At 42.7% G+C, this 142606-nt stretch overlaps 4 protein-coding genes and 1 long non-coding RNA gene across 12 annotated transcripts in view; 4 read left to right on the forward strand and 1 right to left on the reverse strand.

The window, feature by feature from the left end:
* The window catches only part of ZBTB21 (zinc finger and BTB domain containing 21), a 17216-nt gene extending 9973 nt beyond the window's left edge, over window positions 1-7243 (forward strand). For 4 of the 5 annotated variants that reach the window (XM_042867786.1, XM_042867789.1, XM_042867787.1 and 1 more), the window contains one exon: window positions 1-7243. This exon is cut by the window's left edge and continues 308 nt beyond it. In XM_042867786.1, the coding sequence (XP_042723720.1) occupies window positions 1-2861 (2861 nt within the window). In that variant the 3' untranslated portion in view covers window positions 2862-7243. The other variant, XM_042867791.1, reaches the window with a different exon arrangement.
* A 9675-nt stretch (window positions 7244-16918) lies between these two features.
* C2CD2 (C2 calcium dependent domain containing 2) lies at window positions 16919-54857 on the forward strand. Its single transcript, XM_042866512.1, has 14 exons — window positions 16919-17230; window positions 18495-18593; window positions 27529-27648; window positions 28071-28172; window positions 32044-32166; window positions 32457-32577; window positions 35200-35308; window positions 38312-38373; window positions 40441-40580; window positions 40828-40999; window positions 41746-41859; window positions 43898-44025; window positions 45313-45628; window positions 50653-54857. Exons 1-14 carry the CDS (start codon window positions 16919-16921, stop codon window positions 50877-50879), a joined length of 2145 nt encoding a protein of 714 aa, XP_042722446.1. The 3' UTR covers window positions 50880-54857.
* On the reverse strand, window positions 47048-51326 carry LOC122177288. The gene is made up of 3 exons (XR_006178037.1): window positions 51226-51326; window positions 50385-50759; window positions 47048-48740 (listed from the first exon to the last, which is right to left on the reverse strand). It is a non-coding gene; the product is annotated as an uncharacterized LOC122177288 (long non-coding RNA).
* A 600-nt stretch (window positions 54858-55457) lies between the features above and the next one.
* Window positions 55458-91446, forward strand: PRDM15 (PR/SET domain 15). 4 transcript variants are annotated; one of them, XM_042867534.1, is made up of 25 exons: window positions 55458-55527; window positions 58064-58109; window positions 60733-60826; window positions 63050-63203; window positions 63989-64241; window positions 65412-65534; window positions 68902-69000; window positions 70006-70233; window positions 71040-71175; window positions 72258-72439; window positions 73036-73130; window positions 74068-74155; window positions 75643-75810; window positions 77169-77263; window positions 78348-78479; window positions 79405-79539; window positions 81477-81640; window positions 82006-82085; window positions 82707-82826; window positions 83513-83644; window positions 84102-84185; window positions 84317-84492; window positions 85704-85784; window positions 86172-86384; window positions 87307-91446. In XM_042867534.1, exons 2-25 carry the CDS (start codon window positions 58073-58075, stop codon window positions 87781-87783), a joined length of 3546 nt encoding a protein of 1181 aa, XP_042723468.1. In that variant the 5' UTR covers window positions 55458-55527; window positions 58064-58072; the 3' UTR covers window positions 87784-91446. The 4 variants fall into 4 exon arrangements, with proteins under 4 accessions (XP_042723468.1, XP_042723470.1, XP_042723469.1 ...); XM_042867536.1 differs by having other exon boundaries at window positions 84320-84492; XM_042867535.1 differs by having other exon boundaries at window positions 72261-72439.
* A 24182-nt stretch (window positions 91447-115628) lies between these two features.
* Window positions 115629-136406, forward strand: RIPK4 (receptor interacting serine/threonine kinase 4). Its single transcript, XM_042868255.1, has 8 exons — window positions 115629-115823; window positions 121940-122231; window positions 129431-129579; window positions 130344-130393; window positions 131419-131577; window positions 132527-132633; window positions 133129-133381; window positions 134159-136406. The coding sequence occupies exons 1-8, from the start codon at window positions 115642-115644 to the stop codon at window positions 135334-135336; spliced, it is 2370 nt and encodes a 789-aa protein (XP_042724189.1). The 5' UTR covers window positions 115629-115641; the 3' UTR covers window positions 135337-136406.
* The last annotated feature ends 6200 nt before the right edge of the window (window positions 136407-142606 follow it).

Genomic DNA, 142606 nt, shown 5'->3' on the forward strand with positions numbered 1-142606 from the left:
TTGCAGCTGTGCAAGAGCTGGGTTACAGCCTTGGAATATCCTTTCTTACAAACATTGTTTCTAAGAGCCCTCAAGCTCCGTTTCCATCTTGCCCCGTTAAGAAGATACTGTATCAAGATGAAGATGAAAGTAGTTCTCAGAAGAGGAGTGTCATTGTCTGTCAGAACAGAAACGATGCACAAGGAAAGAGTGTAAATCAAATGCAGCATGATTTAAGCCATACTTCTAAACCTTTACCCTCTGCTGCTATCAAAACTAGCATTAGACCAACTGAAACTCTTCACAATTTATCACTGACTGAAAGGAGATGGCTGAAAGAAAACCCTGGGAGCTATACCAAGTTTCACGAAACTTCTGGAACTGCAGAGGATCAGAGCAGAGGGGGTTTAGTGAAAAGGAACACAGTGTTGCCTCAAAAACCTTTAGCAGAGAAAGAAATTGCAAGTGATGAACCAGGAAGCAGTAGTCAGCTTTTAAGAGGAAAGGCTGCAGAGTTATTAAAAAGACCACGTCCGCCAGTCTTATCTCTGCGTGGCTCATCAGAATCTGCATTTTTGTTACGAGAGGCAGGAAAAGGAAATGGTCAAGGTGAAGATAGGAATTTGCTGTACTACTCAAAGTTAGGACTAGTAATCCCATCTAGTGGATCTGGTCCTGAAAACCAAAGCATTGACAGAAGTGGTCCACTCGTAAAAAGTCTACTTCGAAGGTCACTGTCTATGGACAGCCAGGTTCCTATTTATTCACCTTCTGTTGACCTAAAACCTTCACAGGTATCATCTTCCTCCTCACCAGGAACTACTGATTCCCAGAAGATTTTTAATGTTGCATCTCAAAAGTCATGCTTGAAAGAGTCATCGGAGAAGTTAGTCTTAGATGAAAAGCCACAGGTAATGCACCCACATCGCCTTAGGTCTTTCAGTGCCTCTCAGACAACTGATAGGGAAGTTTCTTCCCCTCTTACAGAGGTGCGAATAAAAACTGAACCCAGCAGTCCACTTTCAGATCCATCTGAAATAATAAGAGTTACAGTGGGTGACACATCAGTATCTACAAATAAAGACTTTCCTTTTAAAACTGAGGATGATCAAAAGGAACCAAGTAGACTTCCAGCAAAAAGGAGATTTCAAGCAGATAGAAGGCTACCATTCAAAAAACTCAAGGTGAATGAAGAGGGTTCTCCTGAATCGGAAGAAAACTTCGAGGAAGGCTCAAGCCCTACGCACCTTGATGCTGATTTTGCCGATTCTGATGTCAGTAAAGATGAATACAGTGAAATGGAAGAAGCAAGACCAAATAAAAAATTTAAATGCAAACACTGCCTTAAAATTTTCAGGTCAACAGCAGGTCTTCATCGTCACGTTAACATGTATCATAATCCAGAAAAGCCCTATGCTTGTGACATATGCCACAAGAGATTTCACACAAATTTCAAAGTGTGGACACACTGCCAGACACAACATGGAATTGTTAAGAATCCCTCACCAGCTTCCAGTTCTCATGCTGTTTTGGATGAAAAATTCCAAAGAAAACTGATCGATATAGTGAGAGAGAGAGAAATTAAAAAAGCTCTGATAGTTAAACTAAGACGTGGCAAGCAAGGCTTTCAGGGACAATCTACTTCACAAGCACAACAAGTCATCAAAAGGAATTTAAGATCAAGAACCAAAGGAGCCTATATTTGTGTCTACTGTGGAAAAGCTTATCGTTTCCTCTCACAGTTCAAACAGCATATAAAAATGCATCCAGGAGAAAAACCAATTGGAGGAAATAAGGTTCCTAAGCAGAAAGACCATATTCATATTGAAAGTCATGTAGAAAACAAGGAAGTTTATCAGTGCCGTCTCTGTAATGCTAAGCTCTCTTCACTTATTGAACAGGGAAATCATGAGCGACTCTGTAGAAACGCTACTGTCTGTCCTTACTGCAGCCTTAGATTTTCATCCCCAGAGCTGAAGCATGAGCATGAAAGCAAGTGTGAATACAAGAAGCTTACTTGTCTTGAGTGTATGCGCACCTTCAAATCATCCTTTAGTATTTGGCGTCATCAAGTTGAAGTTCACAATCAGAACACGATGGCTCCATCAGAGAACTTTTCTTTACCTATCCTGGATCACAATGGAGACATAACTAGTTCATTAAGATTGCCTCCTCAGTCAGAATCCAACAAAATAAACAATTTTGCTGCAAAGGAAGACGGAGTATTCAGTGACTCGTCAGAACAGATTAATTTTGATTCTGAAGATTCCTCTTGCCTGCCTGAAGACTTAAGTGTTTCCAAGCAGTTTAAAATTCAAATCAAGGAAGAGCCTGCGGACGACGTAGAGGATGAGGTCACTGAGACAAGCAGAGAACCAAAGGAAGTAGTCTCCAACAAAGATGCTGGTTTGTGGCCCTGTGAAAAGTGTGGGAAGATTTTCACTGTACGCAAACAACTGGAGCGTCACCAAGAGCTCTTATGCTCCGTGAAGCCGTTTATTTGTCACGTGTGCAACAAGGCCTTCCGAACCAATTTCCGGCTCTGGAGTCACTTCCAGTCCCACATGTCGCAGGCTGCAGAGGAGTCCACAAATAAGGAGCCTGAGGTATGTCCACCAGCTAATTCCCCATCACCACCACCTTTACCTCCGCCCCCGCCACTACCCAAAATCCAGCCTTTGGAGCCTGATAGTCCAACAGGCTTGTCTGAAAGCTCCACTACTACTGAAAAATTATTTGTACCGCAGGAGTCAGATACGCTCTTCTATCATGCTCCACCACTCTCAGCAATCACATTCAAAAGGCAGTACATGTGTAAACTCTGTCACAGGACTTTCAAGACAGCTTTTAGTCTTTGGAGCCATGAGCAGACACACAATTAGCTTTCAGAGATACCTTAAAAAGCTGATTTGGTGGAGGCTGTTTTCAGGATCTCGGATGTATGCCACGTAAACTTGAAATTTAAGAGGATCAAAACAACGACGACGACAGAAGATTCTGAATTTGTGATGCTGCTTGGATTTGGAGATTAAGGTAAACTAACTTTGTTAGTAGCTAGAAAGCTGGGTAATTAAAGATAATATGGACTGGGATCTAATAGTAACAGAATAATTTTGATTTCATTTAACACTGAAATGCGATCGCATCTGGATTGTATGCATGGATCTTCATCCTGTGATGTTGGTGTGTGCGTGTGTATTATATATAGAGTTATATATTAAATGGAAGAGCAACAAAAATTTGGATTCTAACTGTGAGTTTATAGTGGTGAAATACTGTAACCAACTTCATTGTTTGTTGTTTTTTTGGTTTTTTTCTTAAAGAAACCAACACAGAAGCTCCATATAAATAGCTGCCATGCACTTGCAGTTAGAGAGGAAGTGGATGGAGTGTCTTAATGTATTGACTTAGGTCTTAGAGATCTTTAGCAATAACGAATAAACCTCACGTTTCAGTAATCCCGATATTATTGGATACGAATGTTTGATATTTTAAGGGAACATAAAATTGTTTTGTTGTTATATGGAACTTGTGCAAATTAAAGTAGAATTTAAAATCAGCAATATTATTAATAAGATTTTATATTAAGAAAACAAAATAGCAGCAAGCCTGCTTTCAGCCATTTAATTATAAGTTTCTAAGGAGAAGTGGGGGGTGGGGGTACATCGCTTTATATAACTTCCCAAAGACTAATTTACTATGAACATTTCAGTAACTAAAGTCATTGTATTGACAGCCATCATAATGCAAATGTTACTGTTTGTAATACGAACTAAGATTGGATGGATGTCGGATAAGTTTCGTAATTTTGCTCCTCTGTTTGTACAACTGTTTGTAATTCTAACTGCAAAGAAATGTAGAACTATTAAGAAGCAAAAAAAGCTCGGTAAGGGATAGAAGATGACTTGTGTTCCTACACTCAGTGATAAGCTTGGCCATGAGTACAAAGATGAGTTTTAACATAAAGTAAAAATGTAAATATTTATATAGACATCTGTATAAATGAAGAAGTATGTATTTGAAATTTGTATTAAGCGTGCATATCCAGCTCAAAGCAGAGGAAAAACCATCACATTGCTATCACTGTATTTTATGAATACAACGCTTAGAATATTTCTTTCTGCTGCTTCCTATCCTTTGTGGTACTGTGTAGCAGTTTTCTTATCTGCTGAAAATCATGAGAATAATGTGCTGCAGATACTTTGTGCAGTTCCATTATTTTACCACAAGTCACAACTGGAGCATTTAGTAAAAGTCGAATCATAGATATTTACCAGAAACTACAGCAAGGGTCCAAAATTACTTTGTTCAAGGAAGCGTTTACCCAAAAGTTGTGGTAAATTAAGTGAAAAATTGTTCTACTGGAATTTAAACTTCATGGAGTAGTGCAATGAACAGTGAGAACATCAGTGATGCAAATGGTATTTATGATTCTGACTAACTTCACTCTGGAAGTTGAGGGACTGGGGTTGCAATCCACACTATCTAGTCAGAGCCCAGTCTTTGCTCACTGATAAGAGCAAGAGTTTGGTCACCAGTTACAGTGGGAATAGGAGTGAGGCTTTCATTCTATTTGACTCTAATAGTGCTTTTTTTTTTTTTCAGCATCCTACACTCAAAGTTAGAAAGTGTTGCTTGCTCGTACCAGCATTTAGCAAAAATAAAGCACCTGTGTAACTTTAGGATCTGAGGACGAGCACCCTCATTTAGGCACACACCAGAAAAGATTTTTCTCAATTGAAGTCCAAGTGTGCCACTGTTAGTTTTCTCCCAACAGAATTTTTTAGTGTTTTTCCTTCAATTAAGTTTAAAAATATAGGCTCCGTATGGGCCACCGGCTTCCTTTTCTTAGCTACCAAAAAAAAAAAAGCAGTGTTATTTTCAAGCCTCTCCGTTCATTTTTTTTATGGCAATATAAAATTGTTGCTAAACATTCTTTTTGTTCTCTTCCAGGCAAACTTGATCACAACTTAGTCATGTTAACCTGTCACTATCAGTTAAGTTCTTAAAAACCCTGATAAGACTAAATTGATTTCTTACAAGAAAAGTGAAATGTGTACAGCTCTTAAGTAACCCAATTTAACAAAATGAGAAAAACATATAGACTTGCTCAGTATGCTTTAAATGTACTTAAGAGATGTGTGCATAGAAAATATGAAGATGTTCTTGTAAACTCATACCTAAGTTTTCACCAGTTATTCCTCTTCCCAACAGCATAGTAGTTCATATCCAGCCTTTCAAAAATCAGGGTGCTTTCTAAAAGAAAATGGCAATTAGTCAACTATGTTACAGTCATTGAACTTCCAACTGGGAATCTGATACGTGGTGTGATGATTAAAAAAAACCCCACACTTAAAATGAAAAGCTCATACAATATCTTTGAAGAAATGACCTTCTTCCTAGCACGCTATGTATTATATTTAAAAAGAAAAAAAAAAAGTTGGGTCTAAATAGCTTCTTCCTAAGCGTTTCTTCAGATTTTCTTAAGTCTCTTTTTAACTTTAAGCGTGTTCTGTGTTTAGTTCAGTTTTTTACATTCAGTTCCTGCTTCGTAAGGAATTAAGGATATCTGAAGTTTAAATATGAGATGTTTATATAGTAGTTCTGGTTTTCTATTAGCTTTTATACAGTACCTTTAAAAAAAACCCTTGATAGAAGTGTTTATTTTGGAGGATACGGAATAAATATGCTTCCACTTATATAACTTTAATATATGTTTAAAAAGTTAAATTATGGAAAAAAATGTTAGTTGTTTGTTTATAAATATCTTCTGAAGAGTGTCTAGCTTGGCCACAGCCAAAATAAAAGGCAAATTTATTGATACAAAAACCTGTCCTCATCATATTTTAATTTTGTAATTGTGTGCTGAAGTGATGCATATATAGAGCTCTTGCTAAATACAAAAAGGGTTTTTTTCCTTTAAACTTGTGACAGGAATGTGCAGATGTTTTAATATATATAGATTAGAATTTTTACTACTTTTTTTTTTTTTTTAATTTGTCAGATAAATCTCAGAGATCTATACTGCTTCAGTGGAAGTGCAGTGAAAACTTCTGTTGCATTTAAGAGAAGCAGAGTTGAGCCATAAAATGTATTTTGGTTTGGGACTTATTTTCCTTTGAGGCACTGTGTTGGCAAAGGTCTCAGCATGTGATAAGTTCCAATGAGATCAGTCTTAACATTTATTTTTTTTTTTAAAACATGCTTAGGTTTTTTGATACATTGGGACCATGGTCACCCACTGAAAGTGAGAAATGACGTATGGGTTTATCTTTTAGTTCTAGAATGAAAAGTTAAAATGAGTTTTTCTCTGCATAAAAATGGCATGTACACCTAAAATATAATTCTGCAGTCTTACAAAAATGAAGGACATCAACCAGTAATAATCTACCTGAACTGCTGTAAGACCCTTTGATATGGTCCCCCACAACATTCTTGCCACTAAAGTGAAGAGGTATATATTTTGGGGGTTTGACTGATGGATAAAGGAATGCCTGGATGGCCATGTGCAAAGAGTTACAGACAACAGCTCATTGTCCAAGTGTAAGCCAGAAACAAGTGTTGTCCCCTGAGGGTCCATACTGGGACCAATACCATATAGTATCTTCATGGGTAGTGGGATTTCACAGGGATAGTGGGGTTGAGTGCACCCTCTGCAAGTTTGCGTATGATGCGAAGCTGCTCAGATTATTTGATTGATAATTTAAGAGGGAAGATAATTTAAGAGGGAAGAGACCCCATCGATGGGGGTCCTTGATAGGTTTGAGGAGTAGGCCCTCTCGTAAAGTTCATCAAGCCAAGAGCAAGGTCCTGCATTTGAGTCAAGGCAGTTTTCAATTTCAGCATAGACTGAGTGATGACTGGATTGAGAACAGCACTGAGAAGAAGGACTTAAGGGTTCTAGTAGATGAAAAGCTGGACACGAGCCAGCAGTGGGCACTTACAGCTCAGAAGGCCAACTGCATCTTGGGCCTCATCACAAGATGGCTGACCAGCAGGGCAAAGGAGGAGATTGTCTCCCTCTGCTCTGTCCTTTTGAGGTCCCACTTGCAGTACTGCATTCAGCTCTGGGACCCCCAGAACAAAAGATACATGGAACTGTTGGAGCAGATCCAGGGGAGGCTACGTGGGTGATTAGAGGGCTGGAGTGCCTCTCCTGTGAAGGGAGGCCGAAGGTGGTGGGCTTGTTCCATCTGGAGAAGGCTCCAGGGAAACTTCATTGCAGCCTTCCTCTATTTAAAGGGGACCTACAAGAAAGCTGGAGAGGGATTGTTTATGAGGCAACATAGTGATAGGACAAGGGGAAGGAACTTTAAACTAAAAGATGATTGATTTAGATTAGATTAAAGAAAAAATTCTTACTCAGACGGCAGTGAGGCACTGGCACAGGCTGCCCAGAGAAGCTGTGGATGCCCCATCCCTGGCACTGTTCTGGGCTGGTTGGATGGGGTTTTGGGCAACCTGGTCTAATGGGAAGTGTCCCTGACCACAGCAGGGGGGTTGGAACCAGGTCTTCATAGTCTCTTCCAACTCTAAACATTATATGATGCTATGATACTTCTTGTATTTTATTATATTTTCTTTTGTATAAGGAGAATAGAAACATCCTGACAGCTGAGAAGATAACCTACTGAAGGTGACACTAGACTTTTTCTCACATCTTTCAGAGTGGAGGTGTAGCCTTATCCGTGAACCAAAGCACACAGCTGTGAGATTTCTTCCCTGCATTTCCTATTTAAGCAAGCATTCTGGTGGCATCCAGTAGAATACATTTTGTTTTTATTTTGCTACCTTTTTCCCCCCAAATAGCATGTGCAGGTTTGATCTGAAGTTACATGTACTCTGTTTTTGTTCCAAACTTCAAGTGATAAAACTAGAAGTTCCACACATGGGATAAGGACAGATTTATGTCAAACTTCTTGGCGCTAACAGTGAGGGTGCAAATATCTGGCATGAGCCTGTAGTCTGGCGTGTGCCTGTACTGTTCAATAAAATTGTTTACATTTTCCTACCAGAAGATTTAGATAAAAATCACAGTCAGGTTAGGATTTTTTCAATGTTGCTGTTGATTAATCAGTGTTAATTTTTTTTTTTTTATTTTATTTTTTTTTTTGGTTAAATGCAGCCTGATAGTATTTTTAATGTCATTGATTCTTGTTTATTTAAAACAACTTGTGAAAAACTGTACTATAACTGTTGTACATAAAGGGACACTATCAAGAGAAAGGGTGTATACTATAAATATACTTATATTGAAAATACTTGATATGAATAAATTCAAAGAAAACACGAGCTAACACTTGAGCTCGTTAGGCAGGAAGATACCTATTATGGGCATTTCCCTAAATTGTTGCAAAGGTGCCAGAAAAATAGATCTGAATTCTGTGGGTGGAGCTCACTTTCATGTTGTTTTTTCTCTAACCCAGAATAAAGGACTTGATCTATTTTTCCTTTGTTGTTCCTTTCAGTGATACGTGGTACCTTTTCAAGATGCACGCTTCTCGCTACTGCAGCGCGTTTAATTAAAGCATGTGTGTAAAAGCAGGAAAAAAACCCATCTTTTTGCAGAATACATACAAAGTACACATTGTAAAGCTTATTCTTGACAGTGTCCCTTTTTAAAAAGCAGGAAAATGGAATCACTTGTAGTATTTGGGTGTGGGGAGATAGTTCGATGCAGTTTCTAGAAGTTGGAATTATCCAATATATTTGCTATGGAATTTTCCAATTCGTTACACACAAAATCACTTGTCGTTTTAAAGTGTTATAGAGGTAAGGCAAAAGAAGCTGTTTTTTTAATCCTGTATACCTTACAGTTGTTGTATATCAATTCGATACACCAGTATTGGATTGTAATTAAGAATGGGTTTTTACTTTTTTAGGACAGAGACTTAATAGCTTAGGGTAACTTTTTCTTTAATGCAATGTAAATCCATTGCTGCTTTGTACAACTTTTTCTACTGTATGTTTTCTTTACTTAGAACTTGACTAAGAAATGTTGGCGTCCAATAAACTTACACTTTCTTTCTTTGGAATTACTGTGTTTTCTACTGGAATCTCTTGGCAAAATGTGATGTTATTGTGCATACCATTGTGTCTGTGGGATGAGAATTTTGTTTACAGAAGAGCTTCTTTTGATCCATTTGCTGAAAGTAAATGATAGTTTTTACATGACTGAAATAATGGCTCTTTGTTTTAGTAAGTGCCCCTGCAAATGTTTTATTGGAAAATACAAGGAAACCAACTGCTCTAGAAAGTGGTAAGTTCTTAAGCAGTGCTCACATTCTGCTTCCTCCTCAATCAGTGGTTCAAATAGAATTTAGTGGAAGCAAGGTGACATCAACTGAGTGTCTCTTTCATCTAAAACTGAGGTGAACCAGAGTTCAGAGCTTGAACGTACACTGGCAGGAATGCTTGTGGTATTTCACAGCGCTGTCATCAAAAGCAGTTTTCCTGCATGTATTTCCTTCTCCAAAAACCTGTGGATGAGAGTGCAGAATGTGAATCCAGAAAATTGTATTTTTGGGGAACAGCATTCCTCTCTTCAAAGTAGCAGAGACCTATCTTTAGAAGCTCTTAGGGCTGTTTTCTGAATTTTCTCCATTCCCTGTCTTCTGTCCTTTACCGTTTTCCATTTATGCACTGATGAATTTAAATCACATTTAATAAGAAGAGCCACGGCCTCAAAAGAGTTAATCTTTAACATCTTTCCTTTGTGGGTGGGAAGGGTGAGGCTTGCAGTGAGAGCATGTGCCTAGCAGTTATCTGATATTTTCACCTGTGTGTATGTGGTCTTGTTGGGAGTTGGAAGGGGCAGTGGGAGAGGTGGAAAGCTCTGAAAGAGCTGAAGTACGGGGTCCACCAAATACTCAAAGGGTTGAAAGGACTGTTCAAGGTCAAAAGGATTTCTGCCTTTGATAATCCCTAAATCTCTGTGAAAACAGAGGCAAAGAGCTGCTGGCCTGTTCCTCCACAGAGCACCATCCTGCGTGTCAGAAAGTGAGCGAGCTGTGGAAACAGAATGGGGAGAACTGCTGTCTGACCCATTCAGAGAGGGTAAGTTGCTGGGTGCTTGGCTCCTCTTCTTCTGCATAAGGAACTAACTTCCAGGGTTTATTTGGAACCAGTCAAGATCTACACACTGTCTCCCCTCTGTTACTTCTATTAACACCTGCTTAAATGTTTTACGGAAGATCTCTGCTCTGGAGACTGTAGAACCTCTGTTTGACATGAAAGTCAAGAAGAAAGCCAAAATGATAAAAAGTTACTGATAATGTATTGAATTTTGTGCCTGTTTTCGGGCACAACGGAAGATAACCTCACGGTTATCTTTTGTTCTAATTCCAACTGCGTGTTTCTAAGACAATTGCTCTGCAGACATATCCAGCAACCTTTTCTTACTCTTACTACTCATAGGACATTTCCTGTTATCACCCTTTTCTTATTTCCAAACACTGGATACATTTTATTGTTAGACCCACATGGATAATGTTTCTACTTCCAGTTCTGAAATGCTGTGGCAATAGAAAATTTCAAGGTGTTGGCTTGAAGCAACACATGCAGCTCTCCTCTTCTGTTTGCATGTGTTGAAGGAGTACATGAAAAGCAAAGCCAGATTCTTTTTTTTTTTTTTTTTTGACATTATCTCTGCAGTTTTAATACAACTCTCAACAATACCTTAATGCCGGGTCATTCAGAACCTAGGGTGTATACAGCTCTTCGAGTCATGGAGCCTCAGCTGTGTGCATTAGTTGAAGCTGATACTTGAGAGCAGGCTCTTAACTAGCAACATACACATTGAAGGGTGCTTGAAACCAATGAAGCTGTTTTAATATGAAGCAGTGATGAGGCAGCATGGCCTGGTGGGATTACTAGCATCCACTGATGCTTGTGCTGGAAGGAAGAGACCATGCTGCAGGTTTGCACACACCACTGGCGGGTGTCTGTAGGAACAAAGGGCAGTGAGCAGAGGTGGGAGTGAGAAGGATGACAACAGCAGATCACGAGATGCAGAAGAGAGCTCACTATGGCCCCACTGAAAACAAGAAATTGGCCTCAGTTCTAAGGTGTCATTTGCAGTGGATGGCTGCTTGGCTCCTGCCTTTTCTTTATTTCCTTGATGAACAGCTAGGAGTCCCTAGGGTATGACACCTCCTAACCTTTTTTGGTTGATGAGAAACTGCATTCATTCCTTTAAGTTATAAAGTATCAAAGAGCTCATGGAAGAGTTTCCAAAAGATTGTGTAATAATAATACTTTCCCTATAATACTGCATTGGAGGAAGTCTGAATACTTTTAAAACAAGCTTTAAAATCTGCACGCCCTGAGGACATCCCCAGGCATGGCAACTAAACCCATGGAGATACATTAGCAGTTTCTCCACCTTACCACCCGTGCCTGTGTGTCCTGAAGAGACGGGGATCTAAAACCAGAGGAGGATGTACAGAGCAGTAAACACAGTTCTGCAGGCCACCATCCCCCTTTCTCCTTTCACAGGTGGCTAGTCTTTGCCTTCAAGCACATCACTTGCTGTGTGGGCACCCTGTGTGGAGTCCAGTTAGTGTCAGGGAAGTTACCACTGCTCTGCCAGTAAAAGGAAAGGTAAAGCCTTCCTCTTTGCATGGCAGCCCAGGGCAGCTGCTGTTTGCTGTTGCCTCCTCTTCACTCATCAGTCAGCTGCAGCTAAATGCCACCAGAAGGAAACTTAGCTTTGTTAGATTTTGTTCAGACCACTTGTTTCATCATCAAAAGAAACACGACTGAAGCATGCAAATGTTTTTTTTTTTTTTAAAGAATAAGAAATGTGAAAAAACAGCAAACTCACCTTTACAGAATCACACCATAAATAAGTCTGGGGAATAATTACTGATAGAAATAATGGCTTTGGAAATTAGATAGCTTTTTGGGAAGTATAATACAGTTCAGGAGGAGAATTACATCAAGCCTTAGTTCTGCGGAAATAATCTTATAATCTATTACACGCCTCTAACTCTGTGTGGGCACTAGGAGGAGCCAGAAACTAAAGACTGCAACGTGACATCCAGCAGAAGAGCTCCACCAGAACACACCACACAGGGGACCCTCTCTCTATATGTGTATGTTTGTACATAAAAGCGTGAATATGTTTAAAATTGGCTCTGTTGCACAGCAATTGCTGAGTTTGGAGAAAATTCCTTCTTTGGTCAAATACTTTATATTTAGACTTTCATCTAAAAGCCATCCACTTCAGTACTTTTTCCACTAACCAAAACATTTTCTGCTCGAGTGAAACCTGGGAGCAGAGAGATGAGGTGCATCTCCAAACTCTTCAGTCTCTGTCCCCCATTGAGACTGCCAAGGCAGATGCCAGTTTACCTCAATGGCTTCTGCAGTGCAGACAGTTCTCTGAGAAAATATAAGGGGATGAGTTGTAGTTTAACACCTATGTATAGTCGACACACTTGCACAAAAAGTGAACTCATGAATGAAGATACATATGTATTTTTTTCCCTTAGAACCATAGAATATCCTGAGGTGGAAGGGGACCCACAAGGATTGAGACCAACTCCTGGCTCCACACCTAGCGTAAAGAGCAGTGCCGAAAAGCTCCTTATACTCCAGTCCCTCACCTTTGCCTATGCCGTACACATAGCATCCTCATACACGAGCGTTGTGCAGCTGAGGTCACCCATCGCCTCCTGTGAGGCAGCTCACAGTGCTGCAAGCGAGCACAGCCATCTCCCATCGACTGAGCCGGAGCTTCCCGACCTCCGGTACTACTGGCGCTCTCTGGTGGATAGAATGTAATTGGCTTCAGCAGACGAAAATAAAGAAGAAAACTAAAAAGCCGACGGCGTGTTTTAGTTTCTAAAAGGTCAGGATGCTTTCATAGAATCATTAAGAAAGACCACTAAGTTCATCTCGTCCAACTTTACTGCTGCATCGTAGTAAACATCTTTCTGAAGGGTCAATATAATAGGAAAACAATACTGTCAGAAATACCTTTCCTTCTTTTACTGAATCTCCAGGTACAAATAGTAGGAGAAAGGATTGGCAATTTGAGGCACGATGTCTGTCATCCACCTTTGCTCCTTTTACAGAGTCATAATCACTCTGGTACGGACTATGTACCCAGATGCTGTGATGATGGGAAGGTGCAACCCCACAAAGACAAGTGGATATAATATGATAAAATTATAAGAGACTTCTACAAGTAGCAGAGGAAATACTTATGCTTTGATGAATAAAGCAGGGCAGTGCCATTATTTTTGTGGGGTTTTTTTCCACACATCTAGGCCCTCAACCTCGAAAGATCACATAGAATTGTATGAGTTGGAAGGAATACTTAAAGGTTCTCTGGTCCAACTGCACTGTGATGAACAGGAACCCCTACAGCTACATCAGAGCCCTGCCAACCTGGCCTTGAGTGTCTCCAAGGATGGGGCATCTACTGCCTTCCTGGGCAACCTGTGCCAGTGCCTCACTGTCCTCATTGTAAAATACATTTTTCATTATATCCAACCGAAATCTCCCCTCTCAGTTTGAAACCATTTCACCTTGCCCTATCATCATTCTTCGAGGGTGAATGGTTTCCAAAGAAAGAACAAATATCCAAAATGTACCAAGTCAGTTCCATCATTGGCTTTATAGCTTTGCTTTATATCTGAACACATATATTGAAAGGAATCACATTTGGTCAAAAAATAACATTGTGAACATTTTGTTTTGAAACTTAGCCAATTTGCTAACAGTTACATTTAATGGGACATGGCTGTTTTTTCAATTTTTTATTTTTGGGACTATACCTGTATATTAATAACATATGTAATAACGAATCTATAAAAGCAATTTCCTGATTAAATGAAAAACTCAGCTCCTGGCACTATGCCTTCTTAAGCACTTAGGAGATGTAGGCATTTGAGCAAAGAAGAACTAAATGACCTAAATGAAGTATTTCTACTGAGGTCACAGTGAAAATATTACATTTTTGTCAGCAGAGATTGGTAAGCATCAATACATAATAGATCGGATATCTCCTGATCTCATAAAAGAACCAAAAAGAAGAATAATTAGTCAAACTGAAGTTCTAAGGATGTCAACATCTCATAGACCTTCCGTATGGAGAATGACTCCCTTATTAAATAAGAGGATGCCCTCTGCAGTTCAAGAGGTGTGAGGATCTGTTCCCAGACAACAGCTAGCCCCATGCTAGCCATGCTCCCATGCTAGCACCTAGCTATTAAAGCTTGTTTAGTCACACTTCCTTTTTTTGCAGACTGCTGACCATCTTCCAGCAAGGTTTCCCTGGGCATTTCATCCCATCCTTGTCCCAGCCCTTTGCACAACCATCACTCTTTCTCAGAGAGCTGTCACAAAGCAGGGGAAACATTTCTAGTGTGTCAAGCCACGTGAGACAAAACAGCTGAATGTCACCTTGAAGAAGGATGCAGAAAGCAGAATGGAGAGTACAAGTAAGGGTAGGTCAAAATGCATACCGAGAAAATGCTAGTGAGCTCATCTAGCTTTAGGATCATGCCTCTCCTTGCCTACAACCCTTGAGCAGACTTACTAGGTTCAGGCCTGTCACCTGTCCCTGGCACAGCTGGTAGAAGTGTGGGAGAGAGGTAGAAATGCTACATGTGAAAGAGATGATGGTCCTCTTTATATGAGAACGAGCAACCTGCCCAGAGGTCACATTTCATATGTGAAAATGGATGGGCCTACCTCTCTTAGTGGAGCTGTCAGTGGAAAGCATGAAGTACTCTCATTTCAGGCTGACTGCTGGGCTAGCAAAATCCTAAGGAAGACATGGTTATAGGCATGTTACAGTGAGAATGGTACCCCACCACGTCCTGGGTTGCTGGAAAAAAGTCTTGCTGGGCAATGTGCAGCTTTGCCAAATAAGATCCTCTTACACTTGTACTGTCCTGACAAAACCCTTTGCTTCATATTTCATGTTAGACTGTAAGAGGAGCCTCATTTGAATCTTTTCTTTCTTACATCTGTGTAAAAATAATCTCGAGCTCAGAGACGGAGAGTTAGTGGGAACTTTGAATTGTTTTTATCCGTTGTGTAAGTTTATGGCAGTTGTGTAAGTGGTCATTTAATTGCAGTAATTGAGCCTACAGTTTTGGTGGTGTTTTTTGATTGTTTTTGGTTGGTTTTGTGTGCATGCATGTTTTTGGTTTTTGATGTTGTTTGGTTTGTGGGATGGGTTTTGTTTGTTGTTGTTTTTTGTTCTACTTACAGATTTAAAACTGAGATTGACGAAAAAAACGATGATCTCATCTGCCCTCTACTTACATCTGCACCACAGGACTCAGGGTCACCTTCCAGGTCCTCCATCTGAGTGCACACTCTGCTGTGTCCCAGTCCAAGGCAGGGCAGGACCAATTCACCATTCATCAGGGCACATGCCATTCCCACCTTTCCCTATGCCAGGCCCTAACCACTGTTCCTTCCACCTGCAACAGACCTGGAAATTTCAAACATGCACTCGAGGTCCTAAGATACTGCCCTTATTCTGTCTGTCGGTGGAAAACAGCATATCTGGAAAGTCAGATGTATGGTGAAGCCAGCAGGTAAGATATAGTATTGTTGCTCATTTGCCTGGGGTAACTTTACTAGAAACCTGTTCTAGGTAGGCAGTTTTCTTCTTGCATTTCTAACAAAGTAGGAGAATTCATACGTCAAAGGACCAAAATTGGATATGTGAGGGAACTGTGATGAACGATGCCTTTATAACTCTCTTTTTCCAGAATCCTTGTAAGATCAGGAAAAAGGTCTGCTTCAGAGGGCGGTGGGCATGGAACGGGCTGCCCAGGGCTGTGGGCATGGCCCCAAGTGCCTGAGTTCAAGGGGCATCTGGACACCTTCTCAGACATACGGCTTGAGTTTTGGATGGTGCTGTGTGGAACCAGGAGCTGGATTCAATCACCCTAGTGAGTTCCTTCCAGCTCAGAATATTCTATGATTCTATGATCAACTCTTTACTATTCTTACTTGCTTCATATTATTTCAAGCTTGTTTTGACATAATCACTAACAAAGATGTGTACTTTCTAATTAAAAGGAAAGATGGGATTTGGGAAATACAAGGCTTGATTAATAGACAGCCTAGTAGCAAGGCAAAATCACAGTTCCCAGCTTCTAAGTACAACTAATTACTTCACTAATCACATCCCCAAAGCTATACTTTGATGAGTACGATTCCAGATGCTCAGAGAAGGCTATTCCAAGTTCACCAGTACATGGAAAAGGAAAGTAATTAAATATTAGCTAATGCATATCTTTGCTATAGTTTCAAAGTAAAAAACGTAAAGTATTTCTAGCAACAAGACAGGGTCTGGAAAATCTCTTACATGAGAAGATAGAACCAGGGTCTTTTCAGAACTGGAGCACTGGGGCTCCCCCTGAGCAGCACTGCTGTGTTGTGTGGGTGACGGAGCTCTGGCACAGGCTGCCCAGAGCCTGTGTTCTCTTCTCGGAGACTTCAAACGCCAACGGGACGTGGGGCTGGGCACCCTGCTCTACGTGTCCCTGCTGGAGCCGGGGTTGGCCCAGATGGACCCAGAGGGCCCCTCCAGCCCCAGCGGCACGATGCCTCTGTACTGTATTCCCGGTACTGTTTTCCTCCAACCTTTGCTTCCAGCTGTGAATCTGCTTGAAAGCACCGAGCAAACAAGCACTTGCCGCCAGGTCTGCCCGCCCGCTCCACTTCTGCACCCCGACATCCGCGGGCAGGCACCGGGCAGGTGAAGCCGCTCCCTGCGGCGCCAGGCCAGCTCCGCGCCGGGCCCCTGCCTCCCCGTCCGCCCGGCGGCGGCGTGGGCGGGGGCTGAGCTCGGCGGGGGCGGCGCGGCGCTGGGGCGCGTCCCCGTGCTGCCCGCCGGACGCGGCTGCCGGCTGGGCCCTGCGCGGGCTGCGGCTGCCGGGGCGGGGGGCTCCCATTATGGTCAGGCATGGCGTGGCCGGCGGGCGGGCTGGCCGAGCTGCGCTGGTACGCGCTGGTCGCTCTCTTCGTGGCCGCGTTGGCCACGCTGGCCGTTTACCTGGTGCAGTACGCGCTGCTGGCCCTGCGGCGGAGGAGGGGGAAGCGGCGGCGGTCCCCCCAGCAGCCCCCGGCGGCGCCGCGGGACGACCTGCTGGAGGAGGGCGGCTCGGCGCTGGCCTGGGCGCTGTCGCTGGGCAGCTGGCGGCGGCAGTGGCGGCGGGCCTGGGTGGCGGCGCTGCGCGGCGAGGCGGCGGCGCGGGCGGTGAGTGCGGGGCCGCAGGTGAGGCGGGGGGGGGGCAGAGGGGGGCGTGGGAGCGGGCCGTGGGCGGCGTGCTGCTGCCCCTCAGGGCGTCCGTTTTGGGGGGAGCGCTGTGCGTGCCTCTCTAGGTCTGATATAGCCTGTGGCCCCGGAGAGAAGGCTGGGGGCAGGAGGAAGAGCCGGGCAGTGTGTGCGTGAGAGATAAGGAGAGCAATGCAGCCCGGCCCGCGACCAACGCTGGCTGCAGGCGGGAGGCCCGCGTCCCGGTGTGGCTCGGCGCACGCCCCGCCGCAGCAGCTCCTTGCCGTGAGCTCACGGCGTGGCACCCCGCTCCTCACAAGGCGGCGGTGCGCTGGTGGCTCAGGCAGCCTCACCTCGCCGCACAAACTGCTGTGTGCCCCGAGCGGCTGTCAGCGCTGCCCGTGTCCCCTTACAGCGACGGCCGGGGAGGGGCTCGTTCCCCATCTCGTCGAGCTGAGTGTTGGGGATTTGGTAGTTTTGGCATGGCCTAATGCAAGTGTGTGCCTAGCGGGAGCCCTGAAGGCCAGCCGTGTCCTGGGCTGCATCCGAAGAAGTGTGACCAGTAGGGTGAGGGAGGTGATGCTGCCTATCTGCTCTGCACTGGTGAGACCTCAGCTGGAGCACTGCATCCAGATGGGGAGTCCTCAGTACAGGAGAGACATCGAGGTGTTGGAGTGTGTCCAGAGGAGGGCAACAAAAACGATCTAAGGGATGGAACACTTCCCTATGAGGACAGGCTGAGAGAGCTGGGGCTGTTCAGCCTGAAGAAGAGAAGACCTGGGGAGACATGGAAGTGGCCTTTCTGTATCTAAAGGGAAGCCATAAGAAAGAAAAGCACAGGCTCTTCAGCAGAGTCTGCTGTGACAGGACAAGAGGAAATGGTTTCAGATTGAAAGAGGGGAGATTTAGGTTGGACATGAGGAAAAAATTTGTACAGTATGAGTGGTGAGGCACTGGCACAGGTTACGCAAAGAAGCAGCGGATGCCCCATCCCTGGAGACACTCAAGGTCAGGCTGGCTGGGGCTCTGAGCAACCTGATGTAGCTGTAGGGGTGTCCCTGTTCATTGGAAGGGTAGTTAGATCACATGGCCTTTATGCGACACTTCCAACTCATACAAATCTATGTGTTCTGTGGAAGCTGAGGTGCAGCTGGGTCTAGATGTGAGCCCTAAGTGCAGGTTTTCAGGCTCTCCCTTGTATTTTCATCCCTCATCTCCAAGGGGTAGGTTCATCATCTGACAGTGTTCCTCTTTCCCTCCCTAGGACTCACAGCTGCTGACATTTGAGGAAGATGACCCAGCAGAACCACTTGAGCTCACAGTTAAACAAGTTGTTAGCGTGGTGAAGTCTGTTCAAGAGAAGGTAAACTTCATCTTTATTGTGCTTCAGGGTACTTTTAGTAGGAAATGCCAATTTGGTTTGAGCGTCAGTGGGAGTTTTATTCTTCATTGCCTAAGTTAGTGAAGGTTGGTTTCAGACCTTCAAGGGCCTCCAAGGGACCTCTTTGCATTGATTCACTTCTTGAGCAAGCCTTGAGCAAAGCACTGCAGGGCTTCTGCCAAATGAGCAACAGCCAGGGCTGCACCAAGCTGTTAGAAACGCCTCCATGTCCTCCTACTGCCATTCTAGTTCCCAGTCCTGTTGTTGAGATTGGAGATTCATACACGAGGAAATGCCCTGGGGCTAAAAGACCTGCCTGCCTTCTGCTGTGCTGTGGCTGAGGCAGGCCTGCTTCCTGGCTCCCAGCCGCACAGGGTCAGTGTGGCAGATGCTGAGTACTCCAGGTGACTCCTGAGGAGGACTTGCCTTGTCCTTCTTCTCCCACCTCCACAGTGCATATTGGGAAGTGTCCATGCTGAGTATGGGCAGTATTAGAACATGGTGGAATGTAGCTCTCATATCAATGTACAAATGCACTAAGAGGAAAGGAGTGTGTGTGTGCTGGTTGGCACTGATAGCTCCTGTATTTCCATCTTGTTTTCAGTAACTATTAGCCAATGACTGTTAGCTCAGCTTCAGGCCTTTGAATCAATTTAACCCATTACTTTTCTTCTAATTCTCCTTATTTATATTAGTTTGCTTGTCTCATTTAGATGTTAAGCAGTTCTGCTATGATTCCTTTGAAAATTATGCATGCTTATCTGTCTGATACCCAACTTACAGTCACACCCTGATTGGTGGCAGCTGGGGATTGCCAACATGTAAAGCTCTTTGTGCACTTGTTCTCCAGCCATAGTTCTGTTTTTTTTTCTTTTTTTCTTTTTTTTTTTTTTTTTTTTTTTCTCCAATGTTTCGCTTTCATAGTAATGCTTCCTGCCCCAATGGCACTCTCCTGTCTGTGGGGCCTGGTGCTGCTGTGGCAAAGCTGTGGTAACATGGGCAGCAGGAGCTGGGCAACACTGGCTGTGGTGCGGCTGGGCTCCTGCTCTCCTCTGTCAGGGGCCTTGTGTCCTGGCACCCTCCCTCCTGCCTTGTCTGACCTTGGGTTGAGCCATTTCGGTATGTTAATCAAGCTGTTAGTATTGCAGCCAGCAATCTGATGTGGTTTCGCAGCAGCTTAAAGCAATATAAGCACATTTAAAAACGTATTGGATTAAGAGAGTTTTGCTTACGTAATTGGGTGGTTCTGAATTCCCCCAAAACCTGTTTCCATAATCTTGTGCACAGCTGCTGGGAAATATTCTCTGAATGATTCCTATTCCTTCAGTTAAGGTACAGCTGAATAATTTATTTTTATTTCAGTATGTAATAACCTCAGAGTGGCACTCTGATGTGTACCTGCCTCCAAACACCCCAGGAGTTCTCTCATAGTCTCACTGTTTTGCTTACATATTCCTTGGGTAATACTGAGCATCAAAGTCTTTCATGTTTTTCCTTTTTTCTTGCACTTCAAACCCTTAATCTCTGCAAGTATTTCCAAAAAAAAAAAAATCAAAATGAAACTGAAATCTCCCTTATCAGCTTGTCTGGACACAATCTTCTCATGCATGTTAACCCTACCCATGACAGGGGGTTGGAGCTGGATCATATTTAAGGTCCTTTCCAACCCAAACCATTCTGTAATCCTATGTTGGTGGCTTACTATTGGTGCAGCTGACTCTGCTTGTGGCTAGTGACTACATGCTGCTTGCTTACCAATGTTGCAGCATCCCTTAGAGATCAGCACGTGCCTGGGCCATTGCCTGACACGGGGCTGTTGTCTTGTAACTGGTTTGGCTTGCTTCTTCACTTGTGATCAAGGTGGTGAGTGTATGGGCACCTTGCTCAGCAGCCAAAGTAGATTTATTGCACTTTGCTTCAAATAAGTTTTTTTTAAGACTCTATACTGGAGAGGTTGTGGTTATCAAAGGAAGCAGAGGACTGAGGGTGAGGGATGAAAATAGCAGTAAATGTGGGAAGGACATGGTTAGTGGTTGTGGTGGTGGTGGGTTGGTGATTGGACTAGATGATCGTAGTGGTCTTTTCCAACATTAATGATTCTATGGAGTGTAACACTTTAATGCAGGTGGGTGCATGCTTATGGAGCCCTGTGGTACTTGTCCTTTGTGGAGCAGTCTGTGCTCCTATGTACTGCACGGTGCTGGGAGCAGCCTCGTGCCTGGTACACAGCCACACTGAGCTGACAGGAGATTGCCAGCCTGCTGTAGTTCTGCATTGCTGCTGACAGCCTTGTTTGTGACCAGGACACACGCTGACACATCTGGCCCTTAGGTGTGCACAGCTGTGCTTGTGCTGAAGGAGCTGGAGGCTGTAGAACATTCCACAGCATGCCAATGCTGATACACCAGAGCTGCTCTGTCAGGAAGGTGGCATCACACTGCCCCTGGGCAGAGCTTCTGCTTGGTTGTAGTCTTCGCTCCAGGTTTGGGTCAGAGCCTAAATATGTAGAATGGAGCAGGCTGTTTTCATTGTGTGGGGCTGACTGTTCTGTTTCAATAAAATAAACATTTGCAATATTCTCAGCTATTTCTGCCAACCTTTCCGTTACCAGAATCTATTTCCAGAAGCTTTGAACTTCCCAGCAGCATTAAAAGGCAGCAGAGGAGATGACTCTCTTGTTGGGAGCTTGGCACGGAGGGGTTTGGACAGAGCAGACTTGCCTGTTTCCCGACTGTTAAACTGCAGAAGTCCTCCCCTTCCTCCTGCTTCATGCTTAAACAAAGAGGGGAAGAAGCCCTCTGAGTGCCCACAGTTTGCTTTTCCTTTGATAAGCAGTAGTAAAGAGCTGCTGCGGAAGGAGTAGCTGTCCTGCAGCTCAACAGGCAAGAGCAGATAGTAAAACTTTGTGTCAGTTTTTCTATTATGAATTCCATGAGGCAAATGGTGGAGCAGAAGGAGGGCTGCTTTGTGGCCTTATGTGAGGTCTCATTTTGAGACAGGCTGTGCAGTGTGACAGCTCGTTTGGCTGTGTGTCTTTGCTGCTTTGTTCCCATCCAGCACCACTCTGGGGTGCAGAGCCCCCCAGCTCCCCTTGTTTCAAAGCCCACGAGGGCAGTTTGGTGCAGTGGCTGCTTTCCTCTCCAGGAAGGTCTGCTTTCTCATCCTGAATGCTGGAGCATTAACTGTATTCATCCCCTGTTATGTACATGTGTTTATCTCTGATTGTTTGTGGTGGACTGCACTACCCTGACCATCACGTGCAATCTGTATTGTTCCTTAACTCCTTCTTTTGCTTGGGAAGCTGTCCCAGGGATTTGCTGCTTTAATGATTGTATTGTTTGTGTTTTATTTTTTTTTTTTCCACAATCCTAACTGGAATCATGGCCCACGCAGCTTTTGCATTTATTTATATTTTTTTCTTCCTGTACCAGCATGATCCTTTATCTCGAATGTATTCACTTTTTCCCTCAGCACTTGCTGTCCATGGGTATATCACAAGGGAGTTACATTTCCTTCCAGTCTTTGTTTGACTGAGCTAAAGAAGTTGTTCCTCAGGTCTCTTTTCTCAGTGCTGCCTTGCTTGTCCCTCATGCGTGTCCCTCTCTGCAGCTGCTCCAGTTGGATTCATTCTTGAATGTGATACTGAAGTGCAATGGCGCTACAATGAAGTCTCACAGTGTGTTGAGATGTCTGCTTTGCTGTGCTTCTTGGCAGTGCTCTCAATGCCTTTAAGGATGTTTTCCTGTATGACCTGCTGCAGGGAACCTGCTTTAGCAAGGGGCCGGTCTAGGTGGTCTCCAGCGGTCCCTTCCAACCCCTACAGTACTGTGGTTCTGACCTGCCTCTCTTTTGGCTGCTTCACATTGTTGACTTCATGCTTGCAGGTCATGGCTTTTTCTTAGAGACATACTGCTCCTATAGAGGGGAGTTCTTCTTAATTCTAGCATGTATGCTTTGTATTTTGAGTTGCATTTCTTTCTTCAAGGTTTTCAGCTTTCTTCACTTTCTCCTACTGTTAAACTTTGGAAATAGGTGTCCCAATTAAAATAGGCAAGACAACAACATAGCTGATCTAACCTACTTTGAAACTGAGTATCTTGTCAAAAGGAGGCATCTGTGCTGGAATTTGTTTGCTTCAGTGGTGATAATTACTGGTTTGGGCCCTGTCAGACAGCCTGCTGCAGATGCGCATGGTCCTCCTTCAGGCTTTAGCCCCGTTCACCAGCCTGGTTCAAGTGTCAGCAGTAACCCAGTGTCCACAGTGGCACTACATGCAAACTGGCAGACCTCTTGAATTTTGCTGTCTTCATTTGTCTCTTCATCTATGCTGAATAAGCTCTTTGCAAAGATTTGTGTGTTAGTGAGGCCAAAGTACCTAGTCTTGTTCTGCTACTTGTTTTCCCCCTTCTTAAATATAGATACTGCTTCTTGTCCTCCCACCATCCAACTCACTTGGTTTGGTAGACTCACTGAAAATTCTCCCTCTCCTGTCTGACTGTATTCCCTGATAATTGCTTTTTTTAACCCTTCCTTTTTCTCTACTTCTTTTAATTTGCATGTCTATCACTCACAAAAGAATGACTGAAATCACTTAGTATACCTGTTTTTGTTTTTCTTCTGTTGTAGCTCCTTTTTCTGTGCACCCGTTCCATCACCCTGCCTTCACCCTAGAGCTTATCATCATTTTGAAGAGCTGCCCTGAATTTGTCTCATTATATTTGCAGGCACGCTTGCTTTCATGCTAGCTTCTAAAAATCTTCTTGAAGCAGTGCCTGTGTTAGACATTGCCTTTTCTCCTCTTCCCTTCTCAATATTGTTTGTGTCATGTAGCAAACTACTTGGGTCAAGAGGGAGCTGTATAGGAGCTACAGAAAGCCCCTTAAGAAGCCAATCAATGGGCTCAGGTTGCCAAAGCAGGTGGTCTAATTTTTCTTTTGAGTAGCTGAGTGTAATGATTACGAAAAGACAGAAGTTTCTGACTGGAAGGTTTTATCATGGAGAGGTTATACATTAATCATGCAAACTTATCCATGCGGACATTGACAAGAGAAACTTCCTGTGCCAGAAAAGAACCTTCTCTTTCTCACAGTAATACCTCAGAGGAAAAAAAATAAATGGAAATTGTGGAGCTCCCAAATCTTATAGCATCCTGATCCCTGCAGCTGAGGTTAAGGCAGCTTTTACTCTGTGGCTGCTTCATGATATTGCATTTGTATTAATTTTTGATTACTTACATGCTGCTGATATGTATTTTGCAACCTCGGGTAACTTTCTCTTTCTGGAAACAAAATGCAGTAAAGCTGATTTCTGTCCAAAAAACAATTGAGCTGATAATGCTGGGAGTTTTACATACCCATGTGATACAGTCCTGCTTGAGGAAGGTGGAGGACTTCCTCTGTTGGGCTCTAAGAACTTCCTTCAAGTTCTTGAAGAAGTTCACAGCCATTCACCATTCCCTTTACCACAGAAGGGACTGCTGTCCTGCACGGAGAAATGGGGGAGAAAGTCTGATGTGGAGGAGTAACAGAAAGGCTTTGCGTAAAGAAAAATTGTTTTACAATAAGGGTGGTGAGGCATTGGCACAGGCAGCCCACAAAGGTGGTGGGTGCCCCATCCCTGCAGACATTCAAGGTCAGGCTGGAGGGGGCTGTGAGCAACCTGATGTAGCTGTAGGTGTCCCTGTTCATTGCAAGGGGCTTGGATCAGATGGTCTTTAAGGGTCCCTTCCAAATCAAATGATTTGGTGAGAGCATGAATCTGCGTGGTGCTACTTCCAAAAGTGAAACCTCTTAATCCTCTGACAAGCATTGGTATTCTGGTTCTTCTTGAACTGAAGTAGCTTTGCTGCCACTTCAGGGGGAAGAGCACATGAAATGTTTCAGTTCTGTCCAGAGGAACCGTGAAATTAAGATACGGAGAGGGAGGGCAGAGCAAGGAGACAGGTCTTCAACAGCTGTGAGAACACATGTCCAGACACTTCAGTTGCTTAGGAAAATATCTCTGTCTTTCTCCAACTAGAATACTTTTCCAGACATATTCTTTTCTGAAGTTTACCTAGAACAGAGTTGGTTGTTTTTTTGTTTGTTTGTTTGTTTAGGAAAACTGTATAAACAGTTTTAGAGAAAGGCCTGAGCACTTCTGCAGTGTGTAAGATCCCAAAAGTGCACGCCCTTGCTGGTGACAGTGTGCCTGTGAATGGGGAGATACTGTAGGGAGAGAAGGCACCTCGGTCTTGCTGCTGGAAGAGTCCTGGTGTTGTGCTGCTGCTGCTGCTGCTTCACTTCACTCTATTTCTGCTCATGTAGAAGCTTGTAGTTTGTCTAGCTACAAGACAGTAGAATGACTTCTTGGTCTAGTATTAAATGGGGAGGTTGGTGGCCCTGAATGTGGTGGGGAGGTTGGAGATTCATGATTCTTGAGATCCCTTCCAACCCAGGCCATTCTGTGATTCCGTGACATCTAAACTTTCTGGGAGTCCACTTAGCCAGCCACAGTTGCTGTGGTGGTACAAAAGGCTTCATTTTGGAAGAAAGTTTGTCATAGAAACTATAGATTTTCTAGCCTCCATTGAAAACAAAAGGTTGATGATGAGGTGTCTCTTTCATGGAGTATTGGGAAAGAGACTAAGAAGATAAATGAAGTCGAAGGGCAGCTTACCAGTCCATCTGTTTTCTCATGCGTATTTGTCCTTTCTCAGCCAGAAAAGGGTGCTTCACCTGACCCTCTCCTCTGCTGCTAGCAAATGCATTTTGTCTCTAATTAGAGCTTCACAGGATAAGAATGAGTTTGGGTTTGTTGATGACTGCTCTTCACCTGCTCTGAGATAAAGAATCTGAAGAGGCAGATTGAATAGGGCTATGGGGAAAGAGGAGCCCAGCACAGGAAGCTTCAGTGTTTTTCTTCGTGTTAGTGTTTGGGGAGGGGCACTCAAATGGCCTACATATTTCTGCAGAGGTCTATCAAAAGCATCTGCTGCATTTCTAAAGGAATGTCACTTTAGAAGGGAAGTAGCAGTTGCAGGCTCTCTGTTTCCATCTTTTACTTGAAAATAAACACATCCTGAGAAAAAGAGTAGCGCGTGAACACAGCTGCCAACCCTCCTGCCAGCCTTGTGTTGTTTGTTTGTTTTTAAAGCAGTAATTGCCTGTTTACGTGGCAACCCAGCCTCTTAGGCCTCCCGAAATTCCAGACGTGTGGCTCTGCATCACGTGTGCAGCAAGTCCAACTTGTTCCAAAGGCACTGAGTTTCCCATGCATGCATGGATCAGATGCTTATGGGTGGTAAAGCTCTGTGCTTAGGATATGCAAGTGTCAGTGTTTTTTGTATCACGCCTGTCTTCTTCCCTCTTTTTGAGCTCAAAAAGATAAAAGAAGCTGCCTACTTTTGCTGTACTTAAGGAAAAGCCACATCAATCCATTCTCTTTGTTAATAAATTGTATTCTGTATTTTGACTCAATTACAAGTAAAATGAGCAGTCAAGGTTTTTAACTGAAGTTAGTTGTTAACTAACTTCTGCTGTGTCCTAATTGTGGCTGCTTATGTTGATTATGTGGGATTAAGGAACATAAATCAACTTAGAGGGAATTTAGCTTTTGGGAAAGAGGTGCGGAAGGCAGACATGTCCACCTCCCAGCTGTGGTTTGCAAGACACAGCTTCTGCAACTCCTGTTGCTCCTAGGTGCGGTTAGGTTTGTTATTTGCCATGTCCACTCTGTCCACTTGCTCCTTTGTAATTTCTGCACAGATGTGCTTTGAAGCCCTCTGGTGCTTCTTACAGTGTGTAGAGTCCTTGGAGATGGACTGCATTTAAGGAGAGACTGATAAGGATCTTTCAGAGGGTACCTGACTCATGTTGAAGCCTTCAGCTTCCAATCCAGTGTGCATAAGTGAAACAATAAGTGCACAAATATAATTTACTAGCATTTGCACAGAGTTTCTGTCAAACAGATCCTGCAGCAAATGATTTGTCTGTGCATTGCATTAACATGGTTAACTTTGCCTGAGTCCATCTATGGAATGTTTAACTCACCTTTCCAGTGGTGGAGCTGTGGGGACACTAACCATGGGGGAGCAGCAACGAGCAGGTGTCTTCAACCAGCAAGGCTGTTAGCAAAGCATCTCTCTTTGGCTTAATGCATGATTTGTGGCTTCTGGGCCTTTTCTCTGCTGCCAGGTGCTTTCTGCGCCTTCTTGGTTTTTGAGCAGTTCTGCAAACTCAGTTGGCTTTTGAGGGAAGGGAGGAGAAAAATGCTCAGTGTAAACTCAATGTGATAACAAGTTAAATTGCTGCTTATAAAACTGAGGGTGTGTATTTAAGTGAGCACATAGCAGTCAAGTAGCAAATGAGCTTGTCCCACACATTTAGCTTCACCACCAAACTTCAGTGCTCTCCTGGGTCAAAGACTTCTCAAGTCTTCTGCCTGTCACCACCCCACTGGAATTACTCAGTCAGTATCCTCTCCAGAAGCAGCAGCCTTATGCCAAAGTTTCTCATTTGTAGAATGCCACTAAAACAAATGTTGTACAGTTCATTTTTACAAGCCAAATGTTTGGTGAAACCAGCTGTCCTGTGATACGATGCTTGGTTTGTAGCAGGAGAGGAAGGAGAAAAAACTGAATTATATCCAGTGACACAAAAAATTCTTGGAAATCACCAGTATTGCCAGGTATTAACCTCTGTGTCCAGAAGTGTAGCTGAAATGCAGGTTTTAGAACAGAGCATGTAGAAGGAAGTGTAGGGGGTTAATGAAACTGACTGGAAATCTCCCATTTGCAGAATATAGCATAATTGTAGTAGCTTAAAGTCCTTCTTTTTTTTTTTTTAATAGTTCTTTTCTTGCCTTTACCTTCCTTTCTTGTTCTTCTGAAGGCTGAATTGTTCTTTCCTTCCTTTTTTCCTCCCTTTAATTTCTTTAGGTGGTTTCTTGTAATGTTGTGGGAGATTCCATTACGTTTATTGTCAGCATCTCAAGCTCTTCACCCACAGCTGCAGGAAGTCGGTCGTACAGCGTGAAACTGTCTCCGCTTCACTTGCAGGTAAGGCCTCTTAAGTATTATTCTCTCTTTTTCCTTTTGTTACATTTCATCCCACAGCTCAGCTGAAAGGTCTGGAAGGTGTGTTAGGTTTTCACTTCCTGCATGCAAAAATGCATACAAGCTTGTGTTAATTCTAGTAAAACATTTAATAATGTTACAGTTCTGTCTTCTGCTTTAGGAAGACTGTGGATAAATAAATAAATCTTTTAATAGTCTGCCGTGATGTGTAGAACAGCAGTACCCTTTTTGGCTGGCATGCGCTCTCTCTTGGTATTTAGTTTGCTTTCTTACACTGTTGCTTGGATGTATACCAACTCAGAAACTGTTATTTTTTCCTTTGGCAAGCCTTAGTTTGGAGCTTGACTTAAAATTTCCTTACAGGATATCAGAACACACTCCAATAACTGCTTTCCTATCCACAGCTTCACCTCTATGTGAAAGACAAAGGGGATGATGTCAAAGTGGAGTGGCTCCTCGTTAACGTGGATGAGACCAACTTTGAAATCCAGCCAACAGTGCAGGAGGTCAGTCAGTAAGTTTTATGTGTCATAGTGAAAGTTCAAATGTAAGGATACAGTTAGACTGGGAGAGGACTTCTGTTCTGCCATACCTTACTGCTGCTGCTCCCCCCGTAGGCACTCTTGTCCCTCTGCTCAAGGAGTCAGAAAGCATCTCTCCAGTGCAAAACCCAGTGCAGTGCATTAGATTAGCAATAACAGTAGCTAGAGCTAAGATACTGGATGATGCTGGAACAACTGAAGCAAAAATGCCTGTTCCTTTCTGCTGACTGCATTTAGCAGTGGAATGGGGCAGTTATTTATTGGCAGTGGTTTCTTGAACTGCTTCAGTGATACTTGCCATGCCTCATCCATCAAAATCCTGCATCTCTGAAGTCAAAGAGTAACTCTCAAGATTACTGAAGCATTAAAGATAAATCTGTGTTTGACAGACAAGTGACCTGGCAAATATTTTTGACCAAGTTCAAAGATGTGAAAAATGTCTGTTACTAAAAGTCTTCAGAGCTCTTCTAATATAATGAAAAAGTTGTGATTATGTTCCCATCAAAGTCGTTTACCCTGCCTTAACTTAATTAGTTTTGAAATCTGATAGCCCTCATTCAGAAACAGCTCAGAAAAACACAAATGTTTAAGGAAATAAGTTATTTAGAAACATAAATTCTGAAGATATCCAATGAGGAGACTCCATAGCCTCTCTAGGCAGCCTGTGCCATAGCTCCATCACAGTAAGTAATTTTTTCCTTATGTTTGCTTGGAACCGCCTGTTTTGGTCTGTGACTGTTGCCTCTCATCCTTTTGCTGGGCACCACTGAGAAGCATCTGGCCCTATCCTCTTGCCAGCACCTTGATCAGATCCCCTGAGCCTTTTCACCAGGCTGAACAGCCCCAGCTCCCTTAGCCTTTCCTCGTAGGAGAGGTGCACCAGTTCCTTCATCATTTTAGTAGCCCTTTGCTGGACTCTCTCCAGTATGTCTATATCCTTCTTGTGCTGGAAACCCCAGAACTGGAGCCAGTGTTCCAGGAGACTTCATCAGGACAGAGTAGAAGGAAAGGATCACATCCCTTGGCCTGCTAGCAATGCTTTTTCTAGTTCACCCCAGGATACCCTTCTTGGTCTCAAGGGTTTATCACTGGCTTGTGATCAGCTTGTCCAGAAAGTCCTTCTCTGCAGAGAGCCTTCCCAGAAGCTCAGCCTTCAGTACTGGCTGTGATGGTAAAGCTGCTACTGAAAACTCGTAGCTGAGTGACCTAGAATCATAAAAATTTATTACCGCAGCTTTTGTACACAAAAATGCTAAGCTCATAAAACTGAAGACAGGCAAGTCTTTTGAAGTGTGTTTTAATGCTTTAATTAAAATGTAATATCATAGTAATGTGCGTGCAACTGACCTGCACGTGTTGGAGCGGCGTGCTGATTGTCCACTTATGAACAAGCACTAAGTATTCACTGCCACGTGCAAATGAGTCTGGCACTGTCTCAGGCCTTCAAAGCCTGTTTTTTGAAAACAACGAGTGACAAAGCAGTTGTAACCTTCTGTGCTTTGCCTGTGATTTTTAAAATGAGCCTGTTAAGTTGTTACTACTTAAGGGCTTCTTTTTCACTTTGAAGTTTGTGTTAGCATTCCGGGAAGCGGGGAGGTGACAAACAGAGCTCTTTAATGAATAAAACAAGGAGCAACCTACCCCTGGTAACTCCTTCAGCTCTTAAACTTTTAACATCAGCTTTTGTGTCCTAGTTTGTAGTTCTTTTTTTTCTCCTTTGGAGGAGGTATTTTATATACAAATTGACATCTTTATTTGCTGATGGTTATCAATGCAATACTTCTGTCGTCAGTCGAACAAGGGGATATAATAACCTATTTTCTGCTGATGAAAAACAACAGAAAACACCTATCAATAGAAGCCCAATGACAGCTGTTGCTGCTGTTATTACAAAACAACTAATACCAGTTTTGGTTGGTGGCAGCGTGAGGGTTGGCTGGAATTGTGCAAATTGGCATCATTCTTCATCCAGCAGTGTGTAGGTAAGGGCAGGGGAAGGGAGTCACCCCCAAAACAGTGAGAACAACCAATGATTTATCTGCATATTTAAGTATCTCAGAAAAAGAAAGTTACTGAAACAAGTATATTTTCAGTATTTTTAAAAGCAAAAGCTTTGGAAGCTGTAGGAATGTGCCTCTGCCTCTTTCTTTAGCAGTTGCGTTGGGGACCACAGTGTGAACAGAGCAAAGTTGCTGAGGAATTAGCCAATATTGTTGCAGGTTTTCATCAGTAGCTGCATATCATCAAGGGGTGGGTGCGTGAGGAGGTGGTGCAAAAGGATTTTTGTATGCAGCATTCCTGGGATTCTTACGAAACACTTGGGCTGTTTCTATAACACTTGAGGAATTGGGAAAGGGGTGTTGCTCCAGGTTGGTTTGACCTGCTGCACAAGCTTCAAGCATCCCTGTAGGAGTGCAGAAATGACTTCACGTGCATTAAAAGAGGACTGAGGGTTGCGAGTGACAAAATCTGGTAGAGGGCTCTGCATGCAGAGGGGTATGGCTCCAATAGAGGAGGGTGATGCAGCATGTCCACTCTGCTGTGTTGACAGGGCTGTAGCTTGATACTTGAGCTGCTACAGTCCTGTGGGTCTGCTTAAGCTGATGGAAATGCTGGAAGCTGATGCTGCACAGCCTAAGCATTATCAAGATAATCTGCAGGAATTAGGCCTTCAGTTCCCTGCCTGATCTTCCCGCTGGTACAAACTGTGTGTCCTTGTCACCAGTGCACCTTGTCTTCTGCAGCTGGGCCTGCTTTGTTGGCACTGCTTGCTGGAGGACTGCTCCCATCTGACAGACCTATGCAGGGGTGCTTCTTTTTCTGCTTTGCATGTTTATTGCACTTGCCTGGATATTCAGTATCTGTAAGTCAGTCCCCTTCGTTTGAAAGCCTTGTTCTATAACGCTGAAATTTCTCATTTGTGGTAACAAGTTAGAAAGGGTGGATGAGTCCTCTGTCATTCAAGTCAATCTTTTCCTTAGAAAACAAATCTCATGGAGGTTTCTCCTGGGCTGTCTCCACAGCAAAGGTAGCTTCAAACTGCCCTTTCTTGACATCTTCATTTGAAGATTCATTCCTGTGTAGGTAACTGAGCAGAGGAAAGCTTTCCAGCAGCATGCCACGAGGATTATGGGGATGGGTTGAATGGTTCACTCTCTTCAGATGCCTTACAGTTATTCCTGTGAAGCCACACGGAAGCAAGATCTGTGACAAGTTCTGATGTTCCAGTGAGGAAGTATGCAAGCAGGCAGTGTGTAATACAGATGACCACAGGGTTTTTGAGTAGGCAAATGTGTCAGTCCCTTGGAGTGGCATGACTGTCTATCCATTCCATGCATTTTTCAGCAAGGCTGAAGACCTCCGAGAGATGCTGTAACAACTCTTCAGCGCAGCAGAGGATTAGCACATTCTCAGCTGTCGCAGGCTGGCAGAATTCCCATTGAATCAGTGGAACAGTGCCTATCTGCTTATCTGGGGACCTGATCTGCTCTCTCAGCAGAGTGCAAAGCAGTTCAGCAACTTTAAAACAGCACCATGAAGTGTTAGTGAAACACCTACTTTTGTAGCTAAGAGCTCTGCCTTCCTAACTCTGAAGAACAGCACGCAGCTTTGTTAGTGTACATTTCTAGTTTTTCTTCAGTGCATAATGTAGAAATGTAAGTAATTATTTGCACAATCTCCTAGTACGTTTTGTTGCTGGAAGCATAAACTGTTTCTCTCTGACAAAGGTAATTGGCAATTGCTTTGGTGGTTCGGATGTGCCAGGTTAACTTTTTTCTGCCTTAACTTGTACTTTCCTGAATTTTGAGCAGCATGATTGTTGGTTTCCTTTTAGGAACAGGGAGAAGGGACTTGTGCAATATCTGACACACTCAGAGATGTTTTGAAGAACCTCTTCAGCTCAGTTACTCCATCTGTAGTGTTGAGTACAAGACCTACAGACATAAAGGAGGTTCAGGTAAGTCCTATTCCTACCTGGATCTTTTGGAAGTCTCTTCTTTGTAGCGTTTTTTTTTTTTTAGCTGTTTATGACCCAGAAACCAGTACATTTAACACCACTCAGTGGTCAGATACAACTGGAACACTTGCTTTGAAACAACACAGCCTTTGGCTGTGAAGGTTTTGTGATTATAACTCCCATGTGACTATTTGTGGATGTTTCTCCAAATCACACCTACTCCCTAATATTAATGTGACAGAAGTTAAGCATTTGGGTATGCTCCATCCCTCTTGTTTTCCTTTTCCCAGAATGTACAGAACACAAGCACTATCCCTCAGGGCACCAGTCCACCTAAACCTCCAAGGGCTCATGAACTGAAACTGCTGGTAAAGAACATCACAGTAAACCTCACTGATCACAGTGCTGCAGGTAATGTAGCCCAGAGAGTGCCACTTGTTTTCAAGTAGGATGTTGGGGTTTTTTTTGTCTTTTTTTTTTTAATTCAGCTGAAATCATTAGGAAGTTCTAATTTACAAGCTTGGCTCAGAACATGATGCACAAAATTGCTGTTCTCCCAGAAACAAACTTAGTCATGCTTGTACAAAACTGTGAGTGTTTTGGTTTACTCAGTCATTTAGACATCTTGATCTTCCCGTAAACAAATCCATAGTGTTTGAAAACAAATTGAAATGAGCATATTCCTCAAGTTGATTGTTTGTTCTCTAGAGTTTGTTTTATTTTAGAAGTTATCACTTTGAGTGATATAACAAGTTGGATTGGGCTCAGAACCAACTCTTTACTGACTGTTAGCAGTGGCATTGCTTTGGTTCAGTGTTGCCCTATTTTAACAGCTGTTTTCCCTTATTTGGGGGCAATTTCCTGATTTATCTGTAATTCTCTTCCTTTATGTAAGCTGTCCTCAGAGGGTTTTGTTGCTTTACCCCTAGTAGAGTATCTCTGTGGAAGGTATACCTCTTGCAGATAGAGAATAAAGCCAAAAGGAACACACAGCCTGGTGAAGTTGCACTGCTGGTTTAAGAAGTACTGAACCTGTCTGACAAGTGTTCAGACTTCTTCAAGTGCAAACTTGCTTGCATCATTGCTTGAGGCATGACTGAGCATATTTTGGGTTGCGTCAGAGAAAATGCAAATTTGAATCCCTGTGATTTATGGCTGCTGGCAATTCTGGAACAATCCTTTCAGTGGAAGCTTCTGGCAGCTAAAATGGGCAAAGCACTGGTTTTGGATAAATATATTCTGCTCGCTTTACTCTTTTTCAGTTAGATGTAGTAAATTGCTGCCCCGGACTGTTGCATAATGCTGCTTTGCTCATCCTGACTGGAAGTATTTCCCCTAAAACTTAATACAGACTGTTTATATATATATATATATATGTATATGCTTGTGTGTGTGTGTGCGCGCGCATATATATATATTTAACATATCTATATATAGGTATGTATGTATTATAGCAGTTCTGGAAGTCTTGGCAGTGTCAGTAAATAGGACTGTGTTGGAAACCGTAGTTTGCAGCAGGAAAACTCCTTGAGAATTCATTGCTACTCTACAATTTCATAGTGTAGACAAAGCTTTTCAGAAGAGCTGCCATTAACAGTCATGAGATGCCTTTATAAGCACAGGATGTGTACAGCAGAGGGTTTGCCTTATGGGAAGCCCTTTTGTACTCTCCCTCAAAGTGTGAGGAAGAGGGAACTATTAATGCTGTCTTCTTTGGGCATCCAGATACGGAGATCCCGAAACCACCACTTGCTTTTCTAACAGTGAAGGTGAAAGAAATTTTGCTTGTTCCCTAGCAACTCCTGGGGTGTGAATGATTTGAAACTGAGTATAAGAAATAAAACCTCATAGTGGTGTTTTGTTCATCACTGTAAATCCAGTGGAAATAGTGGCACAACTGGGCAGATGGTGGCTTCTGGACAGAGCTTACTGCCTTTTTGTTCCTTTCTCTTTTCCTGGTCTTGTCTTGTACCAATGATTTACCATCCCATAGCATCTCCATCTTCCCTTATGGTGTGCATTGTTGTAGGCTCAGCATAGTGGGCTGAGGGCTGAGAGGATTGTCTATCCTGACCATTGAGCTCAAGCATGGGTCGGCAGCATAGTCTACAGAAGCCTGAGGCTTTCCTATGGGTGTAGCTGGTGAGCAACCAGTAGCAGAACTGGGCTCTGCTCCTGTGCTGTGCCAATTTTTGTTTGTTTCCTTAGTTTGTGCATGTGATCACAGGTAGTCTTGGATTGGTGCTGTGTGGCTCACAGCATGGTAGCTAGGGCAAAAGAGATTCCTGCTGTTAAAGAGTTGTTAGCTGTGAGCACCAGGAGAAGAGCTGTTGGAATGCCCTGTTGCAGTGTCAGTCCCCGGGTGGCTCCAATGCAGGGCTATATGCACATTTCAGCAGGGCCTGTGGGGGCATATGGCTGCTTTGACAACAAACCACCTGGGCCTCATTAACTCAGGCTCAGCGCATTGGGAAAGCAGCTAAACTGCTTACTGCAGGGTTAGCTTGGATCCGCATAAGCTGTGTGTCCGTAGTGCTTTGTCTCCTCTGATAACCTTGCCAGGCCCAAGCTGTTTCTGAGGCCAAGATAGGGCTCCTTCACAGCCCACATATGTCACCAGAGGACAACTGAGAGTTGATGATAACAAATATAAGCCTGGATTCTTCTGGAGAGCTGGAAGCAGCGTATTTGTTGTTGGCTTTGCACAAAGTCAGCAGTGAACTTTTTGCTGCTGTCCTTGCTGTTTTGGAACACCAAGAATGAAATGATTTCCATGGCTGTGGAAGAAATAGACAATGAATTGTTTTCAGGGTGACACGTTGTACAATTTGCATTTGGAGTAGTGGTATAATTATTATGCCAATTAGTCGTAAGCGGAGGGGAGAAATTTATTCTACGGGTGGGTGAGGAAGTGTTTCCAGATAGTCTATTCAAAAGAGCAGTATGTAAGGAAAGAGGTTCTTCACTTTCATCTGAATAAGTGTGTCTCCCTGTGATGGAAGACTAACAGCTTTCTTTTTGTTGTTCTCACAGGCAGCACAAACCTTGTGTGCATAGCTCAGCTGAATGACCCTATGCAGAAGTTCTCCAGCTCTGTAGCCAAAAATGCTGCAAATCCGTTTTGGAAGGAAGAGTTTGTCTTGTGAGTAACTCACCTACTGAGAATGTTTTGTAGTAAAGCATCTTCTTTCTTTTTTAACCAGCACTGTGTGAGATTTCAGCAGAAGAACGATGTTTTGAAACACGGTCTGTCAGGCAGCCTCAGAAAAATCTGGAGCTGGTGGAGACTTTGGGGTATCTAATTACCCTTTGCATGGATATGAGGTCAAACAGGCCTCTAGATCTTCTTCCTTGATAGATATCTGACTTCAGTTCATGACAACAGTAACAGGCATAATAAATCACCCTGTACTTTAATTCAGTGCCAAAAATTGTTAGCAAGGTTTTGAAGTCATTTTACCTTGAAAACTGCATTTGAAGAAGTCCAATGTCTGACCCTTTCTTCCTTCAAATGGGAAATGGGAATGTGCGACCAAGTTGACCACCTTAAAGAACGATGGCTGTTGTAAAAAGCACAGTGTAATAAAACTAAATAGGGCTTTCTTTTCTGTAGAACAAAAATGGGAATTTGAGGCAACGTGCACACTATGGTGTGATTTTTACAGCTTCTGTAAATGAGGTCAGAAGTGAGCTGTTCTAAAACTGTTTTCATTTCCACTTCCTAGTGGCAGAGCAGAAAACATCAGGTAGGTTCTGTGTTGTGTGAGGAAGGAATAGGGGGAGCAACTAATGGTGTGGTCAGAGGTGCATTTCTCAACTGACTTTTCTCACACACACACACACACACACACACACACACACACACACACACGCACGCATGCAGCTTCCCAAGAAAATGGGGCAGTGCTGCTGCCAAGCAACATGCTGCAGGTGCTGTATTTTTTTCCTGCTACTGGCTTAGTAATATGAGAGGCACTTGGTACGCAGTGGTTCTCAATGTAGCTTTCCAGTCCCTTCTCAGTTTCATATGTGGAGTCATCTAGGTTGGATCAGACCTTCAAGATCATCAAGACAAAGTCCATCTGTTTTTTGTGACGTTTTTCTTCACTGTTTAGTCAGAGCCTGACATCCACTTCTTCTCTTGGTAAAGCAGAATCTCAGCTTGCAAGGAATTGAGTGAGTGTTCAGACCTGTGTCTGTCAGTGCCGAGTGCTGCCTTTTTTGAGGAGTGGTGTGTGTGCTTCTGTGTGTTTCTCTTCAGCTCCAAGGGGCAGGAAGTGTGCAGTGCACAAATCTTCTCCTGCGTCCCCATCGCAGACAGCTGGTCTGTGCCCATGCCTTCTATAGGATTGTGCTTCACAGGAGGAGGAGTATTGAGGGAAGGAGCAAAAGGAGTTGCTTGGTGTAAATTTCATCAGAAGCTGGACAGGATGTGGAAAACACTGGACCTCTCAGTGTGTGCAGGGATGGAGATGAGAAGTGACTGTAGTCAGCACAGAAAACATGATGATGTAGAACAACACTGAAAACTCCTATCTTCCTCTGCAGTCTGATGGAGAAATACACTCTGTGTCTCATCCTGCTGGCAACTGGACAACCAGCTAGGAAACTCTTCTTTGAGACATGAATGGCTCAAGACATTTTGTCTTTCAAAGTCTGGTTTTAGTTGGAGGAGCTCCCGCTTTTGTGGGAAGCCACAGAGCAGGCAGCATTCTTATGTGACGGTGCACTGTGTTGCTATTGCAGCTTAGCAATTGAAGTGATGTGATTTCTTCTCCACAGCAAGAAAAACAGTGCAATTCTGTAGCACCTTTCTTTTCTGGAGCATCTCAATATACTTCACCCCTTGTGTATGTGAACCACTTCAGCCATCTATTGGTGGAGCAGCACCAATGCTGTAGCAGAACAGACACGTACCCAGCACTTTTGGACAGGAAATCTACAAGAATGAGCCCCTTTCGAACTGAAAGTGCAGAAGGGAGGGTAGGCAGGATATGATTAAGTGGACTGGAATTTGGCCTAGACACTAGGGATAATGCTGGGTTTTCCCAGCATTGGCTGTTATTCAGAAGTGCATGAGGTAAGCTTGGGAACTTTGAAAGACAAGTAAGTTGTCAGGATTTGTCTGCGTACTTTCTTTCAAGTCCATTCCCTCCTGCCTTCTTTAAAATAAAGAAATGAAAATGTCTGCCACTCTGAAGAACAGTGTACTGACCACTGTGTCAGGCTTTGTTTTAGCTTCACAGGAAGAGCAGCAATTGGCAGCCTCAAGGTGCATGCTCACAAGTTTTGGAGGTGCAAGATGGGGAATTATAATGGTAGAGCAGAGATTTAAACTTGCTGCAGAGAGAATGTCCCAGAGCGTCTGGGTGGATGATGGAAATGGAGCATCTGCAGCCAAAATAACACCATCCTGAAGTGGATACATGGAAAAACACACAGGTTGAACTGGAAGATTCCTCAGTAGATACCCAGATTACTTCATTGGAGAAAAGGCTTTGTACCTGTCTGGTACATCTGACAGACTACTACAAATGCCAGTAATTCTGCTAATAGTGCACATAAGTTTGTCACAGAGAAACTAGTTCTTATTTTGCAGCATCCTCAAGTCTTATTTTGAAAAAGTCATGCTTCTGATTTGAGCCTGTGACTGTTTGCTCGCTTCTCTCCTGCCTTACAGGGCACTCTTCTGCTTGGACAGGGCACTGAGCAGCTCTGAATAGGCAGTTGATTGGACCTGTTCCGCCATCTTAACTTAAAAATTTCAACAATGTTGACTGTTGATCCTGCCAAGGAAGAAATGGCTTCTTAGTGCTGCTGTTAGCAGTCAGATTAGGGACCAACATCACCCTGAAAGGCAGTGTTTGCAAACTGCTGGGGAGAAGAAAAGCCTCTGAAATTCTAGGCTGTCGAAATGGGAGCTGGAGGAGAGCCAAGCCATGGTTTTCTGGTTGAGATTCCTCTAGCTGCTCTCACAGGTCAAAAAGAAGCTGCTCACCCTGGCAGGTCAGCCACGTGGGGTTGTGCTCTTTGTGGGATGAGGGAAGCAGTGGGGCTGGGGACCAGAGCGGGGCAGGGAAAACCTGCATGGGAATGAAGACCCACCTGCATGCAGAGACCTAACACACTTTCATTTATTTGACAGTGAACTAAGTGCCAAATCAAAAACACTGCTACTGCAAATAGCAGAAGACGGAAAGTTGGATAGTAAGTATTTAAACTGAAATATCTGGCGTGATCACCTCACAAATATTGCTGATGTTGGCATGAGTTCTCTTTCAGTTCCGCAGTATAGCCACATAACATCGTATTTGGTTCCCAAACCTGTTGAAGTTCAGCTGTCTGATGATGCTTCGTTCTGGTTGTCCCATTGGGTGCATCTTCAGAACAGCCCTGCAAGGGAGAACAGCAGAAGGAGGTCATCTGAGAATAGCCAGCCAAGCGTATATGAAACAGGCAGTTTGGGGAAAATGCAGTAGCTCAGTTTGTGTTTTAGAACTTTGTAAGTCTGTCCTCATATTTAGCTCCTGGAGTTGAAATCCGTAGAAAACTATGAAGTTCAGGAGTGAGAGTGGTTTGTTTGCCTTGCTCCTCCGCTGCCTGTGTACCTTGTTACTTCTACCAGTAAGCCTGGACGGAAGAGAAATACGCTGTTATAGAGTCTCTGACCTCCTCAAAGTTAAGGTTACAAAGAAACCTTAAGTCATCCTTTCCTTTGGGGGGCTGTCAACAGCTGTAGAGAACTCTTTTGGCCTTTCAAACTTCTAGCAAATGATGTGAGTACTGTTGGTTTCAAGTTATGCTTTCCCTGTCTTTGAGGGGAATCATGTTTTTCAATCCTAAAGTCTTCCTTTCCAAGCCCCATAATCTGCCTAGCAATTACCAGCTATAAAGCCACTTAACTTTGGTTACATCGGATTAAATATAAAACATGAGGAATATAATATTCTTAATAATTGATTCTGTTGCAGTTAGCCTTCAGTGGCAAAGAAAATCCCACCACTTAACTATTGCATTTTGGTTATTTGGAGAATTACTGCCTCGCTGATGTGAGGAAAACAGATAGGCAGGCTTTGAGGCCGAGGAGCACTTTGAGCTGTTTGCATGAGCTTTGTAAACTTACTCCAAATACTTCACTACTTGGGCTTTATTGAAGTGATGCTACTTCATAAATCATGGTCTGATTTTTGGGTGGTCCAGTGTTAAGCTAGGATTTGGACTCAGTGATCCTTATGGCCCCTTCCAAGTTGGGATATTCTATGATTCTATGAAATTCCTCTCATCTGTGCTTATCCTTTTGCTGAGGAGAGACTTTTGCTTTCACTGGAAATGGTAACTTTATTTCACCTCTTGTTTCCATTTGCTTTTTCCTTCTTATGCCAGATTTCAGATATAAAGAAATCAGATAACAAAAGTTTGATGATTATAATGAAGGATTAGGAAGTAAAATGTAAAAATACTAAAAAATAAATTTCTCCAGGGATGCTGCTTTCCTATTAAAAAAAAAAAAAAAAAAAAGGAGAGGAGAGACACATGAGACCTAGGTACAGTCAGCACGTGCATATTGTTTCTTACATAAACTCTGTTCCTGCCAGTTCTCAATCACCTTTCATAACATGTCTTTCAAACAGTACCAGCAGCGTTCCAGCTGTTCTCCCAAAAATTTAAATGAAGACCTCAAAGTAGAATCACATTAGTGATGGGAGAGCCGAGTAATGTGAATATAATGTAGAACTGTATTTGCCTCTGTATTTTGCAGAGCATTGGGATTTAATCCCTGAAATCCTGCAGTAATTTTGCTAGTAGTTTGCTTCAGAATAATGTAGCTTACATTAGATGTTAGGTAATGGGAGGAACAAGAGAACTGCTCAGCTTGCACTGAAGATCAAATAAAGAATGAATATTCTTAATGATTCTCCAGTTTAGCAGGAGCCCAGAGAGTGTTCTCTGAAGAGACAAAGTAACCAATTAAGGAGATAGTACAAGAATGTAGTCGTAATATTTCTAGGTGTTTTCTTTTCCTCTAAGCATTTGGCATATATAGGGGAAAAAAAATGGCTGTAAATAGTGGCAGGTAAGTAAGGTTTCATCTCCATTCTTTCTGTTGCTCAGTATATAGGCCAGGCTGAGGAATAGTTGTAAAATGGAAAGAAGGCTCTGACTACTGCCATGTTTCTGCCCTTGCTGCCCCATGGTGTATAACCAGGTACTGTAATTACCTGCTATAGGTCTTTTGCTTCCTTTTTGTTTTCTCAGCCTTTTTGTTTCTTCTAGGTTCTTCATCCGCAAGGGCAACTATACCTCTAGACTTGTTCAGGAAGCAGCCTTCTGGCCTCCAAAGCTTTGCACTGAACAGCAGGGCCGGTGATGGTAGCCCAGAGCTGAGGCCTGGGCTAGGATCCATTACTGCAGAGGTATGGCATAGGGATGTTTTTATGGCAGATCCTTTAGCTCTGGACCTCCTTGTGAGTACTCATCTGTGAGTTTGCAGTGCAGCGTGTGGCCGAGTTTCTGTATCACATTCATAATTTATGGTAACACACTGTGCTGTATTTATGTGTATCAAAAGCATTAGCTGGCCCTTGTGTGTTAATAAAAATGTTGAAGGAGCACTAGTTAGAAATATTAACATCCTTGAAATATTCTTTTTGGTCTTCCTAGTTCTTGTTTATCGAACCTAGCGAGTTAAAGACTTGGCAAGCATCTTCTCCAGTGCCAAGCACTAAGGTAGAAAAGGATCGAACTGTGATGCCCTGTGGGACTGTGGTCACTACTGTAACTGCTGTGAAAACCAAACCTCGACTAGAAGGGAGGTCGTCCCCACTGAGCACAGGTGAGGAAGTCCGCTTCGTTCTGTGTTCACTCTTAGTGTTGTCTGTGGGGGGCAAGAGAAGTTGGTGCAAGGAGGAGCAGGGGTGGATGGAGAAGCATCATCCAGACTTCTCTGAGGCGTTGATGGCGGCGTTTTTGGGATTCTTCAAAATCAGGTTTTTAATTTTCATGAAACCATGTTGCTAGAAGAGGAATGGTTCATGCTTCTTTTTGTATGCATGTTTAAATTTCATGGTGGAGTGCAAGTGCAGAACAGCTTGGTTTGAGTTGTTTTTCCACACGATAGAAGTATCAGACACACGAGTGCTTGCTGATGGCAGTCTTGTGCTGTGCCTTCTAACCTCAGTGTGTATTATAATCCCAGATAAGGATGAGTGTCATCCTGTGGCAATCTTTTCAGCGTACCTTTCTGGAGTAGACTGATTCCTCTTGGGATAAGTATGAGAGTAAAACCTCTTCACTCTTTGTGTGCAGTCTCACAAAGAGCTGTGTTCTTTTAAGCTGTCAATGCTGATCTTTTATTGAAACATATACTGTCTAATATATTACAGGAGATGTTTAAAAGTGACTTCCTGTGTTTCGCAGGTCCTTTGGGGTGTCGTTACCATAGAGAGCATGCCCTGAGAATTTCTATAAACAACTTTCTCAAACATTTGTGATTTGAACAGCCTTTTAAATTGATATGACTTGTTATTTTCATAGTAAGTGTCTTAAATAGTTCAAATAACAGAGTAGCTTGGTTTTCAGGTTCTCCTGTGAAAACTCCAGTCAAAGTCAAAGTGATTGAAAAGGATTTTTCTGTTCAAGCTCTCCATTCTCACGGTGCTCCAGTCAGCAAAACTTTATCGTCTTCAGATACAGGTAATAGAACCTTTTGAAGCTTCAAATAAGAAGACATCTCTCTAGACTGCACACGGGATTAATGTAACCCTGCTAAAATAGCAGCAAACCCGCTATTGGCTTTCAACAGGCACTGAGATGTTTATGTTAGCAAGTACCGTGGTTAGGGGTATAGCAGCCTTGTAATAGAAGCCTGTTTTTAACTGGTGATTAAAATAACTGATTTTGAAAAAGCAACAATGAGCTGTGGTTTGGAAAGGGGAGGTGACTGTGGAAAAGCCAGACTGACTTTCCTCTTGCTTTTGAATGAAAAACTCCTCCCCTGTAAAGACACAAGTTACATTGCATAAAGTGAAAACTCTCCAAAATTTAACCTTAAGGCCATTATGAAATCTCCTGTCTGAAGAAAAGGCATGAGGCTGCCTTTAGGTAAGGCAGACTGAATTTTCTTCCTTGCCCTGCCACTGTTATTTTGCTGTTGTTTTGTTTTTATGCTGATGCAAATACATAATCTGGCTGAGCCTGTTCATCTGCTTTCTTAAGTCACCTGCCATACAGTTGAAGAGCCTCCAGAGCCCCACGTAGCTTCAGTAACACCTTTAATTACAAATTCACTTTGACTGAATTAAACTCGGTTTTGACTGTGGCATTTTACCTTTTTGATGCACAGCTCTGAATCTTCAGCATGTTCTTCTGTCCTTGTGGCTTCACCATTTGTTCCTTAGATGTATAGGCAGCAATGATGGAAGATGTGGTGTGGTATAGTTGCAAATAGCACATGATCTGGAGTTCTGTTTACTTTGTACTGGTTTGGGTGCATATGGGGCAATCTGGAGATGATCTGGAGTGCTCCTGGAACAGTCAGAATCTTGCTGAGAGACACATGTGTTGGCCAAAAAGCTGGGCAAAAGCGTGAACCAATAACCATGAATACCTTTAAATAACTCTTGACTCTTCCTCCAACAGTAAACCAGTGGTACAATGAAGCAGGGTGATATTACTGAGCCAATTTGGAAAGCCCTAAGCTTCTGAGTTTTCCATCATAACTGGTTCTGATATTGAAAATGCAAAGCGCTTACTGGAAAACTTGTCTGATCAAAGCTCAGAGCACACTGAGGTGGACAATGTTTTCCCTTCTCTGGGAATGCAGGGGAATTCCTGTGCAATGTTAATACACTATTGCAGGAAGAATTACTCATTAGAACAAAACCTTGAGGCAAATGAAAGAAATGCAAAGAAGCATTGGTGGTAGTTATTGCAGACAGCATGCCAAACTAGCCACAGGCTCTCTGGAAAAGATCCTGTGGCCTTTCCACGGTTCTAAATAGTGGCAACAATAAGAGTTAGCAAGTGCCTCTGATGCAGTGTCAGGCACTTAGGAGTTTCTGGAGGCCTTCAAGTGGCTCTGAAGATGAAAAAGTGGGGTTTGTCATGAGTGCACGTGCATGTGGGAGTACATACTGCTTGTGCATATGTACTGCTGAGTTCCAAAAGTATCTGAGGTATTTGGTGCAGTATTATTCAGGCCTTATCTTTCAGTCCCTTAATGTCCCAACAACAAAAGACACTGCTTAGTTTAATTCATGCTATTCCTGATTGTATTCCTTTGTTGTTAAATCTCTTACTGAAGAGCCCACCTCCAACAATTAAATCTGTGAATATTTTTGTTTGTTTTATTAGCTTTATTAGATTTGTTTTTCTAAGCTTAATGAATTTGATTAGTGTGTACTTGCTGTGCCAGAATTTACCACAGTGTAGCAACTGAAGTAACTGGCTGCATGGTCTGGGTTTTTAAAGTCTTATGAGTGTGAAGGCCATGGGTTTGTAAGTGCAACTTCTGTCCCGTTTCTGTGTAGGATGGATAATGTACACCAGATTGAGCAGAATGGAAAGACAAGACCCAGTAGCTTGGTGGTGGATTGGAAAATGTTTTGTTTTACGTGGTGTTTATATCATTCCTTGTAATCTCTTTACATTTAAAATTTAGAACAAGCTTTGCCTCTCTTTGCTTGTTCTGTATTTTTTTTTTCTTCACTCTGAAATAATGCTTTCTTTTCAGAGCTGCTGATACTGAATGGCAGTGATCCTGTTGCAGAAGCAGCCATTCGACAGTTAAGTGAGTCTGCCAAGCAGAAGCTGAAGTCTCCCAGAAAGAAAAGCACCATTATCATATCAGGGGTGTCCAAGGTAGAGCAGAAAACAGCGGGTTTACTTGTTAGTGCTGTAAAGTCTTCGCTCCGCTGAGCATGATGTGAATGTGCATTCTGTAGAGTCCTGCTTGTCAGTCTCTGCAGGACCTACGTCTGCCTGTTTCAGTAACTATTTCAAGTTGAACCAAATCAGGGTGGGCTTACTGGGAAGTGGGTTATTTTTTTATACTTAGATTTGAAAGCTTAACTAAAAATGCATGGTGACCTTGGCCAGGAGTGAGATGGTTAGGCGTTTGGGAAAACTAGCCTAGGTAAGGACAAAAATTAGTCTTTCTCAGTGTATGGGAACTGCTGAATGGCCTGAACCTCTGATTGATCACCTGAGGCGAGCACTGAGTCAGCCACAGGAGCACAGGTGAAGGCAATTCACCTTGATGGAAGGGGTGGAGCCTGGCTGCACCTCTCCTAGACCCATTTAAGAGCTGGCTACCAGTGGGGAAGGATCTCTTCTGGAGATCTGCTCTGCTGGAGTTTTGTAAGTGAGCCTAGGGTAGGGGTAAGCTTTCTGTCTATTCTCTTTTTGTTATCATTATCTGCTTTGCCTAACTCTCTTGTTTATTTCATAACTATAACATCCTAACATTCATTGATTATACACTCTGTTTCTGCTGATAGAGGCAATGTGCACACAAATAATATCACTGTTTTTTCTACATGTCAAAATTGTTTAAACAAAACCCTTTGGAAAAGCCCTCCCTCTGGGCTTCATTCTAGAGTAAGGGAAACAGAAGACTGCTCCTCACTTGGCATACAGCACTCTTCCAGGCATCCATTATCCATAGCCTCCATCTGACTCTTGGTCCCTGCCTGCAGTCCTTTCCTTACAGGCTGCTCTGTGGACGTTTGCTGTGGTCTTGCTGTTCTGCATGGGTTTCCTAATGAGCTCTGAGAGAAAGTTGAGCCACTGAGCCTTGTCATTTCTCTGTTGTGTAGTATTTAAGTATTAAATACTAGTACTTAAGTATTTTTTTTCCAGTCCCTTGGCTTTAACAGGACAATTAGATGGTGACGGTCAGTTCTTCTTAGAACTTGGCTATATGCTCCTCTCCTTTAGTAGAGCTTAAGGAGCCTCATGATGGTTTTCTGATAGCCCTGAGCAGAGCAAATGAAAGTGTAAGGAGAAAAAAAGAACATCTTTTGCAGGGAGGCTTGTTTTGCTTTTGTTTCTGTTTTCTGGTGTGTGTTTGTTTGTTTTTCTATCAGAGTGGCTTGTGTCAGCATTGTCTCTCTATTTATTTATTTGTTTATTTTCCCTGTTGGGCAGACCTCTTTATCTCAGGACAGTGAAGCTGCACTGATGATGGACTATGCTGCAGCCATGGATAGTTCCCGCAAAGAAGCAGATCCACCACCTGCTGGAGAAGAAGTGACTGCAAAAGTAACTTCTGATGAAAAGCTGTCATCAGACACTTCAGAAACAGTACCTGATACTGACCCACAGCAAAGTGCCCATAAGGCTTGGGCTTTGGAGAATGGCAGCCAGCAGTGGGACTCCAACACACTCTTAGACCAGAGCTGTGAAGAAATGTCTGGGAGTTCATTAAGTGTTTCAGAAACTGGGAGCGTGAAAAAGTCTAAAGGTACGTGATCCTTACCTCTCCTCTGGGAAATAACTGTGGTCTACACGTCATTGGCAGTGTCATGCAACAGTGTATAGTAGTTTATCCTCTGGTACTGTTTTTCCTCCTTAAGCTCTGTGTAATTGTGGTGTTGGTGGAAGCTGTCTTGCTAAAAGCCAAAGAGTCCAGTTCTCTGGCTCTCAGAGATGTGGCAGGCTCTCTTATGCTCTTGTCCATCAGCAAATGGAAGGACTCACCCTTAGAAGTTAAAAGGCAGATCATTGAGCCCAACTCATAGCTGGGGAGGGTAAAGCGAATGAAGGATCAGATATTTTGCTTTATGTAGTTACACACCTTGATAGCCTTAGCTTGAAAATGCTGTAGGATTCTTTGTGTTTCCTTTATAAACCCCATAACCTCTGAGGCTGTTGTGCCTGGTTTGTGGCTGTGGGGTGGCTGTTAGGAAGTCTGGAAGAGAATGCAGTGCAGTGGTCACCCACCTGTGCCTTGAACAGGTGGCACACCATTTACATGGGATGCATGTTGAAGTTGGAAAAACCGTTGTATTTCTCACCCATCTCCATCCCTCTTTTATTGTATTCTTTTCTGTGCATTTCTTACCCAGAGACTTCTATACTTACTCAGAGACACTATAAAGTGACAATAAAGCTTAGTACACGACTAGACTACTGTGAGGCTGCCCAGGGAGGTGGTGGGGTCACCATCCCTGGAGGTGTTTAAGAGCCGTGTGAACATGGCACTGGGGGCCATGGTTGGTGGGCATGGTGGGGGGTGGGCTGATGGTTGGACCAGGTGATCTTAGAGGTCTTTTCCAACCTTAGTGATTCTGTGATTCTAATGCATCTCACATCTGCACTAGACCTCTTCACCAAGCCTTGATGTCTTCTGGTCTTTTCACAAGTCTGTTGTTCCATCTGATAGTTCGGGATGGCACAGCAACCATCAGTTTGGCCAAGATGGTCAGGCATTAGACAGTTTGGAACGGATTCAGGTGAACTAAGCACTAAGTAATTTGACTTGTTTGGAGCCTGAAGAAGTTTAGGGAGCTCTATGAGGTCTGGAAAACCTCTGGACTCTTTAATGTTTTACTCTAAATCAAGCAAGTGGAAGCTTGTAGGTGAACTGTTGTTTACTTTTGCTTTTCCATGCGCAGTGTGTTGCAGAGAGGTCAGGCTTCTGAAAGTTTACTTTGCGCAATGTAGGGCAGGACTGCTAGAAAGAACAAATTGTCTCAGCTTTAAAAATGTTTTCTAAAACTGTCTAAAAATCCCTTACAGATCTCTCTGTGGAAGTCTTGAACCTCTGCTCACAGCTGAGTGAGTTCAATGGAGTGAGATAGGAAAACTTTTCTACTTCCTTTCCCTTGGTTAGCTTGGAGTACTTTGATTTTTTTTCTTTTGTCAAAAATAATTCCCTTTCCCTTTCAAAAACAAGAACAGCAACAAAAACAACAACAACAAGAAAAAGCAAACACTTTTCTGCTTTAAAAACCTTCCTGAATGGTATGAATGTCTTGAAGTTAGCATTGTCTTTCACTATGATTTCTACTCTTGAATACCTTTTGTTCTTCACTTTTCTGACTTCCTGTTTCTTACCCGTTCCCTTTCATAAACTTAAGAGGACCACTGTGCCAGCCAGAATTAATTACCTACACAGTAAGTTGCTTTTGTCTTATCTTTTAAAGAAAGCGTAGCTTTACAATGATGCGCTCATTGTAAAAATCGGAGCAAAATGTAGTTTGGCACCTGTTTTCTTCCCCCATCCATTTCTTTCCTCCTGCAAACTGCCTTCCTGTGCTCAGATGCCTTAGCAGCTTTGTCTGCCCAGACAAATCATTCCACTGGTGGATGTGCTGTCTAAGTGGGTCATGCAGAACAGGCTTCAAGGAAGGCTTGGAGGGGTGCTGTGTGCTCCTGCTCTCTCTCCATCATGCCCATTCCTGTTGAACATCTGCTCATGCAAACCCATGTGTGACCTCATAACTGGATATGCATACACAGAATACTTATTTTAAAAACTGCTGCTTACAGTTATATAGATTTCCTTTCTAGCTGAACTCCTAAAGCTACGAGTACTTCACAGACACCTCGATTAAAAACTGTTTTGGAGTTAGGAAGGAATGGAAAGAAGCAGTCTCTATTCACGTCCTTGTAGATGTGGAAGGAAATCGTCCTTCAATAAAAAAAAAGATTCGGAAGTGACCCTAGCTCAACCAGCCAGTTAGAACAGCCTGAGCTGGCCCTCAGGAGCCTGTGAAGACCAGCTAGTCTGTACAGCATTCTTGAGGTGCTCTCTGCTTATTTCCTGGTGTTGGGAGCTGAGTTTGGCACATGGATCACGTTGAACTCAAGAAGTAAGCATGTAAACAGCACAAGCATCGCTGAGTTTGTGATTTGCTCTGTAGCCTGCCTTCTTACAGAGGTGCCTCCACAGAGCTGGAGCCACTGTCAGGCAGCACGCACCCAGCTGGCTGGAGACCAGTGGGTAGCAGTGGATGATACAAGCTTCCAGCTACTAGCAATCTCAGTACCTCTGAAAACACAAGGAGCTTTCACCTTGGCGGCTGCAGCCACTGATGAGGCTGTGCTGTTCTCAGCCTGCATTTTTTTTTTTTTTTTTTCCAGCTGCAACAAGTTGTCCTAGACCACCAGCACAAGTTTTAAGCATTCTTGGTTTAGTTCTGTTCCTTAGGATGGAAAATCAGTGAATGGATAGGACAAAATAGCTGTTTAGAGATAAGCTCCTTTGTCCTGCTCCTCCTGCTGGCACAGATTCAGCTGCAGCTGCCAATGCTGCTGGGCAGAGCAGCTGAGGGCTAAAACAAAAGCTGCACAGCAGCAGTGCCTCAGCAACCTCCCCAGCCCCTGCATATTAACAACTGTCAGTATCAGGGGCAAAACACTGTTTCTTTTATGCTGTTGACAACAGCTTGAAGTGGTGCTGCTTTGCCAGAATGATCAATCAGAGGGTGATGGGAGAGCAGACAAGATTCAGGTCTGTGCGTTCCAGTTGCTTTCAGCTGACTCCTGCATCAATCCCATCGTGGCCCATGTCTTGGTCGCAGCAAGACAAAATGCGCTAGAGTATCTTCACAGATGCTGAGTGCTCAGTCCTTAAAATAAAAAAGTAATAATGCTGAGCACGTGTCTGTAACTGTTCCAGTCTGAACAGAGCAGCTTCTGGCTGCGTGATGCAGGGCTGCTGTGAACTGCCTATTCTGCAGCTGTTGCTGTGCAAAATGACACGCAGCCTGTGCCCAGTCCTTAGATGGCAGTGATGTGATCCTTGCTGTTGCACAGTCACATGCAAGAATGGGTCTGCCCGATGCTTTTTGTATCTTTTTACAACGGGAGGAGAAGCAGAGCTGAGACTGCAGTGACAGGATCTGATAGTTGAACAGAGGAAAAGTAAGGAAAGCTGATGGTTGTGCAGAAACAAGTTGTGGAAGCTTAGCCAGGAAGATGACTGTCCTCATGTACCTGTCTGAGTGCCAGAAGGCTCCCTCTGCTGGCTTGCTACCTGGGTCCTCCTTCGTTCAAACTGGCTTGTGTCACTGCGACAGCAGCACTGCCCAGTTCTGCACTGGACTCTTGCTATTTTGACATTGGGCTGTTGTACCAAGAGCAGGCAGCCTTCCTTGTGCCTCAGGCACACAGAGTGCATGGGAAAATGGAAGGTGGGAGCTGGCAGAATGCCGGCTGCAAAACCATCTAGGGCTTGTAAAGAGGGAAGACCATTGATGTCTTGTGTTGCCAACATGAGTCCATGGTGTGGAGATATGCAGCCAAGGCAATGGCAGCTAGATATGGAATCAAGAGGAAGGGTATATAAAAGAATCTGGACTAATTTGCCACAGAAGGGATTTGGGCAAATTTCTGAGCTTATTGGAAGCAGACATAATGCTATTTTTAATGTGCTTGAGGTGAATTGTTATTTCCAACAGTGTTTTAAACCAGCAAATGATTGCTGCTCTAGGTGATGCTGCTGAATTCATGTGGAAGATGGGCAGTCTGACTGTTTGAGCCTGCTGCATGTGGGCTGACGTACAGCTACTGACTTCAGGCATCAACAGGATCCTCCATGTCAAAATGCCTCCTTCACTTTGTGTATAATGGGCTAATCTTTTCAACTCCATTGATTGCTGAAACTACAGAGTAACATTTCTTCCTCTATCTTTTAATAAAATACTTTGTACTTTTATTGCACTGGAAGGATGGAATGTGCCTGTTTGACATTTGAGAATCCAGCATACAAACCACCCTAAGAGCTGTGCATGTGTACGTGTGAACATGATTGTAGCTTTCAGAAGAGCATTAGAAACAAAGTAGAAGGAAGGTGACTTCCACAAGATGTGTGAATTCAAAGTTGAAATCGGAGGATTAACGTTTAATTCCTCATAGTTGCATAGTAGCTTTCCTTCCTTTTCACCTGCATCATTTCAGAGAGAATAGAAGGAAAGAACTTCTTTAGTGCTCCTCTAGCAAAATACGTGTAAGCTCTTCTCAACTCTTCTGCTGACTGTAAGAGCATGGACATATGCATAGATCTAGTACTACCGCCATCTGTCATGAATCCAAGTGATTCAGTTTGCATGATACTTGCATGGAACGAGGAGAAGCAGAAAGATGCATAACTTCACGAAGCCTGAATTTCTCAGTGGTGTTTGCTTGAGAAAGAGCTGGTCAGTGGTGGGGGAAGGTGGATTCAGCAGCATGTAGCGCGTGTGTGAGTGCCTGAAAGCATAGTGACCGCTCACCTTTGCCAGTATCCAAAATCCCTTCATTCCAGCACGGGGCTCGTACCCTTGCATCCTCTCAGTTACAGATCATCAACACTGTGGCTCTGAATTCACCACTCTTAGCTTTCTAACATAGTTTAATTAGTTATGAGAGTGGTGCTTAAGCTCGAAGTGCTGAGGCGAAGGCTTTCTTCAGTAGTGATGCAGTCATAGCTGAAGCTGCAGGCTAGAAGAAAGCAGTCTGGTTTGTCTAAAGCGCCTTTGCCTCTGCTCTTTGCTTTCGCAGGTGGGATCTTGAGAAAGAGCGCAAAGCTCTTTTTCCGTCGACGCCACCATCAGAAGGATCCAGGAATGAGTCAGTCGCACAACGATCTCATCTACCTGCAGCAGCCCCTGTCAGAGGAAACGCGCAAGAAGGGAGGCACTCTTTCGCGAATTCTTAACAGAAAGTTGCTTTCCAAGAACAAAAGCAAGAGCAAACTGAATGGTGCTTCAGCAGAACCGTTTGCGTAAGGCTGAATGAACGCTCTCTGAGGGGATACTTGCACATCAGTTGTTTACAGAGCAGTACCAGAGAACGCAAATACAGCTGATGACTTGCATCACACGATGCTCGCTGATACAGTGGTGCGGGAGGGAACAGAAGGATTGTATTTTCTGTTTATTTTTCCAGAACAGCTTTCTCTCTGGCTACTGTGAAGTTGCTCCTCTGAATACAAGCAGCTCTACTTGCATCTTGCATTTTGGAGGACTGTGTGGTGGTGTTGTGCAAGGTGAGGGAGAGCAGGGAACGGCGCAGGTGGGGAGAAGCGAGCACCTAGTTGGCTGAAGCAGGGAGCTGAGAACTGAAGAACCATACCTGCTCTATGATTGAACCGCTGTCAGGAGAGGAGATACCACTGTGCTTCCATGCTGAGGCATGGAGCAGCAGCAATGCAAGTCTCTGCTTGTGTTTCTGGTCAGGCTGAAAGGGAAAACAGACCCAGACTCACTTTGTATTGTGATTTGAAAACGGGTAAGTTTTCAGAAACAGAGCTAAACCACTGATTAAGAGAGCCTGCTGTAATAACTGTAGCCTGCTATAAACTCTGCTCAGTCCATGTAGATGGAGAGAGGCCTTTTATATTAGCCATAAATCAATAAATTATGCAAATACTTACACTAGCATATTGTTTAATGTTCTGTACGTAAGTTATACTCTAAAAAACAGAACTTTTTAAAGAATTTACTTGAGTCTACTTGCAAACATTTATAACTTCTCCTCTGTAGCTTTTCTTCCCTGTGTGAGAAGCTGTTGCTGCTAATTCAGAAACCTGTCATAGGGGCTCTACTTCCTTCTCCCAAGTACTTGTTAGACAAGCATATATATATGCCATCATATCAAATGCAAAGCTAGGAGCAATAAGTCTCGAATAGAGCATATTTAACCCTATATAAGCTTTTCATTAGACAGCTTGTTTTACTTGCCAAATATTTACTGAGATCTTAGAAAATGCAGTTGTGAAGAGAGCTTTTTAAAACATAATGATCGGAATTCCCTCAGTCTTTCAGTTTCTAGCTCCACCAGTGTTGTTGTTGTGCTGAGTGGTTGGTTGAGTTTCCTGATTTATTTTCCTCATTAAATGAGAAAGAAAAACTGGTGAAAGTAAAGGCATAGTTCTTGTTTTAGCTGCTGAGAAGAGCAGAAGGCAGGATTTTACAGGTGCCACCTTGAAGTTTGCCTTCCTGTACATTCCTCCTGAGGACAAAGGACCAAGCCTGTTTTCTTTAGCCAAGGAAGACATCCATTCCATTAGAGCTACTGACGTGAATGAATGATGGGTTTGTGTTGCTTTGCCAACAGCGATTCGCACCCCCACACCTCACCCCTGGAAAGAGATACAAGGCTTTTGCGGATATTTTGGTCTTCAACTTCTCTTCAAAAATAGAAAGTCACTGAGGAACAGAAGTATGTTTTGAAACTTCAGATGGGCTTCAGATTCCATGGTAAATTCTTCTACAAAGAAAACCTAAATGCTTGTTGGTTTTTTTTACCAACAGATTAGTAAATAAACAAACTGTCAAAATCTCTTAACTGAGTCTACAGTTGAAATATACCACTTGTATGTAAAAAAAATCACCTGTAGTGCAGCAGTCCAGCCTATCAAACAGCTGTACCTCTTAGCATGCTGCTCATTATGAAAACGTTTGAAGGCATTTGTATGCTTTATGTTTTGGAAATGTGTTACAAATGACTGTCCTGGAGCTGTAATGTGCTTAAAAAATCCCACTGCAGTAATATGGGTTTGTCCTGCCTGAGTGTGCTTGAGCACTTGTGTTTGTTGTTGGTTTAACACAAATTAGAACTCTCCATTTGTACTACGGTGACCTGTGATCGAAGCATTCAAAACAAACTGAATCTCTGTTCCCTCAACATGTACTTTTTCCGTGCAAAGGACATCTTTGCATGATGGGGCTGGGCAGATAGAGATCTTTCTTGTGTTCTACATGGTCAATTTTGTTTACTGAAGGAAAAAATCTAACCACAAATTCAAGAAATCAGAGACTGAGCTCCATGTGTAGCATCATCTCTGTACACTGAGAGCAGAGGGAGCACGTAACACTACTTCAGATCTGTTTGCATTGCTGAAGTGGGATTTAACTTACAGAAGTTTTATCATTTACTCTAGAATGTGGTGGAAATAACACTGAATAATGTGCTGACTGCAGAAGGGTTTGCTTGTGTATTATTGTTTTGAAGTACAGATAGACCCTGAAGTTTTGGGTTGGTTTCTTTTTTGGTTGATCCTTCTTGAGGTCTTGGTTATTGCCTAAACCCGTGTCTTGATGATGGGAACTGCAATTTATATATATAATATTAATATATATATATGCACATAAAAAAAAACATACTGCAAGTTGTGTGAAGGTTTGGGCTTGCTTATACTAAGAGAATTAACCATTAAGATGAGGAAAGCAAGGCAACTTGTGTTAAGAGGGAATCTTGGTCTTTAATTGCCTTCATTCCTCAGGAAAATAAATAGTGTTTGGTTTGATGTGTGACCTCCACATGTGGCTGGTTGTTCCTCACCTCTTCCTACAAATACTTTGTATTGCGTTGTAAAAACAAGCTGAGCTACCAAACCCAAGGGATGGCTGGATTCCTCAGTGGTGGCAACCGTAAGGGCCCATGAAATTCAGTGCTATTTTTCTTTCCTAGATGATTTTTGCCTTTTAAGATCAGATTTGAGCAGTGGGTTTTTTTTTTGCCTCTTAGTGGCTGTGTCAGTTGTGTGCTGACCACCAGAAGGAGCTGAGCTTCTGTTCCATGCAGGAAGGGCAGGATCTGTGAGCTGGCATTGATAATGTTGCACCTTGCACTCCTGGGCACTGATCATGTCCCATGCAGTTGTGTGAAGGATGCCAGAGAGAATCATTTAGCTCTGCTTTTTGCAGTCTTCACGACTTTACCAACCATGCATTTGAAGAGCAGAACAAATCTCAGCATGGTGTAACATAGGAAACTTCATGTTTTCTGCCTTCCAAGTGAATTACTTCAGAACAAGTTTGGAAACAATTTGTGAAATCTTTTCTTCCTTTTTGCCCCTTTTCTTATACTTTTGTGTTTCTGGATCTTTGGTACAGCAGTATAGACGCAGTATTTCATAAGAGCTATGCTGCGACAGCTTCCTTTCTTCCTTTCTGAAGCATCATGTAATGCTTTGGTGTTGTTTGTATGTGAAATTAGGAAAAAGCAATGACGACATAAAATGCTGTCAAATTTGTGAAGGGAAACAAAAACCCTGTTTTAACATCTCTCTTAGTTCTGGTAATTCTAGGTGTTACAAGGTGGAAGAGCTCTATACAAGGTGGGAGTCTGTTTCTTTTTATTCTATTGCAGCATTTTAATTGTGGAGCCGAAGTTAGAGCTAACTGCTTGTCATGGTACAGAATGAAGCACAGCAGGCTCCAGGCTGAGGCATTCCTGCTGTGAGAGGGAACAACCAACCTCCTGCTCTGACCTCTGCAGGACATAAGTGGATTTATTCCTGTGTTTGAAGTTAGTGAGGTGCTGAAGCACATGCTGAGCACAGCCTCAGTGACAAACAACTCAAAGTTAACTCCATCACCAGGGTGATTACTCGAAGCTGAGGGTGAATAATGTCATTTCACTCAGGATATCCAAACTGCTACTATGCAAGGTGCTGGCATGGTGTGGAGGTAACTGGGAAGGATGGTTGTGAGGTGTTTCCAATCCTGTAGCTTTGTATTTCCCGCTAATGCAGTACACTCTGATATTCCAGGTGGGGGTAACACTTCAGTTTTCTGGTACACAACTGTGACAGTCATTTCTTCTGCTGTGGTTTTTTTTGCTTTATTTTGCGTGTGTGTAAAAACGAAGTTGGTACAGTTACAAAGCCTATGATGTACAGATTTATTACATCACTAAAAAATGTACGGATTTTTAAAAGAAATGCTATTGCTGTACATACAATAAACGCCTGTTGTCTCCGTGCTGTGTGCTGTCCTACATACTCAGCCAGCCACTCCAGGCAGCTTTCTGCTCTCCTTTACCAACGTGGCCCTGTTTCCCCGTGCTTACCTCACGTTTATTGTTTTGCTGAAATCCCCTACTTAGGCTTTCTTCATTTTATTTCCTGCTTTCATCTCGAGTGGTTTAATTTCTGCGCTGTGACCAGAATCACGCAATCGTTAAGGCTGGAAAAGATCCAGCGCAGCCACCAGCCCACCGTGCCCGCTCGCCACGCTCAGGCTCCCCTCGCTGACTCACTGCTAAACAGAAGAAGGGTTCCCCGGAGCCCGCTTTCCGTTCTCTTCGACCTCCCAGGTTCCCCGCCCTGGGGCCGCCGGCGGCGCGGCGGGCAGGGCGCAGGGCCGGGCTAAGGAAGCGCCGATCTGCGCGGCAGCGACCGCCGGCAGGAGCGGGCCTCGCGCACGCGGAGCCGGGCACGGCTCCCGCCCCGACGGCCTCCCGTCAGGGTCAGCGTCCGCGCGCCGCCCCGTCCCGCTACCGACGGCCGCCCTGGCTCCCCGTGGCGGCGGCGGACTACGCCTCCCGGCACGCTCCGCGCACGGCGCGGCTTCCGCTGGCGCGTGGTTTCCGGAGCGGATCGGAACCCGGAGTCCGGATCCGATCCGGCTCGGGCCATTCCCAGGGCAGGTAACGCCGGCTCCCCGCGCCTCCCCCCGCGCCCGCGCCCCGTCCTCGCGGATCTCCCCCCGCGGCGCTCCGCTCCCCGTCCCCCCCCCCCCCTCATCCCCCCTTGTGCCGCCGTCCCTCCGCTCCCCGCGGCTCGCGGGGCCGAGCTGGGGGCGGCGGCGGCGAGGGCTCCCGGTGCGGGAGGGCGGCCCCGCCGCCTCCTCCTCCTCCGCCGCCTTCTCCATGCCGCCTGTTCTTTGTTACAGGGCCGCGCCGCGCTGCGCGGAGGGAGGGCGGTAGGGAGGGGGGCGAGGCGGGTCCGAGGCAAAACCCGGCGGAGCCGCTCCCGGATCCCGGGCCCCGCCGCCCGTCGGGCGCCGGGCGGTCGCTTCCCGCCGCCCGCCGCGCCGCGCCGCGCCGTCGGCGCTGCGCTTAAACTCGGCCCGGCCGCCTCTCCCCTCGCCCCGCGAGGCGCCGGGAGCCCCGGTGCCCCTCGATACCGCCGGCAGCAGCGCTCGCTACGCCGCCGGGCTCCGGCCTCGGCGGGGCGGGGTGCCGAGCGGCAGGGGCGGCGCCGCGCGCTTCGTAACGGCCGCTCCGTAACGGCCGCCCCGCGGCGCGGGGGGCGGAAGGGCTGCCCCGCACGGAGCGGGCACGCGGTGCTTCGGTGTGCCGAGGGTCGCGGTACGCCGCGAGGGAAAGCCGGGGAGCTTCGGCCTGCGCGGGGCGGGCAGCGCCGCCCCCCTGCGTGCTGCGGCCCCCTCAGGCACCGCTGCGCTGCGTTGTGCGGGCAGAAAATCCTGTTTTCGCGCTGTTGTTGGCTTAAGCGCGCAGTCGGTTTGTGTAAAGATTCTGGAGTTTCCCCAGAAGCTGGGATTGTCTCTGCGAAACGGGAATGTAAAATGTGTGCAGTGGCTTAGTGGAGTATTTTTCTGACACAAATACATGGAAAAAAATAGTGAGATGTGGCCCTGAACAGCAGCAGATGAAAATAAAAGCCCCAAAGTCTGTCCTCGGTGTTTGATCTGCCCTTTCTTATGCTCTTCATGAAGTAGGAAGGGAGGAGAGACGGACAGCCTCTCAGGAATTGGTGGCAAGGCGCAGAGCGAGACACAAGGCAATCACAGAATCCTAGAATGGCCTGGGTTTGAAAAGGACCGCAATGATCATCGAGTTTCAACCCCCCTGCTGTGTGCAGGGTTTCCAACCACTAGATCAGGCTGCCCAGAGCCACGTCCAGCCTGGCTTTGAATGCCCTGTGTGATGAGGGATGGATACGTCTGATACGCATTTTCCTTTCTTGCCTTTTTTCAAAGCCCAGCAGGTCACAGGAACCGTGGATGGTGAATCTGAAATGCTGCGATGTGGAAAGTGCATGTTCTGGCTTCAAAAATGAAAATGAAGCTAACACAGATAACTGACATACAGTGCCTAGTCAGCTGAGTAACGTATAGTTGAGTGACCCTGACAGTTTCTCACCTTGACCAGTATCTATTTGCTTAAGATTCCTCCTCCCCTTTATTGCTGTTCTCAGTCTATGGCTACCAGAGTGAGATCGACCCTGCTGCCTCAGTGATACTGAAAGTCGTCAATCTACTGCATGGGAAGCGTGACAGAGAGGAGGACGAAAGGACAAGTGCCTCTGAAGAGCAGCTTGCACAGCAGCAGTGCTGATCTGCTGCACTCTGTCCCCTGTGTATCGAAACCATTGTCTGAAGAGAGGATTTGTTGAATTAGTTGTGCTTAGGGTGAATCTTGTCAGGGCACAAACTACATCATAATAACTAGACGTGCACCTCTTGAAATAGCACCGACCATCCACAGAGCAAAAGTTAGAAAGCAAAGCAAGCCATGTTTACCTTCAGTCTGTGATTCACCCTGTTTTGTACCCATTTACTTTGGGTTTCCAATTCATTGTGTACAATGCTTTCAGAAAAAGAAGTTTTAGGAATTTCCCTGGATTGCTGCTTCTGCTTAAATGTTTTGATAGGTATGTTTAGTGCCCAGAAGCCATAGCCAGGGTGGACTTGTGCCTGAGAAGCAGTCCTAGCCACTTAGCTGCAGGCAGTTGTTAGGAAGGGCTGTGCTGCTGTAGACTTTGGGAAAGCTCTATGGGGAGCACAGCCCTACAGCAAAACCCTTCTTGGGCTGCTGCCCAGATAATTGACAGCAGAATCGCTGCACCACAGCATCTGTGAGTCTCTGCTGCCTTGGTTTGTCTTTGGACTTGTTTCCTCTTATCTGTCCAACCTCTCACAGGTTCAAGCTCTTACTCTCTCCTGTTTTCTTCTTGACCAACATCCCTACTGTTTCTGCAGCCTCGTTCTCTATACATTCTTGTTCTTGACTGTACACCCGCAGTAATACAGCAGTAACTGGGGCATTTTTAGCAACTTAGATTTTTGTTTAACTTTCCATTTGTACCCCTGCAGAGGCCAGTCGTATATTTGGATATGCTCTGTGTCAGTCAGCATCATCACTCCGTCAAGGGATGTTTCAATAGTACGTTGAAAGTAAAACTCAGGCAGAACTAACATCACCTTTTGTGTTTTGGCAGGTTTAAAAGATGGCTGAAGATGGCAATGATGAGACTATGTTTGTTTGTAAGTATGAAAAAGAAGATTATTTACTTCTCCTTATGTGATTTGCCTGTGCAGGACTTTGGAAATTCAAGACCAAAACAAACTCAGTTTTTATTTAGAAAAGTATTTATGTAAAGGAAGCTGAAACAGCTTGTGGAGGAGTAGAGAGAAGGTTGCTAATTTTAAGCATGCCCATATTCCTGATTTCATTGGCAACAAACAAGCAAAGAGCTCTGTAGATGTGACTTAGCAGAACAGCTTCTTCGTGGCTGAAATAAGTGTGGCTGAAGGCCTGGAGCTTGCCAGGGACTGTCCTGTCCTTGTACTGCTGGCTTTAGCAGCCAGGGGTTGCTCCATATGAATCTCAGACATCTAGCTTGAGTTAAACATCTGCACCTCTGGGAGGAGTCTGCAGACTTGTTCTTTCAGGGCAAACCCCCTGTGAGATGTGCTGCCTGACCTGGCAGGTCTTGCTCACGCTGTACACTATTTTCTTTTGCCTCCATGGCTAAGCCAGCATTTCACGTACTTGCAAAGAAGTAAACACGCTTACCTGTGTGAGCAGAGGGGACTCGGATACTGGGGATCTGATCTGGGAAGAGCAGAACAGAGCCTATGTCCTTGATAGTATTCATCCACAGTCTTTTGCTCCTGATGGCCCTACAGCTGCATGTCAGCCTTATGGCAACTGTATGGGAAAGAAAATTTTCCCACTACCACAGATTTACTAGAGTTCCTATAACCCACCCTAGTGGGTACCAATAAGGATGTGGATGTAATGTCATTCCCTAATTGCAGATGGAAGGTGGCACACAGCCTTTTTTCCTCTTCCAGTGAAAGTTACAATCACAGAATTTCTCGAGCCTTCTTGTATTCTATGTAAGATTTTACCATGAAATATGAGGACTGCTTAAGTTCCAAAAAAGGGAGTTGTTGTAAATGACATTGTGCATTCCCATGGCTAACATCATTAAATATCTATTTCATAGACATAGGAGAGTTCTGGAATATTTTCATGAAAGTCTGTGCATACACGCCTGCAGGGTATTTTGCCATTTAAGCAAAATGCTTGGTTTAGGTTAGTTGTGTATTGTTCCTGTGGCTGTAATGTCTTGAAGGTGTCACACATGGAGAGTGTACCACCAGCTTTGGGGGTGGCTGCTCTGAGGCATCTCTTAGATTTTGAGAGCTGTGCCACACAGTGTTGGTCTCATATTCCCTCTGCTTTGATTATTCATCCACGATGCAGTGAGAACCACATACAGTTTATTCCCACATGTGTTTGGGACGATGCTTGCTGAGCCTGTACAGCAGCTATTTTAGTAGATGGTGTTTAAGTGGAGTCAAAAGATAAGAGGAATAGAGAAGTAAGTGTTTTGTTTCCTTTGGCAGCAAAGCCAGTTTGAGGAGCTGTCATTCTGGCAATTTCTTCCAGGTCTCTTTGGTGGTGACAACGTTTGCAGGTGATAATCTAATTCCTTTCAGCAGTCTGTTTTACACAATCCTCCGTGGCTCCTCTATCCTGGTTGGTGTTGGAAATTTATATTTAACCCAGATTATATCAAGTGCAATGTGAACTACAAGTGATTGAATTTGATCCATGTCAAACGTGGGGGAGTGGTGGTATGTTAAACTGCATCGTAGGGGAGGTGGCTTGGCTGTAGGCTTGAGGCTTGGCGGTGATGTGTGAGTAACACCTCCCCACTTGTCCTTCCCTTTGATCCATCTGTCTGGTGCTGTACAGCAAACTGGGCTGGGAAATTCATTCAGCTGGAAAAGGCACTGATGGGAAAAAATGGTTATTTCGTGACTTGGTTCACCAAGGACACCACAGGCTGCAGGAACCCTGCAGATATAGTTAGTTCACTGAGATAAACTTGCAGGGAGAGGTTTCCAGTCAAGAACGCAGAGCATTTTTAGCAGAAGGGCATACCCTGAACAAAACTGCTTTATTTCTTGTTCTTATTCCAAACAAAGTGTGCTCACCCTCTGTTTTGCAGCCTTGCTGGGGTTAACTGACTTGCCCTTGCGAATGTGGAGCTCTGAGAGGATAACCTGTGTGTGATGATCTCTTATGCTGTGTCAGCTGCTGACCAGGCAGGGCAGTTTGACTGCTGTTTTTCACAGCCAAGCGATGTGAATGCATTTTAAATCCTGCTAAGCTGGTTTATTTTAGAAAGTTTCAAATTATCCTACTCTGGAAATGATTTTGTAGGGGCCTTTCAGCTCTGGTAATTTACACTTATGCTAACACTTAATTTAGTGAGTTGAAAGTGAGTTAAGGAGTAGTTTGAATGCATTGGTTAGCTGACTTGTTTTGGAAGACACCAGAAGCTGTCTCCAGGCACTGCTAACTCAGTATTGGCTGCTGCCTACACCATACCTGAGGAGTGTGACTGCATCAGCTGTGGCTCTAGGCAGAGTTTGGCTCCTGCTCTGCCCTCGTGTCCTGCACAAGATCCCCTGTTTGTGCCCAGGGATGGGGCACATCTTATTTCTAAAAGGACTACACTGTCCAAGCTGTTTCCAAAAACCTTTAGATGTATTTTACATTGTGATAGATCTTGCATCTGACTCTTGAGAAAAAGGCAGCTGTTCTCCAGCAGTTTTCCATGAACTCTGTTTGCTGTCTGCTTCCTTGCAGGGTGCGAGGACTGTGGGCAGTACCATGATTCAGAGTGCCCTGAGCTGGGCCCGGTGGTGACAGTCAAAGATTCCTTTGTGTTGAGCAGGGCCAGGTAAGGAGCATTTGTGTTAGTGCTGATTAACTGATGCTCACGTTAGTTCTTTAAGTCGTGTTTGCTCTTTATTGGGTATTATCGCTGTTTCGCTGACAGCTGAGAAGCAAAGCCCTGGTCTGTGAAAAGGACACAGCCTTTATTAAATAGAAAACTGATGCATGCACTTAATTGCTTTTCTGAATGAAAGCCAAAGCATAACTCGCTGCTCATCAGGATTTGGCTTCTTTGCTCGAGTTTCTGGCAAAAAGTCAGATAGCTCCAGATGGGGGGATGACTTGTGCCTTGGTCACGTATCTGCAGCTCCTTCCTCTCCTCAAATGTAACATGCTGGCTTCAGACAAGCATATGCAGATTTCCCGGTGCTGTGAATGGTTGTATCTTTCTGCGTGATATTATCTCTGTAATTCCTCCATGGAGAAGCAAAGCAAGTTGTTCTCATTATTGTGACTCTGTACAAATGATTATGGATAATGCTTCTGTCAGGAAATCGACAGCATCGCAACAGAAACGGCCATGCTTGCTAAAAGAAACAAATAGACTCAATCTCCTTAGAAGAAAACAGCACTGAAGTAGCACATTAGTTTTACTTTTGGCATTGTAAGCAAAATTCATTAAAAGGTGTAAAATGTGGGACTTTTATAAGGAGAAAAGACAGCTATGATGAAGATGTAGTACAAATCCGAAAAGGGAAGGGAGTTTGTGTATCTTTATGTGCTTCTTGTAAGGAATAGTACAAACTGGTGATGGAGGTGCTTTTCTAATGCACAGAAAGTGGCCAGTGCAGTAAGTCTCCAACCCATCCCAAGAAGATTCAATGACAAGCTAAACTGTTCTTTTTTACCTTTTATGGTGGGGTGTGTTTTTATTGCCTTGTGATTTAACACTTGTTTGTTCATATGGTGGAGGACTGTAGTAACATCCAGATGTTCCAGCTGTGAGCATTTGTGAATATGGTGTGGGCACTGGTTTTCAGCTGCTTCTAGCAGATGTTAGCATAGGTGTTCCCTAGTTCCCTAGTGGAAGTGCTGGCTGCTGGAGAGTGGATTTGAAAGCAGAGTTTAAAAATGACCATATTACTGGGAAAAAAAAATATATTTTCTTGAAGAGTTTACAGCCGAAAACAGGTAGGATAAGAAATGGGAACAAGAATTGTAATTGAAACAAGATGTAATGTATTTTACGTCTGGGAAACAGTAGCTGAGAGAGTGATTTGTCTGAGGTTGAGGGCAAGTTTAACCACAAACCTGGCTATGGGTCTCTTAAAACTCAGTCTATTTGTGTAACCACATGGTAGCTGTTTTCCTCTGTTCTGCTGAAAAGATAAAATTGTTCCTATACGGTTAGAAAAAAAGAAATATCTCCTAAACTTCACAAACTCTACTACTGTATAATTCTTCTATTAAAACCAAAAGCTTTTTTTTTTTCTTTTTTTTTTTTTTCAATTCATTTGCTTATCACTAAGATTGTAATCTTTTTGTGTTTCTCTTCACGTAGACAGGAAAGTGGATGAGGCACTGGCAGCCTTTATAGAATAGTCAGCCTGTCCAATTAGATTTTGACCCATTAGCACAGAGCTGAAAAACCAGGGTTGTACTTGTCTGACAAAGGCATCCCCATGTGCATAGGGCTGTGTGGTCAGAGAGGCTGTTGATAGCCTTGCTAAAGTCAAGGCAAATTGTATCCACTGCCCTTCCCTCATCCACAAACCTCTGTGGCAATGAGTGTATCAGGTGTGATTGTTTCCAGTCCCCTGTTGCTGGTGTGCCCATAAATACCTCACAAAAGGTCTTGCTCCACAGTTTTGCCAAGGACTGAAGCAGGGCTAACCAACCTGTAGTTCATTTTGACTCTTTCCTGAAGGTGAGTGCAACATTTGTTGTTCTCTAATCATCAGGGACCTTTCCTAATGCCACGATATTTTAAAGGTGATACAGAGTAGCTTCAATATGGTGCTGGACCATCCCCTTCCACCCACAGACTCAGCCTGTTGAGTGCCTGGACTTAGATGGGTGGAGTGCTCTTAAGTAACTGCTGATCTGGCCCTCTTCCACTGCTGTTACTTTTTCTCTTCTGTTTATGAATTCTCATTGAAATAAAGGTATTTTGACAGAAGACAGTTTTCTGTCACTGGAGAGTGGAGGAGTGAATGCTGACATCTTTCTTCCCTTGATCCCTGCAATTTTGTCCCATATATGACTCAGTTCTTTATTCAATTCTTAGATCATCTCTCCCTTCTAATTTGGAGATAAGACAATTGGAAGATGGGACTGAAGGAGTATTTGCTTTGACTCAGCTAGTGAAACGTACCCAATTTGGCCCATTTGAATCCAAGAGAGTTGCCAAGCTTGAAAAAGAAACTGTTTTTCCCCTAAAGGTAAGATGTGGCATGTGAAAAGCAATAAAAGGGAATCAGCTTTACCCATGATGATTTTATGCTTTCTGCCACTGTGGGAAAAGATGGGCAAAGAATGTTACTGGGATATCTTTTAGGCATATACTGTAACAGTTTAATCTACAGAAGCATTCTGTGGGAGATAAGAGCTAGGATATAATCCAATCACACAATTGTTTGTCTGTCACTTGCATCTGATAATACAGGAAGTGTCAGGCACATGGCAGTTCATTTCAGGGTTTTTTAATCATTGGCTTCACTTTGATCTTGTTTGCTTAATCAGTGGCACGTTCATTAGTCTTATGGAACAAGCAGAATAAGTCTTGCATTTGCTTTATTTTTCTCTTGACAAGTTTTGATGGGAGAAATACCATGGTGAAAATTTAATTCATCCTTATCTTTTCAATAATACATGACTCGGAAGCAAAGACTTAGAAATGTGATGCAGGGGCTGATGGGTGTTTCACAGTGTGCTGTTAAGGTTTCAATCTGTTCTCCTCTATGGAATCATTCACATTTTGTGAAAAACTAGTGGCTATACCAAGACTTTTTGGGATGGGGGTTCTCTTTGTTCCCATCCTGCCCCTGGTAGCCCGTCTCAGACTTTTCTCATCTGAGGATGTGACTGATTCATGACGCAAACGTTGAGGCTTGTTCAGTGAACCTGATGTCCCTTGAATGAACACCATGGCAAAAATATCTATATACATTTTTTTAACTTTGCATTTTTTGTTACGGCTTTATCACGTGTATAATTTGCTTGGCAGGTGTTCCAGAAAGATGGGCCTTTTTTATACTTTGACACCTCAAATGAAGATGATTGCAACTGGATGATGATGGTGCGACCAGCCACTGAACACGAGCATCAAAACTTAACTGCCTTCCAGCATGACAATGATATTTATTTCACCACCTCCCGGGACATCCCACCAGGAACTGAGCTGCGAGTGTGGTATGCGGCTTTTTACGCCAAAAAAATGGAAAAGCCAATGCTGAAGCAGGTCACTAGTATTTCCAATGGTATGTGTGGGGGCCTCTTTTCCTTCTTAAGGACCCAAGCCTCTTAGGGGCTGCTAGTTATAGTTGCTAGTGCTGTTTATCGGTTAGGCTCTGACCCTGAATGTGTTAGCCTTCAGAGTCAGGCTAACTTGTGTACATGGTTACCTTACAAGAAGAAAGCACAGATTCTTCACCATGATATATCTCAGCTTTTGAAAGCAGAAGGATGACCTACTTGATGATTCGGCCTCTTCAGGCTCAACAGACTGGATAATTAGTTCTTAATTGAAGAACTGTTAGCTGCATCAAAATCACTTGAGGATACAAGAGCAAAGGGGCTCAGTTGTCAATGTATGTCTAAATGTATTTGCTGATTTGGTAAAGAAGCCACGTTTTTTCAGTTGGAGTGAAAATGTTTTGGTTTTGCTTAAAACTGCTGTACCATTCTGAAAAACTTTTACCTTCTGCAGCTTTACACGGAACCCACTGGAATGACGTAAGCTCAGAAGTAAGCTTCCATTCTACTTGATTGCCTGTGCATTGGCAAAAAAGGCAGCAGATTTACTAGAGCCCAAATTAGAATTGCCAGAGGTCTTTTATCTCTCTGCCCCTCTGTTTTTTTTTTTCCTATATTTGCATTTCTTTAGCTAAAACGCTTGATCCTTCAGCATTGCAAGGGAAATTTCTGTTGTTGAGTTGGGTGTACTCCCATCTGGTGTTATTGCTACGCTGAGTATAATTTGGGGTGACAAATGGCCTGCAGAGAGGCCAGTGCTAATAACATACAGCTAATCTTGGTAGTAAGCACAGTCTGGAATACTGAATTAGTCTTGTAAACTTGTTTCTGAATTTAAGATTTTTCCAAGTGGTATTAATTGAAGGGTTTCATCTTTTTCCTCTTTAGTTTAAACCATTCATGTATTTTCATGTTCAAAAAGGTATTTAAAAATAGTGTTAGGGTATGTCCTGCTTTCTCTCTTCAGCACTTTCACTATATACCCCAGAATATGAAGGGCACATTGTGTCAAATTGGAGAGCAAGAATGTGCTGGTTAGGATTTTGCATGGTAATGTTTTCTGCGGGCCTGCTATAAGGCAAAACTTTTTAATTATAATTGCTGCCATCAGCAAAGAGCAAGAAAATCAAAGGGTTTGGAAAGTAAAGAAATGGAACTGTTTTTCCTCTCCATAGATGTGTGCTTGGTAGTGATGGAATGTGATAAAGAGGGGAACAAAGTCTCTCCAAAGCCCTCGACTGTCGTCTTCCCCCATAAAAAAACGAAGAAATCCAGCATACCAGTAGCTGATCCAACAGGTACGCAAAGTTATGGTAGTTTTAAGAGAGATAGAGGGCAGGTGTAAATGTAAAAATCTTCTAGGTATAGCACTTCATCATAGTTACCACAGTTATATATTCAGCAAGTACTTATTTAGAAAGTATTTGAAAGCCTAGATTTCTCTTGGCCTTATCACAGTTGCACGTGTGCAGCTTAAAATGTGACAAAAGGGACAAAAATTCCTTTAACCGGATGATTTTCATGAAAACAACTGCATCTGACTTTGGAGGTGATATGGGCTGGGTCGGGGGAGCTGCAAAGACAATCTTTAGACTTTCTCTGCAAAGTGCAGTTGTTCAAATGGTCAGGATCTCGAAGGAAACATGTGAGTGTAAGAACAGTGCTGTTTGCTGGCAGAGCTCCCCACATTACAATAATGCTAGAAGTCTAGAACGGTTCAGACTGCACTGAGTAGAACATGAACTCAAATTTAGTTAAATTTATAAGCAATATGGATATTACTGGCAAAGAATACGGAGGTCAGGACATAACTGGTGGTGTCACAGACCATCAGTCCCTGAGGCTGATTATGAAGCAATCTGCACGTAATCTCTGGTAAATGGAACAGCGGAATTAGAGTCCTTTTAACAAAAGTCACCATGTCTAAAAGTAAACTCAGAGTATGTAGCAATATATAGCATATATAGGGTATATAGTATATATGGAGTTCAGGATCAAAAGAAAGCATTCTGTGTCTGTTCTTTGAAAAAGTTGGTTAGATTTTACTCACTAGTATTAAAAATAGACAGGAAAAGAGCAGAAGGTTGCAGATGTGTAACAGAGAACTTCATCAGAGGAGGTCTATTCATTTTACATGGATACTGTCACAGTCTAAATATGAAGCTGGCCAGACAGCTGCTTTTCAGTTTAGCATGCTGATTTTTCCAGGAAAAAAAAATGACGAAAAATTTGAACAAGGCTTTCTACGTCCTTCACTCTACTATCTGAAAGCCCAGCTTTAACAGAAACAAAATGCTGCTGTTATACTTTGGGAACCCTGAAGTATTCCCACTGCTTGTAATGTTTTCATGTTTCCACAACAAAATATGCCTTTTTTTGAATCTTATACTGACCTTAAGTCATGCAGAGCTATTGCAAACTGACAGATCTTTGCTTCACCCTGGAAGCCTGACAAAGTGGAAAGCTAAGCAGATCATGACTCTTCCTGGGTAATCAGTGCACAATTGGGGTCTCTAGGTTCAAGGCAGGTAAGGAGCAAGGGAGACACAAAATGAGGGACAGTTTTCGAAAACGGACTTCAGTTTTGCAGATTGTGAATTGTCATTTTTACTAGCCACAGAAACTTCGTGACATAGATCCAATACCTTACATGTTGCTTAATAGTTTGACGTTTTTTTTTTAATTACACAAAATTTTGCTGTTCAGGCTTGCTATCTTTGGTCACCTTTACAAATCTCTCAAGATACTACTTTTTTTTTTTTCATAGCCTCTGAAGAAGGAATTCCTGTTTTTGAATTATTGGGAATCATTCAGACTGGAGAAGTGGGTACATGAGAACCTAATGAGGTTCAACAAGGCAAAGTGCAAGGTGTTGCACTTGGGCCAGGGCAATCCCAGGTGTTTTATACAGACTGGGCAAAGAACCCTTTGAGAGAACTGTGGAGAAGGACTTGGGGGTCCTGGTAGACCAGAAGCTGGACGTGAGCCAGCAGTGTGTGCTTACAGCCTGGAAGGTCAGCTGTGTTCTGGGCTGCATTAAAAAAGGGTGGCCAGCAGGGAGAGGGAGGTGATTGTCCCCTTCTACTTGGCTCTTGTGAGGCCCCACCTGCAGCACTGCGTCCAGGTCTGGGGCCCCCAGTGCAAGAAGGACATGGAGCTCTTGGAGCAGGGCTAGAGGAGGGCACTAAGATGATCAGAGGGCTGGAGCAGCTCTCCTGTGAGGAAAGGTTGAGAGAACTGGGATTGTTTAGCTTGGAGAAAAGAAGGCTCCAGGGAGGTGGTTCCAATATTTGAAAGGAGCATATAAACAGAAGGGAGAACGGCTGTTTACAAAGGTGGATAATGAAAGGACAGTGGGGAATGGTTTTAAACAAAGACAGAGGAGGTTTAGGTTAGATATGAGGAGGAAGTTTTTCACACAGTGGGTGGTGATGCACTGGAACAGGTTGCCCAAGGAGGCTGTGGATGCCCCATCCCTGGAGGCATTCAAGGCCAGGCTGGATGTGGCTCTGGGCAGCCTGGTCTGCTGGTTGGTGATCCTGCACATAGCTGGGGGTTTGAAGCTAGATGATCTTTGTGGTCCTTTTCAACCCAGGCCATTCTATGATTCTATGATTTTATTTATTTATTACAGTGTGGATGAGATCTAATGTGTGTAGTGTAGAACATTAAACATGCTTGTAGTAGCCTCAGAGAGCCTTTTATTTTGGCTTAAGAGCCAAGAACAAGAAGGAAGAAGTATCTTTATCATCCCAGTACAGATGGGGTACAGATTGGGCAGAGAGAGTTTAACTGAGTGCTTACTGTCATACAGTTTGAATCTTCTGTGCTGGTGTTCACTTCATCTAATTACAGTGTCATCCTCCTTTTCTGGGGAATTCTTGTGTGCTGTGGAATATTCTGTGTGTACCAAAAAATCTGTGAACTGGTCTAGATTTATGAGATACTCGTGACAAATGTAGACAGATCATCCAAGGACTGAAAGACAATGGACTGTGTGCAAAGCATTTCCCTTTGTTTTTAACTCCAGATCTATTTTCCTCTCTATTTCTTCTTGTGTGCCAGCTGATAGGCTAATTAAAATCCTAATACAGTAGACTGGTAGAATATCCAATTAACGAAACTAGTCAAAACCAGGTTTTCATTATTCTCACCCATACATCTGTTCATCCAAATGTTTTTAATCTGTGATGCTCTGCAGAGAGAGCAAGGATGATTTTTTTACTTCTGTCCTCAGCTCACCCAGTGGAGTAATGGTAGCTCCAATTTTAATGGTGCAAAAAAATACTTTTTATTGTGCCTTTAATCATCACAGCTCTTCAGAAGGTGCCGAAGGGACCTTAGGACTTTACAAAAGCACCAATGTTCTCCTGCAACCATTTAGATTCTTTTCTGACTTCAGGTGTTCATGTCTGCAACGTCCCAAAGTGGCCCCAGAGAATAAATCAGACTTCATTTCCTTTTGAATTAAACATGTACAGGCATCTGATTACATTGGTGGAATATAGCTGGGAAGTCAAAAATTAAGCAGCTGCCTCTGTGAGCCTCTTATTGCTTAAATCATCGTTTGTGATATACAAGGAGTCACTGCAAGCTGAATAAGACTACAGGGATTTACTACTTTCCCATATTCAAAGCTTTAGAGTATTTCTTCTTGTGATTTAGTGAGCACTCCAGAAGGCAGTGGAGCTGCAGAAGCAGAACCCAGCCAGTGGACATGTAAAGTGTGTTCATCTGCTTTCCAGGAGCCTCAGCTTTTGACAGGTAAGGAGTGCTAAAAATTGATGATGGTACTGAGACGTGTTAGGAGAGTTCCGTTCTTCCAGACTGCAAAGCTATATCCTTGTCCATGATGTAGTAAGATAAAGATTTTATGTTTGTGTTCCTTTGACAAAGAAGGTAGGGATGAGGGGTAGGTAAAATGATGTTATTAATATGGCAGCAAGCAATCTCTGGGCAAACAGCTGAGATATTGAATCTAGAAAATCGTTATCAAGAAAATGATAGGAATATTAGGAATATCAAGGACAGGGAACTGCATAAACAGTGTATAAGATCAGTAAGTGATCCCAGCTTGCAGTTACTGATACTGTCTGGTGTTTGTGACACAGATATAGTAATAGTAATAAAATATGTTTTTTCTGCATTTCATTTGCAGCTATTTTATTCCGTTTAAACTATTTGAGAGCTGTCACCATTTGACTCATTTTTGAAAAGGACACTCGGGTTGCTAAATAACTTGGGTATTTGGAAAAATGTACCCATTATCACAGAATTGTAGAATCCTTAGGGTTGGAAGGGACCTTTAAATGTAGTGTAGCCCAACACACCTGTGCTGAACAGGGACACCACAGCTACATCAGGTTGCTCAGGACCTTATCCAGCCTCGTCTTGAAAGTCTCCAGGGATGGCACATCAACTACATCTCTGGGCAACCTGTTCCAGTGCCTCACCACCCTCACTGTAAAAGACTTTTTCCTCATGTCCAATCTAAATTTACCCTCGTTAAGGTTGAAATTATCAGGGGCACAACCTGTTTCCGGTTACATCTAACAGACCTCTTAAAAATTGCAGTCAATGTTAGTAATTATGTGAATGTTTATCAGACAGTTTGCTTTTAGTTAGGATGGTATTGTGACTGCTTTTGAAATAATTTGAAGTGAGTCACTGTTAAATGAGGTTGACCTGTTCAATAGGCTTCAGATCAATCTATCCCTTAGTATATTTCATGGCAACCTCTTTATACTCTTGCTCTTTCCATCCGTTCAGAGCACTTGATGAGTCACCTGGAACAAGCTAAATGTGCCCCTCAAACCAGCCAAAGTGAGGTTGTTGCAGATAAAGTAACAGAGGCTCCCCCTGCGGATCCACCAGTGGTTTGTGATGCTGCCAGTGCCAGTACAGACTCAAGGAGAAAGGCCAGGCGGGGAAGGAAGATCAAAACAACAAAAGCAGAAACAGAAGCACCCCTTGTTGCTGAAGAGAAAGATCCTGCAGGTAAAACAAAACTGTAGAAAATGCTAAGTCCCCCCCCCTTCATGTGTCTTTATTTCTCAAAAAGGCCTACAAAGTAGCACAGAGACAGGGTGGGGTTTTTAAGACCATCTCTAAAGCAGATAAGTACAAACCTATCTTTCTGTCAGTTCCAGGTCTGCAATAAAGGTTGCAACATCTATAGTTAGATTACCTGCATTCTCCTGCAAAAGTTTTTAGGAATAGAAAGGGCCAGAGAAATGCAGGATAGTGATTATGAGAGACCTGCCTAGCTTCCTGCAAGATTCACAGAATGACCAGGATTGGAAGGGACCTCAAGGATCATGAATCTCCAACCCCCTGCCATGTGCAGGGCCACCAGCCTCCCCATTTAATACTAGACTGGGCTGCCCAGGGCCCCATCCAACTTAAAACCATTTCCCCTTGTCCTGCTATTATCTACTCTTTCCAAAGGAAGGAACAGGAGAAGAAGCATCTTCCCTCAAGCAGAGATACCTTCCTTTCTCTGACATAGGGTGGTGTTCCTGGAAGGGGCTTTTTTCAGGACCTTGCTGTTCTTTAAGGGAAGGTCACATAGAATATTTCAACTTGCATATAGTCAACTGGCCCCTTAATAGTAGGCTGTGGAAAGGTAAGACATTGCACTTTGACCTGTGATTTAGTAGCCCCTTTTTGTATCCTGCAAGTCATGCTTACTCATTAGCAATCTGTTATTTGTTATGCATATATCATTACAAAAGGAAAATCATGTATTAAGGTTTTCTTTCTAGCTATCACATTAATGCTGTATTTTTATGATATGTTTGCAGTGGAACGTGTAGCTGACACTGCAGCTGAAGTCCCACCAGAAGAAGTGGCTCTGCCATCAGCTGCAGAAGAGAGGATAATGGAATTGGTTTTAGGAAAGGTGCCTAGCACCACGAATAGCATCAGTTCAGTCACAAAGTAAGTGTTCTGGAACACAGAATTTCCTCTCAGGCTTAATCAAGATTAAGTAGCGTGCAACAGTTCTTCTACTGGGCCCATAGGTACTCTTTCTCATTTCTGTAAAAAACGTGATGCTGCTGCTAGAAGAGCCACAGAGATGGCTCATGTACTGTAGGGTGATGCATGTTGATGAGATATTGGTGCTAGAGGGCTGGAACATATGATAATTTCATTTTCTGTCACGTGACAGGTTTAATTCAATGTGATCCCAAAGTCTCTTGCAGTTTCACAATGAAATACTGTGCAATTGAATATACTCCTATTGAATGTTGGTCATAAAACAGGCAAATAGATTTTTGCTTTAAAAGAAAGCTAACAATTATTCAGTCTGGTTTGTATTTTAACTCATAAATCACTTCATATTGATTTGAGTGTGTCACCTCAGACTTAGAGCAGTGGAAAGTGAAAACGTAAGTATACCAGAACCTCAAGGAGACTTTTAAATATCAAGGACTTTTAAAATTATTTTTCGTCTTTCTGACTTGGTAAAATTGGCTTCTTGATTTTTATTTTTTTGCATAATAAAGTGCTTGTTAGATATTTCAAAATTAGCTAGTAATGCTATATACTACAGTCCTTAGCAGATACAGAGCCATCAAAAATGCATTCCAGCTGGTGGTGGTGCTGGGAAATAGAACACTGTTGCTTCTTGGTGCCCTGCTGCCTTTTTTACCATACGTGCTTTTTGCATGAAAACTGCCAAGATTTCTAAGCTGAAAGCATGCTAATGGTATTTTTTCAGAGGAGCAGAACGGATCCTTTGTGCTCCTCTGAGAGGCCTGAAAAGACAATCTGTGGGGTTGGTGGCTCCTGCTTCCTTTCTTTTTTGTCTTGGGTGAAGTTAATTCGAAGCAAGCTGCTTTCCAACATCTGCTGCTTCTAGCAGGTGGCCGAAAGGTCGTCTTCGCAATGATGAGGCTCCAGCGCTCCCTCTCCTGTCAGAAGCTGAGCATAACATCTTCTAGCTTTCGCCATCTGGTGGGACTTTCTTGCAACCTGTGGGATACCTTTCAGTCCCTGCCTTTCTTTCTCTGATCCAGTAGGTTTGCTCATCACCAAAACAGCATGTCCCTCAAAAGAAGTTTAATTCTCTCCAGTAGACATGGTATACGGCGGAAGCTGATAAAACAACTTGGGGAGCACAAAAGAGTCTATCAGTGCAGTATCTGCAGTAAGATCTTCCAGAACAGCAGCAACCTCAGCAGGCACATCCGTTCTCATGGTAGGTTTGCTTTTGCCTTGCTTGTGCATTGTTTCTTTCTCTCATTGGTTCCACTTTTGAGTAAAAACATCTTAAGCTATTCTTAGATATTGGTATGCATTGTTTTAATAGAGCTCTTCTTTTTTTTCTTTTTTAAGTTATGCAGACTATAGGAACTGAAATTATTTAAAATTTGAATCTAGATACAGATTTAAGCAGGGGGAAGGAGGCGCTGACTTTCCAAAACTATGAGTCCCTTTACAGATATATTCCCCCATCTGAACAGTCTCATGATCAACACTGCTGTGAAAATATCACCAAAGTGCTTTCCCTTCTGTGATCTGCAGTTCCAGGATTCCTCGTGACCTGCTTCTAAAGATTTTGCAAAAAACAGCACCTCAGAAAAGGGTGGGGGGGAATCAAACAAAATTGTCACTAGGTAAACTTCACTAGAATGAAGAAGGTTAAGATCTACTATCTGGATCTCCTGAATTACTAAAGCTTCTAATCATTAGCCTGTTTGTTTTGTTTGTGCTTTGATTTCCCCTGTCTTGTCTTAGAGTTGATTATTATCAGTTTCTGACTACTTTTTTTTTAATCTTGATTGATGCCCTCAGGTGACAAACTATTTAAATGTGAGGAATGCGCAAAGCTGTTCAGCCGTAAGGAGAGCTTAAAGCAGCATGTTTCATACAAGCACAGCAGGAATGAAGTGAGTGGAAATGACCAGCGGGCTTTTTCTGAGGTTATGTGAAAATGTGCAGTGAGCTTCCAGGTGCTCACTGGGGAGTTTGGGTCAATTATGCTTGAGCAGATATCTCTGTGAATTTCTTATAAGACTGATAAGGAGAGGTAACATCTTCTGTTAGAACAGCTCATCAGTTTGGAAAGCGTGGGCTTACTTAAGGCCATAAAGTTCTTTTTTGTGTCTCAATTTCCTGTAGAAGGGTGTTTTCAGGCATCAGTTACAGTAAGACAAGCTGAAATTAGCTGCACCTACATGACCCAGAGGTGAGATTGGACTTCAGTTTATTGTACCAAACAGTGTTGCTCTACTTTTGTTTGCCTGTCCTCATTTATTTATCTCTGCCTGTTGCAGAGATAATGTATGAAAACTCTGGGTAAAGGCTGCGTTAATGAGAGCTGTGAGCCCATGTGTAAACTTACAGAGCTTATAGCAGAGTGCTGTGCCTGCTGATGAGGGCTTTTTAGTTCTACTACCACCATATTAGTATTAAACATCCCAGTGGTGGGGTCTTATCATTGAAAATTTCTGTTGCCTGACATCAAGACCCAAGGCTCTCGTATTCCTGGCATCTATTTGAGAGCTAGAGGATGAGTCAGGTTACTTGCTTTTCAGAATTTCTCTGTCAGACTCGGGGTAATCAGGAAGACTGTTAGATGCACGCATGGTCTATTGGTCTATTGATCTACTGTTGGTTTTTTTGTCGTTTTGTTTTTTTAGTAGAGATCAAATGTAGGAACATAGCATGATAATATAGCGTTAGAATTTTGCACCGGTATATATTTAAACATCACGTTGAAGGCAGAAAAATTGGTCAAGATAAAAAGCAGAAAAAGTAATTGAGATTTCTCTGTCAATCATGACTCAACGTTTTCCCCTCTTAAATAATCTTTGTAATCCTCAGGTGGACAGTGAGTACAGATACAAGTGCACAACATGTGAAAAGGCTTTTCGAATAGAGAGTGCCTTGGAATTCCATAACTGCAGGACAGGTGAGCGTGGCTAATGTTTCAGCTTCCTCTCATCTTTATGGGTATGCCCACAAATCCAGCACAGCATACTAACTACAAAGGGAAAGTACACATTTGGATTTTTTTCATTATTGCAAGCAGCCTGCCGCTTTCCTTTCTTCCTTCCCTTCTAAAACTTCTTTTTGCAATAATCAAAGTAGAATCCATAATCTGTAGAGTAATACATCCACTTATGTGTTGCCTTTTTTCTTTTCCCTGCTCACCCATAAAATATCGTCACTGGTATTTCACTTGTATGTTCATGGATACCCTTTCACTGTCTCTGTTTAACTTTCTTTCCTGAAACCATTTCAACTAATTCCTCTGAGAATGAGGAACTGGAAAAGAGGTCACTATTATTGATAGTCTGCAATTTTCAGAGATTAGTTTACTTCTGCTTTTTCGTGCTTTCTTTATACTTAAAATAATCTCTCTGTATGTTTCCTTCTTGCTATCACTACAGCCTGTCCTTTCCTTCCACAGCCTTCCCTTGTTATTACTCCTATTAGATGTTCTGAGATCTTATGCTTAGAAAATGACAGCCTGATTACTTTTATAGACACATGATAACTCCCTGTTCAGAATCACCTGGGTAGCTGCCGCCTCAAGCACCATTCAAAATAAATTTTCTGATTTCCTTTGAAAGGGTGCAGATTGAATAAGAACTCAGCCTTATGAAGAATGGGAAGCAAAGCTGAATGACCTCAGTATTCAAAGAGATTGGCTCATTTTCTTTCTGAGTTGACTGCTACCATAATGAGCAGCAGTTTTTGCTCTCCGATTTGACAAATCAAGCAGTTAGCATCTTTGTGATTGCTGTAGTGTTGGCAAATTCCACCTAAAGGACCATGCTTTCATTTTTTGACAGAAGTCTCAACTACTGAATACAAAACAAATTTCCCATAGGCCTGTTACTTTTAATGTTCCTCTTCTGAGATTTTGTACTTTCTTCTGGAGTATACTGTACTGGCTGACATTAGGAGCCAATGCTGGCAGTATTCTGATGTTTAGATACAGCTGACAGTGTTCTGATGTGTTGCCATATACACAGCTATTTTACCGTCATCGAAAACTTGAATCAACTGTAACTGAGTCTTCCTTGAATGTTATTTTAATGTATGCTAGACCATGATAGAAATAGACCAGGGAAGGAAGATATGATGGTAGTGTCAGTGTTGAACTGACATATGTTGTTATTGCTTTTGAAGAAATACTCTCCAGGGATTGTTAACTTCACAGATAGCAAAGATGCACTTGGTGTATTGTTTGGTGTTTATTATACTTTTAATGAGAGGACAGATTTTAGAGTTAAAAAAAAATACATACTTCATTTCCTTCCTCAATCTATATATAATGACTGATTACTTGTATGTTATAACTCAGGTTTCACAAAAGAACTAAAAGATATGTCACAAACATAGAAAACTTGCTTTCCTTTTAAAAAGCTGCCTGGTTTCTCTTGCTTACAGATGACAAGACATTCCAGTGTGAGATGTGTTTCAGATTCTTTTCTACAAACAGTAATCTTTCCAAACACAAGAAAAAGCATGGAGATAAGAAGTTTGCATGTGAAATCTGCAATAAGATGTTCTACAGGAAGGATGTCATGCTGGACCATCAAAGACGACACCTGGAAGGTAAGCTTACCACCTATGAACCTAGTTATTATGGTAGGTGTCATTTTTAGTCAGTTTCTTGCTGTAAAGTTGTAGGTTTCAGCAGCATGTGAAGTTTATGAAAAATAACAGTAATGAATCCTGGATCAGAGTTATTTAGATCTGAGAAACCTTTTTAGGAGCTGCACCCTTTTTTTTAACTTCACATGATTGGGGCAGTGCTGCTGACAGTCACATGAAAGCTGCTTGGCTCATCATGCAGTATCTGAGACCACCTAATTTTATCAGTGGTTTTTTTGTTGTTGTTGTTTTGTTGTTTTTTTTTTTAGTTTCTTTGATTTTTCTCTTTTGTGGTAGTTAGAATATTTGAGAGCCGAGAATTAACTGAAAGTGACTGCTGTATAAATATAAATCTGTTCTATAGGCTGCTACCTGACCAATATTGTATAAATGGAATGCTGTGTGATGTAATTTAGGGAGTACATGAAGATGAGATTATGAGATTTCAAAATTTCCAACATCTAAGGATGTTATGTTCCAGGCTGGATGTGGCTCTGGGCAGCCTGGTCTGCTGGTTGGCAATGCTGCACATAGCAGGGGGGTTGAAATTAGATGATCATTGTGGTCCTTTTCAACCCACAGCATCCTATGATATGATTCTGTGTTATAGATACTCCTCAAAGGGTCTGGAAAAACTTGGACAATGACAGCTTACCAAATTATACGTTAAAATACCACTAGTGGTGTAGGAGATAAGAATGAAGGTGATATACATATAAAAATAATAATAAAGCAGTCAAATTATGTAATTTGTCACTTTGGGCATAGCCAGCCATCACTGGACTTTCATGATTCAGCTCTCTGTGTCCTGAACTAGAGGACAAGGTTTTGAGTAGCGATGGCAAGAAGTTTCACATTCAGTTGTCACAGAACAGCAGCAGCCCTTTTCTTCATGGAAAGTAGCAAAGAAAGAGGTCTGTAATTGTCCTTGAACATCAGAAATGATGCTGGGTTATTCTCTCTCCCCTCAGAGACTGACAAAGGGATTTCTATTCTAGATATCTGATCAAAATACCAAGGCCTATTAGATCTGCCTGTTTTCTGTTATTGACAATAAATTCCTGTTTTCAGACACATTACAGTTGGAGTAATATCCAACAGGCCACAATACTTCCCTTTGGCAGAATTCTTCTGTATTCTTAAGATGGCATTTTTACTAAGAAATGATCCTTTTGCTAGCAATTAAATTCTGCATTGAGGCTTTTCCCAGTATTTCACTCTTCTTTACAGTACTCACCTGAGAGGGCATGCAGATTGGAGTGGAAAGCCATGGTTTATTTTTTTTGTTTTGTTTTTTTGATGGGGGCTGTTCTGTAAAGGGGTGAGGCGTGTGAAAAGAGAAGACTTTGAACACAGCACGGAAAACATGGTTCGCTACAAGAAGGAGCCTTCGGGATGTCCTGTGTGTGGGAAGGTAGGCTGCTTTGCCAGCATGTGCCCCGTGAAGCTATGTGTTGTAGCTCCAGGAACATGCTGAGGGTACAGTGCCTCAGCTCTGAGTCTCTAAATGAATTATCTTGACATAGAACGTGTTACCAGCCACGCATTAAAACACAATCACTATCTACTTGAATAGACACACCGTCTGCCAAAAGGTTGAGGTAAATGACATTTAGTGCAGTATGTGCCACATCAGACTGCCTCGCAACTTACACAGATGCATAGTCAGTCAGCAGCAAGTCCTGAGGCCCAGCCAAGATGATCCTCTTTCAGCTGCATGAGCTCTATTATATGCCCATGTTCCACTACGGCCAGTGATTGTGGAAGCTGTTATGACAAAAATAAGAACAAAACTGAAGTTCAGACCAGAGTTTTTTCAGGACGTGCAACATGGTCACTGTGTCTGGCAGTGAATCCTCATGGCTTACACTATTTAGAGTGAAGATTTTCTTCCAGAATGAAAATGGCTACAATTGACTGTATTGAAAATCTGTTAGAATTTCAAGTGAATTCATTGTGTGATTGTGCCATTGTTGTGTTTTGGAGCTTAATATTCATTATCTGAAGTTGCTACTGTCACCAGTGCAAAGACTGTGGATTTTACTAGTGATTTTATAAATGTTTAATGATTCATGGTGGAAGGTGTACTCAAGCAACACTTAAACTGGGGGGTAAGCTTTTGATTTTGATGCTTTCAGTATGTTAATTTCAGTGAAGATAGATTTTGTGCATGTATCTTTTTACAGATAGATGCAACATTCTTGGTTCAAAAGGCACTGTCTAAATAAACTTACCCTATGTAATTCTGCTGCATCTATTTGTAAGCCCACCTCTAATAAGTAGGCAATTTCATTAAGTTCTTTGGAGCTGCATATATGTTTTGCTTTGTCACCAGTTTGTGAGGTCATCTGCTGGCTAGATAACAGATGTTCCTGTCTGTTTCTGGTCTGAATAAATAAAAAAGACAGGAGATACATTCTTAGCTATCTGTTGGGTAATTTGTAAAGAACTGCAGCCCTGCTGGATGTGATACAAAAACCCATCCTTCTTTCTTTTAGGTGTTTTCATGTAGAAGCAATATGAACAAACACCTTCTAACACATGGAGACAAGAAATACACCTGTGAAATCTGTGGACGTAAATTTTTTAGAGTGGATGTGTTGAGAGATCACATTCATGTCCATTTTAAGGTACTGTGTTTATTGTTTGGTAGAGAAGTCATGTTATTTAGCAAACATTAACAAACATATGGATAAATATAGTGAGACTGTTACAGCCATGTGTTGTATGGCAACACAAGTGATTGTGTATCCTGTGTGGTGATGTTTCTGCTGCAGTCTAGCAAGCACTGTGTTCTTTACCTATGGCTCTGGGTTTCCACATGTGTTATTTCAGAATGATCTTCTAAACTTGTGACTTTGCATGAGTCATTGGGGTTGATTGGTTTAAAGCAGAAAGAATAATTACCTAACAAGACAGCTGCTAACAGATGTATTTTTCCAGCTGTAGTTTGGCTGAGATGAGGGTTTACTGTCATCCCCTCTCTGCACTGAAAAAACTTCACCAACCAACAACAAAATTAACTGTTCCTGCTCTTTTCCATGCCAGTGATTGTGATTCTCTTGTATATACCAGCATAACTGGCTGTGTGCTGCATGCAGTTCCTTTCCTGGTTTTGTCAAAATGATTCAAATCATTTAAACAGGAAAAAAGAAAAAAAAAATTAGCAGTGTCTAAACAGATGCTGATTATTTTGGCATCACTTGGTTAACCCGAAATCTAAAGGAATTGTATCACTCAGTGACATTTGTAAAGACTCTTATGTGGATGTAATACTGAACCCGTTGACTCTGTTTACATTAAAATTCATTCTATACACAAAATCTGGTATTATCTGTTCAGATGAATGGTTGTTTCTTGTTTAATCATGGACAGAGTGAATTTCTTTATCTTAATTGAATGAAATGGGAAGACAATCTAGATGATGTTGATAAATAGTGCTACAGCAGCTGATAATGTGAGGCAGTCAGTGTGGAGAAAATGCTGTTGAGGTATTACATTTTGAAATAGATGTTTAATCTATTAAAACATAATATTCTTTCCTACTTTGCACAGGATATAGCACTAATGGACGATCACCAGAGGGAAGAGTTCATTGGTAAAATTGGAATCTCATCAGAAGAAAATGATGACAATTCTGATGAAAGTGCAGATTCTGAACCTCACAAGTATAGCTGCAAAAGGTGCCAGGTAGCTTTAAATACTTTCAAATTAATTTAATGGGAGGGAAGGAGTGGAGGTGTCTATCAATTATTTATAACTTTAAGTAATGTTGAAAATTAGGAAAGAGCAGGCCAGCTCACAGGTCTGCTCTCCTCTGCAGTGCTCTGATCTACAAAGTGATGTCATTCCACAAGACATGGTGGTGTTCTGCAAGGTGAATGCCAGACACTTAAAAAGATAAATGCATATGTTTCCCTGTATGCGAGGCAGCAAGCAAGCAAAACTGGAGGAAGAAACAGTAAATTTCTGTTCATTCAATTCTTAGACTATGTTTTAATTATGTGCAAATTAAAAAAATATTTATGTTCAAGTGGTATTTCTGAATGGTGCCATTCACAATTTGATTCATTTCAAAAAGATCAAATGCTGTCTAGAGGGTATCCACTTTGGGGGATTAACACTCCTGTTAGCATCCAACATGAACGCTTATTCTTGGCCTACTGTGTTACTACCAGGATGGTACTGGAATATGCTTACTTGTCGGCAAGCAGAGGAAGACTCTGTCAGCCTTTAACTGCATGGCTTTTGCCATTTTGTAAAGAAGTAATGAGGAAGAATGGGATCTTTGGGTTCTATATATTCATGGGGAGCACACTGCGCAGGAGTGAGAGGGTTGCAAAAAATGATCTGTGGGAACAGCAGAACTGGCCAAACTGGCAGTGGAGCTGAAGAATCTTGGGAGTTAAATCACTGGCTTGTCCTCTGGAAATCAGAATTTATATCACAGATACACACAATGTAGTGAAAGCACTTAGCCTACCTTCTCATGGAAAAGACTTGGAGATATTAGTACTTCAGGTTTCTGTTCTTATCTGCAAACTGATTTTAAGCTTATGTCAGTAAGCATAAGATGTGGTCTCACCAGTTAATCATATACTTGCTAATTTTAATGTCTGGCACTTAATGGGTACATAAACTGTATAAAATATATGCTTCTAAATGAGGGAAATGTTGCTGTTTCAAATTAGAAGGGTGTTTCTGGAAGCTGGTCTCTTTTAGTGCTTCTGCAGGTGTTTGTGAAGTTTGTGAACTGTAAGGCAGTGGAAGATGAGTGTAAGCTATGGTGAGATAGGGAGGCTCTTTTTGGCTGAAAACTGATGCACTCCTGAAGGAGAACTACATACAAATCAGTATTAGTGAAATACATGTTCCAAGATTTTGGGAGTCTCTCACTTAGTTTCCTTTTCCCAAAGGACATCTTCACCAAGCTGTACAGTGCTGTCAGCCATGCCCTGAATAGGAGCAAAATTAGAGCAAATGAACACGTTGTCGTGGCACTTTGCTCTGATACATAGGAGCATATAAGAATATGCAACACTACTTAGCCCTGGTGGAGCTCCTGTCTGTTGTAGCTGTAGTGCTTCCAAGAGCTGAGCTGGAATCTCTGCCCTACAAATGCCAAGAAATACAAACTCCCTGAAGCTAGCGCTGATGCTTTCTCTGCAGAATGGAATACTATGCCTTAGAGCTCAAAAAACATTTATCTCTGTCTGTGGCATCCTTGCTTAAACAGCTAGTGAAGATTATACGTGGCTCTTTTTAAGTCTGTTCCTTGCTGCACAAATAATTGGAGGTCTTCTACTAATGTAGTACAAGAAGCACTTCTCTGTCCAAAAATAAGTGAACTGTTTTCATTATGCTCTTCTGCCCTCTGTCAGCAAGGACCCAGAGATACCATACTGATCTGGTTTTCTGAGTGAGTTAATTGATGTCGTGTAGCAGAGTGCTTGTAATGGCCAAACAGGTTCAGTCCCGAATCTAGCTTTCAAAGATATTTTATCTAGCGATAAGCAGAATATTTCTGACTGCTGCTTCTGACTGTAGATCCCAATAATGTGTTACTAAACCACAGCTGTTTGCAAGGAACTTCTTCCCCTTTCATTCACTATTGGTTCATTTCACAGTTAACTTTCGGCCGAGGAAAGGAGTACTTGAAGCATATAATGGACGTGCACAAGGAGAAAGGCTATGGCTGTAGCATTTGTAATCGACGCTTTGCCTTGAAGGCCACTTACCATGCACACATGGTCATTCACCGGGAGAACCTACCTGATCCTAATGTGCAGAAGTAAGATGACTTGTTGGGCTGCTAAGAGGAGCTGTCTTTCTGTAGTCACGGTGGCTCTCTCATCCGATGCTTTAGGAGAACTGGGCTATAATGAAATATATAACATTAGTAATTCACTTAGTGTTATTAATCAACAGCCTCCCAGTTCGGTCTTTGTAAAGTATAAATCTGTGCTTTTTAATAAGAATTAAAAAACAAGAACACGATTATGATTTGAGGACATAGCAATACCAAAGTGCTCCAAGCTTACATTTACAGTTGAAGGAACTTGTCTAGTAATTACCAAATAAAGTTACTGACAGAAATGTCTAAAAATCATCTTTGTCTCAGGGGAGGTGTGACATTTTTGGTCTTTTTGGTTTCAGATACATCCATCCATGTGAAATCTGTGGAAGGATTTTTAACAGTATAGGGAATCTGGAAAGACATAAGCTTATACATACAGGTAAAAATGCTGTGTTTCTTTATAATTATCAATATTCAAAAAAAATTTCTGTTGCCAGTGCCTGCCTTTTTTTTTCCTTTTTCCCCAAGAAAAAAGCTTCTGGGTTTTTATTCTAAGTTACAATAAGATAAATTATCTATTCATGCTTTAAGGTAGACCAGTTTTCTAAAGCAGAAAGTGTTAATGAAGATATTTGGTCAAAGCCCACAGTGCAGAAGGTCCTTAGTTAATCCCATGCAGGATTCATCTGCTAAAAAACCTAATTCTGTATTCCGTTCTTCCTCAAATTCTTATCCATGTCGCCTTCTCACCATTACACAGGCTGAAAACTGCTATTGCAAAATCATTTTTAACAATTCATTATTATTTCATGCTATACAGTATTGCCCTACTTCAGGCTTTGTCTTTTTTCAGATCATGCACACACACAAAAAAGCAGCTTTTCTTTCTCTTAACTCTCCTAGTGCAGTTTGGACTACAGTATGCATGAAAGATGTGGCTGACGACACAGATGGACTGTCGCCCTCTAATTCACCAATCTAGTCAGTTTTGAGGGGATGCACATTTTTCATTAACATTTTTTTTTGTTTGTTTATGTTGTCTTTTACATTTATTTTTAAGGTGTAAAAAGTCATGCTTGTGAGCAATGTGGCAAATCATTTGCTAGGAAAGACATGTTAAAAGAACACATGCGGGTCCATGATAATATCCGAGAATACTTGTGTGCAGAATGTGGCAAAGGTATGTCTAAAGCCTTGTTTTCCATTAACTGTGGTACTGAATAGCAGATGAATATCTGAATTCAAATTCTGCTCTTAGAATATTGGGAAGGTCCTCCGAATGTAAATTTCTTTACTTGCGAGCGTTAGAAACTATTAATCAGGAGCTTGACAGATATATATAACACTTCTAAATTTATGAACTGCTTCCATGACCTGTAAGATGCATCTAATGTTAATAAAATTTGCCTCTGTTCTGTTAGATTGAGAAGTGCTTCTCTGACTGAATTCTGCTGCGTTTGCAGCACCAAAGTGAACAAAAATCTTGGTTGCTTGTATTTTTTTTCATTGTAAGTTGTTTTCAGACATAAGCTTAGAGTGATTTCTCTAAGAGCCTCAACTGTCAAAAGTTGTTTCTACTTTTTGAGTTATTTGTTACAATCTGAGCAATTACTGAACTGGCATTTTAGTAAAGGCATTAAATGTGATATCTCTGATAATGTTTTTTCTTCTGTTTTCCTTGCTGTTCTGCTTCTTCCTCGGTGATTCTTCGGATGTTTTCCAGAGCTTTTGCCTGGGTCTAGAAGAATAGTGATAAATTGCTATTGGCTAACAATGAATTTAGTTTGAGTTCTTCTCTGAAGGTGGGAGAAATGGAGAAAATACCACTTCATACCACGCTTTTAGCTGTGTCTGTTTGTCTCATAGGAATGAAGACAAAACATGCACTTCGTCACCACATGAAACTTCATAAAGGGATAAAAGAATATGAATGCAAGGAATGTCACCGAAAATTTGCACAGAAAGTCAACATGCTGAAGCATTACAAAAGACACACAGGTGAGGTCTCTAAAGATGTGCAAAATCAACTAAATGCTTCTTGGGAGAACTCATATCTAGAAGAGTGAGAGTGTCAGAATAGAAATACACATATTATGCTTTTTGAAAAGTGGGAGTTTGACCTCTTGTCAGCCAGAACCACTATTGTATTATGCAGCTAAGATACACCGGTTGGTTGGTTTCATGTTTTCCTTTTTTAATGAAGGTTGGTTTGGTCTTGGGTAGGCCTAGAGTGTTGCTTCCATTTTAAATTAGTCTTTAGTTTCTTATTTCCCATTTCTTATTGTTATTTTCTGACTGATAAGAGTGGCACGGTTTAGCTAAAAAATAGCTGGTGATGCTGGGCTTTCCCTGCTTGTTTGGCTGTGTGATGGGGTTTTTGGTAATACGAGATTTAAAATTATCCCAGATGCCTTAAACTATTACTGCTCTTATGCTAAATGTACTCTTCATACAGGAATCAAAGATTTCATGTGTGAGCTCTGTGGGAAGACTTTTAGTGAGAGAAATACAATGGAAACTCATAAGTTGATTCATACAGGTAAAATCTCCAAGAAATAATAGCCAAGTACTATAGCTTAATTTTTTCTGTAGTTCCTCTTGAGCTACTGACAATATGATACTCACCTTTCGGGGCTGTTGCTAACAGATTTCCCTTCCATCTGCCACCAGTAGGAAAACAGTGGACGTGTTCAGTCTGTGATAAGAAGTATGTCACTGATTACATGCTCCAGAAACACATACAGCTCACTCACGATAAGGTGGAAGCCCAGAGCTGTCAGCTGTGTGGGACAAAGGTTTCTACCAGAGCATCCATGAGTCGACATATGAGGCGTAAACATCCAGAGGTGAGTTAGTTTGGCAAGTAGCTCATGGCGTGCTTTGGTATTTTGACTTTTGTTTTGTTTTGGAAACTTAATGGCCTTCAGTGATATAGAAGGAGTTCCACCCCAACTCTTTTTTATCCCTGTTCTTTTGAGGCAAATTTTGGTTAAGGGTAAATTAACCTTAGCTTGGGCACTATCTCTTAAGCTTGCACTTAACTGAATGAGCACTTATGTTCTATTTCAGCAGTAAACACACCTGATTGTCACTCCCTAAAAATGATTTTCTTCTGATTGTTTAAATCTTTTTTTTTTGCCTTTGCTTATATGTATGATTTTTTCATATTTTGTATTCATCTGTTAGTGAGCATAGTTCACTTTTTTTTCTTCATTATGCTTTCTGTATTCAGGAGTGATCTGAAAGAAATGGTGAATAGAGGTGACAGCAGCATCCGATGATGATACAAAATAATAAATAATAAAGATAAATGCTAACTGTGGAGAATTTGGATTAGAGAGTTGTTTTGTCTGACTCTAGTGGAGCTAGTGGATTTCTGAATAGATAATGCATGTGCTTTTTTTCTCAGCAGTTTCTTCTTTAGGTTGTTTAAAGCTTGTTCTTTCCATTTTAGCCTTTATTTTACAACCAAATTATCATCAGTGTTGCTTTGCCTTAAATTATGCCTACTTTTCATCACAGTGACAGGGAAAGATGCCAGCAAAAAGCTTTTGTTTATTGATTTTTGGACTAAAAATGCAGCTAGCTATCTGCAATTTAGAGGCAATTTGTTCCTGTTTTTTGATAAGCTGAGCTGCAGAGATTCTGCTGGGGACAATAGAGTAGGACACAGTTAATGTGTTTATTATCAGTAGCAATAAAATAAGTTTTATAAAGTAATTTTTAGCCAATTACATTTTACAAAATATTATATTTCTTTTCTACAGAATTCTTCACTTCTCGATAGGTTGTGGGCTGTCTGGAATACGAGAAAAAAACACATTCTTCTAATATTGTCTTTAAACTTTGCTTTTCAGTGAAAAGGAAAAGATTTTTGTGCCACAAGATAAAGGCTATTTACAACAAAACAAGCTGTGGTTATATTAAATTAAACCATTACATTAAATGGTTTGTATGACATGTTGGATGCAGCGTTTTTGCTCTGTGATTAGGTAAGGTAATACTGTATTGTTTGGCTGCAGTTTGTTCACCAAGGCTGATACCACTTTGTCCACAGATTCTTTCAGTGAAGATCGATGATTTAGAGCAGCTGCCAGAGACTACAACCATTGATGCCTCTTCAATTGGGATTGTTCAGGTACATTTACCGTTGCCAAATTCCAGTGGCAACAAGATTTTCAGACTTACTGGGGGTGTTGCTTTTTTGGTATGTATCATAGCCAAGCGTGGGCTGATAGGCAAGGAATATGTTTTTTTAGAAATCAGTCCCAGGTTAAGGTGTGGTATGCTGTCTTCTAAGCAGTACAAGCAGATTCAAGATCAGTCTGTTTTGTTATATAACACGTGCTTATAAAATTGAGGTAATTATAGGGTGAGTTCTCATTCCCTGCAATCAAGTTTTGGCCGAAGTTTGATTTTTTTACTTGAAAATCAACAGTAAACCAACTACAGGTAATAGTAGTCTTACATGGAACTTCATCAAGTCATTTTGCTTAGTGTTTCATTTGGAAATGTGTTGCTTCAGCCGGAATTAGCCTTGGAACAGGGAGAATTACCAGAAGGAAAACAGCATATGAAAGCTCCTAAGCGTGGCCAGAAACGAAAGCAGAAGTCGGGTGAGGAGGAGGAAACTCAAGTTCCTGAGGACCCTGCCTTCAGTGAATACACAGAGAAGGAAGCTGAATTTACAGGAAATGTTGGAGATGAGACTAATTCAGCTGTACAGAGCATTCAGCAGGTAAGCTCCAGTAGAAGGGTGGGCAGCTGGCACTGCCTAGGGGGATAACACTTCTGGTTTCCTTGTGGCAAACACAAAAACATTATCAAACATTTAGGGCTAGTTTGATAAACTTCAGTAAGATGAAGATAAATAGAGGAAAAAAAAGGTGTTTGTCCATGCAACTCCTCACATCTGTTTCTGTTTTTTTTTTTTATGTTATCATCTCCTTGTTTGCCAACTAACTGGCTGATGCTGTGACTACAAGTGTCAAGACAGTCAATTTAACTGATGGTTTTGAATGTTACATATGCTCCCCTCTCATTATCTTCTTTCTTCTACACTTGGAAGTTATGTTCAAGTGCTCTATACTCCCCTCTCACAGAATCACAGAAACACCAAGGTTGGAAAAGACCTACAAGATCACCCAGTCCAACCATCCACCCATCACCAATATTTCTCACTAAACCATGTCCCTCAACACAAAATCCAAATGTTCCTTGAACACCTCCAGGGTCGGTGACTCCACCACCCCCCTGGGCAGCCCATTCCAGTGCCTGACCACCCTTTCAGAGAAGTATTATTTCCTAACGTCCAGCCTAAATCTCCCCTGGTGCAGCTTGAAGCCATTCCCTCTAGTCCTATCACCCGTTACACGAGAGAAGAGGCAACCCCAGCTCATTACAACCTCCCTTCAGGTAGTTGTAGAGAGCAAGGTCTCCCCTGAGCCTCCTCTTCTCCAGACTGAACAATCCCAGCTCCTTCAGCTGCTCCGTATTAAGCCTGTGCTCCAGACCCTGTACCAGCTTTGTTTGCCCTCTATTTGTATGAGTTATTTTAGTGGCAGTAGCAACACGTGAGCCCATCAGCACTCAGCTGGTCTTTCTCAGTGCTAGATACTTGACAGTCAGCTGTGCAATATAAGGTTTCTGTTTTTCCTCAGGTGGTGGTGACCCTTGGTGACCCAAATGTCACAGCGCCGTCCAGTTCTGTTGGACTGACAAATATCACTGTTACCCCCATTACAACGGCAGCTGGAACGCAATTCACAAACCTCCAACCAGTGGCTGTGGGCCACCTGACTGCTCCGGAGCGCCAGTTGCAGCTGGACAACTCCATTCTCACTGTGACGTTTGACACAGTCAGCGGTTCTGCCATGCTGCACAACCGCCAGAATGACATTCAGATCCAGCCGCAGCCAGAGGCAGCCAATCCTCATTCTGTGGCCCATTTTATAAATCTAACCACCTTGGTGAACTCCATTGCTCCTCTAGGAAACCAGATAACAGAACAGCATCCTCTGACGTGGAGGTCGGTGCCTCAAACTGATGTCTTGCAGCCCGCGGCACAGCCAGCGCAGCAGCAGTCAGGACAGCAACAGGTTCAAGCAGAGCAGCAGCAACAGATGTATAGCTACTAATTTATACTTTGAAAATTTGAAGTGGACAGTAGAGACAAAAACACAGGATGTTTGGAAAATTTCTGATAGGATTATTTGCTGGATACCAAACAGAGATGGGAAAGTGTTTATACAATGAAATGTAAGCTAAAGTTGGCATCGCACCCTACAACACCTGTGAGAATCTTGAGGTTCTCACATCATCTCTAAACCTTGCAATGTTTTTAAAAAGAAAAAAAAAAAATCAAAACCAAAACCATCACTAATTTAGTACCCCTGCTAAATTGTACTGTGTATTTTGCACTGTGAATTTGGGGCAGTAAGAGTGAGATTTGACAGGAAGCGTCATAATACATCTTAACCAAAGCAGGGAAATAATATGGCACTGGAAATTCAGAAAGCCTTTTAGCCATAACATGACACTTCCTTCCAAGCTGTAAACTTTATACGAAGACCTCGTTGATAGTGAGCTGGAATACACTTGTGGTCAGCTGGTAGAGAATGAAATGTACACAGAAATGGGCGGAACAATAATTGTTTTCTTTCTCCTTTTGGTCCTTCTAACAACATTGGTATAATAGGTGGAGGCTGGGACTTGAGGGTGGGGCTGAGTGTGGCGTGGAAAAAAATAGACCATTTTCACAAGCATTTCCATTTTAGTGATGGGAAAAGCCCTGTACCCTTAACACTGTTAGTGCTACTTGAACCACATAGCTGGTCTAATACTAAGCAACGTCTATGGTCTTCTAGTCAAGTCAGAATCAAACCAGTTATGAACTGAAACAAGAATGTGATACAGTTTTATGTAATTTTAAAGAACTGCTCTTTCAAACTTGCTTTTAGCTAATAGATCCGAAGAGTAATTGGTCCTCTTTGATCAAGTTCAGGATGTGAATTTTTTTTCAATTAGTCTTCTTTCATCGTGTAATAAACATTTGAGAAAGTATTCTTTTTTATATATATACATATATATATATATATGCCTTTGTACTTTATTGTGCATTTCTGGTGAATATTTGTGTGAAGGACACTTATCAATATAAGTCATTAATTTTTTCATCCCTGTATTGCCCTGTCTCACAGAAATAATGCATGAATTCTAGTCCATTCTATTTCCAACTTTCAGAGCCACACACAGTTGTGTGAAATGCAAGACAAAAGAAAGCCCGAAGCATGCTTGGCCACGTGGAGGCAGCATGCCCTAGTGTAGAAGGGGCAAGGTTTGCCTGAATATTGGAGCTGTAAACTAGGGGGTTGGGCAGTCAGTGGGCGACAAACCCGCCCACAGCAGAGGGTTGGAACTGGATGGGCTTTAAAGGTCCCTTCCGACCCGAGCCATTCTGTGGTTGTGATTCTATGAAATACATCAGTGCTGATACAACACTTTGATTCCATTCTCCACATATTGATGTGCAGTCTGGACAGTTGCATGTCAAAAAGACGGTATCTCTCCCACAGATAAGAATGGCTGCTATGAAAAAGAAATTTAACTAAAAATGAATAACAAAAAATAAATAAAAATAAACAGGTGCTGTCTGGAATCCTGACAGCCAAAATTGTCCTACCAGCTGCAGCCGAAGAACAAGTCCTTTCAGGGCTGCAAATTGAGCCAACCTCAGAACCTTACTTAAGATTTTTGCCGGGTATAAAGCATCTGCTGTGTTTAACAGTGAAGATAGATTGATGGTTGTAAAAATCCTGTCTGTGCCTATCATATTTATGAAAATGTTGTATGTATTAGCAAAAATATGAATAGGAATGAGTTTGTCTTTGAAAGTCTGTATTCACATGGACTACCTGACCCCTAAATGATGCCTTAGAATCTCTGCAACAAATCCTTCCAAAGTATAAATGACTGGAAATTAAAGTTAACCTTCCATGGCTTTCCTTGTGCCATATCAACGTTTAGAGGCAACGCTATTCGAGGCTCTGTGTAAAGCCTAATTGCATTAGAATATGTTGCAATTAGGAAAGGATGCAACAAAGGAGTTCCTGGTGACAGATTTTGTGTCAGAGGAGCAGAGCTACTTTGCTGCAAATATCAACAAGTCTATAAATGTCTCTATGAGAGAGATCTAAATTTGATGGGACAGGAATGCGTATCAGAAAGAGAAAACATCTTTTACCAGTGCAGAAACAAAAGAATTTTCCATTCCTTATTTGTCTTCCCAGATCCTTTTCAAACAACACTCTATGATCGTGTTGGTTTTCTTTTGGCCTCGCAAGAACTAGAGCTTGATGCTCCTGTATCGTCTGGATTATTCCACCACTGGCTCAGGCCAGGTAACCTCCTCAGCTGTCTTCTCCACAAGCGCAAAACCTATTGGTCATGAGAAAGCTGTCTTTCATTTATGAAATGTGTTGCTTACTTACTTTCAACTTTCTTCCTTTTGCTGAATTTGGTGCCTAATTGGGAAAAGTACATTATAATTTGGCAGGGTGAATGAAAAAAAAAAAAGAGAAATGTAGAGGTCCTGGATCAAGTTATTGTGGTAAATAAAAGATGGCTATGATCTAAAATATAATATATACAAACATGGAAGGTTACAGTACTCCATCTATATGTTTCTGGAAGATTGGTTTTTTGTCCATAGGTGATAATGCTTTTAAGTGGGATTTTTCTGCCTCAGCTGCAGAGTGAGTACAACTATTCTATGTGAATAGCACTGACGGTAGTATTCAGGAAGCACTGAATCAGTCTGAGCCATTTTAACATGTAATTGCCTGACTATTTGAAATGAATGGTGAGTGCAGGTCATCACTCATTACAGATACCTCTCTGACTTCACAGAACTCCTTTTCCCCATGTGTGATCCTCTGGTTTTCTGTAGTCTTATACTGACTGTGTCATCCCTCCTGCTCTCCCACAAAACCTGACTCAGGCAAAGCAAAATCTTGCACTTCTGATAGTGAATTAACCAATTATAAAAGGAACAATCTGATTGCACAATAAATGCTTGCGTGTTGGTGGTCACGTGGAAAAGAAATTTCTCCAGTTTTCTGCTATCCTCCAAATCTTAAATGATGTTCTGCTAAAATATGGAGGAAAAAAATGAAGCTCACCTCAAGCAAGCCAGGCAGTAGAAAGTTTTCAAAAAGCTGAACCTTCCAGAACACTCCTTTTAGAAATAACTTTGACTTTCCCTGCAACCTTTGCTGTGTTATCTTACCATCTCTCAGTGTGACTTCATTATTACTACTATTATTAACATCCCTATGAGAACAAAACTGTATCTTGAGTGTGCTGCAATAGGAAAAGTTTCAAAAGAAAGAATATTTTTGGAGAAGTTGGAAGTTAATTCCTTTTCAGGCGGCACTTCCCTTGGAGAACTAGCGAGTGCCAGCTGCTCTCCCAACTCAGCCTTTTGCAAATGAATACCGAAGTTCTACTGATGCTGTTACAACCTGCACAACAAATAAAAATACGTAAGGGATTTGCAATCTAAATTTCATTTGCCAATTTGTTACTAGGCTTTTCATCTATAGGTTATGAAGGTTACTTTATTCAGCCATGTGTTGGAGATTTTGCGTAATGACTGTTCAGTACCAAACTGGAATTATTTTGAGCCAAAGGAGTGATGTGTAGTGCTGTGTACTGTCTTTGTTTATTGGTAAGACTATTATTTAATTGAATGCTGTCTGTGGCACATGGGCTCTGAAGTAAAGGAGCAACAAGGTGCAGAACCCTTCTCTACTAGCGTTTTTATTCTTTTCTGGTCCTCAATTAACATATCAGACTTTTTTCCTTGAATCACACAGACGTGCTTCAAAAGCAGTAAGATTAGTAGTTACCTCATAGAACTTTGTACCCAAAGTATCCCAAAATATACAGGGAAATGGGGTAGCATCCTGAAATATTTATTCTATAGTTTCTTACTATACTAAATAAAAAACAGAGGAGATTTGCATCTTTCTCAGCAGCGGTCTGTGATGAATTTTGTCAGGAAAAGCTACTGTAATAAGTGCCATTACACTCCCTATAAACTTTTGTTTTGAGATGTGTCACTGGAAAAATATTTTTTTCAGAACAGTAGCAGTCAGTTTCTGCATATACTGCTAAGTTTTTGCACCTTTTTACTGTATCAGAAATCCTCTGAAATTAAGAACTGGAAAACAGATGAATTTATTTCTAGAACTGATTTTCTTATCAATTTGTCAGAATGACTTCTGCAGAGTGCTCTGCACACAAGAAGATGCCTGAATTTCCCACCCTGAAAATTAGGACTGGAAAAAATACTATTCATCCAAATTATAGTCACGTAAAAACTGTGTAGGCATTACCTGAAAATAGATAAGGAAAATAGCTTTATTGGTATTGATTTGTGCATTCTTTTTCAGGAATGATACTTGCTTGGCGTTGTTCACATTATTTAAAGTAACACTGTCACTCCTCGTAATTACTCCTGGCCTTTTATGTGTTATCAGTATAGGTATGCCTCTTGGATAATCCTTCACCTTTTGTATTTTTGGCATATCTGTTCATGGTGGTTGTGAGTGCATTGGCCTAATATGGTATAAAGGCAGAAGGAAACATACTGGAGGAGGATACTGCTGATCTGCACTAAGTAGTAGTATCTGCTCTAAGTAGTTTGGGCCAAAGACTGTACAGCCAAGTGACTTGTGCCTGTGAGATCAGTTGCCAAGATGTCTTCATGTAAGGGGTTTTGCCACGTAGCAAATCCAAAGTTGGCAACAGCAACAACAAAAGGCATTTCCATAGCATTTGTCATCAGCTCAGAGCGATTTTCTTCAGTGCTACTATCATATCCCCAATGTAAATGGCAAGAAGGTGTTAAGTAAGCAACAGTTACTTCATCACGCAGTAACCATTGTTGGGAAATACCTTTTTTGCTGTGAAATGCTCTGAGAAAGCTGTTCTGGATTTCTTTTCCCCCCTAGGTCCTGAAGAGCTATTCTGATTCCACTGCTGCCAGCTAAAAAAGGCAGACTTCAGTCTCAGCTGGAATAACCATACAGAGATCCTGCAGTACAGCCTAACAATGGCTGATGCTCTGGATCACTTTCCTAGAGTTCAAGCTCACTGTTCTAAATTTACCTTCCTAAAGCCAAGCTGAAAGGGGCAGAAAGGCAATCTTTTGAGAGTGGTAGGAAGGTGAGATTCCTCCAAGAGACTTCAGCCTTACTTCTCAAAACTGTAGTGTAATGCTGTTGCCTTTGTCTTATCCATGTTGTTGTTTTGACCAATTAATGTCTGGCTGGTTACAGTGACTCAAGAACAGCTGATGTCAAAAGCAATTAAAATTACTGAGTTTAGGCATTTATTCCATCTAAAGCAGAGTTTTTCAATTCTAATGTCCTTTTGCCAGCAGTTGAGCCCTTTATTTTTCTGTTTACAATTAGATTTTGATTCTAGAAAGCTTTGAAGGTGTTCAGTAATTGTAGCAAAAATTAAATGGCTATATAAACATATATTTAAAAAAAAAAAAAATGTAGTATTGGCAGAATGAGAGGTTAAAATTGGCAGACCCAATGGTACTAATTTTCTGCAAGTTTCCATCCTTCTCCTACCCATGTGAATCTAAGGTTCTTGCTGTGACACTGAAACAAGGAGATAGCACATACTGTGGCTGATTTGCCAGAACGACGTGCATAAGGTCTGACGAGCTGGGTGTTGTTAATGAAGCCAGATACCAGCTGAGTTCACCTGCCTTCTTCTCAAGCCCTGCACTCATTTTAGTATCTTGTCCCCACGTAGCTGGCAGTTTCCACTGAACTCAAAGGGGAGTGGGCATCTCTGAGCCTTGTACCCACAAATTTCACTGGAAAGAAAGATGAGACTGGGACATGAGGGGCAATAAAATACACTGGATGTATAATTAGATGAAGGCAGAGAAAACACAGACTTAGCGTGCTGCACAAAACTGCATAGTAAGTTCTGGTAGATGCAGTCCTGTTAACTAAATATTAGTGATTGTTGTGTTCAGATGATTTTCTCTAGAAGAACCTACAAGTGTAGAGGGGAAAGCATAAATGTGTGCTTAGTTTACCATAAATGCAATGGTAAAACACAGCGTGTTATACACGGGAACATGCAGAAACCAAAACGCAAGATGCACAAATGATAAGAGAATGGAGTAGGTCCACATTTCATCACTTCTGGAAAGAGCTATAGCACACTTGTGGGCAGAATTTTCTCAAGACTGAATGTCCTTTCTCACGCACAGAAAAGACCTGCTCTGTCATGTATGTGCTACAACGTAAGTTTGACACGAGGGGGATTACAGCAGAATAAAGAGGGCTGCTTTGCAATCAAAGAGCAAAACAACAACAACAAAATCAAACGAGCAGATTAAAGGAAAGGGTGGGGAAATTCTTATCCCAGCTCCTTGCCAAGGAGAGGGAGATTAAATTAAATAAATAAATAAGGTAACAGCGTGCATGAGTTCTTCTGCTCTTCTTTCCATACCCATGCCTGTGTTAAGACCCGAATGTGAGCTTTCAAGGAATAATTGTTTTTGCCTCCTTGCTGTACAAATGGCATCTGCACCCAAGGGTCCTGGTGACCATGCAGAATTCCTCAGTATGCTTTCAAAATGCATATGGGTAAAGTTGGAGCTATGTGTACAAAGGGTGGTGCTCTCTGGGGGCTGTCTTAGAAAACGAAAACACCTCCATTGATGTGAAGTCTGCACTGATGCAAACAGAAGGCTTTTGCTGAAGAGGCAGTGGAACCCGTGGACAAAGCACCATTTATAAAGACGGAAAAGAGAAAAGCTCAGATTGCATAATCAGAGAGAAAAATGAGAAACTTTGTCCTGGAGGCAAGCGCATCTATTTCTCATTCACTCTCCTCCCTCTTCCACTACTTTTCCCATGAAACGCATGCAAATCCCAACAGGCAGTAAGTTTTCCTCCAGGCATGATATACCTGTGTGGTTGTTCAGGTAAGGAGTGGGTTGAAGAGAAATAGATACGAGGCGTTCCTGGCTTTAGCCTTGGAAAAAAGTGGCGTTGCAGGATAATTCAGTCAACCCTGAGCGCACTTCTAGCTAAGAGATAGCTGCTCTAGTTATACGCTATACACATCGCCTTCTTAATTAACTTCGCCTTCCCTCAGAGAAGCGCACTAGCTCTGAGGGGACGCGACCCTGCCGCCAAAATGGGGGCTGCTGCTGCGCAGGCGCACTCGGCTGTCACGCGTGTTCGTACCGACCTGGCGCTGCCGGGCGGTGGGGCTGTCGGTCAGGCGGGGTGGGGCGGCAGAGAGGAGCCCAGGGACGTCGGGCGAGTCTTGCCACAGGTGTGCTTTTCTGTCAGGTTCAAGGGACTGGAATTGTACTCGCGGTAGTATTTTTCTCGTGTTTCGTGCGGGAAGGCGTTCTGCAGCACTGCTGGGGAACTAAATTGCAGTCACAGTTGTTTGAGATGGTGATTGTGGGGCTGTCACTGGATGGTCGTAATGAAAATGTGACAGGTTGTGGCTTCTGGTAAGGGGTCTGCCAGCTGCCACCATATGTTCTTAAAGTACTCAGTAACTAAAAATAATAATTAAAAAAAAAGTATAACTTAGGAGGCCATAACCTTAACTTTAGTTTTTACAAGGGAAATTTACAACAACTAAAATTTAAGTTCTTCTAAAAACATTAGGTGAGGGTTCCTGGAAGCAAATTGAAGAACTGTGAGTTGATACTGCCACGTGAATGGGAAGAATGCTTCCGTGTAGGAAAATGCACAGAGAACTTTTGTGATCACTTTACTAAATATTTGGAAGAGTCTCTGTAGCCCCTCCTGGAAGCAGCAGGTCACTCATGTCCCATCTGCCACACAGATTACGTTGCAGTTTTGAAGATTACTTCCAAACCTCGCTGATATCTATAACCTCACTGCAGACCTTTGTAGCTTTGCTGGTTCCCATCTGCATGAAGCACTCAGACGAGGGTTTCCACTTGCTCTTTACTTTAAATCTGATTATCTTAATCACAGAATAGTTAGGGTTGGAAGGGACCTCACAGCCCTCCCACCCCAACCCCTGCTGTGAGCAGGGCTGCCCCCCCTCAGCTCAGGCTGCCCAGGGCCCCATCCAACCTGGCCTTGAGCGCCTCCAGGGATGGGGCACCACAGCTTCTCTGGGCAGCTGTGCCAGCGCCTCACCGCCCTCTGGGAAAGAATTCCCTCCTGAGATCTAACCTAAATCTCTCTTGTAGTTTTAAACTGTTCATCCTAGACCTCGCCTTAGATTTTTCTTGATAAATGTTCATAAAATGGAAAGAGACTGGAAAAGTGATGTCATGAGAACTGAGGATTTTTCCAGTGTTAGGTTCTCAGCAGATGCAATTGTCTAAAATGGGTTTTGGAAATTTGTTTTTGACTGGCACAGCGCTTCCCCTTTAGGTGACTGAGCTGGTGCTTAAGCATTTCAAGTTGGAAGTAGCGTGTGTACAAATCATTATAGAGAAATGGAAACTTGATTGGTTGTGTGGCGTTTGCCTTATTTGGTTGCAGACACAAGTGCTGTTTTATGACTGGGGTTGTATTCTACATCTATCAAATGGTACTAAGTATACTTAAAAGGAAAACAACAACAAAAAAAATCTAATTCTGCAGAAAATTATAGCCGGTCCCTGTGGATGTAATAGCAATAATATACCAGGCTTTTAAATGCAACTATTTTGGCTCTCGTGTATCCTGCTCTTTATTCTTAACGCTATAATCAAGTGTAATTACAGGTGTAGACATTTTAATTAAAGGTGGATGAGTTTTAATTAAAAGTGAAAAATACAGAATTGAACCAACGTTAACAACGTTTGTGTGACCAAATCCCAGGAGTATCTTAATATATACCTTAGAAAAGTACTAACTTTTACAAAATTTTCTTGTTGAATATATGAAGTGCTTTTCTATAATAAGTTATTCACTGTACAAAGCGCACTGCTATTGCTATGATATGAGACTGTGCCTAACCTGATTGCCACTGAAATTTGCAAGTTTTACCTACCTCATTATCAGTAGATAGAACTGATCAGTTTCTCTGCTACGCTAACCTGCGGATCATGAGGCTACTACAAAAGTAAGTGCTATTGGTTTTGCCACTGTTGTGGCACAGTGTTGCAGATTTCATGCAGTTTTTTGTAACACGTTCCTTTCTTGTGTTTAGAACAGTACCAGTGCTGGTGAAGAAACTGTGAATTTGGGGCAAAGCATCCCAGAGGGCTGATCACATAGGTCCATTTCCACAGTTACCACACCAAGCTGAAATGCATAGGCTCTCAGTTACGAGCACAGACAGTGATTTGCCAGCACATCTGCTGAGCAGCTGGATCTGGCATCAGCTGCCAAGGACCTTGGTGGAGATTGTTTTCAAGTGGGAGAATCAGGTGTTTCTAGGGTCAATTAGAAATGGTTTTTGTTGTTTTTTTTTTTGTTTGTTTGTTTGTTTGTTTTGTTTTTGTTTGTTTTATTACTGGGACAGAAATCATTTGTAATAAGCTGTTGATGTGTGTCCCGTGTTCCAATTTGGCCCAAATTGATTCCAACTAGAATGGTTTTGACTGCCTATTGTTATCCTGTATTAGAAATGATTATCCATTCCATTTCTTATTGTGCTATTTTTATATGAAGTGAACTAAGATGAGTAGCAGCTGTTGTCTTTATTTGTTTGTTTGTTTATTTATTTGAGTGCTAATATAAACTGTGCTGCCTATATAATTTTCTTTCTGCTTCTTAGCGGTGTTCGCTCCTGATCCAAAATGGCCCCACAGTGATATGACATTATAGGGAAGCACTTTCCATGTCACTGTTGGATTCAGAAGCTTCAACTTCAGATCCTGTTTTTCTATTATCTATGACTTTTTTCATATCAAAGTTGTGATAAAATTAATTTATGACATCAACTATGCTTTTTGATGTTATAAACAAACATTATTAAGGATGAAAATATGCCCACGCAAGGGATCATCAGTCTGATGCTGCTTTATATATTGTATCCCTCACTTACACACTGTTAGATTAAAGTACGTGTAACATTAGAACAAATAAACTGCAACAACAGAGTGGAATTATTCTTGTTTCCTGATGGTGATTATAGCCCATGCTTCATTTTGCTCATCTTCTGTTTACTAACTCTAAAGTTATTTCTAGTTTCTTAATGTTTCAGCTTGCAGATTACTTACGGCATGGCATACGAACAGGGCGAGTGTCTGTTCACCTGTGCGTTATTACTGAGGAGAATGTCCAGAGATATTATTTGTCTCTTTTTGCTTTGTGTTTGGTATATTTAGACCCAAAAAGGCTTTAATTTCTTTCATTATTTTTACTTTTCATGAGGAATGACATTAAAAAAAATAAATAAATCTTTGGGTGAAGTTTATAAAGAGATGATTCTCAGAAAGCATTATTTATGATAACTTTTGGATGGCTTGCATAGTGTGGCTACAAAATGCTGTTACAGTTATGTCTCATAGCTCCTAGAAATTGCTTTTCTTACAGTGATTATTTTCAAGTATCAGTGCTTTTTAATGAATACCAACCAGCCTTTATTTTCACAGTGCAATAATAATCCATATATTTTTAAAAAATGAAGGAAAACCTCAAAGCCCTCAGGAGACTGATTTTGCTGCATCAGAAAGCACAGTCTTCTGTAAAAACACACTTTAAAAAGAAAAATTTTCACATTAATTGATTTCATGTTCTGTTTTTCATTTCTGTTAAAGGGCAGTCCACAGCATTTTGCTAAATATTTTGACAGTGGTTTTATTTTTTAAGTTCTGACTTTGTTGTGAATTTTATTGTTTGAAAGAATGTTTCTCAACTTAGTAGGCCTGCTAGACAAGACCCAGCAGGTGGGGTAGGGCACACTGGGAAAGAGGACTGTAAGTGCAGGGGAAACCTGCTTACATTTCCCACCCTCCTGCAAATATGTTCCCACAGTTATGAATATAATTCTCCTATACACCTTTCCCTGTCTCTTTTCATGCCTCTTACTGTGTTAGATTTCATTTCTCCAAAGCTACCACTCCAAGCGACAGCCCTCCAAACTTCTATTTTTACATAAAGAAATATCCAATAAAGTTTGAGTAAAAGATTTAAAGAGATGATGCCAAAAAATAAAGGCAGATGTCATCTCCACATGGTTACTCTCATGACAAGTGAAGAGGCTTTCTTTCCATCATTGTTTAGGTCCATATGGTTAGTTGGTTCACCTTAATATGCCTGCACATTTTGATATACACAGGACCTTGGATCTCTCAGACCATGTTTTGAGCCCTTCAGAGGACATAAGAACTTGCCTTCTCCAGGGAGTTATTGTGAAATAGATTGGAGTAGGAATTAAAAATGCAGTAGTTTGCTTGCATCGATCCCTTGTGTGAATGCTCTCTTCTGCACAAAGAATGCTTTTAAAAGCTCAATAATTTAATACAGTCTTCTAAGATTAGGGTGCTTACAAGCATAATAAACAGTTTTTGTAATTTATATAGTCATCTTAAAAAGGTAAAACTGTTTAGATTTGAATCAACTATACATTATCTGCAGTGGCAGTATCAGCTCAGGGAGTTTCATTTGTTTCCCATTTCCCCTGCCCAGTGTTAAAGCCAGATCAATTCTGATGAAACAGATACTGTTAAAGCCAAATCAATTCCTTGTCCCAGTTCAACGTGTTGCTTTAAAAATTTGGGTTAGTGCAGCAGAGGTTAAGGGGTTACATTATTAGGAAATTAGAGAGTTACTTTAAATTGCCACTGATGACAGTATGCAGTTGAACAACACCCTATGCAACTGAAGAAGGTGCAGTACCCAGCATACTTTCACTACAGCTGGTGGATTTTTGGGGGGTGAGGCAGAGGCTATTTAAGATTTAATCCCCTTTTCATGTAACAACTGGCTGGTGGAGTGCTGTGTCTCTAGCATCTAACGCAGTCTAATAATTGTGTGGCCTTCCTCTTTCTGTTGCCCTCATAGCTTCCTGGTGAGCAGGAGCAGGCAGAAGTGAAGGAAGGGGAAAAGATGAAAATATGCCAAAAAAAGAAGTGTCTTAACATGTTTCCCCCAAAGAACAGGTAGCGTTCCCTCAATTAGTCCAGACAGACTTCAGCTACTTGATGGTAGGTCTAAATTCAGGGTCTGGTTTGTGTGGGATACTGTAGAATATTCTACATTTTTGTAATTGATGTAATTTTCTTTGGGCTGGGGTAAGTTAATTAAATGTTACTGCAACATTTACTGGTGTCTCTTTGGTTTCTGAAGACACTTAATTCTGTGCTCCTGTTGATTTCCTGCCAAAACTCTTTTGCCTTCTCCATGCTTCCTGTTGGTTTTTTTCAGGTTACTTCTCCAGAGTGATTCTATCAACATGTTGCTCACCATGCTTATGCTACTGAGGGAAAAACTGTTACAGTTCAGAAGAAAGCTCTTCATTCCCACTGGAAAGGCAGTTCATTAAAAAAAAAAACAACTCAATATTGAAAAAACTTTCTCTGCAGCATTTATTATTAACTTCGTAGTAAATATTACATAGGAACTTGTGAGATCTTCAGATATCTTTTCATCTATCTTAAATAGTTGTGGAAACACTTCTGTTACATAGGATCTATGGTTTAGGTAGAACAGTTCATCACCCAAGGACTGAATGCGCTCAGCTCCCAATTAGTTGAAGCTGAGAAAGGTCATCACTGATCAAGGCTGGCTTTCTCCATAATTCATCCTGTGAGTCTTGGCTTGTACCATTCAAGCAGACTTTTCATTTGTATCCTACTGGTCAGGACCATGAATATTTCCCTCACGTTAATCTTTGATGGTGAGCTTACTCACTGCTTTCCATCATCTCTTTCCTTCAAATCAAGAGAAGAGCACCTGTTGCCATTCTAGTTTTTCTCAACTCTGTGGTGAGAAAGAGCATTTCTATTATGTTGTCTGTGTTGCTAGCTACCTCTTGTGTTGAAATTACTGTCGTGGCTTCAAAGCTGATGTTCTGCCCTTGGCTCTGTTGTAGAAGCTGCATTCCACTGACAGTCTTTCATAGCAGATGCCTTTATTGGTTGAGTAAGGGCTGAAGTATGGGCTGCGATTTGATGTACGTGCCATTCAGCTTCAGATTCACAAGGTGGATAGGCAGAACCTGTCAAGAAGACTTTGTGCTGAAGAACAATGAGACAATTTGTTGGACTCTGGTCCTGGAACAGATTTCATTCTGTATTGTGTCAATAAAGTTCAGATTTGATTGGAATCCTCTTTGTGATCCCCCCAGATCTTTTTAATTTATAGGTTAAAGTTACATTTTGAATTAAGTATTCACTGCCGTGATGGCAAAATCCAGTCAGCAGATGTAAGGCAGTATCAATTTGTTTCCTTTCTATACTGAGATCAACTGATGACAGATGAACTTTTTTTTTTCCTTTTTTTTTCCTTTTTTTTCCCTTTTTTTGGCAGGGAAACTCACTCTAATAGCCTGACAGTGTAGAATCTGTAGTACTTAGAGGAGAGAAAATACCACATCTGTGACGCTGAACGTTATGATTCCAACATGCTGTTGAATGTCCGGTAGTGATCTTATTTCCTCATTGTTGGAAAGGTGAAGTTTTAGGATTTCCTTTATCTTTGATGTGGAGTCTGGTGCTCCATCCCTTTACTCAGCACGTCAATCTGAAACTCAGAAGTCTTTTCCAGGAAGTTAGTGTGGATCTGGGTTGTTTTCAACCCTTTTAATCTGTGGAGGGAAAGCCCTATAAATGACAGAAATGCATCTACTTGGTTGAATTAACTAGGTGAGTCCAATCTATTAAGTTATTTCTGTTTTAATTTCTGAGACCTAAAGATATCCAACCTATCATTGAGTTTGACTCACTTATGACCATTTTCGTGCATCATCTGCAAAAGAATATCTTGTGTTTTCTTAATTCCTGTTCCTGAATTTGAATTTAGTCTCTTATCTCAAGACTTTAGGTCCAGGCTATTATCTCACCTCCCTAAAAAAGTGGTTTTCTGCATGGCTGTTATCTTTGCTAGGTAGATGAGAGTCTTGTGGCTGCTTCTCCTTATGTGATGTGGTAGGGTATTCCTTCACATCCTTCTGATGTTTTCTGCTGAAAGAACTTCTCGAGCTTCATATATAGTAGCACATTAACCTGCTAGGCCCTTATGTGTCACATGTTGGTAGCCAGTGTTGTAGGATTGTGCTCTTAAGGCTTGTTCTATATTTAGACTGTTCCCAATTCAAGAGATCTGAGGATGTAGCTTTTTATGTACTGTAAGGATTGTTTGGTGGATAACTGATTGCTTTTGGCTAGCCACTACGTAAACGTGTATGTAAGGACAGAAAATATGAAGATTAAAAAAAAAACAAAAGAGGTCAGTGAGCAGTTATTTGACATATATTCACTACCCCGTCTTGTTCTCTTGTTTTTCTGATGGAGGAACAACAGAAATTGTAATGAATTTTGTTCTTCTACTGTATGAACACATGGGTGGAATAAAAAGCTTTGACATGTGAGGGTGAAAAGTATAAAGCTTGCCCTCTGCAAATTCAAAGCTAAAATTTTCCTAAGAAGGACACACAGACAACATATCTTGAAGTCAGTTCTGATTACTGACAAGTAATCTGACTTTGGCATAGATATTTGTGTGGTTAAATGTCACATTATGTTTCTGACAGTCTGATTTTTTTTCCAGGAAAGGTTTTACTTTGGGTTTCTAAAAATATTGCAATAAAGCACAAATATGTAATAACTTTTGTTATTTCTATGTAATAAATAGTATGGTACTCACGTGCAGCTATATTTGTTTGTTTGTTTGTTTCTTTAGACTACTTAGGAATATTTAAAAGGAAGCACAAGCTATGGGATCTCTTATGAACCCACATGCAAGAAGAAGTTGCTGTATGTCCTACCTGTGGAGGATTATTGAAGTGAGAACCTCCACTAGAGCTAGGCTCAGGATTACAGAATCTCTGCAAGTAATCCCAATGACCTTTTAACTACTTTCAGATCAAATGGCATCTTTTTCTCTTTAGCTTTTCTTTTTTCAGTGCATATTTTCTCCACCAGAACACTCACTACCTCAGTCAGCTGTCTACTGATCGGCATACTTTTCTGTGTGCTAAAGAGAAAGGGAGAGGTATCTGTTTTTTCTGTTTTTAACTAGTTGGAATATGTTTAGAAGTTGCGGGTACTTTGGTGATGGAAAGCAAAAGTACTCTGGGTAATTGAAGAAGAATGGACTCAAATTTCAAGCTGTTAGTGTTCTGTACAGATTGTTATCTGAGAATGAAATTAAGTTACTGATAAACAATCCTTTTCATTAAGCCTCAACTAAGTTTTCTTCTGAAGTGTTCTTAATGAAAAAGAGTACTGAAACAGTCTAGACGTGGTGATAGTTTATTCACAAAATTGACAACCACGGGATATTAGTTAATATATCTTTCATAAGTAATTTGTATTGCCACTCAACAATTGCTACAGGTTTAAATTCAGAACAAATGTTTGTTTGCCAGAAGTGTCACAAGCATTTTGCCCATGAAAGGCTGCTATGTGATCACATGAGGGGACACAGTAAGTGAGAGCTTTTTTAAATAAATCATGGTTTTCTGAAGGTTGCCTTATATAGAAGAGCTTTTGATAAACCACAAATACTAAGGTATTGTTATATCAAGTAAGAAAATTAATAGACAGAACTAGGGCAACTGAGTTACAAACAATGGAAAGTAAGAATTTCACTGCCAGTCCCTTGCAGCATAGGAGCTCCCTTTTCCATTCTTTCTGATCAAGAAGCTCAGGGGTTTTTCAATGCAGGCTTTTCCATTTTGCAATTGTTCTCTGAGTTCTCTAAGCAGATGTTTGTTCTTCATTTGCATCTTTGTTTACCCGCTTTCCCAACTGGCAGAATGGTTCAAGCCAAAGCAGTGTCTTAGCTTGGGCTGCAACTCTGCTTGCTTTGCAGCACATAGTCAGCTTCACTCAAATGGAACAGTCCTTCACTGACCTAACCACAATCTCCCCAAGGTCCCCAAATTATTCCCACAAGTTATACTACAACAGCTATGACTTGCTGGGAAAGAATCCTACAGCATCTAAGCACAAGGAAACGTGATATTGCTCTTGGACATACAGGAAATGCAGAAGCCAAAAGGTGGGTGGGTCTTTGCTTTGGGAACAGGGATACTTGAACCATGTAGACAGACCTGGGTACCAGTTATTTAGGTTGTATAAACATAAAATAGCTTTGTGCAGACTTGCTCAGTCACAGTAGATTCTACTTTCTAGCTGCATTCATAAAGAAAACATGGTTTTTCACTGTCTGCAAATCAGTGCATTGATGTTTAACAAGTATGCATTTAATTTGGTGCTTGCTGTGAGCTACCAGGACGAAGCATTTAATTTGCATTTAAATGCTTTTATACTTGACATGCATCTGATTTAAGATATCTTAATTTTTATATTTTGTGTTTTTCTTTGTTTCCTGTTTTATTCCTTTAGCTAGAAATTGGAAAGAAATGCTTTTTTATTATTTTTATTAGCTAATGAAGCAGTTGAAATATGCTGAGGTTTTTCTTTTAAATTAAAATATAGCATTTTAAAATAGAGTTGATATAGAAAATAAAGCGTGCGATTAATAGAACAGTTTGTTTCTGCTCCCTCTGGCTATATCTAAACCTTTGTGAACTGTGCAAGGAGCCCGGCTAACCTCGTTCCCTGGTAACTCAGACTGTGTTCTGCTTGTACAGCCAGGGAAAATCACAGGGTTGTTAGACCTAGGAAGAAGGATGAGGTGTTGCTGTGTCATGTCCCAGTAAGCCACTGTGAACCAGCTACAACGCGAACTTGGCTGAGGAAGCTGTGAAGCAAGTCTTGATCCAACTGTTTAAGCACCACCTAAATCCCTTCAGACATTACAGCCAGTTACTTTCTCAGTTCATGATTCAGCTTTCTTTACAAATTCTGGCAGCACACATATGCCAGCACAGATTGCCAGTGCAGACATGGCATTTTCAGATTCTTACACCAGTATTTCGTAATAGCTTTCTGGTAATAGATAATTATTGAAATTTCCTTTAAAAGTGTTTGCTTACCTCTAAGAAATAAGTGTGAAATAAGTTGTTATGTGAACGCAAATGCTGCAGGTGTTCTGAAATTGCTCCCTACGTGGAAACATTTACATGCCAGGCAACTAGGTAAACTGTCGGATACTGCCATTTCAAGAGACTGTTGAACATCACTGATTCAGTTTTAAATGTTAAGTTTTTCCAGACTAATTTTACAGAAGAAGCTACTTATTTTAGAAAGGAAAAAAAAAATCCTCATAGTTTAAGATAAGTGAAGAGGAAAAGTATCTACGCAAGGAATAATTCCAGAGCAGTTAGAACAAGTCCTTCTTTTTCTTTCCATGACCACTTCAACTGCATGTTTTTCTCTGGCCACCTGTTAAGCACTGATCTGATTATAAAATAAGGCAATGTTTCAAGGTCTTACATATAACAGATTTTATCTGAATCCCAAACTTCTTTACTGAGACTCTTCCTATGACATTCATCAAGTTCCTGATTCATCTGCAGCAAAGCAAGCACTTGTTCAGCTTAAGATGTTACAGTCCTGCCTGCTGACTTGCCAGAGGTTCTCCCCTGTTCCACAGTCAGCAGAGCCAACCAGTGCCTCAGCCAGTGCAGTTCAAAGTCTGTCAGCTTAGCAACCACCTACCATTATTATGCCTTAAGCAAAAATATCCGAATGTGAAATGGGGAGGCGGAGGACAGACACATACTCCTTCTGCCACCTTATAAAAGAGTGGTAATACTTTAAACATTAAAAGTAGATTTGCCAGTGCTTGTCTGTCAGAAGGCCTGCAGACAACATGCACCTTTTAGGAATTCTCCCAAAGTGCTAAAGGCAAGACTATAATCATCCTTTTGTTAGAGCCTGGAGAGTGAAATGTGATCCTCTACGCCTCTTTCCCTTACCTTTTTGGAAAGTAACTTCAAACACCATAAGATTATATATGCATGTAAAAGATTATAAGACTGACTGCTATTCGACTGTTCTCTCTATTGTATCTGCGTTCCAATTTCACCTCATTTCTTTCTCTGTACATTTGATTCCCAAATTACTAGAATGTTACTTTTTAGTATGAGCTTTTAATATATATATATTTCTGTCGTATGGACTGAGTATCCTGATGAGTTGTGTTGCAGAACTGAAAGTTTCTCTCTGTAGCTAACTCTGTAACATATCCTCTTTGTAACATGGTATGCACAAATGCCTTCTCACCGGAAACACGCATCTGATTCCGACGCTGTAATAAATGTCCTTTCCATAGTCACCTCTGTGACAGCAGGTAAGAAAATGCAAGGCTCAAGCAACCCTCAGCTAACCCTGAGTTAGTGTCTTACATAGGAGTTCATAAAGATAAGAAAACTTTTCAACTGCTAAAATAGACAGCTGTTCAATTCGGAAATCTAATAGATTTATCTGCTGTTCATCTGCCTTCATATGTTGAAATGTAGTTCAATGGTGAAGTAGGATTGATTTATTAAAGGTGACTTTTCTTGACAAAATTTGTGCACTATAAAATATTCATCAGGATGAGATGTGCAGCAGTAGTGCCTGGAAATGTTGGGTTTTGCCATTCCAAATGACTGTTAGCCATTTGTTCAGAGAGCTCAGTCTTCTCTTTTGAATTATTCTTCTGTCACACGTTCACTGTAACATTTAAAGTCTTGGTTGCTCACTTTTCTATGGTGGCTTCTTTTCTGCTTTCACAATATGATGCCAATGAGCAGAGAAATTATAACCAACCAAACAAAAAAAAAATAGCACTGTGATGTGATAGACCAGATTGCACATGTAAGCATATGTATAACTTTTTATGTATAACTTCTGCCAGAGAAAATGAGTGATCTTATCTTTGTATGCTGAGAGCGGGATAAAGAGAACAAATATTTAAGTACTTTTGTGTTCACATCGTGGGAGAACACAAGGAAATAATCTGAATTTCTAGACCCAAAATAATGAAATGACTGCTAAATAGTGGAAAAGAATATTCTTTATGTGAACAGAAAGAGATGACGATGCCTTGCAACATGGTTGTGGAAAAATCTCCTAGATTCAGGCAAGGTATGGATGTGTGGGAAGAAAGAAGGAATGGAAAATGAAATAGAAAGCACATCAAAGAGGTGTCTGTATTATCCCCTTTTTGCAGATGGAAAAACTGAGTTAGAGAAATGATTTCCAGATATTCCGCTTTCACTTGTCATTTTCAGAGCCAAAAATTACTACCTCCCAGTCCTAAACATTAACCACAAGAGTACTTCTCTGTACTATCCTATCTGTTATTTGTTTTACTTTGTTTTGAGTTTTAAGAATGCCTGTGATCTGCATAAACGTGTTGAAACGCACAGTGATTCAGATGCCTACAGCTGTGATGTTGAAGGATGTGGTTTTACTTCATGGACTTTACAAACTTGGAGACGGCACTACAAGAGAGCACATGTGGTGAGTATATTAAATAGCAGAATAAAATATATTGCTCCAAATGATCCTAAAGCTTCACGTTTGCATGTGTTTAGTTTCATGTGAAAGAAAGAAATCTTTCGTTTTTCCATCAAATCAAGTATTTGCACATATTTCTAGGACTCTTACAAGCCTTATGCAAATACCTGATTCATCCTTACCTATATATATATATACATATATATATATATGTGTGTGTGACAACATGCCAATCTTGATCTAAAACTCAAAACACTGGATTAATATACAGTATTAACTTTCTCCTCAGGTTGGTGCTGTACCCTTAGACCCAATGTATAACCTGAAAATAGAGAAACTATCAAGTATGTAAAAGCTACATCACTTTTAGACAGGTGAGTCAGATTAAAATTAAAAATGCAGCTTTACATTAAAAATACAGCTTTAGCTGTAATAGTTTGTGCACACTTTTTGTCTGTTTCTACTTTCCAAATAATGATCATTGTATTGTAAACTGAATATATTTCAGTGGAAGCTATATTGTCACACTGGTATTGAAGATACATCCTCAGTGCTGAAGGTCATGCAGAAATTTATATGTTCACTGAGGTTCCTTAATCAGATAAGCTTGCCTAAAACTCATATATTTTAAACGTTTTAGGAAGCTAACTTCAGTAAGATTTTTTAGCTAGATAGTGTGGTTTTGCCCTTTTTAACAAAGGAGTAAATGACTTTAACACCATTTCTTTCCAAGAGTAATGGTATTCTAAAATCTAAATGCCGCATCTCAGAAATACTTCTGGAGTTATACATTGACCTCTGAGAAGTGCATAAACTCAGCAGTCATTCTTGTTTCAGGTATGTTACCACTGCTTCAACTGGCACAAGAAAATTCAGTAAATAAGATGTAATTACAAATAGGTGTCTCTTATTTTCTGTTCAGTCGTGTATTTGATGAGCTTGTTGGAATCCTACTGCAGTCGGTTCTGTCCACATTGAGCATTTTTTGTTTTAATACAATATAATAAATTGCAATCTGATTCATCTTTTAATTGCTGACAATTTCAATTTTGGCAATGTAATGAGAGGTTATTCTTATTTTCTTCCATAAATACTATGTCTGTAACTTGTATTTTCAGTATGTTCTATTCCTTTAGGTTTAACAAAGAAGGTGAGGGTCACATGAGTTTAAATTTAGCAATATATAATGCAATCCCAGGTTCAGGTCAGACTCCTGATAACAAGATGATAATAAATAAGTTTTCAATAAGACAAAATAGTTGTGAAAGAGAAGACGACAACTCTTGTAAAAGACACCTCAGCAGTGGAAGCACTTTACACACAACTTCAGCCACAGTCACAAGGTACTGGGGAAAACATTATTGTAGGACCAGAGATTTCTATACCAGAGCTTTCTATACTACATGAAGGGGTAGTATTCAGCCAGCTGGAAGACTGATTGACAGTATATTAGTTATTACAAGCCAGTGTCCCTTGAGGAGCCAAACGTAATCTCTGGGAGTGGATTGCTCTGCTGCCTGCAAACAGGTGCTTTCAAGGCAAGGCCCTTCATAACACAGTGGATGGTGTGATTACCATGGCTTCCTGAATGCTCGTTTCCTTACCTGAACAAACCTGCATCTGTTGATTCCCCAGCCAACAAGAACAGAATATCAAACAGACTGGAAATAGTTTGAACAAAAATTGAAGTGAGCTCGCCTTGTAACTACAAAGCAGTCAGGGATTTTGGGACACTTTTATCTGGGAGGATTTGCACTGTGCATCTTCTGTAGAACACTGTCTCTGCTGAACGGACCCTTAACTGCCTGCAGCTGTTGCATGTGAGGACTATGAGGACAGGCTAGGCCCATGTGCTAGGCTGGAAGAAGGGATAAGACTCCTTCCCTCTCAACCACACAGCTGGAAAAGCACAGGCTCCCACACCGGCTGGTAGGAGGCGGTGAGGTGTTGGCGTCAGCATAGGGCTTGTTACACTCACCCATGAACTACTCCTACTTCCTCACGCTCTGAGGGAGCTGGGTGCAGTTCCTGCTGCATTTGCTGTTCCAAAGAGTGCGGAGCGAAAGCCAGCAGAAGGCTTTATGCCGTTTGTGACATTCCCACTATGAATGGGAGAGGATTTTGCCAGAGAGAGCCTTAACTCATGTCTCTGACAGTGTGCCCGTGTTCAGAGAGCAGTGCTCACTGCTGCTTCAGTCTAATCACCCAGAGCAGGCTGTCTGCAATGTTAGACCATCTCGGCAAGAGAGTGAAAAGCAGCGTAAGATCTCTGTCACCCATACAGGCAGATTTAAAATGGTGGCAGTAAAAATTTCCTCCCACAGCCATCCACCTTGTTACTGCCTGGAAAGTTTCTGCTCTGCAAGCAGCTGAGATCTTCGTGCTCGCCTTTTAGTGTTATTAAATGTGCCTGGCTGTAATTTGTGGCAATTCAGCTGATGTTTCAAGAGCAGTTGAGCCATCTTTGCGGAGGGTGCAGACCAGACAGATGTGGGAGGTAACCTGATTTTAATCTGCCTTTGTGCATGAATCAGAGACCCAACATTTTTTAATTCTTTACAATACTGGTAAAACTGACTCACGTGTCTCTGGGCAAAGAATAGGCACCACTATAGCCTCTGGGATTTCCCCTGCTAAATATCAAAGGCCTGCAACAAACAACAGAGGTGCTAATGCTTCCCAAAGAAAGAATCCTTTATAATGGAAAGTATTAGTCAACCAAAATGCAGATCTTTTATAATAGTTTACCAAAAGCCTCTAATCCTTTATCCAACAATTTACTCCTTTGGGCAGTTGCCTATGCCTGCCTGATTTGGAGTTTGCTGCGTTGCAGGTATCAGGGCTAGTTTACACAAAGCCTATTCAGGACCTGGGCTTTCCTATGACAGGTTTAAGCATGCACGGTTTTGAGCTATGGAATCACACTTGAAGGGCAAGATATATTTAAGCCCATCAACTGTATTTTGGAAGACAAAAATCAACGGTGGGGTCAGACACAGAAGGTTGATCATTTAATAATGGCAACTTATTTTGAAAATCATATCTTAAAGCAATTGTTCTCATGCTGCTTAGTGTCACACTATAAAGCCTTATCCCATTGTTGCCCCCAGCGCAGAAAGAACATGGAGCTCTTGGAGTGGGTCCAGAGGAGGGCCACTAAGATGGTCAGAGGGCTGGAGCACATCCTCTAAGAAGAAAGGTTGATTGTTTAGCTTGGAGAAGAGAAGGTTCCAGAGACCTCACTGTGGCCTTCCAGTACTTGAAGGGAGCATATAAACAGGAAGGGGAATGGCTGTTTACGAGGGTGGATAGTGATAGGACAAGGCAGAATGGTTTTAAACTGAGATAGGGAAGGTTTAGGTTAGATATTAGAAGTTTTTCACACAGAGAGTGGTGACATTGGAACAGGTTGCCCAAGGAGGCTGTGGATGCCCCATCCCTGGAGGCATTCAAGGCCAGGCTGGATGTGGCTCTGGGCAGCCTGGTCTGCTGGTTGGAGACCCTGCACATAGCTGGGGGGTTGAAACTCAATGATCTTTGAGGTCCTTTTCAACTCAGGCTGTTCTATGACTCTATGATTCTATAATGATTCATTACTATTCAGTGTTAGCACTCACACAAAGGCCTTAGGAAGCTAAAAAGTGAAACTTTCTCCTTCACTGAATTTAGAGTTTGCATTCATCTGTGGTTTGGATACAAAGGCTGTGTTACACTCATTGTATTTACTAGGCAATAGTTTGTGACAATGGATTTCAAAGTTATTTTTTTGGAGGGTTTTTTTTCAAATTTTACGTTAACACTTTGGTGTTACATTAGCACTCCAAGGTTTGCGTATCAAAAGCAAAATAAAATACTGATCTCAATGAACGTTGTTGAAAATAGCTTTTTTTTTTTCCCCCTGTGAATTGATGTCAATTTATGCATTTTTCATGCTGGTTATTTTTACTCTAATGAACGTAATCTAAAACTATTCGGTTTGTAAAACCAGTTTTTAGGTTCTGCCTTAGTTCCACCGTCATTCTCAAGTTACTTTCACACCCACACGAGTGCTATTTCCAGCAGAACCCATAGAGGGTGCCTTGAACACGTATGTATTCTGTGCTTCCCAGTAGATAGCTCTGAGAAGCAAGGAGTATGTAGGACCCGGCTTGGAAAACAACTCCTTCCCGTGCACATCAGGCATGAGGTGGACGTGAGTCATGAGGGACTCGTTCTCATGGAGCCAGAATATCAGATAAGGCGAGCTGGCATGAGTCTGCTGGGATATGGAGAGCAGCACAATGCATCGCTGCGGGTCTGGCACGGGACCGTTGTGGATGTCAGTGGGAGCGGCCTGGCTCTGGCTTTGCAGAGGATGAAGGAGCCAGCTTGCCTGGCTGACAAAGAAACCCTTTGATGATGACCTAGGAGATGGTGCCCTGCAGCACAGCTAGCAGCAGGGAAAAATGTACCTGAAAAAGGATGGTGTCTGCCAAGAGGCAGAGCAAGATCCAGCTTGGGGAAGTCATGCAGAACACCTTTTTTGTTCTCCGGGGTTGCAGAAAGAAGATGTAGAACTAGGCATTCTTAGCACCACAGAAACAACTCCTATTCATTGCTTACACTATAATATGATCTTTAATTTTTATTGTGTTTTGATGCCTTTTCAAGATCTCTACTGTTATAAACAGACTTGCTAATGAGATACACATACAACTGATGCCATTTAATCCTTCTCATTTAACAGCCTGAATTCAGGGCTTTGTATTATATCCTTACAAAGGAACAATGTTGACAAAAATAGTTCAGTGGTTCCTAAGAAAGCAGTCAGGAAAAGTATCATATTTTTCCTTGCAAAAAACCCTCCAAGCTGGATCATTAGTCAGTTCTATTATTTTGCACTTGCTTTAAACTCTCTCATTTGGGAGAGGAGTGTTTGGCCCAATCTGTATTTTTGGCATGTAATTTCAAACCAGTAAGACATGTCAAAAGCCTCCCTAAAGCCCTGAAACCATTTTCTTACTAGATCCCACGAAATACAGCATGCATTCTGTTACTCTGTGTCACTGTTCTTTAAGTAAGCAGTTGTGCTGTAAATGAGATCAGCAAGGAATTCCACACGCTGAGTTCACTGCATCTGCTGCCATGTGTAACTGTGCCCTTTTCACCACCTTCTTCAGAGGTGATTTCCTTTCTACCCCCCTGTATGTTGACATCAGTGGTAACTCAGGCCAGCTTAAAGTCTGTCTGCACACTAATAAGGAAATGGTGGTTTGGCTTTCTGTTGTCTGTTTTTTTTTTCTTTTTAAAAGTGAGATCATTGAGCTGATTCAGTTACTCTTCAACCACGTGAATGCCAGCACCAATATGAAAGAGGGAATAGCAAGCCTCCTTCAGCAAGACGCCATTTCAGATTGGCTTAAGCCAACTATAGCACTGCACCACTTCTGTATAAAAAATGTTAAAACACAGCTTAGAGGTTTGCAGCCTGAGTGAATGGATGGATTTTTTTATTTTTACCTTGTGGAAAGTTACAAATCAGTGTCCCTTTGTACCAGCTTTGAAGCTGTTACATAGTTGAAATCTGCTATCCCTTCATAGACAATGGGAGAAAAACTTTTTGTCTCTAATGGGGGAAAAGGTGCCCCACAACCTATTGATGCTTTGGCTTGGTTTACTGTGTATATATCAAGCAAAGCTTTAGAATGACATCCACGTAAAATGAAAAGGCTAAAGCCCTGTTCTCTGATAGCACTGCAAGGCAGTGAAACAAAGTAGGAAGAGGGTTTTCTTCTTGATGCCTGTGTTAATGCACAGGAGAGAAGGACATGGACAGGACTGGTTATCTTGCCACAAAGAGATCCATTAGGCTGCTGTCACATGATTTGTTCTCAGTAAACCCCGTACCGACTGTTCTTTTGTCATGCTGCCTATCTACTGGCATAGTTTATGTGTTTATTTTTAATTGGGGAACAAACAGCTCTGGAATTCCCTTGCCATCTTCTTCTTCCTCTTAAAGGAAGTGCCATTCTGGTGCCTTTTTCCAGCCTCTCTACACTTCATCAACCAAAACTTCAGGCTGAGCCGCCACTCTCTAGGCAACATAAATGTGAATTTTATTTAGGCCTAACCTTTATGAAAGCACTTGAGCAATATAAATTCTCTTAGCATAACTCTTTTCATGTTTGCTCATGAGCTCTCCTCTGCTGCTGCTGCGTGTTGAATTAGTTCTGCGGTCGCTGTGCAGGTGGAAGGTGTACAATCAATTTATTGCTTAAAGTCAACTGCAAGCTAATTGCAAGTTGGGTTTTGTCCAGTTTATTTTATTTTACAGTCTTTGCCATCTCACCAGTGAAGGAGGTGTTTGAATTGCAATGTATCGTTAATGGAATGAAATATTTGGTGTGCCACTAGCAACTAAGTCACACACAACCCCAGAAGGAAGTGTCCAAGATCCCCATTCTGCAGATCGCTTCAGTTTCAGCAGAGCTCCCTTAGAGCACAAACATCTTTCCACAAGGATCCAGCTTAGCTGAACCCAGATCAAAAGAAGGAGGAAGTTAGGATGGTAGGCAGGAGGAGGTGGCCAGACAGAGGGACTAAGGACTTGTCTCTACACACAGTTATTTCTTGATTGTGATTTATGTATATATAGATGTTCTCATTGAGAGTAAGCGAGTGTTCAGATTAATCCAGACTAAATTAAACAGGAAGTAATTCATGTGGAATAAAGCCCTGTGAATAGACTAGATGTCTCTTGTCTTGAAAATAATTAAACGTTTCTACAAATTCTTTCTAAATGGAGCTTTGCAATGACAACAGAGTGACTACTGCTATTATCTCAGCTTTTAAACATATTGTCCTCCATCTGTTGCCTAACTTGCCAGATTAAACAATCATACACTGACTGCCTAGAACAATAAACTTGAGTCTGATATTCACCATAACAAACAATCACAAACTTTATTAACTTTTAGACGTGTGATAGGTATGAAGGTCACAATGCAGATAGGAACAGCCTCTTTACGATTATGCTGCTTACCAAAGGTTGCGGACTCCTTCCTCACAGCTGCAGTATCTCAGCAACAGATTAAGAGTCATTATGCCTTGGTCCACGTCCTGGAGTACCTGGGCTGCATCCAAGGAAGCGTGTCCAGGAAAGTGAGGGAGGTGATGCTGCCCCTCTTCTCTGCACTGGTGAGACCTCAGCTGGAATACTGTGTTCAGATGGGGAGTCCTCAGTACAGGAGAGACATGGAGCTGTTGGAGTGTGTCCAGAGGAGGGCCATAAAAATAATACAAGGGATGGAACACCTCCCTATGAGGACAGGCTGAGAGAGCTGGGGCTGTTCACCATGGAGAAGGGAAGGCACCAGGGAGACCCAAGAACAGCCTTTCAGTATGTAAAGAGGAGCTGTATGAAAGAAGAGCACGGACTCTGCAACACGGTCTGTTGTAACAGGACAAGAGGAAATGGTTTCAAACTGAAAGAGGGGAGATAGGAACAAATTTTTTACAGTAAGGGTGCTGAGGCACTGGCACAGGTTGCCCAGAGTGGTGGTGGATGCCTTGATCCTGAAGGCACTCAAGATGACACTGCAGGTGCTTTGAGCAACCTGATGTAGCTGTAGGTGTCCCAGTTCATTGCAGGGGAGTTGGACCAGATGGCCTTTAAGGGTCTCTTTCAACTCCCATGAATCTGTGATTCTACCTGCAGTTAGATGTGCAAAAGGACTCAACCACTGGAATCTGCAGCTGAACTAATCAAAGTCCCTCAACCTAGAGGCAGGTAAAAGCCATAGACACATCAATGCTTGGCAGTACAGCTTCCTAGAGACAAAAAAAAATTGTTTCCAAGCACACCCAGACAGACCCCATGCTCTGCAGCACGAAGCAGATGGGACTGTCTCCCAGCCTGAAGCAGGATGTGTGGATGAAGGGTTTCTCTTTGGCTGTAGCCCAGGTGAGACTCCCAGAATAGACCCTGTTTACGGGAAAAGCAAAGAACGGAGTCATCGATGTTTCCCTTCCCGGGGCAGCGGGCACGGCCCCAAGCTGCCGGAGTTCATGGAGCATTTGGATGTTGCTCACAAACACAGGGTTTGACTTTGGGTGGTCCCGTGTGGAGCCCAGAGTTAGACTCGACGATCCTTGTAGGTCACTTGCAGTTGGGGGTATTCTGCGATCCTATGACCTCTGGCAGCTCCCGGCCGCTAAAGCAGGTCCCCTTCTCGCCCACCGTTTTCGTGCTCGTCCCAGAGGAACGGGACGAGGGATGGCGCTGCCCACAGCCCGACGGCGAGAACTCCTCCACAGCACCGCCCTGCGCCAGCGCCATGGCGGCGGGGCCGGGACGCCGTCACTTCCTGGGCCGGGCCCGGCCCCCCAGGGCTCACCTGACTCACCTGGGCCGGCGGGAGGCGGCGGCGGCGCGGCTGAGCGCTGAGCCGGGCGGCGGCCGAGGGGCGGCATGGCGCGGGAGAGCGGCTCCCCGTGGGCCATGGGGCTGCTGAAGACCTTCGAGGAGAGCGAGTTCGGCAGCTGGGAGAAGATCGGCTCGGGGGGCTTCGGGCAGGTGTACAAGGTGCGCCACCTCCACTGGAAGACCTGGCTCGCCATCAAGTGCTCGCCCAGCCTGCACGTGGACGAGAAGTAAGGCGGCTCGGCTCGGCTCGGCTCGACTAACTCGGCTCGGTTGGGGAGGGGGCGAGGCGGCAGCGCCTCGGTAGGCGTCTGGGGGACGGGGCGGGACGGCTGTCTGCACCGGGCATGGAGAGCGCACGGATCCTTCTTGTTTTCCTTTTTTTTTTTTTTTTTTCTGGCTAGCCCTAAACTGGGCGTACTAATGGAAGTGATAGAGCTTAACATCAGCTTTAACATCAGCTCAAACGCCTGTGAGGCTGCCCTGCTGCTGTTTGCCCTGCCGGTGTCAGCTTGTTTTTGACGGACAAACCAGGCGATGTAGCTCAAAGTGTCCAGGCACAGGGAGACTGGGCTATAGGCGCTCCCCGGAGCTCTGTCACACGGCAGGGCCACCATCACCACCTTCAAAATAAGTTAGAATGGTTTTTGCGCTTTTTATTTACAGAACGTTTTAGAAATGCATTCAGCTTTTTTTTTTAGCGTGAGGTGAACGTGCTGCCACCTACTGTAATGTGAGCGATTAGTTGTGAGAGATGCCACCAAATCTCGGTGGTAGAATCATAACATCGTTGGGAAGGGACCTTTAAAGGCCATCTAGTCCGACTCCCCTGCAGTGAACAGGGACACCTACAGCTACATCAGGTTGCTCAGAATCCTATCCAGCCTAACCTTGAGCGTCTGTGGGGAAGGGGCAACCACTGCCTCTCTGGGCAACCTGTGCCAGCGTCTTATCATAAAAAAAAACTTCTTCCTTATACCCAGTCTAAATCTGCCCTTTCAGTTTGAAACCATTTCCCCTTGTCCTGTCACAACAGATCCTGCTGAAGAGTCTGTCCCCTTCTTCTTATATCCCCTTTGTAGACCCAGAGAGGCCGCTCTCAGCTCTCCCTGGAGCCTTCTCCAGGCTGTCCTCAGCTCTCTCAGCTTGTTCTCTTAGGAGAGGAGTTCCAGACCTTGGAATCGTTTCTGTGGCCCTCCCCTGGATACGCTCCAGCAGATCCATGCCTCTCTTAGCAGTACTCAGTGGTGCAATGGAGAGCTGCTTCTCTTCCAGTAGTTACACGGTCTGCAAGTATGAGGGAAATAATGTGAACTTGAGGTTCAGTGAACTGAAACAGTTTAAGACTTTTGGAACATCTGAGGGCAGGGGGCTCCTGCAGCACATGGTTCATTTTGGCAATCATGGGAAAACAGGAGTGTATTTGTTTTGCTGCAGAATGTGTTTTAGGCGCTTAAGGAGAGCATTAATCAGAAGGTTGAGGGGGGGGAGAGGAGGGTCTTTGGCCTTTGAAAAGGCTGTTTCTGCAGATTGTATATTTAAATAGCAGGGGGGCACAGACACAATAAAGCACTCCTCATGTAGTTTGCAGGTTTTGGAGCTAGTTGAAACAAGCCCGTATAATTGAACTGTTAATCCAGGAGATTAGTTTGAGGAATCGTGTCTTGGAAGTGTCTGAAGCGGCAGAGTTGGAGCTACCAGAAGTATTGGAAACATTACCTGAATTGAGCAGAGGCTTTTCTTTATTTATTTGGGACCACATTAAAACACCATTTGTACTGGTTTGGTGTTGGTAGAGCTCTTTAGTGTCTCCTGCAGTGTTTGTGCAGACAGTAAGAGATTTGGAGTAATTCCCCTGGCAATTATCTCACCATAGAGTGAAGTGGCCTCAAGCAGAAAAAAACTGAGTGTACAGCCAGAAATATTTTTACTTTTAAATCCAAGCCCTCTCTAGCTGTCTAGCCAAATCCCATTTATTAGGCTTTACCTGCTCCCACTTTCCTTCCCCTGACCTGAAATTCTCACATGCAGCTTCAGGTGCTCTCAGGATGGGCAGGATCAGCCTAAGGCTAAAGAATAGAGTGGAGGGGGCTGTCCCCAAGGCCTGCAGAAAACCAACTCTTTTCCATACCTGCGTTGTCCAGAACAGAGGTCTGGTGTGCAGAAAAGGTGACAAGCTCTGAGGGAACAGCCTGGAAATCAGTGTGGGTTTCTTAGAGCTGAATGTGGCTGTATGGACTGTAAGCATTGTAACGGTTCCCAGGGCAGGCTCCTGGCTAAGCGTGCTTGTCCATGAGGGTGCCTGCTGGATGCGGGGGTGGAAAGGTGTGCCTTTGTGCCTGGGAAAAATGAACAAAATCTTACGTGTACCTGGGTTTGGAAATGGAGTAGAACTTAGGAATGGAGCGGGGTGTAGGAATGTGTTGCTGTTAACTGGTGCTGCATCTATTTAGGCAGGTGACAGAGGTGACTGAATGTATTCAGGTGGTCTCTGGATGTGTAAGTCAAACCTCATACTCACCTCGCTCCCTTTTAGAGGCAGGTTGAGCCCAACTGCTGGTTTGCATACAATCCTGTCACGCCAGGCTGTGTGGCAGAGATCTGTCAACAGTCTGAGAGCCATTTTAACCTGAAAGAAGGGATTTTCTGCCTTATTTTTGGCCCAAAGCATATTCTGCTCCAACCATACTATGTTTTTTCTACTCTTATTCATATGCCTCTCTGAGGATCAGTAGTGTGAAGGTCATTAAAGCAGTAGATGGCACAGCAGAGGTCGTAGCATGCTCTTAAATGTCTGCCTTGAAGCAGGTGAAAGAGCGCATGAAAAATTCAGCGGTGTCATGTTGTTGTGGACCCGGTGTTTGTTGCCAGCAGCTTGCAGGAATAATCTGTGTTCCCAACTGCAGAGCAGTGTGGGAAGCTGCAAGTTGTGTCTTTGTACACAGAGCCTTATCTTTAGAGAGCGTAAAGATCAGGTACATACAAGTGTGGGCACAGTCATAATTTCTGTGGTGAGAGTTGCCGCAGGAACAATTCCCTTGTCCCTTCTGGAGAACCGAAGGCATGCAGCTCTGTCTGCCTTCAGGAATGCTAGAGGTCACGTATAGTGATTTATCCAATATTTATGATTGTTCTGAAAATGACTGTTCTGTCATTGTCTTCTGTGACAGGTGTCACTTGCCATTGAATCTGGAGAGTGGTCTCTTGCTGTGCTTGCCCTTCTCCCCTGATGTTTTTTTGTGGGAAAGCATACATACCCCTATATTTATGGGAGCTGAGCAGTCCTGGATGCAAATCTTTTTAATTGCTGTATTGTTATTTGGAGGGGGAAAGGGCATGGAGTGAAAGTGGTTAGAGAAGATAATTCTGACTCTTCAGACTTGTAGGTATGAAATAAGAAACTGTAAGAGAGGCTAGTCCTGTGCCACTTGACTTAGAAGCCTCACAAGGATCCTTCCTTCCTCTTTGCTGGGGGGGGGGGGAGGTGTTTGTTTCTTGGTGGCAATGCAGTGTAATTTCTAGGCACTAGGAGTAACTGGACAGCATTAAAACAATGCTTTGCTCTGTTAAAACTGAACGACAGTGATACCTGCAGCATCCTTGTAGCGTTAGAACTTGTGTACTGAAGTGATAGGCAGATTGTGTGAGTGCTGAGTGCCAGCAGATCCTTGCACCAAGTGGGAAGCAAAAGTGGAGGCCTTTCATCTCATCCTGATGGAGGTGGCCTTGCCTGCCTAAAGAGATGTTTGTGTTAAAAGGATTAATGCAAATGCACTCCCTGCTTGACTAATGATTAAGTTGTATTCTGGCTATTTCTTCTGCCACTTTTTCTTTCCTGTTTTCTGAAGGTGATGGAGCTGTGTTTGAAAATTGGACTACCTACACTGTAATGGCTATGCTGCATCACCATCTGTTTCATTTTGAAATGGACTTTGTATGGAAAGAACTTGAAGATGGCAATTGTGTGGGATTTTTATTTAAACGAGCAAATCACATCTAAGACACTTGTCTTTTAGTTGAGTAAATGACTAATTAACTGAGCCTGGTTGAAACAGAAAAGGAGGTTTTTGTTTTGTTCTGAGAGCTCCCTCTCCACTGGGGAAGATGCCCCATTTCTAGCAGCTGATCTCTGATTTTGGCAATGCTTCCTTAGCCAGGGAACCCCCTTGTCCCTGGTCCAGCGGCTCCTGTTCTATTCCAGCTGTGGCTGGGTTCCTGCTCTGCCTCGGAGGGCTCAGACGGGTGTTTTACATCTCTGACTCCAGCGCTCAGCTCAGCTCGCTGAAGCCTGATGAATTATGCTGGCTATGCATGTGGCTTGGGGGCAAGGAGTTGGTTGTGTTATTCAGAGGCGCTCCCTTCCAGCGTGCCAGAGAGCAAACTGGGTACTTGTCTACAAAGGCAATTATTTCACAAGAAAGCTGCTGTAGGGAGCAGCAAGAGTCGACGTGGTTAATAGAGAAGAAAGATTTCTCTTATCTTTTTATCCTTCCAGTACTGTGTGCTTCCCTCTTCACTCATTTTTCAGCCTGATCTTGCCTCTGAAATAGATCTGTGGCTTCTTGCTAGGTTAGAACCACTCCCGAGGAGAAACGTTCAGCATATCTGATCACTGCAGAGTACTGCAGCTAGTCAAGGTTTCTACTAGATCATAGAATCATTAAGGTTGGAAGAGATCTCTTAAGTTCATCTAGTCCAATCATCCACCTACCACCAATGTTGCCCTCTATACAGTGTCTCTAAGTACCACTTCTACCCTTTCCTTAAACACCAACAGAGATGGCGACTCCACACCTCCCTGGGCAGCCTATTCCAATACCAATATCCAACCTGAACCTCCCGTGATATAACTTAAGGCCATTACCTCTCATGCCATTGCTGTTACCTGGGCATTGAGGCCAGCCCCCACCTTGCCTTGATCTCCTTTCAGGTGGTTGTAGAGAGTGGTAAGGTCTCCCCTGGGCCTCCTCTTGTCTAAACCGAACACCCCAGTTCCCTCAGCTGTTACCTGTAAGCCAGAGCTAATGCCAACTTAGGTGTTCCACGCTAGGCAAAGCGGAGCCTTCTCACCTCTGCCCTGGGGACTCCATCATGGTAAGCCTTCACGCGGAGCCCCAGGACACAGGCTGGGTGCCACATGGTGGCTCCTGCAGTTACTGTGGGGGGACATATTGAGAGCTTTTTGCCAGCAGTATTCCCACACAAATCTCACTGCAGTCACCTGTCCATACTTAAGTGTCCCCAGCACTCCAAGTCCTGGACTGGAGGTGTGCAGAAGGATGTGGGAGATTCTGTGCAGGAATATTAAATCTCTGACCACCTTATGTCCTGGTCTGTTAGTGGATGGATGGATGGCTGCTGTGCTGTGCTGTGCTGATACCTGTGACCCCAAGCTGCTTTATGTGCTGCCTGTTGCCACCAGCATTGTAACTTCTGACTGACTTGTCGCATGGAGCTCCCCTTCATGGGTGCTTTGCGTTTTGACTTTGGCTGCAGACAGCTAATGTCGGGGCATTACAGCTGTGCAGAAGGCCGTGGCAATTAAGGGTCCTGACCCAGGATGCCGTGCCTTAGCCTGACTAATGCTGTGGGGTCAGGCCAGCCGCCACCTGCAATCAACCCACAGGTGCTTGTTACCTGTGCCATCCCTGTTACCTAATGAAGGCCAGCATCAGCTGTGGTGTGGCAAGTGTACTGAAGTGATTTTAAAATCACAGAATCATTAAGATTGAAAAAGACCGTTAAAATCATTTAGTCCAACAATCAGCACATCACCACCATGCTCTCTAACCCATATCCCTCAGTGCCACATCACGTTTTGGTGGAAAGAAGGCTTCTACTGTGCCCCACCTGATTGCAGCAGGGAATTTTCTCCACTAAATGTTGGATCTGAGGGACTCTTTGTTGACAGTGCTGGGTCCGGGCAGCCTGGGGCACAGGGCAGCTGAAGCAGTGCTGTTGTCCATGCTCGCTTCTGATCACAGTGTTATGACTCACAAAAGGCTAATTATTTTAGCCCAGGGAGTTACAGCACTGGTGAATCCGTGCATTAAGTGTATCATCCTTATTCTTAACTGCATTGTGTACGCATCACAAAAGTGAGATGGGCTTTGTGTTAGGGGGACTTTTGCTGCTGAAGTGTGCAAGCTTGCATGTGGTTTAGCATCTGTGAACTGTCAAGTCAGTAAATGTGAAAATATTCCTGGGGTATATAGGCTGGAGGCATGAGGTGTGATTCAGCCAGGTGATGAGCACTAAACATGTTTTTCACTTTCAAGTGTTTTGTGCTTGTGTTGAGGGATGAAGCAGCTAGTCTATCTTTCACCTTATATTCTCTCCTACCTAGGGAGCGTATGGAGTTATTGGAAGAAGCTAGGAAGATGGAAATGGCAAAATTTCGCTATATCCTTCCTGTTTATGGCATCTGTAAGGAGCCGGTTGGTTTGGTGATGGAATATATGGAGACAGGATCTCTGGAAAAGCTCCTGGCTTCTGAACCTCTGCCGTGGGAGTTGCGCTTCCGAATCATCCACGAGACAGCTGTGGGCATGAACTTCCTGCACTGCATGTCTCCTCCACTGCTCCACCTGGACCTTAAGCCTGCCAACATCCTTCTTGATGCCCACTACCACGTCAAGGTATGCCTTGGATGAGGGGTGCTCTGAGGCCCAAACCCACTTTTGCATATTCTTGCATAGCTTTTGCCAAACGCAAAGGTCTGGAGGAAACCCAGAAGCACTCCTTTTGAGTTAGAAAAACACTTAATTGCTCCAGTCCCCCAACTTGCCTACTGATTTATGCACCATTTTGGTGTATAAATGGAGGTAGAGTTGGGGAACCTGCGAGACCTCTCCTAAAATTTTAGTAGAGTGCTAGCGTAGTGAATTTTGTTTTTGCAAATGTAACACATTCTGTTATGTATTTCCCTACAGCAGGGTCATAAGGCAGATGAAAATGGGGACAGCAAAATGGTGTGAATATCTAAATCGTTTATATTTGCACCACATCTCAGAATGACAACCTTGTTTTGTCTAGGTGTGGGCTATGTACGCTCCACTAAATACCCAAATCTTATTTACAGTGGGGGTCCAGAGAAGCAGAGCCTTCCTGGCAGCAACTCATTTTCTCCTTTCTTTTGTTCAGAGCATTTACAATGAAAAATTAGCTCTGTCATGAGTGCTTATGCTTATCAAGAGGTCACTCATGGAAATCGTTGTGGCTGTATCACTACAAAATTCTTTTCAGTATCCTCTTCCAGAGTAAACTGGCAAATTTATCGGCCTTCTCTGTTGAAGTTTTTGTTTTGACAGCTGGATTGGAGAAATTGTGTTTGCTTTCTGATGCTTCTTTTTGGAGAGGAGAGAAACTGAAATGTCTTTTTTTTTTTTTTTTTTTTTTAATTTTAATTTTTTTTCCAAATCAGTGGCCCAATTCTAACCCTAGCTGATGTAGTTCAGCACATGTAGTCATAGATCTTCCTGTGCCATCATCCATCCTCTCCCTGTTTTTCTGTCCTCCTCAAAGTGGGCAAATGGCTGTGATCCTGCTCTACTGCTCTAAAAATGAAGCGTTCAGTAAATAAAAGCACCTTTCCTAATGTCTTGAGAGGGCTGGAGCCATAAGAAGCCTAATGGAATCAGGCCTCATGCTTTCTCAGCTTTTTTCTAGGCCGTGTAATGATTTACTTCTTAGGAAGATCTTCTGTCTGAGCTATAATGCAATTGCAGGCAGTCCCTGGTATTATGGTCAGAACATCAGGATCTGAGCTGTTCAAAGTATATTCGCACACATATTCTCAGAAGTCTTTGCTAAGTATTTATTTATCTAAAGTTTATGCTTGCTTGCATAACTTTTACATTCCTAATTCTTGACTCATCTGCAAACCAAGATATGAAGGCTTTATTTTTCTCACCATTTCAGGAGCTTGAAATGCTGCCTAGTATTCTGCCCGCTGTATAAGCTGCACCTTCAAGGTGATGTAATACGAGGGGGCAAAGTGCAAAATGCACCAAAGTTTTTTTCAGCTGAGGTCATTGTTGACTTCTCTAAGCTGTTGCTTCTTCATGTTTCATATACAGAGCACATTCTTCAGACCCTTTCCATTAAGCTCAGAAGAGAATGGTCTGATCCCAGCCTTTTTCAGCCAGAAGTCTTCCAGATCTGTAGCCATCTTGGAAAGTCCTCCAAGCAGCAAAGGAGACATACAAACCTACATGCAAAATAAGAGACGTACATGTTCTGTGAGGAGCCTTCACTTTAAAAATGTGGCCCCAAACCTTCTTTTTGTATATGTGAAACTTGTAATTAAATTTCAGACCCTGCAGCTTCATTTAATGTGCATTTTCTTGCTGGAAGGCTAATGAAGGTGATGATTGAAGTGCTTTTACTTTTAAAATGTTAGTGTTAATTTAGTGGGTGACCTGTCCCTAATAGGATCCTAAAGTGAGTGAAGAGATGTTGCAGACTGCAAAAGAGGAGTTTGGAGGTAGGGAGAATTTTTATAAGCTGTTTGCCCTTGAGCCAGGAAACAGTCTTGCAGTGGAGTACATTAGAAAAGCCATATTGCTAGTTCAATGGAAACACGCCCTTCTTCTTTTACGAGCACAACACTTACTGTAAAAACCCCAAGAGAGGATGATGACTAATGCAGCAGTGTTGCACAGAACTTATCATCAAGTGGGTGCCTCCATATCTTAAAGCTGTCTCCTGTCTGTTACATAAGTGTGTGTGTGTGCTGAATTTGGTTATTGGGAGGATAATTAAGAGGAAAGATTAGCCTGAGCCAAGACATAGATAGCTGTGTATTTATTAGTTTTCTCACGTTGGGGGATTCCTTGCTGATTCTAAATGTATGTATATAATATGTGTAACTTGGAATAAGGCTTTGCTCTCATGTGTAAGATGTATGCACGCCTCCTGCCCTGAAAAGTCTGAGGCAGGAGCTCCCTTCCTCTCCATGTCCTGTTGTTCTGGGCTGCCTTGAGCAGTGTGATTTCCTTGGGAAGATTACTGCATACCCTGGCAAGCTTTGCTAGCAACCAACAGTTTGCAATTTTTTTTTTCCTCCTTAATTTCAAGCTGTTGCTTCTGTCTGTATCAATGAGATCTGCCTTGCTCCTTTGTCTGGTGTTTCGTAGATTCATATGCTTGTGGACTACTTAATACCTAGTTTTTGCTTACCTGGACCACATCTTCTTGTTCTTCCGCCCTTCCACCCCATGTACAAACTTGGAATCCCTCCTTTGAGCTCCTTGGTCTCTGGCAATCCAGATGGAGCTGGAGCTGGGGAAGTGATGCTGTATCCAGCACCGCTTCAATGAGATCCTTCTCCAGGGCCATCTGCAGGGGAAGACAGCCCCCACGTGCAGGAATCTCTGTCTGACTTATTGTCAGCTACCATACGCGTGTATTCTGTTACTACTTTCCAGGTTTCTTACTGTTTTAAGGGAGCTACTTTTGTTCAAGTTTTTAAAATGAAGTCAGCCTGCAACTTAATACTTCTGGATAAAAACAGTATTTATAAGTCCTTGTTTCTGTTATTATCCAGTCTGGCTTTTGCCTCTCATATATATATGTATGTATGTGCATTTGTGTATATATAGGTGTGTATATGTATGTGCAATTGTGTGTATTTGCACCATATATATATATAGTCTCTCTGTGCAGATGCATACACAAGCAAATTCCACCAGTTATTTTTCATCTGTCAGGTTTTGTTTTAAAGAACTTGAATGGGATGATCTGTCTCAGCTGTGTGCTGCTCAAGCTCAACTGTAGTGGATTTCACCCACTGTTGGTCCAGCTTAAGCCAGTGTGAAGTTTGCTGCTGTGCTCCCAGTACACACAGGCATCCTGTCCGTGTTTAGTTACCTTCAGCTGAAGGGAAGGGCTGCAAAATTTATAGGGTTTGAATTGAGAAGAAGCATAGTCAGGTAGAAAATTGATGATAAAGCTTCTTAATGTACCATAGGTGGATGTAACACCTGGAGGCCAGGCTGGTAAAGAGAGGTTCTCTCTTTTATTAGACTAGCTGATGTAGTTAACAACCATTTTATTAGCTGCAAGCACTCTCCTGTTATTAGAAATGAGAAAAGGCTTTGTTGTTTTCTGATCCCTTAGTTTCCCACCCTTCCAGATGAAGGTTTCCAGGCAGGGCTGTTACCTGGTTCTTTGATCCCAGCTAAGCGAGATGATTTTCGCCTTGATAGTTCCCTAGCGGTGGCACAGAGGAGGTACCAAGACCATTGCTGCTATGGTCATATACACTTGTGATGGATTAGAATCCATCACAATGCTTTCTACTCTTCTGAAGAAACAACTGTAAACATCACTGATTTAAAAAAAAAAAAAACCTAAAAAACCAAACGTATTTATGAGGAGATGGTTTTTAAAACTTCCCGTTATGACAGATGCAATGGCATTCTCAACAGCCAAGTGCACAGAGAGTTTGGCCAGGGACAAATACTGAATATGCCAACAGAGATTAAAAATTAATCTGACTACTTTATGTTACCTATTTGATAAACCTTTGGGTGAACTCTGACCTGAGTCTGCTCTGGTTGATGCTTGAGTCTTATTTGTAGAAAGGTGACCTGCAGAACTGCATGCACATTTCAGGGTGGGCTATCGGGAGCAGATAGATAGTTTCCAATCACTAATTTTATTTCTGGGAGATAAACCCTGGCACTGCTCAGGAGCAACTTCAGTTCAGGAGAGATTTTAGTTTCTGTAAAAGCTCCATGAAATAATTTGACCAACTCAAGCATCTAAACCCTTGAAAGAGAGTGAGTGTTTTTCACAAGATAGAATGGAAATAGATGGCAATGAGGGATGTGCTTGGTGGGCTTGGTGGGGATGGGCTGATGGTTGGACGGGGTGATCCTACTGGTCTTTTCAACCTCAATGATTCTATGAAATGTCTGCAAAAGGCGGAAACAGCTAAAAATCTGTTTGTAAAGCGCTCTCAACTTAAACCAAAAAAGACAAGTTTTGTGGAAAATGCCCTTTGGATCTGGGATCTGGCAGTAGGATGATGTTGCTGGGCAGCAGGCAGGGAAGCACGGGCAGCTCCCCTCCCCAGTGACTGCTCACGTGTTTCTTCTCACACAACCTTTGAGAGGCAGGGAGTGGGTGAGCTGTCTGAACATGAACAATCCCGCTGCCTCCGTGGGGTTTGGCCGCTGTTCTTTCTTTTCTCTTCCTACCTCTTCACCACCTGCTTTGCATGGAGCAGGTTGTCGCCTCCGTGTCTCCTCTAAACTGTGCTGTTATTATGTACGCTTTTGAAGCGTAATGGGATCCATCCAAAGTGAGGACTAAGTGCCCAGTGGTGGCACGGGTCAGCTGCTGGGGTGGGCATGGGCTTGCGGGTAGCAAGGACTCAGTGGAAGGCATGGAAACTTTGCCAGCAAGGTGCCTGGTGAGTGAAGCACGTGATGGGCAACTTAAAGGCAGGAGAGATAAGTTACATGGCTGCATCTTCCACCCACTGCATAGTTCCCACTGATGTTAAAAGAAACTGCATGACTAAATACCCTGTGCTGCGTGGAAAAGTTATCCTGAAGGAACTAATGAAAGCCACAAAAGCTGTCTGTGGGATCTCGCTCTTTTGTTGCAGCCTGGCAGATAACACATGTTCGTGTCCAGTGCTTCCTGCAACATTCAGTATGATGGCAGCTCTGCTCAGCAGATGAATTTCCTTTACTTTAGTATGAAGCCTAATCCTTCACGGTAGGCAGGAACAGGTTCACAAGGCTATATGCCATGTATTTTAGCTGTTTCTTGGTTTGTAGGCTTGGGGTGAGACCTCGTAGTGCACGAACCTCACGTCTTAGCTCTAGCTTTAGATGCACACAAAGTAACTATTGTTCTTTCCAAACACAGCACTGTCACTGCACTGTCTGCATTTCATCTTTTTTCTTAACTTACGCAGTAGGAAACCTGGTATTGTTTAGACAAAGAGGAAGATGTGTTACTTTAATTATGCCTGCATGCCATATGGATTTCTTGAGGTGTGACACAGCTCCTTGCTTTATGTTAATCACAGGATAGCATGACTCTGCCAAGTCGGATCTGTTCAGGCTTGTGCGAGCTAGAGAGTTTACTAACCTGACACCAAGGATTTGTGTGATGTTGGCATTGTGCTTTTGTTCTGTGCAGAGCACTGAGCACCCCAAACTCCTGCAGCACTCAATGGGGCGAGTAGCTGGCTTGCAAACACAGGTTTTTGACTACTCCCTGCTTTCCTATATTCCAGCACTTGGCAGGAGTAACTACTCTTCCAGATGACTTCACATTTCTTTCTCTCAAGTCATTCGCATATACCCATATAGATTTAAGATACAGGTAGGAATAGGTTGTCCAGAGAGGTGGTGGATGCCCCATCCCTGGAGACACTCAAGGTCAGGCTGGATGGGGCTCTGAGCAACCTGATGTAGCTGTAGGTGTCCCTGTTCATTGCAGGGGAATTGGACTAGGTGGCCTTTTGAGTTTCCGACTCATGCAATCCTATGATTCTATATCCCTGTGTGCTAGGGCACAGGCTGTCCACACAACTTCTCTCCCAAGTTCTTTTTTCCTGGGAGAAATTCCTTCTGAAGCTATGTGGGTCGGTTTGTTTCTCCTATGTTGGGAGATTCCTACCATACGGAGAGCAGCAGCGGTGTATATCCTGCCTGTTCTCCAGCAGAGTGGAGCAGGCTGCGGTTTTCTCCCTTTCCAATATCAGGTGCATGTTACAACTGGCCCTGTGGTATCTTTAGAGAGAAGCTTCTGAAAGCGTTAAGCTGGAGCCTATTTAAAACAAATAAATAAATAAATATTTTTAAATTATGCCTGTTGTTTTGAGGGAGAACTTTCTCAAAGGAGAAGCTGTGAAGATCAAAAGAGATGAGTGAGTCATTGGAAAACTGGAGTATTTTTGAGATAAAAAGAACGTCTAAGTCCATTTTGGGGTGGAGGGGAGTTATGTGAAGGAGAAAGCTTATCTGTCACGTAGACAGAACCGGAACGGCCCAAAAAGGCTTGACTTGTCTTGAAATTTCCACTTAGTGTAATACACATTTTTGACCAGTGGGAAATAATTAAGACAAAGGAAAATTCCTTGCCTATCTGTTTGCTCGATGATTGGTATGCCTTTGAGAGCAAATGAATGCATATTTGTTTGACACTTCAAATTAAAGTGGAGGTGTGTTTTCCTTTTTCTAAACTTGCTGTCACTTGTTCGGTTCATTTCAGCTGCCTTCACTGCGTCACTGCACCAACTTGCTGTATCTGCTCATTGCCAAAAAGAATTCCCTGTGTGGGTTTAGTGTTTTTTGGGCCTGTTGTGCCTCAGTCCTTGTTGGCACGGTCAGTGCAACTGTAATATCTGGAGGAGCAATTCTCTTGCACTTGTTGGGCCCCTGGTCTGAAAACAGGTGCTCAGAAAGCTTGGGCATAACTGGCAACATGCTGTTACAGAGGGAGAGGGGATGGGTGAGAGCAGTAATTGTGTTAACCTGTACTTTGCACTAGCTACTTTTTGACTGGTTTTAAATTGCACTAAATTGTCTGACGGTTGTGTTTGCCATGTAATGGGTTAACATGCTGCTGCTTGCAGAAAGCTGCTTGCTTTTATTTTATTTTGTTCAGCTTAACCTTAAAGAAAAGCCTACAGCAGCGTAATGCTTCCAGCATTGTTTTCTTAGCTGGGCACTTCTGAATGGTAGCTCGCTGTGTTGTTTCTTTGAGTCACTGCATTACGTCTCTCTGTTTTTACAGAAGAGGTTTTGTAAACTCCTCTGAAGTCTGATGGTAACATGCACAATTCTCTCTCCTCCTCCTCCATCTTCTGCAGATTTCTGACTTTGGACTTGCGAAGTGCAATGGTTTGTCACATTCCCATGACCTCAGTATGGATGGCTTGTGTGGCACAATTGCATACCTTCCTCCAGAGCGCATCAAGGAGAAGAACAGGTGTTTTGACACCAAGCATGATGTGTACAGGTCAGTTAACTGCGAAAATAAGTGCTTGAATAAATGACCCAAAAACCTGAGCATGAGAACCCTACCTCCAGTTTGAGGCTCATCTTGCAAAGGCTCACGTTTGGTTTGCTTTATGCAAAGTCCTTACAGGGTAGAACGCTTTTAACAAACTGCAGCTGATCCTGGTCTTGTGGAAATTAAATAAACATTACTTGGAACAATTACTAGCAACTGACATGGATGCTGTTCTGCCCACCTTATTTTCCCCCATTAAAGGTACATCCTGACCCACTTTTCTAGTCTGTGACACAATTCTTAGCTATCTTAAGTAGATTTCATCACTAGGTCTTCGGTTCTTCTTTCGCAGTAAGGCTGTTAGGAAGAGGAAGTCATAGCTGTAGATTACAAGATATGTCATGTTCTAAATGAAATGTATTTTTGTACAGTTGTGTTGCAGGCTAGTATTAAATGACATCCATAGTAGTTCTTTGCTGCTCTCTGATCTTGTTAGTGTTTTTTGTGGAGTAATTGGTATATGTTAACAAGAAACCCGCAGACTCCAACAAGTCTCTTTGTTCGCTGCCTTGGATTCCTCTCTGCACAAATGAGACTTTCAGATCATAGTTCTTGGCTGCATCTTGCTCTGTGTGTTATTCAGTGGAAACGCAGTAGTGAAATCCAAAGAAAGAGAACTTAGCAAAATAAATTATGCTTCTGTTTAATAGCGGGCTTTTAAAATTATTTTTTGCAGCTTTTCTAAAACTATTTTTGGTATATATTTGTAGCTTTTCCATTGTGATCTGGGGAGTTCTTACACAGAAGAAGCCTTTTGCAGGTAAGATTGATGGATCATGGTTTGCACTGGATTTTCTTATGCCTTTCTTACAATGATATGCACACTTCCCTCCTCACCAGCCCCACAAGACAAGTGATATAAATAATTCATGTCTTCTGAATTCCTACAGTCCTGTGCAACAGGCATATGTAATCTCTCAAATTCCAAGCACAATTTCAGGTTCTCCTTTGTCCTCCATCCTAAAAGCAGAACCTATACTGCCATGAGATGCCCTCGTCTGCACTTTTTTGATTTTGCTGGAGTTTGCTGTGCTGATCCAGATCAGTGTGTGGCCTGCTCAGACTTCTGATGTTCATGGGCAGCAAGGAAGGTGCAGGGCAAAGCCAACTGGCAGGCAACCCTATTGTTTTCAGGAAGAGCTTCTCTGCAGAGTGGTTCTGGAGTTTATTTGTAGATTGCAGGTACAGATTAAAAAATAAAAAAGCTGCCTGTGAGAGTAAGCTTTGTTCTGCCCCACAGTAAATGTATCAATCTACAGGCAGTTATTTATTCTTTATGACTATTTTCCTTTGTATGCGACTAGCCTAAGTATAACAAACATGTTTGAGCGGGTTCCAGTCTACTACTCATTTTTCTCCTAGTAAACTCAGTGGTTGACTTCAGAGTCAAGAGCCACATTAATGCACTGTGTTTTTTCTTCACCTTTATGTAAAGTTCAGGCACTTGGTTTATGTAAAAACTGCGGTTCAGTTTTCAAACAGCAGATACAGAAAACCAAAGAGAGGTAGCAAAGAACTGTGAGGTGTTTTTGTATTTTATTCTCTGTTTCTGCCTCTTTTATGGGTGGAAAGAGCACATAGTCACTCACTGATGATTAACTGATACATGAGAAGTAGACGTTAATGTGTGTGGAAGAGTAAGATTTTTTTTCCCTGTTGATAAAGTGCTCTAGATCTTAAAGTGTGAAAAAACAAGTTTTTGCTTAATGCACTGTTAGTACTCTTAGACAAAAGAGAAATCCTTCCTTTTGCTGAGAGCTTCAATTCTGTGCTTTTGCTTTACAGAGGAAAACAACATTTTACATATCATGGTAAAAGTAGTTAAAGGCCACCGCCCAGAGCTACCTGCTGTTTCCAAATCCAGACCTCATTCATGTAATAACTTGATCAAACTGATGCAAAAATGTTGGCAAGATGATCCTGGTGAACGGCCAACATTTCAAGGTAAGATTTCCTCGTAGCTTGGCTGCCTGTTTCTTCTTCCATGAGTCACGTTATTGCTCAGGACTCTCTTAATCCTTGAGGTAAATGCTGCAAACATTTGTGACAGAATAAATAGAGCACATTGTATGGCAGAGACAATGATACAGGCCACTTACTCACTGGTGGCGGAAGAGATTATCTGGGGACAAGTCAGACCATGATGGTTTTATGTAAACATATTGGGAATAAGATCTGTACTGAATCAGTTGATCCATTTAGTTGGTACTTGAAGGGAAGGTGGTTCATGTTCACGTCCGATCATCTCTATTAGTGTAGATGCCAAGCTGGACTTGATGGGCTTTGTACCATACAAAAGTGTTGAACACCCTGGCTCTTGAGGTATACCACTATATGCCAAGAAACAGAATTGTCTTCTTGTTACAAAAAAATTTGTACTGTCATTTTTCTGTTTACAAAAAAAAAAAAAAGGCAGCTCTGGCCAAAGGTTTGAACTTGCCCCAGAACCTCTTAGGAATTCAGATGTGCGGTAGAATGTAGCATATGGTATCTACAAGTGGCTTCATTTAGCATCAGTGACAGAGATTTGTTTCTTATTCCCATTCACTCCCCTCTTTCTGCCTGGATAAAGTATGGCCATGGATGGAAGAGGTATCACATAAGTCTGCTAACAGTTGAAAAAGCCCTGTGTATGTAACATCAGTCCTGTCTGAATGTGGAAACAAACTGTTCAGTCAGTCCTACGCACTCTTTGCTTAGCTGCACATTTCTACCTTCTGATGAGATGCTTGGTGGAATAGCCAAAACTGGAGTCTTTCTTCTGTAATATCTCATAACCATTAAGACAGAGAAAAGCAGTAGGGCACCTGGGGAGAAGTCTCCTATTTAAAAAACAAACAAAACCAACCAACCATCTAACCAAACAGTAAAACCTCTCTTTCTTTCTTCAAAGAAATTACTTCGGTAACAGAAACGCTTTGTGAAAAACCAGAAGATGAAACAAAGGAAATGGTAGCTGAGGATCTGGACACCAAGAGTTCCCCAAAGCAGCGATCTGAGGTATTTTGTCTTTCTGTCCCATGTTAAAATGCACTTGTTTCTTTTTTTTTCCCTTGTTTATTTATTTATTTATTTATTTATTTTGCCAGAAACAGGTTCCTGTGACTAACTTCTAAACAGCTTTCTCTTTGCTGCTTTTTAACACCTCCTTGCCTGGTTGAAGTGGGTCTTGCTGAAGGATTGGGCTGCAGAAGCAACAGTATAGGCAAGCTTAGGAAAACCCCTGCACAAAACCTGAGATCCAGTGGATCCTTAGACTGCTGAAGGACAGCAAGACAGTTAGAAAATCAGGGCTGGAACTACGTGGGTGTGTTTGATCTTAAAAACAAACAAACAAAAAGAAACAACATACCAGGTGCTTTAGACAGATTTCATTTAATAAGAACAATGCTTAAAGCTACCCGCAAGCTAACAGTATTAGGCTTTCTCTCATAAAGGGTCATACTCAGTTTTCCTTACTGACCTTTCTAAAATACTTGTGTGTTTCTTTTGAAGGGGATGTCTGCATTATCGCAGCCAAAACAGGAGCCTGTTGTGGCATCAGTTAAGGATTACAGTCTATCAGAATTGTTGTCCCAGCTGGATTCGGGGATTTCACAGACTATGGAAGGCCCTGAGGATCTCAGCCGCAGCTCTTCCGAATCCAAACTTGCTGCCAGCGACAAGCGACTTTCAGGAGTTTCATCTGTAGATTCAGCATTTTCATCCAGAGGCTCCCTTTCCCTTTCCTTTGAAAGAGAGAGTTCAGGTAATGGTCAGGGGTTTTTCGTTGTTGGTTTTTCTATTTCTGTGGTTGCTTGGACTGGAGCATGGGAGCTTATGGATTGGAGAGTGACCATGTAAAAAATAATATGTCCTGTTGTCATAACTGTAAATTTGTTTGCTGGAGGCAGCTATTAAGAAAAAACAAAAGGAGAGATTCCCAAGCATGATAATAACGAGAAGCAATACATTTAATTTACTTACAAAAAGAAGGTACCTGAATTCCCATCGAAGCAATTACAGAATTAGTCATGGAAATGTTGATTGGAAAGGAGATCACCTTGTCTAGTGTCCTGGTCAGAGTGGGACTAAAGCCAGTTCCAGTACAGGAGCTTGTAGCTTTTGCAGTTAATACTAAGCCCAAGTCTGAGCACCTGACTTTTGAGAAGATTCAAGCAGTTCTCTCAGCAGCCCCAGTAACACTGTAATAAAGACCCTCCCCATCCCTTCCCCTGATGAGCCCTTCCATTTTTAGTATGTACTGCATAAAACAGGCATCAATTTTCCACTTAGGCAAAGCATGATAAGTGAGGGGAAACAAACTGCAACTTCCTTTGTTCTTAGTTTCATTGGAGACAGAATAAGAAGTGTGGGCTCCAACTGTGATGTAAACTGGCTCTGAAACTTCTGCAGATACGGCAGTGGGAGGGGAGGGCATTTTTTGCAGTCTGGAGACACTGCTGAAGCCACCAGCTGTGCTAGCCAAGAATGAGTAAAGGTTGTCAAGTATCAGCATTGTGATGATGGTTTATTTTTCATCTAGATATAGGTACTACAGACATACAGAAAAGGAAGCTAACAGAAGCTATTTTAGCTGGAGACACGAGCAAGCTGATGAAGATCCTCCAGCCTCAAGACGTTGATATTGTTTTAGACGGGAACTGCAGTCTTTTGCACTTAGCTGTTGAAGCTGGTCAAGAGGAATGTGTCAAATGGCTCCTCCTTTACAATGCTAACCCAAACCTCACCAACAAGAAAGGATCCACCCCTCTTCACATAGCCATTGAGAAGAAAATTAAAAGCATTGTGGAGCTGCTCTTGGCAAGGAAGATCAACATTAATGCCAAAGATGAGGATCAGTGGACTGCTCTTCACTTTGCTGCCCAGAATGGGGATGACTTCAGCACCAAAATGCTGCTTGATAAGAATGCATCCCTGAATGAGGTAGATTTTGAAGGCAGAGCCCCCATCCACATAGCCTGTCAGTATGGCCAAGAGAATATTGTGCGGATTCTGCTGAGAAGAGGCGTTAACGTGAACATCAAAGGAAAGGATGACTGGGTGCCTCTGCACTATGCTGCCTGGCAAGGTCATCTTCCCATCGTAAAGCTTCTGGCCAAACAACCAGGTGCAAATGTAAATGTGCAGACCGTGGATGGAAGGACCTCGCTACACTTGGCTGCTCAGCGAGGTCACTACCGTGTCGCTCGCCTGCTCATAGACCTGGAGTCAGATGTCAACGTACTGAATGCGCTCTCGCAGACTGCTCTCCACATAGCTGCTGAAACTGGCCACACGAGCACATCCAGGCTGCTCCTTAAACATGGTGCAGACATTGAGGCAGCAACAGTGGAAGGATGTACTGCTCTGCACTTGGCATCTCGCAGCGGCCATTTAGCAACAACAAAGTTGCTGATGGATGAAGGGGCCAATGTTTTTGCCAGAGGCCCATTAAATAGGACAGCGTTGCATCTTGCTGCAGAAAATGGACACTCTGAAGTAGTAGAAGAACTTGTCAGTTCAGGAAGCATCAATGTTTCTGACGATGAGGGGTTGACAGCTCTTCATCTGGCTGCAAGAGGAGGGCACACAAAAACAGTTGAGGTTCTTCTAAAGCACGGGGCACTCACTGATCTGCAAAGACCCACATTTCAGACCCTGCTCCGGCTTACTCAGCAGAGCAGCAGTAGCTCAGTTACTGTGTTGTTAAGTGAGACTTAATCAAAAGGTACAGTACTTGCTATCTTTCTGCCTGGTGTGGAGAAGGTTGCTGGAACTTGATTCACAAGAGCCTCGTCCAGCTGTGCACTGACCTGCTCACCAGCAGCGTCAGCAGATGGTCTGAGGGGCGGCCAGCAAGGAGCTACTCATGTTTGAGTGTGTGAGAGAGGGAGCACATGGACTAAAGCCAAATGCAAGGTTAAGAGCTGGAGCCCACCACACTGTGGTCTGGATCATCCACTCTGCATGTGCCTGCCCCACTGTATAGTGATATTTCCCTCCCACAGATGCTGTGAGTGTAGGATGCAACTTGTGCGTTCCCCTTGCTTTTTTTTTTTTTACAAAGTAATTTAAGAACTAATATTCTGATTTTCCTCAGAAAAAGGATGGATTAGCTTCCTGGTTTATTGCAGTGACCTATATTTTGGGCTCAAAGCCTCCAAAGTAAAACAAACCCAACACAAGTCTGCTGGAAATTAATGCAAGAGATGAAGAAAGAGCTATTCAAGATACTGTCAATCATAAAACCTGGCTAAGTTTCATTTTCAGAAGGTATTCTGTTTAAAGGAGATACACTGATTATAGTTTTCCATGTAATCAAGATGACTAAGACAGACTGTCATTAACAAGGATCCCAAAATTACATAAGCAGAAGTAAAGCTTAAAACTGATCTCTTCATATGCAGTACCATCTTCTATGCATTTTAAGATCAGTAAGCTGAACTATGTTCTTAGTGGTTTCTCTCAAAAAGCCAAACAAACAAAAAAAATTCATACTGGACTCAAACTGGATGGTATATTCTAACACCATTAAGTCTAATTGCAAAATGATGTTTGTAGGGACATGTTAGAGAACCATACCAGCCATGCCACAGTACATGTCCTGGGAGAATGAACTGTGTGTTACCTAGATTGATATACTGTGTATATAGTATTTCTACCTGTTGTATGCTTTTTTTCTACTGAAGAAAATAGATTGTTTAGAGTGGGTATGTTTTAATACACCTTTTAGTTTCACTCTTGTCAAAATTCAAATGTGACACATTATTAATAAAATACTGTGCTCCATATCTGCCTGCATTTTGTCATATTGGTTTTCTTTTCCATCTTGAAGCAAATGAAAGGCTTCTGCCTCCCTGAGAGCAAAGCTGCTCCTTTCATGGGCAGTGGCAGCAGTGGTGGCTCAATGCATAAAAAAACCGAAGGGTTGGCTCTCACTGCTGCTTGAGACTGTTTGTGGCTACACATAGGGTACCTCTCTGTACTTGTTTGCACCCCCCTGGTTAAATTCCGTGTAGTGTGGGGCTTTATGTAAGCAGGTAGGTGCAAGCTGCTCCCTGTTTGAGATGTTTCACTGCCCACCTAGCGGAACTGTACTGAGAAGTGGACAGTGAATCTGTGCTTGTGGCCAATATATGGAGGTTACAAAGCAGTATGCCTCTTATTGAGCCTAACAGTCATGGCAAGCTTCCTAACTGCAATGACAGTGAAACTTCTCATAAAACAAACAAGAATATTATAATTTGCTTACTGCTTCCTTCAGCCTCTTCTGAGACCAGTGCAGTTGTCATGTTTCATTAAGCTGTGCTTCATCACTATCTCTTTATAGAAATTAAGCCACAGACCACTTACTCTCTCAAGTCCTGTGCTGCTGTGATTAAACGTTTGGCTTAGCCTGGGACACACCTTACACTTCAAGTCCTCCAAACAAACAGATTTGAGATACTTAATTCCAGTGGTATTTGCTCAAACTTCAAAAGAAGAGCTGTAGGACTAAGAAGCAACAGTCTTGTGCCTCCTAATAATGCCAGTGTGTGCCAGCTAGGCAAAGAGAAAGTATAAGCTTATGCTTTTAAAACAACTCGAGCACTGCTTCGCCAGTACATTCCTTCAATGCCTAATAATAATAGCACATTAGCTTCTAATTAGACATGAAGCCACACTTATGAGTCTTTATTTTCCAGTCTTTCACAACAATAGGCAACAGCTATGTGTTACATAGAAGGCACTGGGGAAAAAGCAACAAAGGAATTGCATGCTGTGCTGCCAGTGTTGTAGGGAGTGTATTTCCTCACATGGCAGCTCCTCATGCAGTCAGGAGGGCTGAATGGGGTGCAGTATGAACGCTAGGAGCAACTAGGAATTACTGCTTTCTGTACGTCTCCTGTGGGTGACTTTCATGGTTATGTGCGTGCTGCTCACTGGCTTGCTGAAGTCCCATCTGGACTCTGCAGCAGCTTCACTTTCACCCTCAGCTCACACCCAGAATCAAGCAAAGGCAGGGTTGGGAGCTGTCACCCTGCATGCAGCCTCTGCCTGCTCAAACCCTTGGCTCCAGCAATCACGCAATCCCCAAAAAGGTGCATAAATCCCTGTGTTCTTGGCAAACAGGCTTGGTACGTGGTGTGACAGCAAGGAGAGTGCTGCAGAGCTCAGCTCTGAGCACCCGCAGCAGCATAGCTGGGAGGAACAGGGTCCCAGCAGCAGAATGTGCCTCTCACCACCTCCCTGATCCAAGCCTCAGCCTCTGGGTGACGAGGCAGCCCCTGGTGCGTGACCTGTCTTCCCAGCAGGCTGTTCCCAGCACCCGCTGGTGTTATTTACCCACTCCTCAGACCAAGAAGCTGCAGTGCCATGTCTCTACAGGCCTCGAGAGGACTTGACAAGCCTGTGGTTCAAACACGCTTGGCAGCAGGCAAGGGGAGAGGATTGCTGGGCGATTGCGAAGAGGCCCGGAGGCAAACCTCAGACTTTTCATTCCTGCCTCCTCCTTGCACCACCTTGGCTCCACACGGCTAGGGCTGCCAGGAAAACAAGGCGTGAGGGAGCCGAGCTGCATCACCAAGGGCTCCTTTGGCAGAAGGGTAAAAACCTGCACAAGCAAAGGCACCAGGCTGCTCTGCATGCAAGTTCTGTGACCTGTGGTGTCGTTGCATATAGTTTAAAAAGAACAAATGCTGGATTCTGTACCTGGGATGGAGCAACCTCAAATATATGTACACACAGGGGATTAGAGGCTGGACAGGAGCCCTATGGAAAGGAATCTAGGGATTCTGGCTAATGGCAAGCTGTACCTGAGCCAGCAGTGTGCCCTGGAGCCAAAGGGACAACCATACCCAGCGGGCACCAGGCCCAGCACAGGTGCCTTCTGCTCTGCAGTGTGTGGCCTCACCTGCAGCACTGGGTGCGGGTTTGGGTGCTGCGATTTAACAAGGACATAAAGCTGTTAGAGAGCATCCAAAGATGGGGAAGGCTCTGAGGGCAAAGTGTGTGAGGAGCCGCTGAGGCCCCTCGCTGCGCTCAGCGCAGAGCAGAGGAGCTGAGGGGAGGCCTGATGGCGGCTGCAGCTCCTCACAGGGAGCGGAGGGGCAGCGCTGAGCTCTGCTCTGTGTGACAGCGACAGGGCCCGAGGGAACGGCATGGAGCTGCGTCAGGGGAGGGCAGCTGGGGGTCAGGGAAAAGGGCTGCACCACAGGGCGGTGGGCATGGAACGGGATGCACAGGGCTGTGGGCACAGCCACCAGTGCCGGAGTCCAGAGCTCTCAGATATAGGGTTTGAATTTCTGGTGCGGAGCAAGGAGTTGGACTCTGTGATCCTTGTGGGTCCCATCCAACTCAGGATATTCTGATTTTGTGGTTTTGTCAGTTCAGCTCATCCTGTTCTTTGGCTCACACATGCGCTCAAGCCTCTGCATGAAGCTTCTGATTGCTGTTAGAACAGAGGCTGAGTAGTGCGGGAGGATGCATGGCACACAGTGCTACCTGCTCCCACCAGCTTTAATGACACACTTTGAGCCCCTGGCTGCAGCAAAGCAGCAAATAGTATCTCTGGGGACCCACACTAAGGAAAGACTACCAACTCAAAGCTGATGATGATTAAACAGATGGCAACAACGCAGGAAACTGTTTCAACAGAGGAGGGAGCAGAGGGCAGATCCCAACATGTTGAGTGGCCATGATAGCGCTGTGGTTCAGCGTTGCAGACTGCCAGCAGCCAGACATGGGGCACAGAAGGCAGCTGTTACGGGGCAGACTGCAAGGTGGCATGGGGAGGCAGCTGCATGGCTCTGATTCACCAGCAGGGCTGCAGTGGAGAGGCTGGCACGAAGCCCGCCTGTAGCGCCTTGCTGCCATCGTCACCCCACTGAGGATGTCAAGAGCTTGTAGGAGACCACACAGCAGGAACTTGAACAAAAGCGGAACGAAAGCACCGCTGCCGCCACCTTATTTGCCTTTTGTTTTTGAAAATCTATTGGAGAGAGTTTCAGGCTTTCTTCTGCAATTATGTAGAGCAAAGACCATTTAAATGCTAACAAAGAGCAACTCATGATGTGCACAGAAACACCTTGCTTGGGAAGGCTTGAGAGGAAACAAGTAAAAGCACAAAGCAGATACTAAAACTGACAGTGATAAGGGGAAAGGTGCTCTATGCTCTCTATCTGAGGAATGGGCAAGGGTCCATTTGCAAGTGCTGCCCTGAAGGTTTGTCCCTACTTGATCCTGCACTGTTGTGATGAAGAAACATCTACCCTATGGGAAAGGGAGAGGCAGCACAGAACGGCTGCAGAGAGCATCCTCTGTCTGTGGCAGGATGAAGATGGGCTGCAGACTCACAGCTCAGCATGCCAAGCCTTGAGCCTTGAGCCTGATGTCTGCTCTGTGTTTTAAAGCCCCTGGTGAGGTTGGCTTTGTCCCAGCACCATCTTGATCTATCTATTTATTTATTTATTTAGCAGAGATGCTTAGCTAAAGGCATTGTAGGAGGTTAAGCAGGCCACAATTAAAATGGAGACTGGGAAATTTTATCTCAGTAGCTCTATTGGTAGCAGTTCTACATGCACAATATTATTTGGTCATTTGCAAAATCGAAGCCTAAGAAGTTAATGTGGGGTGAATACAAAGGCTGACTTCAGCCTAACTTGAAGTCCCTCTGCCAGTTATTCCCTGTATCTTCACATTCAGTTCTAATTCCTGGAGATGTGAGCATCCCTCAGCCTGGTGCAGCTCTGGAATGCTCTCCTTCCACCAGCTCCAGCACAATTTCCAAAGCAAAAAGCTTTGCAGAATCGGGAGCTGAGGGGTTCCCTTTCAACTGTGCCAGCATCAGGGAAAGAGAGAAGAGCACCAAAACCCACCCCCCTCAACCCAGTGTGACAGCAGGAGGACTTCCCTATAAAATTCCCAGAACTGTGGACTGAGGTGTGCCATGCAGGGCCCTCATGCATGCCACCAGCCTTCTGCAGGGCAATCCTTTAGACACTTTTCCACCTTCCCTGCCCTTTGCTCGACACCTGCCAACGAGGTGGTGTCTCACACTCACACAAGCTTCACATTACATTATAGCTTCCCAGAGAAAGGCACAGCCTGTTCAGCCTTGTGGTGAGCATGCTCCAGCCCTGGCAGCTGGTGCATCCCTGCTGCTGTTTGCAGGCAATTAGCAGGGACGTGGGACAGGGTGAGGCTGGGCGAGGTGAGACACCAGAGGCAATAAGGACATGATCTGAAGCTATTCATGCTTTTTAATATGGCTGTTTCTTCACTTTGATCACAGGGACAGCCTGGTGTGTGTGCATGTGTACCTGCCTACACAGACACGCGCTCTGACTGACCCACCTACAGAGCCAACACATACCCATGCTTGGCCTTCACACACATGGGTGGGTGTTTGTGCACACATCTACAAATGCAACATCAGACCCTTTTTGAGGTAGGGAGCTCTTAAACCACAACACTCAGCAAACTTATTCCAGTCCAAGCCACGTTCAGACAAGACTGCAGTGCTTTCCTTTTGGAAACAGACTATGAAAATCAGACAGGAGACAGCAGTACTGCACTGAAGTTAGTGTTACGCTTTGCTAACTTAATCCCACCATCTGCTTGGTATCAGGACAGCCTGCAGCTCTCTCTCTAAGCTGCTCCATCCCTGCTCCCTGTGGTCTGTCAGATCATCCCAATAGCCAAAAGCTGCCCCAAGGTGCATCGCTGTAGGCTGCCGAGTCAGACACATCGCAGCACAACCGCAGCCCTGCAATCCACTCCCTCAAGGTGCTGCCACTGTTGGGAAGGAATCAAATCCTGGCTGCAAAAACGAGATGAAGAAATAGCCACTTGCACAGCCATGAGCACAAGCGTGGCTGTTCCACTTTAGACACTCTGAATCCGTTGAATACAAGGATGGATCAGAGCAGCATTCACCAAATTCAGGGTTTTGACTCAATGTTTTCAGCATTAAAATCATGAAGGGAAGCTAAAAATCATCCCTCCCTGAGCAGCTGGGAAATAAAAGGCCCAGAGGGAGAACATCTTCCACATCACAGTCGCCACAGTGTTTGCATTTCCAATTATAAATATTTAAAGATTTCTAGAATCCTACATTGTTCTTAACCGTTGTCATTTATTTTATATATATTAAACTTACGTATGTGCATAAGTTAATAATATATAATGATACATAATGTGGTATATAATATATATGTTATAATATATTATATATATAAAATAGTTTGTCCTTTTTATATTGTATATGTACAATATTATACATAATACCTGCATGTATATAGAACCTTTGAAACATCTGTTTGACCATCCACTCTCTGCTGGTGCTTCACTGGTCTGATGTTTACATAAATGGGCAGTCTTTGGCCAGTAGAAGAGTTGTGTATAATGGTTTTTTTAGTACTTATATATATAAAGTATTATGTATTATATAAACTAGAACCATAGAATCATTAAAGTTGGAAAAGACCACTAAGATCACCTACCATCAGCCCACCTCCACCATGCCCACTAACCATGTCCCTCAGTGCCACATCTAGGAGGTTCTTTTACACCTCCAGGGACGGAGACTCCACCACCTCCCTGGGCAGCTTGTTCCAAGACCTCACTACTCTTTCCGAGAATTGTTTCCTAATATCAAGACTGAACCACTCTTGATGCAACTTGAGGCCATTCCCTCTCATCCTATCACTGTTACCTGGCAGAAAAGACTAACCCCCACCTCACCACAACCTCCTTTCAGGTGACTGTAGAGAGTAATAAAGTCTATTCTGAGCCTCCTCTTCTCCAGGCTAAACAATCCCACCTCCCTGTGTTATTAAGTATTATCATTATGTATTATATAATGCATAAAGCATTATTATTATTATTATTATTACCATTGTTATTATATAAAGTATTTATTAGATATTTCACACACATACATGCACACAGAGAATAAGTAGCTTCTCACAGCTTTAGACCCACTTTACAAGCAGCAATGCCCCAAGCCCCC

The sequence above is a fragment of the Lagopus leucura genome, unplaced genomic scaffold (genome assembly GCF_019238085.1).
Source record: "Lagopus leucura isolate 7727_CA_CO unplaced genomic scaffold, USGS_WTPT01 Super-Scaffold_100001, whole genome shotgun sequence".
NCBI classification, from domain to species: domain Eukaryota; kingdom Metazoa; phylum Chordata; class Aves; order Galliformes; family Phasianidae; genus Lagopus; species Lagopus leucura.

Excerpts from the sequence above, each read along its gene's own strand:
- PRDM15 (XM_042867534.1), top strand. The coding sequence starts at position 58,073 with ATGGCTGAAGATGGCAATGATGAGACTATGTTTGTTT. Across the intron at positions 77,264-78,347 it reads GATGTCCTGTGTGTGGGAAG|GTGTTTTCATGTAGAAGCAA; the intron begins GTAGGCTGCTTT and ends TCTTTCTTTTAG. Across the intron at positions 82,086-82,706 it reads ACATAAGCTTATACATACAG|GTGTAAAAAGTCATGCTTGT; the intron begins GTAAAAATGCTG and ends TTTATTTTTAAG.
- RIPK4 (XM_042868255.1), top strand. The coding sequence starts at position 115,642 with ATGGCGCGGGAGAGCGGCTCCCCGTGGGCCATGGGGCTGCTGAAGACC. Across the intron at positions 115,824-121,939 it reads AGCCTGCACGTGGACGAGAA|GGAGCGTATGGAGTTATTGG; the intron begins GTAAGGCGGCTC and ends TCTCCTACCTAG. Across the intron at positions 129,580-130,343 it reads ACCAAGCATGATGTGTACAG|CTTTTCCATTGTGATCTGGG; the intron begins GTCAGTTAACTG and ends ATATATTTGTAG.
- C2CD2 (XM_042866512.1), top strand. The coding sequence starts at position 16,919 with ATGGCGTGGCCGGCGGGCGGGCTGGCCGAGCTGCGCTGGTACGCGCTG. Across the intron at positions 18,594-27,528 it reads TGAAGTCTGTTCAAGAGAAG|GTGGTTTCTTGTAATGTTGT; the intron begins GTAAACTTCATC and ends TAATTTCTTTAG. Across the intron at positions 38,374-40,440 it reads AGAAGACGGAAAGTTGGATA|GTTCTTCATCCGCAAGGGCA; the intron begins GTAAGTATTTAA and ends TGTTTCTTCTAG.